Raw genomic sequence first — 144,179 nt, 5'->3', positions numbered from 1 at the left:
ATTTTGGCTATAAACAGAATAGGCCAACTCTTGAGGAGAAAGAATCTAGTAATGATACAATCACCATGTTTGCTATTTTGGAACTTGATTCCTTTGCAGAACATAAATTAATGCATGCTTATTACTATAAACTTGAAAAAAGTCAGAAAATAGAATAAATAAACTACTGCCCTTGTCATTTTGAGGGTTGTTTTTCAAATAGACTTTGTCTAGAATGTTTCATAAATTGGAGAATTAAAGTTTTTATGTAAGAAATACTTAAAATTTATAAAGTATTTTAAGAAAGCTTATTTACTATGATGCAAGTAAATATGTCGTCTACAGCCCATATAGCCACTTCTTATCCAATCCAGAAGTCAAGAGAAACAAAACAATGACGCTCATGAGGCACTTCTTATGACATCATGGTCCTTATATTTGCAACTGCTGGTCTTGCACTTAACATAAATAATAACAATGTTTTGCATTTCTTTCCAAAAGTTTTGTAACCTACTCCATTACCCACAAATTTTCTCCACAAACCTAAACCACTTGGCAGTGAATTTTTGCAATGAAAACATTTTTATCTTAATTATGACCCAAACCACAGTTTACATTTAATCTGGGAACCACATGTGTGCAAGATCAACATTTATTAACTGTGAATACCCTAAGTTACAGAGAGTTAGTTAATCTACTCTACACTGTTACTGGCATGAGAGTAGTGGAAGGAGAGAGAAGAAAACTGAATATGAACACATGATATGTGCTGTGTTCTAAGGCCTACCACATGATTTAATACCCAAAATAATCCTGCGAGGTTCTGCTTTCCCTGTTTTTGATAGATTAGCAAACTGAACCTGGAGAGTTTAACAACATTGTCCGAGGTCACACAGCTAATAAATAAAGGTAAGTCTTTCTTCGTCCCAGAGATTGTCTTTATCCACAGTAGTCTCTGATCAAAGGACAAAAGACATTTTCTGAGCCTCAGCCCTTGGAAGTGATGATCACTTTCCACCTTCCTAGAATATCCCAAACATGCGTTAGCTCCCGTATTTCAGCCCACCTACAAATGCTCCTGTTTCCTGACAGGCATAGCAAAACCTGGGCTGTTGTGCTTCCCTACACAACTTGAAGGTGTTTCGGCAATGGTCCAGGGGTCAGGCTGTCTAGATAGCGAATCTGGTTTCTTTCTCAAAATTCAGTCTTTGTAACATTCACTGTTTTTTTTTTAGCAGTAATATCTAAATTTGGTTCTATTTCCAGTCAAAGTTTTTTCATTAGCTGTAATAAGTTGTACATAGATTCTTATAATTCCAGACAAGTCCCCATATATCACAAGCTGGAATAAAACTTTGTAATGGACTTGATGAAGAATCCAATGAATAAAAGATGAGGCCTACATTTTTGTTTTGAGACTGAGTAAATGATGGTGTGATTTCCTGAATCAGTGACGACCGAGAAGCAGTTTAGTGAGGAGATTACAGAGAAATGTTTCATTTTGAACTTTGAACTGTTCCCTCATACCCCATATGCAATCCCTCCTCACCCTTGTCATTTCCACCTCAAAACATGCCCTGATTCCAACACTTTCACCAGCGCATCACCACCCTCTGTATTCGTTCAAGTTCACCCAGGAGAACAGAAATCATTTAAAACAGGGAGGATTTAATGTGGGGAATTGGTTACACAAGTGGTGTAAAAAGTGAGAAGCCAAATGGTCTGGTGAGGCAACTGAGAGATGAACCTTAGGAAGCTGCTGCCATGCCCAGGCTGGAAGCACAAAGGAAGAGGGGTCATGATAGAAGCTGGATCCATGGCGATACCATATTGCAGGAGCTGGAGCCATTCCATTCCTGACAGAGATGCTGCTGGAGGCAGAGATTGAGAAATTCAGAGATAAAGACAGAGATGGAGAATGACAGAAAGAGAAAGAGAGAAATGACCTGGCTTCCCTTATTCCCGCTCTCCCTTCTCCAAACAGTGCCGGTAGCCACCCAGAAGTCAGCTGACAAGGAACCTGGAAAAGGCAGAATGTATAGATCAGCCAGCAGAGGAATGGAAGGGAGAGGAGTGGGTCTGAGAGCAAATAGGCCCAGCTGGCACACTCCCTAATCCAAGGCACTATGATCTCTTGACTGGGCTGTTATGATAGCCTTCTCAATCTTCAACCTGCTTCCACTGTAGTGTCTCTTGCTGTTAGGATAAGAGTAGGTTACTGTATCAAAGAAGCCCAACAATACTGTGGCTTACTGTGTAAAAAAAAACCACAAAACTTTCTTTCCCTCTCACGGGTTTGATAGGGAACTCTGCTATTACAGTGATGCAGAGGCCAGGGTCACTTCTAAGTCATTGTTTCTTCATTTCCTTGAGTATTGCCATCATTTGTAGAGTCAGCTCTTAGGGGTCATTGCTATATCTGGGTGCTGGATTTCAGGAAGGAAAAGAGTGGACGTGCAGAGCAAGGATATCTTTTTTACCAAATGATTCAAAATTTCACATACCACTTTATGCACATTCCATTGGCATGTATTAGGCATCTACCGGCACACAGCTGCAAAGAAGGCTAAGACATGTAGTCTTTAGCTGAGCAGCTAATTGTATCCAAGAAGAAAGGGAGATTGAATTTGGAGGATCCAACCTTTCTATAATCTACACTCCAGTCAGCAGCCAGGATATTCTGTTTAAAACATGCCTCTCCTTTGCTCATGACACTTCAAGGTTTTCTATTGCTGTTATACTTACACCCAAATTCCTTGTCATGGAAAACTCTTCAAGTTCTGACACCTGGCTATCTCTCTGACCTCATTCCTACCACCAGTAGTGGGATTCTTGATTTGTTGCATTTGCCAATTTCTGGGGGGTAAATACTCCTACCATGACTGATATCAATCTAATAATGGAAAAGTCACTGAACACAAAGTTGGGAAGAGATGCACGATTTCATATAAGCTGACTTCAGGACATTATTGCCTACCGTACTCTCAATTACTTAAATTTCTCCAGCCATATTAGTTTCTTTGTTGTTCTTTTACCACAGTGGCTCTCAAAGTGGGCTTACCAGACCAACATCATCAGTATTACATGGGAACTTGCTAAAAATGCAATTCTTGGGCCCCATCCCAGGCTTCCTGAATTAGACACTCTATATAAGGACCCAGCAATTTGAACAAGCTCTCCAGTTGATACCAATGCATGCTCAGGTCAGAGACCCACTGCGCTAATATACTAAGCTTCCTCCTAACTCGGGGCCTTTATTTCTGCATCCTCTAGTGGACCTAACATTCTCTTGCTCCAGATTTGTATGTTATCTAGGTCTCTGGTCAAATATCATTTCCTTGAGGAGGTCTTCTCTCCTGCCAACCACACTCTATTCCCTTCATGAGAATATAAGCTGACAGCAGGGAAGTTGCCCCACTTACTTCTGCATCTCTAGCACCAAAAAGAGTGTCTGGCATATAAGTAAAAGGAGATATATGTCAGATGAATTAACATATCATATAATTAACATTAAAATTAACTTTATAGTCTAGCACACAGAAATACAGAAGGAAATACTAAAAAGAGAAAAGGTGATTAGAGTCAGAACTTTAGAGGTCATCTACCTTCTTTTTATCAACCCTGTAGCCTGAAATTCAACACACATACATATAATAGTTTCATAGTAAGTTATCTAAAAATATTTAAGAGTGAAAAGTCACCCAGTATTTCTATTTATTAGTTGCTTCTGGTCCTTTCTTTTGGGGGGGTGGGGGGAGGGGAACAGCCTTACTGAGCTATAACTCATATACCACACATTCACCCACTTAGAAAGTATACAATTCAGTTGTCTTTAGTATTTTCACAGAATTATGCATCTAGCAATGCAATCAATCTTTGAATATTCTCATCACCTTCAAAGGAAGCCCTATGTCCCTTAGCGGTAACCCACTCTCCCATTTTTTCTCAACCATCCAGCTCTCAACAACCACTCTATTTTCTGTCTCTCTGAGTTTGCCTACTTTAGACATTTCATATGAATGGAATCATAAAATATGTGGTCTTTTGTGACTGGCTTCTTCACATAGCATATTTCAAGGATTATCCAATGTCTTAGCATGGATCATTACTTCATTTCTTTCTATTGCCAAATAATATTCCATGTATGGATAAACCACAATTTATATGTCCATTCTATCAGTTGATGGGTATTAGGTTGTTCCTAATCAATAATGTTGCTGTGAACATTCATGTACAAGTGTTTGTGTGGTCATGTTTTCATTTTTTTCTTGGGTGTATATTCAGTAGTGGAATCAATGGGCCTTATAATTGTATGGTTAACTCTACACTTAAACTTTTGAAGAATGATCAGATTGTTTTCTTTTAAAAACACTACACCATTTTGCATTCCTACCAACATTGTGTAAGGGGTCCAATGTAACTGCACCCTTGCCAACAATTGCTACTATCTGCATTTGTATAGGTTTTTGAGTTTTTATTTGAATTTTTTATTGTGGTAAATTGGTATTTTATAGATCTATATATATTTATATATATTCATTACAAATAAATAAATGAATTTAATAATATATTCATTAATAATAAAGTTAGCCCCTTTGCAAATTAATAAATATATTATTTATATATTTATAGATATTTATATAAATATATTTTATATGTGAATATATATTATATATTTTAAGTATATGTATAAAATACATATATCAAGTATACAATGTTATTATTTGACATTTGTATAACTACATAGTAATCACCATTGTAAGTCTAGTGACCGTGCATCTCGTACAATTGATCCCTTTCATCCATTTGCCCTTTCCCCTCTAGTAACTGCCAATCTGTTGTCTGTATCTGTGAGTTTGTTTTTTGCTTCATTTGTACTTTTTTTTGTTTTTTAGATTCCACATTTATGTGATATCATATTTATTCTAACTTATTTCACTTAGCATAATACCCTCAAGGTCCATCCATGGTTTTGTAAATGAGAAGATTTCCTTCTTTTTAATGGCTGAGTAGTATTCCACTGTGTGTGTGTGTGTGTGTGTGTGTGTGTGTGTGTGCAGGGCGTGTGTGCAGGGTGTGTGCAGAGTGTGTTTGCCCCAGGGTGGGGCAAAAGTAGGTTACAGTTGTGATACACAAAACACAGAGTTTATTCTTGTGTTATTATTTTTTAATTATTGTATTATTTTCCATACAAACAATTGTAAACCTACTTTTGTCCTACCCTGTATATATCACATCTTCTTTATCCATTCATCCATTAATGGGCCCTTAGGTTGTTTCTATATTTTAGCTACGAATACAGGCATGCATATATCTTTACTTTTTATTGATTTGAGAGAGAGAGAAAGAACATGAAATATCAATTTGTTGTTCCACTTACTGATGCATTCATTGGTTGATTCTTGTGTATGCCCTGATCAGAGCTTGAACCTGCAAACTTGGTATATCAAAATGATGCTTTAACCAACTGAGCTACCCACCAGGACCATACAGCTTTTCAAACTAGTGTTTTTAAATTCTTCACAAAAATACTCAGAAGTGTGATAGCTGGGTCATACGATAGTTCTATTTGTAACTTTTTGAGGAATCTCAATAACATATTCCATAGTGGCTATACCACTTTATATTCACACCATCAGTGCACATGGGTTCCCCTTTCTCCACATCCTTATCAATATTTTTTATTTCTTGTCTTTTATAATAGCCATTCTAATAAATGGGAGGTGATACCTCATTGTGATTTTGATTTGCATTTCCCTGATAACTAGTGATATTTTACAACATATGCATGTTGGTCATCTGTATGTCTTCTTTGGAAAGACACCTATTCAGACCCTCTGCCTATTTTTAAATTGAACTGTTTGGTTTTTTGTTGTTGTTGACTTGTGTGAGTTCTTTATATATTTTGGATGTTAGCCCCTTTGCAAATATCTTCTCCCACTCAGTAAATTGCCTTTTCAGTTGGTTTATGGTTTCATTCACCATGCAGAAGGTTTTTAGTTTGATGTAGTTCCATTTGTTTATTTTTGCTTTTGTTTCCCTTGACTTTGGAGTCATATCCACAAAGGCATCGCTAAATCTAATGTCAAGGAGTTTACCGTCTATGTTTTCTTCTAGCAGTTTTATCGTGTCAGGTCTTACATTCAAGTATTCAATACATTTTGAGTTAATTTTTGTGTATAGTGTAATATAGTGATCTAGTTTCATTCTTTTACACATAACAGTCCAGTTTTCCCAACACCATTTATTGAAGAAACCACCCTTTCCCCATTAATGTTCTTGGTTCCTTGGTAATAAATTAATTGCCCATATATATGTGGGTTTATTTATGGGTTCTCTATTCTATTCCATTGGTCTGTGTGTCTGTTTTTGCCAATATCATACTGTTGTCAAAAACAGTATGTATAACTTTGTATGTATAACAAGTATGTATAACAGTATGTATAACTTTGGAATATAGTTTGAAGTCAGAGCATATGATACTTCCAGCATTGTTCTTCCTCAAGACTGTTTTGACTGCTCAGGGTCTTCAGTGGTTCCATAGACATTTCAGAATTCTTTGTTCAAGTTCTATGGAAATGCCATTGGAATTTTGATAAGCAATGCAATTGTTATCTATACTTTTATTACAGCCATTCTAGTAGTTATAACTTGTATATCATTGTGGTTTGGATTTGCATTTCCCTGACGACCGATGACTTTGAGCAGCTTTTTATGTGCTTATTGGCCATTTGCATATTGTCTTTGAAAAAAATGTCTATTTGTATCCTTTGCCAATTTTTAAGTTGGGTTGCTTATCCTTTAAATATTGAATGTAATAATTCTTTATATATTTTAAATAGTTCTTTATCAGACATGATTTGCAATTTTTCCTCCTATTTTGTGCTTTCTCTTTTTACTTTGTTGGTGGTGTTCTTTGAAGCACAAAAGTTTTTAATATTGATAAAGTCCACTTTATTTTTTTCTCTTTGCTTGTATTTTTCATGTCATATCTAAGAAACCATCACTAAATCCAAGGTCACACAGATTTATTCTTATGTTTTCTGCTAGTAGTTTTATAGTTTAGCTTTGATTCATTTGAGTTGGTCTTTGATCTATTTAGGTCCTTAATCTGTTTCAAGTTAAATTTTTTGTGGTATAAGGTAGGGGTCTAACTTCATTCTTTCACATGTAGATATTCCAGCATCAGCATCATTTTTTGAAAAGACAGTCCCTTCCCCATGGGATTGTTTTGACACACTTGTTGAAAAATGATTACATGTATAAGTTGAGGATTTATTTCTGGACTCTCAACTTCATTACATTGATCTACATGTCTGCCCTCTGTCAGTTCTTCTCTTCCTTTTAATCAGTGTCTGTTTGGTCATCTACTGGGATCCATGCAGTACACAAAAATATACTTTATTCCAAAGCAATTTTATCTGCATGCTTTTCATTCTACAGTTAACAAAACATAGTCAGTTTCACCATTGTAGGGGAGAGGAGGACTTTAGATTGTAAAAAGCAATGTTCAACTTCAAATGAGTGGAAATGTCTAAATCCAAAAGAAGGAATTAAGTGGTTTCATACAGAAGAACAATAATATTAAAATTATGATTTCTTCATCTGGATCTTAAATGTGTAGCTATATTTTTCTTAGAGGAAAGAGAGAGAAAGAGAGAGTGAGGAAGCTATATGCAGAATATAGCTAGAATATTTGGAGACACCTATATTCTTGGCATTGTTAGTAAAAGGTTTTAATATTTTGATGAGAATTTAGCTGATTAGTGTAGGGAGCCATTTCAGGTGGCGTGGGAATGTAGCCCAGCCCCCACTCAGAAAGGCCAGTGGGGAGTGAGGTCCCACACACAGGAGCCACGCCCATGGATAGGTTTCCCGTGGGGAATCAGGCCTGCATTGTGCCTAGGCTCCTATGAGACTTGCTTTTGCTAAAACTCCCTCACCGTGAATTGAGGCAGTAAGTACTTACTGTAACTTCCTAAGATCTGTGCTAAACCTCCCAAGTATGGAGTGTAACCAGTTCAACCACTTTTTCCCTTGGTCTGCAACATCCTTCTCTTTGAAGTAATTAGCAATATTATTTCCTTTGTTATCTGTAAAAGGTAATCACCTGCAGCAAACCTGTGCATAGTAAATGAGGACCATCCTCAAGATAATGTACCCAGAAAAGCAATAAAAGCCTGTCCAGGCAGCGGCCGCGGGAGGGGGGTCCTCTCTCTGACTTAGAGAGCGTCCATGCAGTCCCTTTTTCTCCACAGGACTTCTGTTGTCCATGTGTATTTGTTCATTGCAGCCACAACACACATGGATCCTGCCAGCCAGGGTCCACATTAGATTAGTTCTCCCAACTTTCTGACAAAATAAACTGTTCTTCTTCGGAAATTATGACGCCACATTCTTCCACTCACTCCCACCGACTGTTCTTATGTCTGAGGTCCTAGAGTTGCCCCCATATAAATAATTTAGGTTGATGAAAATAACTGCCTTTCTTTTTTCAAAAAAGAAAATGGTTTAATTCTACCCACTGTGAAAATGGAATTAGTCAAGAAGTCTCCGCAGATGTAGTAGGCTTGGGAACTATCCTAAAGCAATTTTATCTCAACAAAATCAATGTGTAATATATGCTATGGTCAATATTTTCTTTCTGAACAGAGAGAACTTTAAGTGGTAGTACTCTAGAATCTATCTGTGGGACATTATTTTTCAATCATTTAATTCAATATTACACAGAAGACTTTTTTCCAAGTACATTTTCAGTTTTCAAAAGCATGTGTTATTTATAGAAAATAGAATTCATGTTTTTTTATTCATTTACACTTAACTCATTAAAAAATTCCTGTTAAACCACTTGGTATTCAAGGACTTTTCAGCTTTCTGAATAAGTTTCCAGAAACTTTCTTAAATATATGAAATGGTGTTAAATAAATATGTACATGAGTTTCCAAACCATGTTTATAATCTTTCTTTAGAATGCTGTGACTTTAATTAGTAAAGTGTGCTTTTTTCCTATCCATAAAGAGATGAATATGAGAAAATTTATCATTTATCAATGCAAAAAACTCTAAATTTACAACTACAAAGTTTTAAATATCTCTAGACAATTCAAAATGATTTAAATATAAATAATATATCTTATAAAAATGTCAGAAAAACATCAGAAATTAAGGAGGAAGAAGTGAATGGATAAATACCGAGCACTTCTTGGGTGTTAAGTACTGGGCTTATCACTTTATATACAAAAAAATTTAGGAAATTAATATTTTCATCACATTTTCAAAGATGAGAAAATTGAGGCTCAAACAAGCTAAATAATCTTCCTAGAACCACATAGGGAGAAAGACAAAGCCAGGATTCAAACAAAGGTCTAGTGATTCCTAAGTCCATGTTACTTGTGCTATCCATGAATCCCAGTGGAACTGAGGTTAAGAGGTCTGGTTTCAAATTACTGTACTTTTACTATATAGTGGTACTGTGAATGTGAATAGTCCTTAACTTTGCTAACTATACAATAGGGTTAATAATACCCATCTCATAAAGCTGCTCTTGGAGGAAATAAGAAAACACACACATAAACGTACCTGAGCTAAGTTGAGCTGACTCTTATCTTTAGCCTTGCCCTCACTTCAATAAATTTCTCATACAACACAGCTTAAGGCTAAGTTTTAGATTTCATGTCTATTACATCTTCCAAAATTTTCAATGATTCCCCAATCCCTTATACTACAATTAAAAGTTCATACTGATTATGTTCTAAGTCAACATATCCAACTTTATCACCTTTTATTCCCTCAATAAACATTAACTTCAGTAATTTACTCCTATACTCATGAACCAACATGTACACTATACTTTTAAATTTTTTTCAGTAAAATATGCATAATATAAAATTTACTATTTTGACTATTTTTAAGTTTACAATTCATTGGCATTAAGCAATTCACATTGCTATGCAGCCATCTCCACTATCCCACACTATACTTTTGCAAGAAGTGTATCACTATACCCTAGATTGCAAGTTTCTTTCCACTTCTACTTATCCAACCTTTAGTCTTCTAAGATTAGATTCAAACCCCATCATCTGTGAAATCTTCCTTTACTGTGTTTACCTATCTTGTATTACATGTTGAAAGGTAGTTTAGCATAGTGGTTAAGGGTACAGATTCTGGATCAGATTGAGCTAAAATTCTAGTTATGTTACTCTCTACCTATATGACCCTGGATAAGTAAATCAAATTCTTAGCTCCATGTATTTATCCAAGTGATTTAGAAACTTGTCCACACAAATGCCTGAACATAAATACTTACAACAGCTTTAATCATAGTTGCCCGAAACTAGGGACAACCAAATGAATGGTGAATAAATAAATTGTTGTACATCCATAAAATAGAATATTTTTCAATGATAGGAAATGATCTATTAAGCCATGACATGGAGGAATCTTAACTGAATATTGCTGAGGAGAACAAACCATCCTGAAAAGATTACACACTCTAGGATTTCAACTATATGATATTTCAAAAAAGGGAAAATGATAGAGACAGTAAAAAGATCCATGGTTTCCAAGAATTTGCAATGAGAGGGGGAAGGACTCAATAGGTGCAGCACAGGGCATTTTTAGGGCAGTGAAACTGTTCTGTGTGATACCATAATAATGGATACAAAACATTATATATTTGTCAAAACTCCTAAAACTGTACAACGTAGAATGAACCCAAATATAAACTGAAGACAATGCCACAAATGTGTCATAATAAATGCAAGATGTTTAAAATTGGATAAACTGGGATTAAGTGAGGGAGAGAAGGGGTATATAGGAGGAACTCTGTACTTCCTGCCCAGTTTTTCTGAAAACCTAAAACTCTTTTAAAAAATAGTCTATTAAATTTAAAAAAAAACTAACAAAAAATAGTCTATTAAATTAAAAAAAACTAACAAAAAAATTAGAAACCAATGATATCTGGGTAACCATCAAATACTTGGAAATTAAATACAACACTTTTAAATAACCTACATGTCAAAGAAGAAATTAAAAGGGATTGATCTGAAGGAGAGTATTTTGAACTGAATGAAAATAAAAACACAATGAATCAAAGTTATTAGATGCAGCTAACTCTATATGTAGAAATTTACAGCACAAAATGCCTATGTTAGAAAATAAGGAAGGTCTCAATTCAGTGACCTCAGCTTTTACCATAAGAACTGGAAAAAGAGAAAGATGAACCCAAAATAAGCAGAAGAAAAGAAATAATGCAGGGAATAATAGCAGAAACCAGTGAAATAGAAAATGAGAAAACAATAGTAGAAATCCATGAAAAGTATTTGGGGGGGGCATTAGAAAAAAGAATTAATAAACCTCTAGCCAGACTAATTAGAAAAAGAAAAAATAGAAAAGACAGAAATTAACAATATCTGGAAGGAGAGAAGAGACATCAGTACAGAATCTTAAGATAGTAAAAGCATAAAAAGAATACTATGAACAACTTTATGCCAATAAAGTCTGACAACTTACATGGAATAGGACTGAGACTATTGAAGGACTGAGACTGCCAAGCTCATCCTAGAAGAAATAGATAACATAAATATAGGTACATCTATTACAGATATTGAATTTATAATTAAAAGCTACCCCACAAAGAAAAATCCAGGCCCAGAAGCCTTCCCTGGTGAGTTCTACAAAACATTTAAGAAAGAAAATCAATATCAATTTTACAAAAACTCTTCCAAAAAGTTGAAGAGAAGGAAATACTTCCCAACTCTACCATTAGTCTGTCACAAAACCCAGACACAGATATTAGAAGAAAACTTTTCATCCTTTTAAAGTTATGTTTTCTATTCCTATTCTCAGTCCTACAAAAAAACTCCTTAAAAATCTTGGAAAAATTATTTTTTCTTTAAAAGTATTGTAGAGCTGTAAGGTAGCAAGGAAATTATGAGCCAATATCTAAGAAAACACTAGAATTTGGAGAGATAAGCAGAACACTGACGCACTGACACTACTTTTATTCTGAGGGAGCCTGTTGATCTTGGCACATTTGGGCTTTGGTTTTTAGCAGTCTCCTCCATGGAGGAATCAAGTTGATACCCAGGGCATACCCAAGGTGAAAACTTAACAGATGACCCCTTCTCCACTGAACTAAAAAGAAACCTGAAATATGCTTACCCTCTCATAACCAGGGGAATGAAGGGAATGTTGCTTTGGTACTAAGAAAAGAAGGGAGAAATGCTCCTTCCTGAGAGGTTGTGACTGTGGGCTTGCCCTCTCCAAGAATTGTAGACCTGGACTGGGATGTTCCAGGGAACTCGAAGCCATGAACGTGGACAATTTGGTCCTAAACTGGTGGATGGAAATCCTCTCTGAAAGAAAGTACATTCATCCTAGACCTCAAAGAATCCTTTCACATAATATTTTAGTGACAGTAAATAGTGCATAGTAAAACATACACATGTGCACACACACAGAAAATATCCCATGAGAAAACTGCAGACACAAAAGACATAACAAGCATTCAAATGATCAGATAGAGATTATTTTTAAAACCTGGCTTACTATATTTAGATAAATTAAAAAAACAAATTTAAAACATCAGAATACTCCAAAAAGGGAGTGATCAGATTTGAAAAAGATCTGATGATATTGTAGAGAAATTAATACAATGTATAAATATTAAGGATATGTAAATATAACAGCAAACTAGAAGATATTTTAGAAGAAAGTATGCAGAATGCAGCACAGATAGACAAAAATATGAAAAATATAGAAGAAAAGTTAGGAAACTTGGAGGAGACCAGAAAACCTAATATTCATTTAGTTAGAGTTCCAAAAGGAGATGAAGAGCAATACTTGAAGAAATAATGACCAATGATGTTCCAGAACTGATGAAGAGCCTTACTTTAAATGACTTGGCTATCTCATAAAGCTCTCAAATATTTGCAAGATGAGCTATTCCATTTTTAAAATACTACTTCTTTTGCGCTATGACAATTAGAAGCTTCACTTATGTATTGTTGTTGTTGTTGTTTTTTACCAGATACGTCATTTAAAATACTACTTTCATACTTGATAAATTGCAATTCTTGTCATTTTGGACTAATATTTAAAAAGCATACAAGTTTCAGGTGGGCTACTCCATAACGAGTAATTAACAGTACTTACATCTTGATGATCTGTGGATACGTTAGTGTAAAAAATTTAATGGCAAAGTGTGGTGGTGGTATTCAACAATTTCCAGACCAAAATTATGGCAGCCATACTTTATCTTGTAGAACTCTACAATGTTGGTTACCCATTTGTTTGTGGTTTAGAGTGAACACAAATTTCTGAAGACAACCTCATGCTTATTCATAGTATTTTATTTCTTTGGCACAACTCCAAGTACCAGGTGGAGTGACTTTCTATACAGGCAGCTTTTGCATGTTTTAATATTCACTAGAAAATGTCGATGCTAATCCTGGCTCTGTTAATTATTAAAACATAAGGCTCTGTACTTTTATTAGTGGCAATGAATAGCTGTATTCCAGGTATTTCTCAGGGGGATTAATCTCAAATTCAGAGCTATTCACTATTTTTTTAAAGCTCAGAGGAAAGAAACACTAAGGAGAGCTACTTAACACATTTGTAGTTGATCCATTTCTCTGGATACACTGAAATTCACTGCCAAATTAAGGCATACCATACATAGAATCTTGCCTGTGATGACCCAATAGAGAACTTAAATTCTGGTTTTAATACTAACATAGATTTGCTTTCCTAAGAAACTGATTTGATTTTTGCATTAGGACATGAAATTTCTCTAACCTCCCTTCCCTTTTGACTTATGTTCTTATTTTTAACTTATTTGGTTTTGCCATATTGTTTGTATCTTTACATACTTTCTTTTTGGAAACAAACCATTACATAGATATGTTTGGAAACATTAATTACCTAAATACACACCCAACATCAGACCACCTAAATGTATAAAGCAAACACTACCAGAACCAAAAGGAGAAATAAACAAAAATACAATAGTAGTTAGGACTTTAATACTTCATTATCAACAATGGATAGATCAGACAGAGAATTAATATGAAAATGTTGTATTTGAATAACAGTATAGATAAAATGGATCTGACAGAAATATATAAAATATTTCATCCAATAGCATCAGAATACACATTCTTCTCAGGTGTACAGAGATCATTCTCCCGGGCATATCATGTGTTATGCCACAAAACAAGACAGCACATTTAGGAGGACTGAAATCATACCAAGTATCTTTTCTGATTACAATGGTATAACCAAGAAGTTAATAACAGGAGGAAAGCTAGAAAATTCATAAATACATGGAAATTAAACAATACACTCCTGAGCAAACAATGGATCAAAGAAAAAATCAAAGGAAAATAAAAATATCTTGAGCAAATGTAAAAGGAAACACATATAAAAACTTATGGGATCCAACAAAAGCAGTTCTAAGAGGGAAGAAGTTTATAGTGAAAAATGTTAAGTGAAATAAACCAGTTGGAGAAAGACAAATGCCATCTGTTCTCACTTACATGTGGAATCTAATGAACAAAATAATCTGACAAACAAAATAGAAACAGAGTCATGGATACATGGAAAGGGCTGAGCTATCAGAAGGGAGGGGAGTTGGAGGGACTGGATGAAAGAAAGTGAAGGGATAGACACACACAAACACACACACACACACACCATGGAGACCCAGACAACATTGTAGTGACTGCCAGATGGAAAGGGAGCTGGAGGGCAGGTGGAGGTGGGCAAAAGGGGGTAGGGAATAGGGATGGAAAGAGACTTTGCTTGAGGTGACGAGTACATGATGCAGTGTGCAGATGATGTTTTATTGAGTTGTACACTTGAAACCTGTACCCCAATAAATTCAATTTAAAAAAAGAAAAAAGAAAGCTCTCAAATAAACACTCTAACTTTACACCTCAGGAAGTAGAAAAAGAGCACACTAAGTTTAAAGTTAGCAGAAGACAGGAAATAAGATTAGAACAAAAATAAATTAAATACAAAACAGGAAAACAATAAAAAAGAACAACAAAATAAGAATTGGTTCTTTGAGCGTTGACTTGTATGGCTCAGTTAGTTGGGCATCATCCTGCAAAGCAAAAGGCCACTGGTTCGATTCCTGTTTAGGGCACATGCCTGGGTTGCAGGCCTGGTTCTAGCTGGGGCATGGATGAGAGGCAACTGATTGATGTTTCTCTCTCACATGGATGCCTTTCTTTCTTTCTTTCTCCCTCCCTTCCCCTCTGTCTAAAAATAAATAAATAAAATATTGTAAAAAGAATTGGTTCTTTGAAAATATGAACAAAACTGACAATCCTTTAGCTAGACTAACAAAGAAAAAGAAAAGAGTCAAATATAAAGTTATAAATAAAAAGGGACATTATAACTGATACAATATAAAGGATCATAAGAGACTACAATGAACAATTAATGATAATGCCGATAAATTAGCCAACCTGGAAGTAATAGATAAATTCCTAGAAACATCCAACCAGGGCTGAATCATGGAGAAATAGAAAATCTGAACTGACCAATAAACAACCTTCGAACAAAGAAATCCCCAGTACCAGATGGTTTTACTGATGAATTTTACTAAACATTTAAATAAAAATAAAACCAATCCTCAAACTCTTCCAAAAAGTAAAGTGGTGGGAACACTCTCAGATTCATTTCATGAGACTAGCATTACCCTGATACTGAAGCCAGATACAGAAACTACGAGAAGACTATGAGACAATATCCCTGATTAATACAAATGCAAAAGTTCTCAACAAAATACTAGAAGCCTGAATTCAATAACATATTAAAAAGATCATATACCATGACCAAATAGAATTCATCTCTGGGATTGTAAGATGATTCAACATACACAAGTCAATAAATCTGAGATACCACATTAAGAGAATGAAGATTAAAAATAATATAATCATCTCAATAAATGCCAAAGGAGCATTTGACAAAATTCAACATCCATTCATATTAAAAGCTATCAAAAAATTGGGTATAGTAGGAGCATAATTCAATATAATAAATGCCATATATGACAAACCCAAAGCTCATATAATACTCAATGGTGAAAAATTGAAGCCTTTTTTTCTAAGATCAGAAGCAAGATAAGGGTGCCTGTTGGGAACCGCCCTGCCTGGTTTCAGAAGCTGTCAACCACCCGCCCCCGCCCCCCCATGGCTAAGGCTGAGTGAGTGACCTTTGGACTATAAGCCACTAGGGAGACAAAGCTTATCTGCCTGGCAGGAGCGTCTGGCTTCTGCTCCTTTTATTCACCCCAATGCTTGATCAGTTAGCCAATGACAGGTAAGATTCCCCAACGGGGGAATGATCTAAGACAAGCACAATCACGTGGAGGCCCCAGGGAAGGACTTGGGGGAATATAGCAAAAGGGGGTGATGGACCCTGGTGCCTCTGCTTTGACATAGCCTGAGTCCTCATTCTGTCTGCAAGAAGTCTCCTAATCTCTTGGCTGCCTTACTTCCCCTGCCTGACTTAAGCCTAAAACAATGCCTTAAGCCAGAAACAATGCTGGTGGTGGGTGTTGCCCTGTGCTGGAAAGAGCGGGTTCCCTAGGGTGTTCAGACCTAAGAAAGAATATGTAAAATCCTGTGAAACCTGCTTTGTTTAGAATGCTATCAATTAAATGATAAAGGTCCAAGCAAGAAGTGAGTTTGTTCCTCAAAGTTTTATGGCTCTTTAGCTAGCTGACCCTGACTCAAAATAGGCCCTCAGAGTTCTTTGTCTGTTTGATTCTTACTGCCTGTTAATGATTAATGAGCTTTACCTGTATTCTTGTGCAAAACAAATCCAATAAAAGCTTGTCAAGGCAAGGATTGGGGCTCTTTCCTCTTGAGAGAGTGGCTAGGCCACTCTGAGGCACTTTCCCCTTGAGAGGGTAGCCATGCCATCCTTTTCCTCCACAGGACTCAGCAGTCAGTGTGAATGTATTTTGTCTTATCCATAAAAACACCGTGGACACTGCGGGCAGTGTCTGTGTCAGGTGCTCACCCTCACCACTCCTAATCAACATAGTGCTAGTAGTCCTAGCCAGAGCAGTAAGGTAAGAAAAATAAGTAAAAGGCATCCTAACTGGAAAGAAAGAAGTAAAATGATCAGTTTGCATATAACACGATTTAAATAGAGAAAATCTTAGACTCCATGAAAAAACTTTTAGATGAACTCAATGAATTCAGTAAAGTTGTAAGATAAAACTTTAGTATATCTAAACATTAACAATGAAGGACCTGAAAAAAATCATGTTTACACTGGTATCAAAACCAATAAAATACTTCAGAATAAATTTAACCAAGGAGGTGAAATGTTTGTATACTGAAAACTGTAACACATTGATGAAAGAAATTGCAGAAGAAACAAATAAATGGAATCATATCCTGTGTTCATGTATTTGAAGAATTGATATTGCTAATATGTCCATGCTACCCAAAGCCATCTATAGAGTCAACGCAATCTTGTCTAGATTCCAATGGCATTTTTCAAAGAAAAAAAATTTCCTAATATTCATTTGGAACCACAAAAGACCCTGAATAGTAAAAGCAATTTGAGGAAGAACAAAGGTGAAGGCATCATGTTTCCTAAATCAAACTATATTATCAAACTATACTAATCTAAATAGTATGATACTTTCATAAAAATAGAGACTTAGACCAATGGAACAGAATTGAGAGGCCAGAAATAAACCCATGCATGTACAGTCAACTAATAATAGGGAGCCAAGAATACTTAATGAAGCAAAGATAGTCACTTTAATAAATGGTGCTGGGAAAATTGGATATTAACATGCAAGAATGAAGCTAGAACCCTATATTACACCACTCACTAAAAACAAAACAAAAAAAACTCAAAATGGATTAAAGACTTGAATGTAAGACCTGAGAAAATAGGGAAAAGCTCTTGACATTGGTCTTGGCAATGTTTTTTGTTTTGTTTTTGTTGTTGCTTTTTTTTGTCTATGACACCTAAAGCATAAGCAATAAAGCAAATATAAACAAGTGGAACTAAATCACTCTAAAAAGCTTCTTCACAGTAAAATGATCAACAAAATGAGAAGGCAACTTACAGAATGAGAGAAAATATTTTCAAACCAGATATCTGATAAGGGGTTAATATCCAAAATATATAGAGAACTCTTACAACTCCATAATGAAAAAACAAACAAACAATTCAATTAGAAAATGGGGCAAAGGACCTGAAAAGACATTTTTTCAAAGAAGATATTCAAATAACTAGGACAGAAGATGGCAGCTTTACTCTAGGCAGCGTTTTTCTCGGCTTCTATGAAGAGGAGGGAAACTCGGATCGGTGGAGAAACAGAGCAAGTGGACTAGGTTACCGAATCACTTTTGAAAGCAGGACATCAAAAATTATTGCAATCACTGAAAAACCAGACAGACTCCGGAGTCCGGAAGAACGTGGAAGTGAGATCCAGAGAGCCAGTGTGCTCGGGAGCGCCCAGGGTACCTGACAGACTTGCTGAGATCTGGCTGGGAGAGAGAGAAGCATTTCAAAGGTCTCTCAGCCAGCTGAAGCCAGCAAGATCAGAAAAACTGGTATGGCCAGTTAGAAACCAACAAGAGGTTTTTTTTTTTTTTTAATTTTGTTTGGTTTGGTTTGGTTTTCTTTTGTTTTTGTGGCTGTTGTTGGTTGATTGATTTTATCTTGTGTTTTATGTGACACTTTATTTTCCAATTCTTACTATTTTTATCTCGCAATCCCTTATGTTTCTCTTCCATTCATTCTAATATTATTCTTTCCACTCTAAATTTATCTCTCCTGCATTATATCTTCTGCTTTTCTTTCCTTTTTTATAATCTTGCAAGTTACTGTAAATTTGTATTATCTTTTTCTCACTTTTCTGACATTTTTTATTTTAATAATATTTTGGTATTCTTTTTCTTTCTGTATAATCTTCTTTGCTTGGCTGGTTATACTGTCATTTGATAGGTTCCCCCTGGTATCTCAGGCACAAGGTGTGGATAAGTTACTATCCTTCATCTGTGTTCCATTAACACACCTCTCAAGGTTGTATACTCTTTATTCTTGTTATCTAGACCTCATCAATTCTGCCACAAGACTGTCACTTTACTATTACTGTTAGTAAGACCTAGTATATACAATTGTAAATACTACTCAATACCCCTACCTGATCTCAGCCCACTTTGCAGTTTTCTGAACTATACTATTGTGGGGGTTGTCTCTATTCTTTTACTCACTACTCCTATATACTAATCTTTAACCCAACCCTACCTTAGAATCTGACCTCCCATAGCCTCACAGCTTCCTAGATCCAACTAACAATCCTCTCGTCCCCAATAAGAGTCTTACCTTCTTTCCATCCTTTCTAAAACGTGGATCGTGGGGTGGAGGATCACGGTTAACACTATAAGGAGCCAAAGGATAACCCATCTCTTCTCTACTGGCTGCTAATGTAAATATCATAGTATACTGTCTTGCTGTCTTAAACCATTTTGCCTTACTCCTCCAACTGATCACAAAAAAGAGTAGGGGGAAGCTGTGAACACCAGAATACATGAAGGAGATTACACCACTGAATCTCACAAATATTCTACCACAGAAGTTCACACCATAATCACAGGGAATCAGAACAGATCAATTTAACAACCAAGAAGAAAAAAGAAGAAACCCAAGAACAATGAGAAAACAAAGAAACAACCCTCAATTGAAGGGAAATGAGGAAGCCTCAGGAAAAATGCTAAATGAAATAGAGGCAACTCAACTATCAGATAGTGAGTTCAAAACAATGATTACCAGGAAGTTCAATGAACTCACAATGAGCTATCAGAAATTAGAGGGAAACTACATCAATCTCACTGCAAACTATATAAACATGAAAAAGGAAATAGAAACTCTCAACAAAGTTCAAGAGGAAATGAAGAATACAATTTCTGAACTGAAGAACACAGTAGAAGGAATGAAAAGCAGGATCGATGAAGCAGAAGATCAGATTAGCGAGCTGGAGGACAAAGTAGAAAACAACATCCAGAAAGAGCAAGAAAAGGAAAAGAGGCTCAGAAAGAATGAAGAGGGATTAAGAGAAATGCAAGACAATATGAAGCATAAAAATATCCGTATAATAGGGATACCAGAAGGAGAAGAAGAAGAGCAAGAATTCAAAAACCTAGTTGAACAAGTAATGAAGGAGAACTTCCCTAATTTGATGAGAGAAAAAGTCACACAAATCCAGGAAACACAGAGTCCCAATCAAGAGGAACCCAAAGAGGCCCATCTCAAGACGCATCATAATTAAAATGGCAAAATTTCAAGACAAAGAGAGGATCTTAAAGGCAGCAAGGGAGAAAAAGGAAGTAACATACAAGGGAGCCCCAATAAGGCTAACAGCTGACTTCTCAATGGAAACACTTCAAGCCAGAAGAGAATGGTAAGAAATACTCCAGGTAATGAGAACCAGAGGTCTGCAACCAAGGCTACTATATCCAGCAAGGCTCTCGATCAAGATAGAAGGCCAAATAAGAAGCTTCCCAGACAAAAGAAGTCTAAAAGAATACACCTCGACCAAACCAGCTCTGCAAGAGATCCTAAAGGGACTGCTTTAAGGAAGGGAAGGAAAAGAGAGAGAGAGAAAGAGAGAGAGAGAGAGAGAGATGGAGAGAGAGAGACGGAGAGAGAGAGGAACACACGTACATAAAAGACAATGAATAAGTACCTATCAATAATAACCTTAAACGTAAATGGATTAAATGCTCCAATCAAAAGACACACAGAATAGCTGCATGGATAAGAAAAAATGACCCACATATCTGCTGTCTACAAGAGACCCACCTCAGGATAAAAGACCTACACAGGCTGAAAGTGAAGGGCTGGAAACAAATCTTCCAAGCAAATGGATAGGAAAAAAAAGCTGGGGTAGCAATACTCATATCAGACAAAATAGACTTCCAAAAAAGGTCCATAAAGAGAGACCCAGAAGGTCACTTCATAATACTCAAGGGAAGAATCCATCAAGAAGACATAAATATTGTAAATATATATGCACCCAACATAGGAGCACCCAAATACATAAAGAAAATCTTAGAGGATTTCAAGAAAGATATGGACAGCAACACAATTATAGTGGGAGATTTTAACACCTCACTATCAAAAATGGACAGATCTAGCCCTGGCTGGTGTAGCTCAGTGGATGGAGCACGGGCTGGGAACCAAAGTGTCCCAGGTTCGATTCCCAGCCAGGGTACATGCCTGGGTTGCAGGCCATAACCCCCAGCAACCGCACATTGATGTTTCTCTCTCTCTATCTCTCTCCCTTCCCTCTCTAAAAATAAATAAATAAAATCTTAAAAAAATGGACAGATCTTCTAAACAAAATATCAACAAAGATATTGTGGCATTGAACAATACCCTTGAGGAAATGGACTTTACTGATATATACAGAGCCCTCCATCCAAAAGAAGCTAAATATACATTCTTTTCAAATGTACATGGAACATTCTCAAAGATAGACCACATGATAGGACAAAAACAAGCCTCAACAATTTCAAGAAAACTGAAATCATACCAAGCATTTTCTCGGACCACAGGGGACTGAAGCTAGAAACCAACCCCAAGGAAAAAAATCAAAAACACTCAAAATCATGGAGATTAAATAGCATGCTATTAAATAATGAATGGGTCAAGAATGATATTAGGGAAGAAATCAAAAGGTTTCTGGAAACAAATGAAAACGAACTCACAACAACCCAAAACTTATGGGACACAGCCAAAGCAGTCCTGACAGGGAAGTTCATAGCGATACAGGCCCACCTAAAAAGGTTAGAAATATTCCAAACAAACAACCTAACCCTACGTCTACAAGAACTCGAGGAACAACAATAAAGGCAGCCCAGAGCAAGCAGAAGGAAGGAAATAACCAAGATCAGAGCAGAATTAAATGACATAGAGACTAAAAGCACAATTCTAAGGATCAATGAAACCAAGAGCTGGTTCTTTGAAAAGATAAACAAAATTGACAAGCCTTTAAGCAGACTCATCAAGAAAAAAAGAGAAGGCTCAAATAAACACAATCAGAAATGAAAGAGGAGAGATTACAACAGATACCACAGAAATACAAAGGATTGTAAGAAATTACTACGAAGAACTGTATGCCAAGAAATTTGAAAACCTAGATGAAATGGACAAATTTCTAGAAAAATATAATCTTCCAAAACTCAATGAAAACGAAGCAGAAAGCCTGAACAGACCAATAACAACAAAAGAAATTGAAGCAGTAATAAAAAAAACTCCCAACATACAAAGCCCTGGACCAGATGGTTTCACAGGAGAATTCTACAAAGCATTTAAGGAAGAGTTAACCCCTATCCTTCACAGACTATTCCAAAAAATCCAAAAAGATGGGAGTCTCCCAAACCCTTTTTATGAGGCCAACATCATCCTAATTCCAAAACCAAATAAAGACACAACAAAGAAAGAAAACTTCAGGCCAATATCACTGATGAACATTGACGCTAAAATCCTCAACAAAATACTGGCAAACCGCATCCAACAATACATTAAAAGATCATACAGCATGACCAAGTGAGATTCATTCCAGGGATGCAAGGATGGTTCAATATTCGCAAGTCAGTAAATGTAATACATCACATAAACAAAACCAAAGACAAAAACCACATGATCATATCAATTGATGCAGAAAAAACATTTGATGAGGTACAGCACCCATTTATGATAAAAACACTCAGCAAAGTGGGAATAGAGGGAGCATTCCTCAGCATAATAAAGGCCATATATGAGAGACCTACAGCCAACATCATTCTCAACGGGCAAAAACTAAAATCGTTTCCACTAAGATCAGGAACAAGACAAGGCTGTCCACTTTCACCACTTCTATTCAATATAGTACTGGAAGTTTTAGCCACAGCAATCAGACAAGAAAAAGAAATAAAAGGCATCCAAATCAGAAAGGAGGAAACAAAACTATCACTGTTTGCAGATGACATGATAGTATACATAGAAAATCCTATAGACTCTACCAAAAAATTGCTTGACCTAATAAATGAATTTGGCAAAACAGCGGGATACAAAGTCAATATCCAGAAATCAAAGGCATTTCTGTACACCAACAATGAAACAGCAGAAACAGAGATCAAGGAAAAAATCCCATTTGAAGTAGCAAAAAGAAAAATAAAATATCTAGGAATAAACCTAACCAAAGAGGTAAAAGACCTGTATTCAGAAAACTACACAACACTGAAGAAAGAAATCAAGGAAGACACAAACAAATGGAAACATATACCGTGTTCATGGATTGGAAGAATTAATATCATCAAAATGTCCATACTACCCAAAGCAATTTACACATTCAATGCAATTCAATGCAATTACTTAATTCCATTAAGTACCAATGGCATATTTCACAGACATAGAACAAACACTTCAAAAATTTATATGGAATTATAAACGACCCTGAATAGCTGCTGTAATTTTGAGAAAGAAGAGTAAAGTAGGAGGGATCACAATACCTGACACTAAACTATACTACAAGGCCACTGTAATCAAAAGAGCCTGGTACTGGCATAAAAACAGGCACATAGACCAATGGAACAGAACAGAGAGCCCAGAAATAAACCCAAGTCTCTATGGTCAATTAATATTTGACAAAGGAGGCAGCAACATAAAATGAAATAAAAATAGCCTCTTCAACAAATGGTGTTGGGAGAACTGGACAGCCACGTACAAAAAAATGAAACTTGAGCACCAACTTACACCATATACAAAAATAAATTCAAGGTGGATAAAAGACTTAAATATAAAACGTGACACCATTAAAGTCCTAGAGGAGAACGTAGGTAGGAAAATCTCAGATATTTCACAAAGAAACTTTTTTACTGATGTGTCCCCTAGAGCAAGGGACATAAAGGAAAGAATAAACAAATGGGACCTCATCAAAATTAAAAGCTTCTGCACAGCTAAAGGAAACAGTATCAAAATTAAAAGAGAACCAACTGTATGGGAAAACATATTTGCCAATGATACCTCAGACAAGGGTTTAATCTCCAAAATATTTAAAGAACTTACACGACTGCACTCTAAGAAGACAAGGAATCCAATTAAAAAGTGGGCAAAGGACTTGAACAGACACTTCTCCAAGGAGGACATACAGAAAATCCAAAGACACATGAAACGATGTTCAATATCGCTAGCTATCAGAGAGATGCAAATTAAAACCACAATGAGATACCACTTCACACCAGACAGAATGGCCATCATAAACAAAGCAACAAACAACAAGTGTTGGAGAGGTTGTGGAGAAAAGGGATCCCTCGTGCACTGCTGGTGGGACTGCAGGCTGGTACAAGCACTATGGAAAGCAGTATGGAACTTCCTCAGAAAACTAAAAATGGATCTGCCTTTTGACCCAGCAATTCCACTGCTGGGACTCTATCCTAAGAACCCTAAAACACCAATCCAAAAGAACCTATGCATCCCAATGTTCATAGCAGTACAATTTACAATAGCTAGATGCTGGAAGCAACCAAGATGCCCATCAGTAAATGAATGGATCAAAAACTATGGTACATTTACACAATGGAATTCTATGCAGCAGAAAGAAAGAAGGAGCTCCTACCCTTTGCAACAGTGTGGATGGAGCTGGAAAACATTATGCTAAGCGAAACAAGCCAGGCAGTGAAAGACAAATACCATATGATCTCACCTTTAACAGGAACCTAAATAACAAAACAAAGAAGCAAGCAAAATATAACCAAAGACACTGAAATAGAGGCCAGGCTGACAGTGCCCACAGAAGAGAGTAGAGGGAATTTAAGGGGACGGTGGGAAGGGTTCATGGGAACAAACTTAAAGGACACAAGGTCATAAACTAAGGGGAGGGTGGTAATGGGAGGAAGAGGGGAGGGGTTGGAGGGGGGGGCTGGATTGGGAGTAAAAAGGAGAAAACTGTATTTGAACAATGATTAAAATAAAATTTAAAAAATATTGAAAAAAAAAAAAGGAGTTCACCATAGGGGCACTGAGTGAGGTGTTAATAAAAGTCAGATGCGATGACAGTTAAAAAAAAAAAACAACAAAAAACTAACAGGTATATGAAAAGGTATTTGACATCACTAAACATCAGGGAAATGTAAATCAAAGTCACAGTGAGAGCCCTGGCTGGTTTGGCTCAGTGGGTTGGAGTGTCATCCCATAGACCAAAAGGTTGCAGGTTTGATCCCCTGTCAAGGTGCATATGAAAAGGCAACCAGTCATTGTTTCTCTCTCACATCGATATTTCCATCTCTCTCTTTCTCTCTCCCTCTCTCTCCTTGCCTCTCTCTCTCTCTCTCTCTCTCTCTCTCTAAAAACAATGACAAACATGTCTTCAGATGAGAAAAAAAATTTAAAAAAAAAACCCGCAGTAAGATATTACCTCATACCTGTTGAGATGGGTTTTATCAAAAGAGGAAAAAAAAATGATGGCTTCCAGTCAAGATGGAGGTGAAGGTAGACACGCTTCACCTCCTCACACAATCATAGAAAGAATTACAACCAGATTTAAAAAACAAATAACACCCAGAACCATCAGAAAATGGTAGGAAATTTGTATGGAAGACCAACAACAAAGGATTTAAAGAAGCTACATTCATCCAGACTGGTAGGAAGGGTGGAGTCACGGAGCCAGGGTGGAGAGAATGTGGGGCATCACAGAGGTGGTGGTGGTGGGAGCAATGGAATGGATGGTCCCACATTCAGATGTGGTGGATAAAAATCAGGGAGGATAATTTGGGAGCAAGTGATCCTGGCCCCAGGCCAGACCACACAACCTGGGGTTCCAGCACTGGGAAAATAAACCCCCATTACCTCTGGCTAAAAACCAGTAGGGCTTGGGGTGAAGAAACTACTCGATTTTCACCATTTAAAGGACCTGCAAAGGCTTATAACATATGCAAACCCATGGCAGCAGCTGGAAGGATGCCAATCGTGTACCCATGGCAGCAGCTGGAAGGATGCCAATCGGGAGGTAGTTGAGGTGACCAGAAGCAGGGCAAGTGCCTGGCAGGCCTCCAGAAGTGAGGCAGTGGCATTAGTTCTTCTCCAAGCTCCCCCTCATACACACACAGAGACACAAAGCAGTGAAGTGGGTTGCCGTTCCCTGGCAATTACCTATGGCTCCACCCTACATAAGCCTTCTCTACATTGGCCATGCTACTAAGATAGGGAGTAAAAGCAGCTGTACCTAATACACAGAAACAAACACAGGGTGTCCACTAAATTGAGGAGGCAAAGAAAAGAAATATGGCCCAAATGAAAGAACAGAACCATACGACAGAAAAAGAACTAAACAAAATGGAGATAGCCAACCTATTAGATGCAGAGTTCAAAACACTGGTGATCAGGATGCTCAGGGAACTCACTGAGTAAGGTCACAAAATAAAGGAAGGAATAAAGGATATGCTAAGTAAAATAAAGAAAAATATACAGGGAAGCAATTGTGAAGGTAAGGAAACCAGGTTTCAAATCAACAATTTGAACATAAAGAAGAAATAAACATTCAACCAGAACAGAAAGAAGAAATAATAATTAAAAAAAAAAAAGAAAACGAGGAGACACTTAAGAACCTATGTAACAATTTTAAACATACCAATATACAAATCACAGGGGCTCCAGAAAGAGAAGAGGTAGAACAAGAAATTGAAAACTTACTCGAAAAAATAATAAAAGAAAACTTCCCTAATTTGGCAAAGAAAATAGACATACAAATCCAGGAAGCACAGAGAGTCCCAAACAAGTGGGACCCAAAGAGGACCACACCAAGACACATCATAATTAAAATGACAAAGTTTAAAATACAGAAAGAATCTTAAAAGCAGCAAGAGAAAAGTAGAGAGTTACTTACAAAGTAGTTCCCATAAGACTATCAGCTGATTTCTCAAAAGAAATTTTGCAGGTAAGAAGGGACTGGCAAGAAGTATTTAAAGTGATGAAAAGCAAGGACCTGTAGCCAAGATTATTCTACCCAGCAAAGCTATCATTTAGAATTGAAGGGCAGATAAAGTGCTTCCCAGACAAGGTCAAATTAAAGGAGTTCATCATCACCAAGCCCTTATTATATGAAATGTTAAAGGGATTTATCTAAGAAAAAGAAGATCAAAATTATGAACATTAAAATGACAACAAACTCACAACTATCAACTGAATCTAAAAAACAAAACCAAAAAAAAAAATCAAGCAAACAATCAGAACAAGAAGAAAACCATAGATATGGAGATCATTTGGAGGGTTATCAGCTGGCAGGGGGCATGAGGAAAATGGGGGAAAAGGTGTAGGGGTTAAGAAGCATAACTGGTAGGTACAAATAAATGGGGGGGTGGGGCATTAAAAATAGCATGGGAAATGGAGAAGCCAAAGAACTTATATGCATGACCCATGGACATGAACTAAGGGGGAGGTGATTGCTAGAGGAAAGTGGGGGTACTGTGTAGAGCAGGTCAAAGAAGGAAATATTGGGACAACTGTAATGGCATAATCAATAAAATATAATAATAAAAAGACAAGTGATAACATGCAGAGAAAAGGGAATCCTAGTGCACTGTTGATGGGAATGCAGACTGGTGTAGCCACTATGGAAAGCAGTATGGATGTTCTTAAAAAAATTAAAGATACAACTACTAGATGATCCAGAGATTTTACTTCTAGGTACATATCTGAAGGACATTATATCATTGTCTCAAAGAGATATCTGCACCCCCTGTGGTCACTGCAGCATTATTTACAATAGCCAAGACATGGAAACAACCTCAGTGTTCATCATCATTGGATGGATGAATACAGGAAATGTCACACACACACATGGCATATTATTCAGCCATAAAATTAAGGAAATCCCACCATTTGTGCAATGTTGATGAAACTCGAGGGTGTTATGCCAAGCAAAGTAAGTCAGACAAAGAAAGATAAAACTATATGATCTCATTTCTATATGGAATCTACAAAAAATCAAAACTCAGAAACAGAATAGATTGCCAGATATGGGAAGGGGGAGTGAAGGAAATGTGTGAGAGTACAAACTCCCAGTTATAAGTTCTGGGGATGTAATGTACAACGATGTACATGGTGACTATAACAAGACCATTTTATATACTTGAAAATTGCTAAGAGAGTCTATCTTAAAAGTTATCATCACAAGAAAAAAAGTAACTATTGAGGTAATGAATGTTAAGTAGAATAATTGTGGTAATCAGTTTACAATTTATACATATATGAAATCTTTATGTGTAAGTCTTAAACTTATACAATGTTATGTGTCAATTATATCTCAGTGAACTGGGAATAACACTGATTATCATTTTTGTGAACTCTGTCATTTATGTTTTATTATGATGCATAAATGTGATTATGTATATTTTTTAACAGTAACATATGTTCTTTATTATGTTGAGGCAAATTCCTTTTATAACTCTCATAGGTTGAGAGTTTTTATTATGAAAGGGTGTTGAAATTTGTCAAATGCTTTTTCTGCACCTATTGAGATGATCATGTGATTTTTACCCATCATTCTATTAGTGTGTGGTGTATCATGTTAATTAATTTGTTATGTGTTGAGTCATCTTTTCATTCTGGGGATAAATCCTACTTGGTAAGAGTGCATGGTACTTTTGCAGTGCTATTGAATAGTTTGCTAGTATTTTGTTGAGGATTTTGCATTTGTGTTCATCAGGGATATTGACCTGTAGTTTTCTTTTCTTGTATTGTCTTTGTCTAGAGTTGGTCTCAGGATAAGACTGGGCTCATAACATGAGTTGGAAATGTTCCTTCTTCTTCAGTGTTTTTGAAGAGTTGAAGGATTGCTGTTAATTCTTTAAATGTTCAGAAGAAGTCGTGAGTGAACCCATCTCGTCCTGGGCTTTTTTTTTTTTTTTGATTACTGAGTCAATATCCTTACTCATCACTGGTTTGTTCAGATATTCTACTTCTCCACAATTCAGTTTGGTAGGTTGCATGTTTCTAGAAATTTACTGATTTCTTCTAGGTATCCAGTTTTTTGGCGTGTAACTATTCATAACAGTCACTCATAATCCTTTATATTTCTGTGGCATCAGTTGTAATGGCCTCTTCTTGCAGTTCTTATTTTGTTTACATGTCTTTCTCTTTTTCTTATTTAGACTAGCAAAGAGATTGTTAATGTGTTTATCATTTCAAAAGCGCTGAGATTTTTCTATTGTATTTCTATTCTGTATTTATTTATACCTGTTCTAATCATTATTTCCTTGCTTTTGCTAACTTTGGGATTAGTTTATTCTTTTTCTGGTTCCTTGCTTTATTTAAGATCTTTCTTTTTTTAAAGATTTTATTTATTTTTAGAGAGGGAGAAGGGAGGAAGCAACAAAAGGAAAGAAACAATAATGTGAGACAGAAACATAAATCAGTTGATCACTTGCCTCTTATATGCTCCCCAGCCAGGGACCAAGTTGGCAGCCTGGGCATGTGCCCTGACTAGGAATTGGATCAGCAACCTTTCGCTTTGCAAGACAATGCCCAACCAACTGAGCCACACCAATCAGGACTTTAAGATCTTTCTTTATATAGGAATTAATTGGGAAAAACTTCCATATTATTACTAGTTTTGCTCTATCTTGTAAGTTTTGGTATATTGTGTTTTCCTTTCCATTTGTCTCAATAAATTATAATAAAGGCCATATATTGCAAACCCACAGCTAACATGATTTTCAATGGTGAAAAACTTAAAGATTTTCCTTTAAGATCAGGAACAAAACAGAGATGCCCACTTTCATCACTTCTATTAATACTGTACTTGAAGTTCTAGCCAAAGTCATTAGGCATAAAAATAAATAAAAATAAAAAGTATCCAAATTGGAAAGGAAGAAGTAAAATTATCTGATTTTAGGTGACATCATCATGTATGTAGAAAACTCTAAAGAATCCACAAAAAACTAGATTACCATTTTTTAAAAAAGATTTTATTTATCCATTTCTAGACAGAAGAGAAGGGAGAGAGAAAGAGAGGGAAAGAAATGTTAAGGTGTGGTTACTTCTTGCACGCCCCTATTGGGAACCTGTCCTGCAACCCAGGCATGTGCCCTGATGAGGAATCAAACCAGTGCCCCTTCAGTTCACAGTCCAGCGCTCAATCCACTGAGCAACACCAACCAGGGTACAATTTTATTTTTTATTTTGAGAGTACATTTATCAAAGCTGGGGCAGTGAAATAAGGAAAGGCTTAGGTAGAAGAAGAAATAGGAAAGAGACTAGGTGGGGCTGTTTTGGCTCTCTAGAAATGTTATAGGAAAGAAGTGAGCCAAGTGGGACTGCTGTCAGTTGACTGCATAGTCAATGAAAAGGGGGCTTTAGGGACAGGTTTGGGGGATTTGCCTGCGTTGAGCTGCTGCTGTCTATTGCTTCCCTGGTTTCAAGTATCATGGGTTCCCTTAGAGTTTAGAAGATGCACACCTCTGTGGGGAAAAAGCGGGGGAAGGGAAAGGCATGGGAGTGCACCTTGGGGGGAGAGTGCACCAGGCTACCATTTTTAAAATAAAAGATGTAACAGCCAGATGGAAGAGATGCAAAGGGCACAGAGCTTCCATGCCCTCTCTGAACCACTCTCCCGAAATCTCCATGTGTTCACTACCTGGAAGCTCTTGACTATGTATATTATTAAATGTCTTAAATAAAATGTGTTATTTGATGAGTAAATGCTGCTCATGTGTACCAATTAGCATATTTATGTATTGTTATATAGTTCCACATACTTATTACTTACAAGTATTATCACATAATAATTACAGAACTACATCGGTCTATATGATCTAGTATCCTACCACTGGTTTAGAGCTTTAACTGAGACATAAAGACAGGAAATACATACAAATTTTTTAATTCTCTTTTTTTTGCGATAGCTATTTTGTTGCAGTTGTTACAAAATCATTAAAATGGTCATGGTCATGGGAAAATATAAATTCTTTTGTTGTTTATACTCATTTCTTATGCTCAAATCATCTTTGAGCCTCATCACAAATTCCTGATCATTACATCAACTGAAGACATCAGCAATGTCTGACACTTAGGAGCACGTTGAGAGCAGTTATATTGCATATTTTCTCAAAATGAAAAGACGTATGAGTTTCTACTAAGTCTCTACTGAAATGCCTCTAGTTAAAATGATTGTATCGAAATTTCACATACTCGGGAAACAATGTAACAAGTGCCAAATTCATTTAATAAATTTTATTGTCTTAGCTATGGGTTAGGTATTTAGTGAAAGTGAGATACCACCAAATAAGCCCTAATTTGAAAACAAAAATATTAGCTTAATATTTGAAAATGAAACTAGTAAAATTCACACATAATGGAAGTAACAACTTCCTATAGAAATAGAGGAAGAGTCTGTGTAAATCAGTAACTAAGGAGTTTTCTAAAGGAAGTTGAAATGAAATTCATTGAATATATTTATTATGAGTTGCTCCTGATATTAACCTCATTGAGGAGCACACAAAACCCCAGGTATGAAAAAAAAGGGACTGGTATTGGGAAAAGAAGGTCATATTGTCATGCAATTATTCAATCCAGCTTAATCTAATCAATTTTACTACTGTTCAACTGAAGAAGGATGTCCTTTAATAAAGAAATGTTCTGCAAGGCTTCTATAGTGGTACAGTAGGCCAAAACATGCAGTTTTCTTAGAATGCTTTCCATCATTCATTAAACATTCATTGAGATTTAGTATAGGTTTTGTGATAAGCACTGAAAATGTAAAGACCAATAAGACAGTCTCCAACTTCAACAAGCTTACAGTCTAAGAGAGGGCAACAGACAAAACGATAATTGTAATGTAGGTTGACTTTTGCTATAACAGTGATTACATACTGGATTAGTCACCAATATATGGAATGCTGCATAAGACTGCAGTGACTTACAATGGGAGAAAATGTGTGTAAATCATATATCTGATAAAGGTAATATCCAAAATATATAAAGAATTCATACAACTTAATAGCAAAAACCCCCAACAATCCAGTTAAAAAATGGGCAAAAAATCTGAATAGACGTTTTTTTTTCCAAAGAGGACATACAGAAAGTCACTAGCTACATGAAAAGATTTTACACATCACTACTCATTAGGGAAATGTAAATCAAAAACAAAATGAGGTATCACCTCACACCTGTCAGAATGGCTAGTGTCAAAAAGACAAGAAATAAGTGTTGTTGAGGATGTGGGGAAAAGGGAACCCTTGTGCATTAGGTGGGAATGTAAATTGGTGCAGCCACTATGGAAAACAGTATGGAAGGAAGCTCCTCAAAAAATTAGAAATAGAACTGCTGTATGATCCAGAAATTCCACCTCTGGGTATCTATTCAAAGATAACAAAAACACTAACTCAAAGAAGATATATGCATCCCCATGTTTATTACAGCATTACTGACACGAGCCAAGAAATGAAAACAACCTAAGTGTGCATTGTCAGATGAATGAATAAAAAAGATATTTTATTTATATTTTAAACTATACATATATTATACATATATAGAATAGAATATTATTTAGACATAAAAAGGAATAAGATTGTGATAACAGGGATGACACTTGAGGGCATAATGATAAGTGAAATAAATCAGAAGGAGAGAAACGAATACTGTATTATCTCACTGATACATGAAATCTAAAATAAACAAAACTCATACAGAACAGATTGGTGGTTGGCAGAGGCAGGAGGTGGGGCATGATGAGTATGGGGGGGTCAAAAAGTACAAACTTCCAGTTATAAAATAAATAAGTTATGAAGGTTAAATGTACAGATAGTAACTATAGTGAATAATACTGTATTACATATATGAAAGTTGCTAAGAGTATAAATCTTAAAAGTTCTCATCACAAGAAAACAATTTTTGTAAATATTTATAATGGCAGATGTTAACTAGACCTATTGTGGTGGTCATTTTGCAATATATACAAGTGTTGAATCATTATATTATACATCTGTAACTAAGATAATGTTTTGTGTCAATTCCACCTCAATTTAACAAAATGAAAAGGAATGCAATGACTTAAAATAGCAAGCTTACTTATTCCCTTGTTCATAGCTCTGTGGGAGACTCTAGGCTCCACCTTCTAAGCTTGACAATGAAGATCGGGTTCAGGGTGGCTCCAGGTGTCCCTTGTCTTTGAATCAGTGGCTGCTTGAAGTATGTGGTTTGCTTCTTAAGTCTCACTCTGGGGCCCGGGCTGAATAATCACCAGCCACCTGGGGTATGCTCTACTCATCACTGGAGTACAGGAGAGAAAGCTCAAACTGCCAAGCATATTTTAAGCCTCTATTTGAATTACAAATGCTCACATCTCATTGGCTAAAGCAAAACTTATCAAGCCCAACATGAATAGGACAGGAAAGTATACTTGGAATATATAGGAGGAAATATTTGCTGAACAATAACCCAAAAGCACACATGTGAGGCTCAATGGGAGAGAAAGGAGAGTATTATACTTGTGTAAATCAAAATTCTTGGTTGTGAGCAATAGAAACAGACTCTGGCTTATTCAAGCAGAAAGTAAATTTATTTAGGAGCTCCTGGTTAGCTCATGAAGTCTCTTGGAAGTCTTAAAAACCAATCTTAGAGACCAAGCAGCCAGGAATAAATTCCACAATCATGCAGAGCTAGGCTAGAGAGGATACTGTTGTTACTGCCAGTAGCGTCACCCCAAGCTCAAACTGCTCTCACCACTGTTGCTGATGTAAGAGAGATCTGATTAAGGTCTCTCAGATAACTCAGATCACTAGGGGGCGAAGTAGGGAGGGTCCACAAGAGGGGTATGCCAAGGCAATTGTGGGCAGTTTAGGACAGGATTGGCTGAGAAGCTGAATGCCTCCAGAGCCAATAGAAGTAAAAAGAGGACGGGTTCTCTTGCTCTCTGGCTCTGGCTCTGGCTCTGGCTCTGGCTCTCAGGCTCTTCTTCCTCGAGGACGCCTGGATGATCACACCGCAGCTGCCTGCGTTTCCCAAAGGACGATATTTTGGATAGAAAGGAACTCTGGGCACAACCTAGGATTGGTCTGGCCTGGCAGAGGGTGGCAGGTTTACTCTTTGGGTGTTCTTGAGGGAACAGGCTCTGAGACAGAAACCTGCCACCCTTCCAAAATTTGTGTAGTTTTTGTATATTATATTGTTTTTAGTGTGTAAACTAACCCTATAGAAACAAGATAACTGAAAACTAACGGAAAAGATAGGAGAATTCAGGAATTAGAGTGTAGCCTTAGTTGATGGTCTTAATTAAAACTGTGACTTGATAGACTTAAGTAACTGCTTTTGAATAAAGACCCCTTTCCTTTATCACCAAACCTTTGTCTCTGGAATTTTTGCCTATAGGTCAGTGGTGGGCAGCAGTATCCCAGGTGCTGTTCGTGAACATTGTTACAACTGCTGGCACTGCTGACTCTAGAAACTGGTTAAGGTGCCTTCTCTATTGCCATGTGTTGTCAAAGTTATGCAACAAACAAACCAATCAACCTGAGCTTTTTCATGCCATTAGCTTCTAATTCATAATATGGCATAGATGTGTCTTATTGGTAGATCCTAGATCACATGCATGTTCCTAACTACAGCGGAGGTGGGAAAGCAAGTAGCTTTAGATTTTGCAAACTGTAAACATAACGAGGCAATACCCAGAGTGTTCCAAAGAAGAAAGAAAAGCTGAGTTCTTTTAGTAAAAAGTATATTCTTTAGATAAATCAGTTCTGCCTATTGATCCTCTAGGTTGGACCAAGATGGCAATCCTCTATATGACCAGCAGTCTGGATACATGCCCCTTCTTTCCTTGGTCCTTTAGGGGAGGTTGATGTATACCCAGGCATTGACGCAGGACTGGAAAGTTCAAAAGTTTAAGTTTCCAGGCTAGTTAAAGCAAGAATTGAATTGTTTCCTCATGCCTCAACTTACTTGATTTTAGTAATTCAGCAGATTTATTATAGTGACGTCATTTTATGTCTTCACTATTCCTCATTAAAAACATAAACCAATTAGAAGTAAACAGGAAGAAGCAACCCTTTTTCCCCTCTTTCAGCTTTGCAGTCTCCCTTTAGTATTCTCTATTAGTGGAACATAACAGGGAGCAGCTGGCAAAACAAAAAATTGGTTTGAAGATTCCCAGACACAAGCATCACAAAGCTAAGTTATGAAGGGTGGCTTTGGAGCTGGGGCAATAGCTTAATATTCACACAAGCACACATACAACTTTATACAGAACCCAGAGGGTAGCTTCAACTTGACCCTGTAGAGGAATTCTGCAGTGTAAATTATGCCTCATAGTTGTTCTCACCTAAGTCAGGGGGATTAGGACTGTCACACTCCTGCATTTATCAGTCCTTGGTTAAAAGCTGGCCCTAAGGGCACATATAATAAATTCCCAGATACTTCCAGTATCTGTGAAGGCTGGCAAAGTGACTCCACTAGTGTAGAGTCCTCTGAAAAGAGCTGCACATCCTGGTTCTTGGATGTAAAAGCAGAGTGAAATTTGGTGCAACGGAAGCACCAAAAAGAAGTTGTAAAAATAGCCAAGAGTAATGGATGAAGCGCCAACAACATTCCCTCTGCAGATATAGTGCTAAAAGCTGCCTTATTTCTCTACTTTCTCTACTAAATCTGTCTCTCAGTTTAACAGCTGCTACTTTGGGGAAATGCTGGTCAAAAGGTACAAGCTTTCAATTGTAAGATGGCTAAGTTCTGAGGATCTGAGGCATAATACTGTACTGTATACTTGAAATTTGCTAAGAGAGTGGATTTTAAGCTTTCTCATGACACAGAGACAGACAAGGACTCACACAGTAACTACTGTATGTGAAATGATTAACCTGATTGTGGTAGTCATTTCACAGTGGATATGTATATCAAATCATCAAGGTGCACACTTTAAGTGTGTACAAATTTATTGGTCAGTTATAGCTCAATAAAGCTGGGGGGAAAATAATAGCTGCTACTCTGAGGCTACCTGATACATTTGTAATCTGATCTTTTCCTAAGGGTGGAGTCATTTTGTTCAAGTCTTACTAGGGCTTTAAAAAAAAATTTCTCACCTGAGGATATGGTTTTTAAATTGATTTTTAGAGAAAAAGGAAGGAAGAGAGAGAGAGAAACATTGATCTGAGAGAGGAACATTGATCAGTTGCCTCCTGTACACACTCTGACTAGGGATCGAACCTGCAACCTTTTGCTGTACAGGATGACACTTCAACCAACTGAGCCACCTGGCCAGGGTCCTCCTTGGGCCTTTTTTTTTAACCCCTCAAAGCCTTTTCTCTTTCTCTTTAGAAGTAATATATTTTCCAACACTACAAAGCTACCAAATGTGGGACTTTCTCTATTTCCTTTTCATTCTTTTTGTAAACCAGTTAATTTTATTCTATGCTAATCTCTTTCTGGTAATACCTTGCTAATCACATAAAAAAATCACCAATACCCACTATTAATATTGCTTTCTGAATTCTTCCCTTCCCTTAAAAGTACAAATTATGTACTTGTACTGATCTGCCTTTTAATGTATTATAGGCAACAGTATAGTCACATCTTCAATTTGATTTGAATATGAATCTTCAATTATCCCGCCTACTATGTTTCCTTAATTTCTACACATGACTGTGTTAAACCAATGCCACATATTTTAGATTTTTTTGTTCTAATAGGCCACTACTTCTATTATTAATCAGGGTTAGTGATTGTAGCTATTGTAACTGTGGATGAAAAAAAGGAAAATAACTTCACAGCACACTCTGGTCATAAATTCCTAACTGAGCAGGTGATGGTGGGTAGTCACGCTCCAGGCACAAAACTTCTTTAGTAAAAGGTTTATCTTTGCCTTAAGCAAGCCCTCTGCATTGTTTCTGTGCCTATAGGTTAACACACCTTTGAAATAACCACCCTAAAGAAAGCACATAATCATGTTAACTATCTTATAATCTGAGCCTTGCCTTGCGTTTTCCCACCTCCATGTAATCCTCCATAGTTCCCTTATAAAATTCAAATGCATAAAAAAAGCTGCAAAACTGTTTTTCTCTGGAGCCTTTCAGATCTTGTTCCCCAGCATTGGTCAGGTTGGCTCAAATAAGCTTATAAAAATTCTCGACTTCCAGCCAAGATGGAGGCATAGGTGGACACACTGTGCCTCTTCGCACAACCAAGATAAGGACAACAATTTAGAAACAGAATAACAACCAGAACTGACAGGAAATTGATCTGAATGAAGTCGGACAACCAAGAAGTTGAAATAGACCCATGCATCCAGACTGTTAGAGAGGTGGAGTCAGGCAGCTAGGCGTGGGGCGCGGCACGGAGAGCTGAGAGCTTTGGGACCGGGTGCGTAAGGCATCCGAGGCACGCAAGACTGCAGTGGGTGGACCCTGAGTGCACAAGCGGCAGCTGCCAGACCCCAGGCATGGGGTGGCAACCGGCAGACCCAGTGAGGAGGCAATTGCAAAGCAAGGCACTGTGTGCAACCCAGGATCCCAGCACTGGGAAATAGAGCCTTGGGGCACTGATTGAGGACACCTGTGGGAGTTGAGGTGCATGGAGAGACACCCAGCCTCACAGGAGAGGTCGTCGGAGGGTCCCACAGTGTGCACAAGCCCACCCACATAGGAATTGGCACCAGGGGGGCCCAGTTTGCTCAAGGGAAGTGGCAGAAGGGACTGAGGTCCCACAGAGAACAGAGCAAGCGCCATCGTTTCCTCTGAACCCCGCCCGACATACAACGTCACAACCCAGACACTAGGGTGCCCTGCCCTGGTGAACACCAAAGACTCCTCCCCTTACTGCCAAAAGCGCTACCAGACAAAAAAAAAAAAAAGAGAGAGAGAGAGAGCATGTGAGCGCGTGCTGGCTCAAACAGAAGACCAAATAAAAGCCCCAGAACCCATGGTTTTTAGCCACCAAGAGATAGCCAACTTATCAGATGCACAGTTCAAAACACTGGTGATCAGGATGCTCACAGAATTGGTTGATTTTGGTCGCAAATTAGATGAAAAAATGAAGGCTACAATAAGTGAAATGAAGAAAAAGTGATGGAAAGAAAGCTGGGTCTCACATCAATGGAGTGGACCAGAAGGAAGAAAAAAACAACCACACAGAAAAGAATGAACAAATAAGAATTCAAAAAAATGAGGAGAGGCTTACGAACCTCCAGGACATCTTTAAACATTCCAACATCCGAATTATAGGAGTACCAGAAGGAGAAGAGGAAGAGCAACAAGTGGAAAACTTATTTGAACAAATAATAAAGAACTTCCCCATTCTAGCAAAGGAAATGGACTTCCAGGAAGTCCAGGAAGCTCAGAGAGTCCCAAAGAAGTTGGACTCAAGACGGAACACACCAAGCACATCATAATTACATTAGCCAAGGTAAAAATGAAGGAGAGAATCCTAGAAGTAGCAAGAGATAAGGAGACAGTAACCTACAAAGGAGTTCCCATCAGACTGTCAGCTGATCTCTCAAAAGAGACCTTACAGGCAAGAAGGGGCTGGAAAGAAGTATTCCAAGTCATGAAAGGCAAGGACCTACATTCCAGATTGCTCTATCCAGCAAAGCTCTCATTTAGAATGGAAGGGCAGATAAAGTGCTTCTCAGATAAGGTCAAGTTAAAGGAGTTCATCATCACCAAACCCTTATTTTATGAAATGTTAAAGGGACTTCTCTAAGAAAAGATTAAAAAAAAACATGTATAGTAAAAGGACAGCAAACTCACAATTATGAACCACACCTAAAGCAAAAACGAAAAGAAACTAAACAACTAGAACAGGAGCAGAACCACAGAAATGGAGATCACATGGAGGGTCAGCAACAGGGGAGTGGGAGGAGGAGAGAGGGGAAAAAGGTACAGAGAATAAGTAGCATAGATGGTAGGTCGGAAATAGAGGGGGGGCAAGAATAGTATGGGAAATGTAGAAGCTAAAGAACTTATGACACATGGACATGAACTAAAGCAGGGGGGGATGTGGGTGGGAGAGGGTGTGCAGGGTGGAGGGGAGTGAAGGGGGGAAATGGGACAACTGTAATAGTATAATCAATAAAATATACTAAAATAAATAAAACAAAAAATTCTCTACAGGTGTTGACGTTTCTTACATTGACATAACCCTCAAATCTCAGTGTCCTAACCCAATAAAGGTTTATGTTTTGCTCTCACCAGTCTACTGAGTGTGGAGGATGTGTTTGTATCATAATTAAGAACTCCGGGGTCCTTTTGTTACAGAACACAATAAGGGGGGCCTGAAATAATATACTATTATTGAAAGAAGGCCCCGGGTCCATTATGTCCGCCGCCAGAGGAAAGACGTCTCTCAATGCCAGGGATTCGTGAAAAGGAAAGGAAACGTTTATTTAATGCTATACCAACTTAAAGTAGTGACCTAATGTCTTTACCAAAATCCCAAAGTCCCTAAAAATACCCACACACAGACACAGTCCTTCCTTCCTTCCCCCTTTGCCCAGTCCAGAGTACCGTATCTCAGGAAAGGAAATAGAAGTCCATGGCTCTGGCAGTCCTCTGGTTCTTCCCAGTTAATACTCAATCTTGACTGGGAGACAGACCTCCCTAGGTCCCGGCACCCTCAGCTGAGTCACCGGGATCTCTGCTAAAACCAGGTGGTGGTTCCCCCTTCTAAAGCTGTGGGGGCCCCACTCTGCCAGGCCGCGTGGTTCTCTTCTCAGGGCTGCAGGAGTCTACACTCCGTCAAGTCCGAGTGGTTCTCCCTAAAGCAGCATGGTTCTCCTCCTCTCAGGGCTGCACATGGTTCTCCTTCTCAGGGCTGTGCATGGCTCTCTTACTCAGGGCTGTGCATGGCTCTCCTCCTCAGGGCTGCGCATGGCTCACCTCCTAAAGCAGCATGGTTCTCCTCTTCAATGGCCGCCAAATCTGGGTTTTAAATCCCCACGGCCAGTCTTCCCCTGCAGCCCCATTTCTGACTCCTCCCACACTCAGCTTCACATGCCAGAACCCACATCCTTCCAGCCCCACTGGGCTGCCATCATGAGTCTGGGCAGGCGTGGCCCCATGTCCTGGAGCCAATCTTCTCCGAGCTCCCACGCAGGCGCTATAGCGCAGGGGACCCGCCCCCCTAGTTACATCTAGGTGGGGAAGTTACTTTTGGGTGGGGAAGTTACTTCCATAACCCTGGCTTAGAGCTGATCACAGCTACTTAACCTATCTATGCAACCAGCCAAAGGCTATAGATATGTTAAATGACCAACCCAGAGGTTAGCTGCAAGGCTGTTGCTATGCAAAACAGCTCTCAATGGCCTTGCTCCATTTGTCCCTTCCCCCAACCCACACCCTGGGGTGGGGGATGGAGACATCTTAAAATCTCCTGGACACCTTAAGTTCTGGACCCCATTTCAAATGCTTATTTGGGGTCCCCCCTCTTGGCTGCACCCTGTAACACTTTTATTAAAAATTGTTTTATTGTTGTTCAAGTACAGTTGTCTGCATTTACCCCTCTCCACTTTCCCTCAGAGCCCCCCAGTCTCATGTCTCATGGTGCTGCCATCCTTTAGCTCCTGAGAGTTTTCTGTGTTTGGCAGACTAATATGTAAACACCAAAAAGAAACTATAAATCACTGGAAATTTTAAGGGTCAGGCTTAGATTGGGCAATCACTGCTTCTCTCTGCATTCCACTGGCCCGAAATGGCCACATGGCCTGATGCGAAAGTAAGGAAGCGAGGAGATGTGGGTTTCCTGGGTACATAAAAAGAAACTAAGGTGGTGAATATTTATCCTTGTCTCCACCACAGTTGCTTTCAATTTCAGGTGACAGAAAACCCAACTCAAACTGCCTTTGTCGGGAAGGAAAATCTTTTCCTCTACCTTCTTAGATTTAGTTTTTGGGGGGCCTGTGAATTAAACTGACAAAAGACAGGCTAGCAAAAGAAAAGACATTTGAATCACATACTATATAGGGGAGTTCATAAAGAAATGTGACTCACAGGGGTGATTAGAATTTGTGTATATATCCTTTCCATAGGTGAAAGGGGAAGGGAAATAAAAGGACACTGTGAAAAAAAGCATTAGGGGGGAAAAGAGGCATTTATGGGAAAACAAGTAACTTTTAGGAATGATAAATATGCCCTTAGAGTAAATTGGAGATATGATAAGTTTTGTGACTCTGTCTGCTTAAGTGTGGTGACAATTCTCCTTATCTCTAGTGGTAAGAATCAGTCTTTCCTGGTTGTTCCCTGGAAGGAGATTTATGATAATTGAGGTTTTTTTTGTTGTTTTTTGTTTGTTTGTTTTGGTGGGGAGGCTTTGCCTTTAAGGCAGATGAGAGATTTCAGGAATTCAAATGCTTTCAGCTAAAAATAATTTTTATGCTGGAGTGGCTTATTCTGGACTCCTTCAGCTTAAACAGAAAGGGAATTTATTGGCTCATACAATGGAGGTCTAAAGGTAGCATGGGTTCAGGTTTGGTTTGATTGGAATGTTTATGGTGCTCTCAGGGATTGACTTCCTTTCCCCATGATTGATTTGCTCAGCTCTTCCTCTGCCACATGTTAGTCTTATTCTCAGTTGGCTCTCCTTAGTAGAAAAGAAAAAAAGATGTAGCTCTTCCAGTATTTACATTTGAACACCATATTATCCAGAGAAAGAAAGAACTTCACTTTTGCCCACAAATAAAAATCCTGTGCTTCACTCTGATTTCTGAAACAAAAACTGGTTCAAAGAGAAGAAAGAATGATTTTCAACTGTTTTAGTGGGATCATTCTTGGGCATTCAGGGTGGTTATTCCACCCAAATTGCATGAGTGAACAAAACAGAAGTTGTGGTATGAAAGCTGGGAAATAACATATCAATTACAGTCAGGGAACAGTGGAACATGATGTCAAGAAGAATGAATATTATGAGACTCAGTGAGGAAAGGATGGAAAGGGCCAGGCAATACAAGTCAGAGGCAAGAAGCTCTGAAAAATGATGGGAAGGTGTGGATGGTAAGTCAAGAGAACCAAGACAGTTGCATTCTAGAAGGCAAAGGAGGAAGCTTAAGGGTAGGGTAGTCAAATAAATCATCCAAATTATTTCCTGTGTGTTGATTTCATTCTCAGCAGACATCCTCTATAATTTGGCTCCTCATGTAAATGGTCCTTTTGAGTGTAAATGTGTTGACCAGAGTTTCTGGTCTTCATGGCAGTTATGTTTTTCATGGGAAAAAAAAAGGAATAAATTGGAATTTGTGTATATTTATTGATCTGTAGTAAGTTTGGCGGCATGAATGAATCATGCCCTGGATTTAAACTAGCTCTGGGGGCCAACTACTTCAAGTTTCTCTTTCTGCAAACTGAGGAGCAGGCTCTAAAACACAGAGTGAAATCTTAAGTTCACTTTCATACTCATATGCTTTGCTAACCATTAGGAGCTACATCTAAAATATAATGACTTAAGAATGCACCAAGATTTTTGAATGTTTAGCTTTCCATGTTTGTTATTTTGATTTTTCTGTGTCTTTTGCTATAAAGCTTATTTTCAAGGCAAGCCAGAAAGGGAAAGCTAGGTAGACTATCCTTGGCCCAGCTGGGAAAGAGATCATGGTTATCTGTAGCCATGCCAGGCCTATAGGGGTGATGAAAGTGGCCTTTGGGGAAGATTGATCTGGGAGTGGTAATCAGTAAGGAAGCAACTATAATGAAGAGCAACAGAAAAGAGCTTGGAGCAATCAGAATGAGGAATAAGAAACTAATTCAAACAGGCAGGAATAATGGCATAATTCAGTGACTGAATGTTCTGTGCAGTGATGGTACGTGTGCTAAGAATCTAATAAGAGGCAAGATTTCAAATCCAGATCACTCTTGAGAGCTGGACCATTATTGCTATTGACATTGTGAGGACAACTGGGAGAGGAACCTTTCCTTACAAGTCGGAATACAGTATTTATATAAGCATTTATGCAAGCAGTATCTGGGCAAGTGTCCTTATACACGCATTTATCTTAACTTTATTTATTGTTGTCGTTATTACAGACACCCTATGGCAGAGTCAAGAATTAAAGGAAACACGGGCAAAATCGTCCATTTGAAACAAATTTGGAAAAACTAGCAAATTATTAAAAGAACCTGACTACTTCTTATTCTTACCTAGTTTATGTCTTCGTGCCTAAGGCACAGTGTTCCATTTTAGGGTGCCTCTCTTCCTAGACCTTCTCACCTTCCAAATCTGCAGAGAACTAGCTGTTACACATAGGGAGACCCTGCAACTCAGGTTCAAGCCTTTAGATTCCGTGCAGTCCTGATTTAGGGATTGCTACCCTGGACTGCCTGCCGAGCAGCCAGCAGGCACGCACAGTCGCGCAGGACCTGACCTAGGCCCTCGCTCACAGGGGGCGCGTGGCTGGGCTCCGAAGGCTTCGAGGGCCTGCGACTTCGCGCACATGCCCAACCCGACTCCCAGGGTCGGCGGGAAGAAAGGGAGCCCGGGAACCCGGAGACTGACCTGGATTCTACCCATGAAGCAGTGCGCGGGTTCCACGCGAATTCCCCCACCCCCACCCCCCTTCCCTCAGCTCAGCTGCCAGCTCTGCAATGGGAGCCTCCGCCGTTGCCGCGGTGTAGGTTTTCGTGCTCCTCCTTTTCCTCCTCCTCTTTCTCCTCCTCCTCAGGGCCCCAGTCAGGCCGATCCGCTCCGTTCACGGTAAGCGCCCCCCGCCCCCGCCCGCCCCGCGCTGCAGCAGGCAGAGGCCCTCCCGCGCGGCCTGCGCCGCCTCATTCCGGGGGCGCTGGGCTGGGGCTGTCGAGGCCGGCGCGGGTCGCCGAGAGCGCCCAGGGAGCGGGGGAGGGGACCGGCTGCGCGGCGGCGGCGGTCGGCCCGCCATCTTGCGCCGGCCTTGGCGTGGGAGGGATCGCGCCGCGGTAGCGGGCTCCGGCCGGGAGGCCGGGGCAGCGCTGGCCACTGCCGCCTGCTCCTGCGTCTCTTCCTCCGCCTCCTTCTCCTCCTCACGGCCCGAGGCCTTTGCGCCTGTTACCCTCAGCCTGGTTCGGCTTTTGTCTTTGGAGCCATCTCCCTTTGGTCTTCCCGTACATTTTGTGCCGATGTTTGGCGGAGACCCGTGCTCCTCTCACAGCAGATCTCCCCGGAGTCTCTTTCGTAGTAGGCAAAGACCACCGGCGGTTCCGAACTTTCAGGCGTCGGAGACCGCCAGAGCCCAGGTTCCCCGGCCCAGGTGACCAGTCACGGCACGCTCACACCCTCGTTCTTGTCAAAGGGACTTCCCCGCTCGGCTGTAGGCGTTCCGTTTTATTGTCTCCAGAGGAACGGCCCTGAGGGGAAACGTGGACGGGGAGACACGGGTTTCGAACGGAGCTTTCAGGCTTCATTTAGTGAGGCGGAAAGAATGATCTCACTTTGAGGTTTTATCCAGTTCGACTTGCCTCAAGTTTTAACGCTTTAAAGAAAAATCTGCTAGAGAGGAGAAACGTCAAAGCGAGCCCGCTTCTGCAAGCCAGGGGGAACCCTCGTTCACGGGGTTCTCCTGGCGAGGAGCTCTTAAAAAATTCTGCGCAGTTAACGATTTATTTATTTATTTATTTATTTATTTGTTCATTTATTTATTTATGGTTTTCAGGCTTGAACTGTGCCTTAAGAATGTGATGTCTTTTAGGGCCATTAAACAGAACACCGAGGTGGAGGAGGAGAGTTTTGAAGTACCTAAGCCGCCTCTGGGCATTTGTAAGGTGTCCTACATCGGGGCATCGCTGTGCTAACTCCAGCTGTCTCTTAGAAACTGTGCCTGTGGAAGGCCCTGGTTTGCAGAACTAAGGGCTATGTGCTTTGGATGCTTTAAAACATCAGTGCAAATCCTCTTATAATTGTATTTTGCTTTCGTATCTGTCATTGATACCCGTGAATTTGAACCTCAAAACCGCTTTTGCAGTGCACATAGCACATAGCCCTGCAGTGGTCTCTAATAGAACTGTTGCGAAAGTGAGGAAAGACCCTGGGGAAAGTTCTTTACTGAGGCCCGCCGTGATAGAGCCATTTCTGGAGCCTTAGGTCTTCAGAGTCCTCATTCAGTGTTCAATTCGCTATATTATGTTGTATTTTTTTAAGAGAGTGTGGTGAGTGTGGGAAAGAAGCAAGGAAGCTTCCCTACAAAATTTAAGATACACCACCCAATTGCCCCTTCTTTTACATCATTATTTTTAAGAATTCATTTCTGAACCTTTCAACCTCTTTTTATTTTTCATGTTAATTTTTTCCCAAACGTCGAGAAGTTGAATAGCGCATAGTTTTAATGGTTGTTACTGTTTTGCCACATTTGTTTTATCTACCTGTTTCACATTCTCTTAAGTGAACATTCTCAGAGTGTACTGAAGATATCATGGCAGTTCATACCAAAGTATACTGTGTGTGTCAGTATGTATATCATAATATTAAGACCAATTTTCTATATAACTACAATACCACAATCATGCTTAAAGTAAGAAGAATTCCTACAATCTGTATTCACATTTTTCACGTGGTCCCCCAGATGTCCTTTTTAATCGTTTGTTTTGGAACCAGTGTCCAATCATGCATTACATTAGTTTGTGTTAGTTTCTTTTTTTTTAAAGATTTTTAATTTATTTATTTTTAGAGAGGGAAGGGAGGGAGAGAGAGAGAGAGAGACATCAATATGCGGTTGCTGGGGGCCATGGCCTGCAACCCAGGCATGTGCCCTGGCTGGGAATCGAACCTGCAACACTTTGGTTTGCAGCCCATGCTCAATCCACTGAGCTACGCCAGCCAGGGCTAGTTTCTTTTAATTTTTTAATATAGTGTTGTTCCCACCTTTTTTTTGTGTGTGAGACAACATTGACCTTTTGAAGAGACTAGGCCAGTGATCTTGTAGAATAACCCACATTCTGTCCCTGGTCTGATGGGTCAGTTGGTTGGAGCATCAAAAAGTTTGAGGGTTTGATTCCCCATCAGGGCACGTGTCCAGGTTGCCAATTCCATTCCCTGCTGGGGCTCGTACAGGAGACAGCTGAATGATGACTCTCTCTAACATCCATGTTTCCCTTTCCCTCACCCCTCCTCTCCCCAGGATCAATAAAAAAAGTCTCGGGTGAGGATTAAAAAAAAATAATCTACATTCTGTATTTTTTTACCATTTCCTACTCTTTGGTTTTGTCTATATCATACAGTGTATTTTACATTATACATCAGAAGGTGCATAAAGTGGGGTTATCCTATTAGTAATCTTAAATTTGATCTGTTGGATAAGGTGGTGATGATAGCCTCTTCATTGTAAGGATTTTCCTTTGGCAGTTAGGAAGTACAGATGGTCCCCTGACCTAAGTTGGTTCAATTGAACGATTTTTCAACTTTACTATGGTTCAAAAGCAATATATGTTCAGTAGAAACTGTACTTCAAATTTTAAATTTTGATCTTTTCTTGGGTTAGTGATAGGTGGTTTGATATTTTCTCATGATGCTGGATTGCAGCAGCCAAATGATACTGCTCAGCTGTAGGTGATTGTGTTGCAAACCCTTCCGAGTGAGGTACACAAACCAAGGTTTAGTTCATACCAGTAGGAGATGGAGTTTCGAAAAGCAGAGCAGAAACTTGATGTGATCATGGAATTGAGAAGGGTGAGCTTATGCTCTAATGGGATCTCCCTCCCCCCTCCCCTGTAGAGAGCCTTCTATATTTAGAGGCTGTGGTGTGTAGTGATTAAATTCTTTTAGACACACATAATTATTGTGTTGCACTTCGGTCCTTTTGCATACAATGTCCTGTCACCATTTTGGTCTTTGTTCTCAGCCCTCTTAATTTTGTGGTTATCATTCCTTTTTAGTTTGTGGAATAAGTATAACTTGTGACGTAGTTACATCTCGTAACTTGTGATGTATTGAGTGATGTTAGGGCCTTTTGGAAGATAGCCTAGTGGCATAAGTGTTCTGAGCCACATTTAAGGTAGGCTAGGCTAAACTAGTATGTTTGGTAGATTAGATGTACTAAATTCATTTTTGACTTAGGCACGGGGATGTCCAACCTTTGGCTGGCAGGCCACGTGCAGCCCAGATGCCTGTGAATTTGGCCCAACGCAAAATTGTAAATTTACTTAAAACATTATGAGATTTTTTTGTGATTACGTGATGCAGTGTATTTAATGTGTGGCCCAAGACAACTCTTCTTTCAGTGTGGCGCAGAGACGCCAAAGGGTTGGACACCTCTGATTAGGTTATTTTCAATTTGGGATGTAATCTCATTGTAAGTCGAGGAACATTGTAATCTATGGGGTGATATTTTGTCCTTTCTATTTGGTATGAATTTATCTGCAGTAATCTGATGTGACGTATTTGGAGCAGTTCTTTTGAAGTGGGTGTTTCGGCATAAAGGAGGGTAGCAAATTTGGAGGATAGGAGTAACATGAAGTTTAGGGATCTTGGAGTGTTACATCAGAGCCTGGGAGGGTTAGGGGAGAAGAAGCAGAAAGTAGATGCCAGAAAGATGGTCTTCTTTGAAAATATGCTTAGGGTCCTTATACAAGTAGTGAGCTGGGATAAATAGAAAGGTTCTGAGGTAGTTTGATGTTGGAGGGCTACAAATCTCAACATCCCCACTTCAATCCATTCTTTTCCAGTTAGACTATCTAATCCAGTCCTGCTTCTTTGGTCCAGTGTTTTACTGCTCAGCATTGGCAGTGCTAGTAGGGGAGAGGAGGGTAAAGGAAAGGAATAAATAATTTTGTGCCTTCCTCTCCCATATTTACTTGTTTTCTTTATTCAAGAGAACATTTAGAATCGTACCAAGATTTTTGTTACTGTTGTTTTTTCTATATGAATTGGGCAAGGGGATGTACCTAAATGGAAAAGCACTTTTTGTAAGTAGAAGGTAAACCAGAGTTTTAGGTGGCAGGAAATTAGAGATTATTGATGACATAACTTGTTATTTCAAAAATAACTTTGAAAAGATGAAAAATATTTAACATATTTTAAAATAAATATTAAATTAAATAAATTAATATTTATTAAATTAAATACATATTTAATTGAATATGCAATCCCAAACAATTTATCTTTTCCTGCTTCAGAGGACTCAAAAATACTTGATTTTTCAGTCAAGTTTTTTTAAAGATATAAATGACAGTTTACTCCATAGCTACCAAAAATGTTTGTCTAGAATTTTTATTTATTTCTACAAAGCAATTTTCTTTTAAGGATTCTTTTAAACATTCAGAATGCCATGAAAAATAGTTACTGCTTTTTATCATCTAGATTGAAAGGAACTGTTTTATTTTTTTAACATTTTAAATTATTTTGTATATTTTTATATGATATACAGAAGTATAAAGGGATAATGTCAGACAACTTATTAGAAATTTTAATAAGAATATGCTTAGAAAATAAAAAAAATAAAGCATCATCTAATTACGTACCACCCTTACAATGAATATGTGTCACATTTGAATGCTTGCATCTTGGCAAGCATTCTTATTACAGTGTAGTACTTTATTTTTTTTTAAATACTAGATTTTTAAAAAAGATTTTATTTATTTTAGAGAGATGGGGAAGGGAGGGAGAAAGAGAGGGATTGAAACATCAATGTGTGGTTGCCTTGAGCACACCCCATACTGGGGATATGGCCTGTGACCCAGGCATGTGCCCTGACTGGGAATCAAACCGGCGATGCTTTGGTTCACAGGCCTGCACTCAATCCGCTGAGCTACACCAGCCAGGGGACAATGTAGTACTTAAAAAAAAAATCAACAAAAAAAACTTTTTGTATCCACACAAAGAACATCTTCCTTTATCCTTCCTACCTTTAGACCTGTGCAAAAGAACATTATATTTAGAAGGTAAGACAGACTTCTCTAATTAGTTCCTGTAAGTTCTTTAATTAATAGTAAGAGGAATAGTCTACTTGGTAACTTACAGTTTTGTAATTGAAGCTTTCCCCATACAATGAAAAGGATCCCCTGCACTAATATCATTCATAGGCCATCATCTTCAAGTCATTTTTTTGCAAGTATAGGTTATGACCCTTTTACTGAGTGTGTCTACCTCCTTTAGTCTTTTTATATTACAACTCTCTTACAGTTAATTTATTCAGGGTTTTTAAAATTCACTGATGCTTGAGAATTCATTGAGAAGAATAACTAGTTTTTCTTAGAACAGTAAGAATCATCAAATATGTTTGAAATGATATTATGTGCAATTGACTTATTTTGCTTTCCACTTGTGAAATTGAACAGTTCTATCCTGTTCTACCTGTTATTGCCAACAAAGGAATATTTCTTCCTGGATAACATTAAGCCAATTCTAAACTTAAAAAAATTTGTCACAAGTTGTATTTCTGACAGTATTTTAATATTATTGTCACTTTTACTTTATTTTGTTTTTAAAGATCTTATTTATTCATTTTCAGAGAGAGAGGAAGAAAGAGAGGGAAACATCAATATGTGGTTGACTCTCTCGGGCCCCCTACTGGGGAACCTGGCCTGCAATCCAGGCATGTGCTCTGACTGGGAATCTAACCAGCTGGCACTCAGTCCACTGAGCCACACCAGCCAGGGCAGGAAGAGAGAGTCTTTATCACTTGAGATGGAGAGGTGGTAATGAGATAAGTTTGCATAAACAGACCTAACTAAAATAACCCTTATCTTTCATTAGTTCCCTCATATATTTCCTAGTTACTTCCCTATGATTTGTCTATCAAAGCCCAAATCCCCTTTCCTTTGTTAAAATTATATATAAGCCACTGAGTCTAACTACTACTTTGAGTTTTACTTCTTTTCAGTGAACTTTCATGTATGTAAACACCAATAGAAATTGTTGGGATATTCATGTATACCTTCAGCAGAATACTGTGCAGAAGGAAGTAATAGTGGCTGCCTTGCACTCAGCTCAGTTTTGACTGACAGTGGTAACCAGAGTTAAAGGTCTGCAGCCTGAATCAGGATCAGCAGGGAGTTTTACCTGGATGTAGTGCAAAGAGAGATACCCCATACCCTGTTGTGAAGAAGGGTTCTTTTTAATTAGATGTTTTTAATGATTCTGTGCTGATTTAGATTGATTTGTAGATTTAAGCAGTTTGCTGAATGAAGCACAGGCTTCTTTTTTTTAGGGAGATTATTTTGGTAGCTTTATTTCATATGATGTTACAAGAAAACAACAGTAACTATTCTTTCACAATACAGACTTAATTGGTAACAAATATACAACATGTATTATTTTCTTCTTTGGTCTATGTCATTTTGAAGTATAATTGTTAAAGGTTTAATAGTTACTGGTAGCATGCTAATCTTAGACTAAGTTTGAGTTAGTTGTACTTTATTTTTATATGCTATATTTATTTTGAATAGAAAATTTCACTATTTGAAGTGATTATATTAATTTCTTATCTTGTATTTTCTCTTTTACATTAAGTTAATCATATCTGGTTTTGGTGTTGCCAGCTTCTTGGTTAGGAGTGCAACCCCCAATTAAATGTTATATTTATGATGAGAAAAAAAAACCCAACAAAGATTGACTTTTTAATGTGGTTTCTTTTTTTCTCATTTTTTAAATTGTTGTTCAGTTACAGTTGTTCCCATTTTTCACCCATTACTCTCCCCTGCCCTACTCCCCACATCTCCCACATTCAGTCCTCCCCCATTATCTTTGTCCATGGGTCCTTTAATAAATATTCCTTGACTTGACCCTTCCCCTTCTCCCCTCTCTGTTCTCATCACTGTCAGTTTGTTCTTTATTTCCATATCTCTGGTTCTACTTTGCTCACTTGTTTGTTTTGTTGATTAGGTTCCACTTATAGGTGAGATTAAATGGTATTTCTCTTTCGCCACCTGGCTTATTTCACTTAGCATGATACTCTCCAGTTCCATTCATGCTGTCCTTCTTTCTGCTACATAGCATTCCATTGTGTAAATGTGGTTTCCTAGATTGTTTCATTGGATAACTCTAACTTTTAGAGTTTGAGGAGATAGAGAACTTAGGCATTCACCATATTCCTCACATTCACTTCTGTATTCTACTTACCACCTACTCATTTTAAAAAAGGATTTTTTTTTTAGAAATTAAAATACAGGAATGTATAGAGCAAAGGCGGGTTTTTTATGAAAAGTTATAAATACTTTATCCAGTGCTAATTTGTATGCATTTTTTTATTTATTGATTTTAGAGTGAGGGAAGAGAGAGACATCGATTTGTTGTTCCACTTATGTATGAATTCATTGATTGAGTCTTGTATGTTCCCTGACTGAGGATCGAACCTGCAACCTTGGCATATTGGGATGATGCTCTAATCAACTGAGCCACCCAGCCAGTGCTATTTTTATGCATTTATGTGTTGGTATTTTTGAATTAGATGTTTTATTTTATGAGACTAGTAGTATATAATTTAACCATGTTGATAAATTTTGTATGTGTTTATATGATGCTTTATAAATTTGTCATATGTGTTTTAACTAGTTTATAAGTGTTTTTTTAAAAAGATGAAAATATGGCAAGATAGATTTGACAGCTACATTCCAGAAGGCACATAAAGCTAAAATTTCATCATGAGAAATATGGCTGTAATGAAGATCATATATATAACAAAATGATTTTTAAATACTCAGCTGATAGCTTGTAAATTCCATTATAACACAGTTGTGATCTGCCCTTAAAGTTCTTTAAAATAGCGTTTAGTCCGGAGTTAAAAAGGGTGAAGATTTATTGAGTGATTTCTGTGTGCCATGCACTGAGCTTGTGTTATGCATATTATCTCTTAGTTTTCATTGTAAATCTGTTATAAGATATATTTAGTACAGCAAGGCACAGAGATTAGCTAACTTTCCCAAGATCATACAGCTAATAAGTGGTTGAGTAAGAACTTGAATCTGGCATTTATTCTTCAGCAAGTTTTACTATTTATGGTTAATAAACATTTAAAGTATACAGTTTCTAGGAAACAAGTAGAGGCCACTGTGTTCTGGAAATGTGGAAAATTGGTTGAATTGTTTTTCTCTTGTGATTACCATGTTAAGCTGTGCACAGTTAGATCTGTTTGGTGTTTTGTAAAAAAAATTAATACAGTTGTGTACTATTTTAAAAAATAAAGTGTACAATTTACAGTGAAGTGTACAATTTACAGAGCTGAATTGAACCTTAGAGATCATTCATTTGAACTAAGAACTTAGACCTGGAATTGTAAGGTGACTTAACTGAAAGTTGTGGCAGTGCTGAGGCTATCGCTTGGTTCTTCTGGCTACTACCCCTCTGCTCTGCTCTTTTTTATGTTCAGATGCTATAGTTGTGGTTTGTGGAACTGCTTAATCTTTTCTTTAATCAGAAAATTAAATAGGACTGCATCTAGTCCATAGCACACCTATGCTATAGTGTTTGCCATGTACTAGATCAAATGCATTACCTTTATTATTCTACACAGTGACATTGCATCTGGTTATATCTGTCAATGGATAAAAGTAAATTTGACAAGCAATTAAAATTTAAAGCCAAATTTCCATTGACTTAAAAACTTTTTAATAGAAAAATTATTTAAGATATAATTTATTATTAGATATGTAAAAGCTGAAACAAAAAATAAAATAGTAATATGTTTTCACAGTCTCAAAGTGAATGAATTAAAAAACCTTTGATAAGTCAGTTACTTGGAATTAATTTTTCTTCTCCATAGAAACACGTGTTTTAAACATAGGCATGATATTTCTACCTGAGTCAGTAGATTGGTAGAGTGTTCTCTTTTTCTGTCTGTTTTGGAGGCAGCTCTGAGCTACAGGAGCTGCAAAGATCTTTTGGAACTTTGAGATTCCCACTCCCTATCTTTGCTGGATAGTCCACTTCAAATGGCAGCTGATTTAATCCTTTATAGAATTCCATGCCTTACCACCAAAATTCTGAAGTAGTGACTTCAGAGAAGTTTTTATGGTGATGGTTTTGGCATGCCCCAGTGGCTAAGATGCCAAAGGAATTTATGAAACTGTTTGTTTCTTTATTAACTAGGATGAAATATGGCAGTGATTCTTTAGACCATCATTGTCTAGTAGAAATATTCTGTATTTGCACTGTCCAGTACAGTAGTCACCAGCCATGGGTATGGCTTTGAGCATTTGAAATGTGGCTAGTGAAACTGCATTTAAAATTTTATTTAATTTTAATAAATTTAAATTTAAATAGCCACATATATCTAGTGACTACTGTATTACATAGTGCAGCTTTAGGCCAAAATTATGGTTCTAATTGCATATGAGGATTTCTAACTTTTTAGGGTATTTGTGAGTGTATCAGTTTTGGTCTCTAAGTAGCTGCTGTGGTCCTAAAGATGTTGAAGTTATCTCAACAACCAATAACCTTAAAAGTTATCTCAAAAGTTATCTCTATAGTCATAGATGGCAATATCTTGTTCATATGGATAGGTCTTTATTAGTTGAATATTTGTAAATTGAGTATTAATTTTAGAGTTTTGCTAAATGGTACTTATATGATAATTTAACAAAAAGATTATGATGAATCTCTTAGGCTGTGTAATTGCAGCTCTTAAAAAATATTCTGTATGCTTGGTATTAGTAGGTCCTTTTAAAATTCTTATTTTAAATAACGCAATTCAGATGTGTTTTTAAATGATGATTGTAACAGCATTTGTTTTTCAAGCCCAAAGACTTACAGACATACTAGACTGTAAATTTCTAAAGCCCAAGTCTATGACATTAATCTGTTTTTTTCTAGAACTTAGCACATTACTTGCTTACAGATGGCAATGAGTAGTTATTTTTGAATGAATCTATGATGAAATAGATCCAGTTAGTTTTCTTTTTCAATTTACTTATTAAAAACCAGAGAAATGTGAACTAAAATTTATTTAAAATTGTGTTCTTATGGAAATAATTTAATTTATATCTTAAACAAGAATAGGCAATAGTAAAAGATTAGTATTAGCATTTGAAAATTCAGACTTACTTAAACAATACGTGATGGAGGTGATTCCTCATTTTTACAAAAGAATGTATTTAAAATTTTATAATTTAATAATTTAGACCTTATTTAAGTAGTAATTGCTTAATAGAATCACCATTTTACTTACAAAGTTTGGGTTCATTCAGGAATGAACCAGTTATGTAAATGAGTTATATGTGTATGTCAAACATAATCAAACTTAAAAAATGAGCTTTTTATAGGAAAAAAGATGAAATATGTGTGCATTAAATTTAATAAAAACATTCTTATATTAGGTATTTATATTTTATAGGAAAGAAAACTAAGATATAACTTGTTGCATTATCTGAAGACATTTGGTGAGTTTGGAGATCAAAATTAAATCCAAGAATTTCTGAATCCTAAGTTTCATGTTCCAATATTTGACATTACATAAAATGACTCATAAAATTGGCTGATATCATGTCATTACTTAGACGACAATTTACAGAAAGTCAGCTCTGCATCTTAATGGGCAACAACCCTTTTCAACCAAAAAGTAATTGTTGCTGCCATGACTGATACTATTATATGTGGCTTATATATTGATAACTTTGCTTCAGGAGAAAGGATAAGAGGTAGGCACATTTCCTTAAAAACTCTTAGATTGTTAAAGTAACAAACACATAAAAACAAATAATGGAAATTAAAAAGTGAGTAAAGTAGACATGAAGTGTTTTCTCCCTATACTCAGTGATAACTATTATCAGTTTGGTATACATAATCATATGCATAGACAAAAAAATAATTTTTTTTAAGATTTTATTTATTTTTAGAGAGGGAAGGGAGGGAGAGAGAGAGAGGGAGAGAAACATCAATGTGTGGTTGCTGGGGTTCATGGCCTGCAACCCAGGCATGTACGCTGACTGGGAATCGAACCTGCGACACTTTGGTTCGCAGCCTGTGCTCGATCCACAAAAAAATAATTCTTAAAAAAATCATAAAGCTATTATATGTCTTTAATTTTTTTTCCAAAAATATATCTCAATGTGCAGTACTTACCCCATATTTGAAGTTTCATTTTCTGTTTCAGTTACCTGTAGTTAAACACAGCCAACATATTAAATAGGAAATTCCAGAAATAAACAATTCTTAAATCTTAAATTAAGCGCCTTTTAGAATAGCATGATAGAATCATACCTTTCAGCTCCATCTCACCCTTGGAGAATCATCCCTTTGTCCATCGTATCTGTGTTGCATAGCCCTACCTGTCTTGTTAGTTGCATAAGTAGCTGTCTCAGTTATCAGATCAGCTGTTGAGGTATTAGTGCTTATGTTCAAGTAGCCCTTACAGTACCCTAATGCTGTAACAATGCCCACATCATTCACTTCACTCATCTCATCACATAGGCATTTTTTTAATCTCATTTCACAATGAGATAAATATATTACATGATATTTTGAGAGAGAACGTCCATATTCACATAACTATTACAGTATATATCATTGTTCTATTTTGTCAGTTTTTATGGCTAATCACTTACTGTGCCTAATCTATAAATTAAACTTTATCTCATATATATATATAGGAAAAAACATAGTATATATAGGGTTTGGTGCTGTCCTTGGTTTTAGGCATACACTGGGAATTATACAAAGGTAAGGGCATTGTATTGACAGCAGCATTGCCCTGTTAAAAAGAATGAAAGAATTAATCCATTGTCTTCTGTATTAATTTGCTAGGGCTGCCATAACAAAGCACCATAGACTGGACAGTTTAAACAATAGAAATTTATTTTTTCACAATTCTGAAGGCTGGAAGATGAAGGTGCTACTAAGGTTGGTTCTTTTGAGGGCCATGAGGAAAGGATCTGTTTCAGGCCTCTCTCCTTGGCTTATAGATGGCCATCTGCTTCCTGTGTTTTCAGATGGTCTTATCTTTGTATATGTATCTGTGTCTTGATCTGTTCTTTTTTTTTTTTAATCCTCACCCTAGGATATATTTGTTTATTTTAGAGAGAGAGGAAAGGGGGTTGGTGGGGAAAGAAAGAAAGAAACATTGATGTGAGAGCAACATCGACTGGTTGCCTTCTGTATGTATCCTGACTAGGGATTGAACCCACAACTTTTTGGTACACAGGACAGTGCTCCAACCAAACTGAAATACGTAGTTAGGGCCTGATCTCTTTTTTGAAGGACACCAGTCATACTGGATTAGCTCTCACCCTAGTAACCTAATTTTAACTTAATTGCCTCTTTGAAGACTGACTCCAAATATAGTCACATTGTGAGGTACTGGTGTTGAGGACTTTGATACATAAATTTTGGAGAAATACAATTCAGCTCATAACATATATTAACTGGAAATAAATGATACTTTTATTATCAGTATACTAGTATTTCCCCTATTTTTTTTTAAATTAGGCATTGCCTCACTTTGCCTCGTTCCCTAGTCCATAGATTACTATATACTGTGTACCTACTGCCTGTCTAAAGTGTAGAGGGAAATATACTCTCAAGGAGCTCAGTTTGGACTTTGACATATGATATTTTTAATCATTTGATTTGAAAAACTTTATATAGCTAGTAGTATATTATAATTTAGAAAAGCAAGATTATGTTAGTGACATTTGGGAAAATGAGAATGCCTTGCTTTTTGGCAGGTGGCCTACTAAACATTTAAATAATGTTAGGTCAGGAAATGATTTGTGACATAGCTTTGTAGAAGGGAAATTACCCTGAATGGAATAAGCCTCATTTCGTTCCCTTTTTTTTGTATAGGGGATCTCTGGGCCACATTGGAAGAAGAGTTGTCTTGGGCCATACATTAAATACTTTGTGACACATAATCACAAAAAGATCTCATAATGTTTTAAGTAAATTTTGTATTGGGCCAAATTCACAGCCATTCTGGGCTGCATGTGGCACACCAGCTACAGGTTGGACACCCCTGGTAGCACCTCATTCCTGCTTTGCTCTGTGCCTGGCATTCCTGAATTTAGTTCATTTTTTCTAGTATATCTACATCTGTTGCCTCTTATTCTTAGTTTATTTCCTTTTATTAATACTTTTTTTTCAGATAATTGTTCAGTGAAATCACTTTTGTAGATATAATCATATTCCAGGAATATAACTGAAATTCACTTTGCAAATTTCCTGTCCACTGTAACTACTGTCAACCATTACCTGTCTATCTCTATCTTTATCTACCTATTTATCTACGTGTTGATAGTTATCTGTCATCTAAGAGAGTAAGTTCGGAGTTTCTTGTTGTTGTTACCATGTACTAACTACAAATATAAATTCAGAAATTGCTATTAGGATTATTAAAGTAGATCTTAAATATCATACTATATATTAATTTTTTTTTGTAAAATAAGGTTTGCTTTCCTTTTGAGAATTAGAAAATCGAAAATGGCAGAACTCTTTATGGAATGTGAAGAAGAAGAGTTGGAACCGTGGCAGAAGAAAGTAAAAGAGGTTGAGGATGATGATGATGATGAGCCAATCTTTGTTGGAGAGATATCAAGTTCAAAACCAGCAATTTCAAGTAAGCATTTACTTTTTAGTGAAGCCAAGTTTTATAAGGTATTGCTTCTAAAGGAAAAAATTATGGACTGAGTTATAGGTACATATGATCTTGTTCTTTTATAAAGAGTTGGGAATGAACAGCTGGTTGGGAGGTAAATAAGATTTTTAGAAATAGGATAGGGATGTGATGGGGCACTTGAGGAAGGCAGTAAGAGGTTAAAATATCAGATCTAAGAAAAAGAAACAGACTAACATTAGCTGGTGACATTGGAGGTCTTTCGTTACTAGAAATCATAATTTTTAGTGGAGCCAAGTATCCTATTTGTTTATTTATCTCCCCCCCCCCCCCCCTCAAACTCAGAAGTGGGAAAAATGGGTTTAGAATACTTCGTTTAAAATGTCAGAATGTACTAAATGAGTTTGTGTGTCTCAGATAGGGATTCTCAAATCCAGGCAACTGCTTCATTACATTGTCATCCATTTATAGATAAAAAATGTGTAGGCAACATAGGATTGATTTCATAATTTCTGGCCTGTATACCAACAGGTACTTCTGACCATACCCATTATCCCAGCAGCTTGCATTTGTTGGGTTTGGTTTTTTCCCCCAAGATGGCTTCTAGTAGCACTTAGTTGTCTTTAATTTCATTTGAAACAATTTTGTTAGATTGTATTGTGACAGCTGTCATATCAATGTGCATTGGGAAAAAACCTTACCAAAACTGGTGAATTTTCATGTAGCCATTTTAATATTGAAAATGGAAAAAATATGCAACATTTTGGCATGTTATGCTTTCTTATTTCAAGAAAGGTTGCGTTATTTCAAAAATACAACTGAAATGCAAAAAAAAGATTTGTGCAGTTGTATGGAGAAGGTGCTATGACAGACTAAATGTGTCAGAAGTGGTTTGCAAACTTTCGTGGTGGTGATTTCTTGCTGGACAATGCTCCATGATTGGGTATACCAGTTAAAGTTGATAACAATCAAATTGAGACACTGATTGAAACAATCAGCGCTATATACCATGTGGGAGATAGCTGAATACTCAAAATATCCAAATCAATAAAGTTACTGGTGAAAATGAAAAATGTGTCTTTCACTTCAATACTTTTGTAGATACTAGATTTCAGTTAGAGTAATTGGATTTGACATTGTTATAATGTTAAAACAAAGGGCAGTGCCACCAGTTAAAATGTCCACTCAAAAATGTATAGAAGTACAGAGAAATAATTTACAGATTTTAGGTTTTCTTACCAAGGCACTACTTAGAAATGTGGTAAAGAGAGTATTTTAAATTTTTTGGAAAGCCTGCTTTTTGTTCCTGTTTCTCCTAAACTTATGACACTTATTCAGTTTTATTAGAGGGAGAATAACTTAACCAGTTGAATTCTCAATATCATTTCCTCTGGCAAATTGATAATCTCTCATGGAAGTTCTAAGTGCAATGCCACTTTGTTATAAATTGAATGATACTTGTTGATAACGGAACATAATTATATATTCTCTTTAATTATTGTTTCTAGTCATGATTATTTTATACTGGAATATTATTATATTGCAAAATTGTTACTATAACATGATAGTAACAATTCAAGTTGAATTTATTCCGATTGTACATGATTTAACAGTGTTTGACTAGAACAGTGTTTATTAGCTTTAAAATAATTATGTTAAAAAGTACATTGACTCCAGTAGAATTTTTTTTCTGAACTGTTAAGATGTTGAATTAAAAAGATTGTATTGTTATGTGTAAATCATAAAATACATTAACATGGAACATGGATTGAATGTTTATAAACTGCCAGAAAGGAGGGTAAAATCTTGTGTTTTGTAGAAAACAACCTCCAATAAGTACTCTAGTGATAGTTCCTTGATGGTTTGGTAAGTAATTGTGAGTTTCTGAATGAATATGGTGTTAAGTTGTTGGAGCAGATTCTTTTTTTAAAATAAGACATCTGTGGTGCTTAGATATAGAACACTGCATTGCTGTTATCAGAAAATAACCCTACTTTTGTGAGATCTGGTTCCCTTTTGCCAAGGGAAAAAAAGTAAGTTTTAATGATGTTTGGTGTGTTTGTGCTTTTGTCTTTTTCTAACCAACAATTCTAGGCAAATCCCCACACTTCCAAATCTTAGTTAGGCTCCCATTGACTTCTGGTATAGTGGTAGATTGGAAACTCTTTAAGTTATAAGATACTCTGGTAAACTGTAGGTTCATTTTAGTTTGCAATCTCTGATAGGTTCCCTTTCAGAACTCAAAAGTAATGGTGCAGATAATCCAAAAAGACCCTTATAAGGAGATACTTAAAGCTTTTAGGGATGTGCATGGGGTATGGAATTTGGACAAAGGTTTGATTTTGAGTAATAGGAACCTGAGTGTAGGTACAGCCCTGTCACCACTCAAAGAAAGACATATACTTTAATTATAGGTCATATATGAACGTATTTTTGGAAAAGTTTTACTCATAATGAACTGTTTCTTTGCCATACAGAAGGTTTGACTTAAGTAGTCAGGTTTATCAGACTTTTACTTCTGGCATTTGGATTTTACATTATAGTTAGAAAGGTTGCTCTAAGTCTGTGAAACAGTTAAAGCTTGGAATCTTGTTTCTTTAGTAGATAAATATATACATATATTTAAAATGAACTGTATTCTTAAGTCACAAACTTACACGTGTATATTCCTTTCAGGAACCTGTTTTCAATTAATAATGTCTATTACCTTAATATAGATTTCATTCAAACAAATGAATTTTAAAATAAATATAATTTTTTATAGATATTTTGAATAGAGTAAACCCCAGCTCATATTCGAGGGGAATAAAGAATGGCGCACTCAGTAGAGGTATAGTATTATTTTATTATTTTAATTTTAAAATGAAGTATTTTGATATCAATGATTATATAGAAATATATTCAATATATTGTGTAATTTTGAAATACAGGTATTACTGCTGCATTCAAGCCTACAAGTCAGCACTACACGAACCCAACATCAAATCCAGTGGCTGCCTCGCCAGTAAATTTTCATCCTGAATCTAGATCTTCAGATAGTTCTGTTACTGTTCAGCCTTTGTCTAAACCTGTAAGTGTTTCTGAAACTACACAGTCAGCTCAGGAATACATTGGATATTAATTGTCAGTGTCAACCATACCCAGTTAAAGTTCTGGACTATCATGGGTAGTCAGTCATTCAATAGAAGCATAATCAGCATCAGGAAATGTCATATAGTAGCTCAACCAATACCCAAAGTAGTAACTGTAGGAACTAACTCCCCAACCTGTTCCTAAATCAAGTAATATGCTTAAGTTAAATAGGTATAGTATTAAAAAATATGCTATCAAAATATGAATAAAAGTATAATCAGTAATGAATATTGCATAATGGCAGGCTGTTTAAGATGATAAAGTGGGCGAAGTGTTCTTAGTTCTTAATTGGGAAAATTCTTGAGAGGCTATCATAGCTTTTTATTCTGAAATCATACTTTCATAGTATAAAAAATTCAGAGCCCTGACTGGTGTGGTTTATCACATTGGGCATTGTCCCACAAAGCCAAAGGTCACCAGTTTGATTCCCTGTCAGGGTACATGGCTGGGTTGTGGTTCAGTCCTTGGTCAGAGAGCATACGAGAGGCAACCAGTTGATGTTTCTCTTGCATGTCGATGTTTCTCTCCCTCTCTTTCTCCCTCCCTCCCCCTCTCTCTAGAAATAAATAAATAAGATATTTTAAAAAACCTCAACAAAAAATAATTGTTAGCATTTATCAAACTGTTAATATGTATAAGGCTTTGTGCTAAATGCTATCAATATAAAAATTAATCTAATTTAATTCTTAAATGTCCCTGTGAAGTAAGCAGTGTTATTATCCCTCTTTTTTATTTGAGGAAACTGAAGCTCACAGATGTTAAATAATTTACTCAGCATCACACAACTGGCAGATGACAGTTTTGCGATTTTAATCCAGACTTACCCATAGTTCATATATATTTGCATACATACATACATATATACATACTCATACATATGCTATATATAAATGTATACTTTAAAAAATGGGAGCATTGCCTTAGTATGACAGTTTCCAAAGTTCTATTTTCAGGCCCTGGAGTTTCCCCTGAGACTCTGTCATGGATTTTGGAGTCAACAATATTGTGATCATAATACAAAGACACTATTTGCCTTTTATTTTATGTTGACATTTGCACTTATGATGCAAAAACAATGGTGGGTAAACTGCTGGTGCCTCAAGACATTGATATCAGGCTGTACTAGTAGTTTCTGTTTTAGTCACCACCATGTACTCACAGTAAAAAATATTGCAATCATACTGTTTGCTTGAGGATATATTGAGATGTTATTAATTTTGTTAATTCTCCACTTTTGAATATGTGTCTTTTAAAAATATTTTGTGTGATGAAATGGATAGTTTGTGTAAAGCACTTCTTTGAACTATGATGTATCTTGAAGAAAACTGCTTGTGTTGAATTGGGAGCTAAACTACCCACTTTTTAAAAATAGAAGAACATTTTTACTTGAAAGAATGACTATTTGTTTCTCCATGTCAATGTTATCACAAACTTGTGCTTCAAAACCACACAAATTTCTTATCTCACAGTTTCTGTGAGTTAGGAGTCAGGTCATAGCTTATCTGGATCCTCTGCTTCAAGATCTCACAAGGCTACATTCAAGGTGTGGGCTCTGAGGTAGCAGTGTCATCTGAAGCTTGACTGGGGAAGTATCTGCTTCCAGGTTCTCATGGTATTGGCAGCATTTGATTACTTGAGTCATCATAGCTTTTTGCTTCCTCAAAGCCCACACGAGAAAGAGAATCTTGGCAGGGTAACATTAAAATCTTATGTAATGTGAGCACATACAAAAAGTCATGTATAACCTGTTACCTTTGCTGTATTATTTTAGTTAGAAGCAAGTTACACTCAAAGGGAATCACAGAAGACATGAATACCAGAGGATGGGATCGTGGTGGCCACTTTTGAGTCTGGTCACCACATACAGTGAGTTATTTAATCTTGGTATTTTGGCAGACATTTCCACAGAATTGAAAAGGGCACCCGCCACTTAGAGAAAAAAAATTAATAGTATTTTTTGTGAATGGTAAAATATGAGCTTTCAAGCAAATAATAGAAATTTGGAAAACTTGTGTCTGCCACCATGATCTTGACAGCTTCCTTAAAGACTTTTCTAATGGGTGGTGGTATTAATGTTTGTGATTTTTGACATTATGTAATGAACTCTGTCAAGATTTGGGAGATCTGCATAATTCAAAGAAACAGTGTTTTCCACGTGCCAGTGCATGATGTTAAAAAAGTCATGCATGAAAGAAAGATTCATTTGTTCTGGTTGGGTGCCTCAGTTGTTTGGAGCATCATCCCCTACATCAGAAGGTTGCAGGTTCAATTCCTGGTCAGGGCACATACCTAGGTTGTGGGTTTAGTCACAGCTCTGGGCATGTATGGAAGGCAGCTGATCAATGTTTCTCACATTGATGATTTTTTCTCTCCCTTTCTCTAAAATTAATAAACATATTCCCAGGTAACAATTAAAAATTTTTTGAAAAGAAAGATTCATTCAGAGTGTAAGATACATTAATAGATTTTAATGAAACAAAGTACAAAAAAGTTTAGTGATAGGGAATAAGATTCCACATTCCAAAAAACCTGTAATACCAACTGTTGAGTTTTGTCGTAGTATTGTATACGCAGTTATCCTGAATTACATAAAAATACTCCCTTTTTGAACTATATGTATATTTATGAAGCCATATTTGTCTTTATATTTTCAACCAAAACATTTCCTAACAGATTAAAGGAAGAAGCAGATAGGAGACTATAGCAATTTTTTAAGCTAGTCATTAAAGAGATTTGCAGATGTGTAAAACAATGTCACTATTTTCTCTAATTTTTTTGTATTTTCAAAATAGCCATTTTCTTATCAAAATTACTTATGCTAATCTATAATGGGTTTATTATTAAAATTAATATTTTAAAAAATTCTGTTGTACTATTTAATATGATAAATTGATAAATATCAATAGATATATCCCACCTAAATAAAAACTCTTTTGGGTCTTAAGTAGTTTTTAAATGTGTAAAAGGGCCCTGAAATCAAGAAGTTAGAATACTAAAACAAAAAGTTACCCAAACATAGATTTTTTGCTGTAAGTCAAATTAACTTGTTGGGGCTTAGTGGTTTTTTGTGGGGTTTTTTTTTTCATGTTTATAAGCTATTTGACATTGGCCTTAGAGAAATAGTAAATTTTTTTTATGTTCTTTTGACATTAAGGGAAACAACTACCAAAGCCACCTATACATTTTCTTGTAAATTGGTTTAATGCAAGAATTGAATCCAAATATTTTTAGTATGAATAATTTATTTTTTGTGTATTTCATATCATTACTATAAGGTAATCTACCTATGTGTTAGCACTAAAAGTTGGTATTTCGAGGTGGTATCTTTTATAGAAGAGTTATTAAATTAATTTCAGTTTACATAAAAATGAAAAAAAGGCTACAACCTTTTAAATGCATAGCTAAATAAACTCAACTTCTACTTATATTTTGAAGATGTTATATATCATAAAAAATAAGAATATCTTTGGGCAAACACCTACCCTCTACCACCTCCCCTCCCCTTCTGAATCCTTTTCTGTGGCATCAGCATTCTGAAATAATGATTAATAATGGTATGAGCCCTGGACTAGTATTTTAAAGACTTAGATTGAAGCCAGAGACTTAAATGCTGATTCTGCCCTGCTCTTAACTATTGTCAAAATCTGAGACTCATTTTCTTCATTTATAAAATGAGAGATTTTACCCAGACCACTGATTCTCAATCTTGGATTCAAAGATTCCATAGACTATATCTGACGCTATAGAAGATGGAAGTCTACCAAAAATATGAAGATTCTTTGCTATTATTAGTTGGAATCAGATTAAGTCTGGTTTTCGAATGCTTATTGTAAGCTGTTGGCATATGGTGGATAGAAAAACCAGAAAAAGAAGCTTTATTATTCAGTTTGATAGAGATCATCTTTCTAGCATTGGACTCAAAGAGAAAAAAAATAAAGTGAGGGGTAGTATGTTTGGTGCTATAAAAGTTAGAAACTGGAGTTTTCAAAATTACATTGTTTTATTTCTGTGGGCAAAGTTTTAAATCAAAGCACCTCAATTGGTGTTACCCAATCCTGGGGAACTTAAAAGGAGACATTTTGCTAGTTGGTCTGAGTGGGTCTTGAAATGATACATTTAAAAAAATAATCTCCAAATGATTCTAATGTGCAGTCAAGGTTAAGAATGACAGATAAATATTGTGGAATGAATTGAGAATCCATTTTAAGGGAATTTACTCTGAATTTTGGAAGCCAGTCTTCTTTTTCTTTTTTTTAAGTTTTTATTTATATAATTCAAGAGAAGGGAAGGGAGGGAGAAAGAGAGGGAGATGAACATTCATGTGTGGTTGTCTCTTGAGCAACCCCTACAGGGGACCTGTCCCGCAACCCAAGCATATGCTCTGAACAGGAATCAAACCAGCCACCTTTTGGTTTACAGGCTGACACTCAGTCCACTGAGCCATACCAGCCACGGCTGGAAGCCACTGTTGTTAATAAATTATATTGTAGTTTTTCATTTTATATCATGTTGTGTGTGTGTGTGTGTATTTTTTCATGGAATATCTCTATACTTCATCATCTCTTTAAAGTCTCAGGTAGCAGGGGTCTGTTATCACTTATAAAGTCAGTGTGATATAGCCTGAAGACGTAGGGCTTGGTAACCAGACCTGAATTCTAATTAGATCTCCATCAATAAGAAGTTAGGGCTGTTTTGAGAATCTTACATATCAAAATCAGTCTCTAAATTTATAGAATGGGGGTATAATAGTTGGTTTTTATTAGTGCTGTTGTGACAATTACTTGATTTAATTCATACATGTACAGTGAAGTGTAAGTACATTTGAAACACATGTACTGTGTAGTACAAGTATATTTAAAGTGAAAGTACATTTAAGTTTGAAAAGTAAGTAACTGAAACTCAGAAGTGACTTGCTCAAGGTTACATAGTTATATAAATGTGCAGATATTCTAAATCTCAGTCTGTTGCCTTATATTGTATTTGATATCTTTCTGTATTGTTTTATAAGACATTGAAATTCCCTGTTAAGGATTATTTTAACCAGTTATTGTTGAATAACATACCTGTTCTCTGAAATTGTGGTACTTAATTAACCAGAATTGTTTCCTAGAAAATGTTATCACTGTTAACTTTATATTTCTGTTAAAGTACTATTTTGGAAAACGTAATTGAATATTTTCTATTCTTTGAAAGGCAGGTATTTAGAAAAAAATATTTATCTTGAAGTAAGACTGCTTGGTTACAATTATGCCATTTGGCAGTATTGATGATATTTATTTATTTATTTATTTTGTACAACTTGTTAAGGCTCAAATACAAGTATTTTCCCTTCAGGCCTCTGATACTAGGAGTGATTTGGGTTACTTTAATGCTTGTTTCTATACCTTTTTAAAAAAATAACAACAGCCATCATTTATTTAGTCACAGATCTGCAATTTGTACAGTGTGTGGTAAAGAAGGTTCATCTGTTTCTCTTTTAATTAGTTAATTAATTTCATTGCGATGTAATTGACATATTATATCAAGGTGTCAAACTCATTTTCACTGGGGGCCACATCAGCCTTGTGGTTGCCTTCAAAGGGCCAAATGTAATTTTAGGACTGTATAATGTAACTACTTCTTAACAGTTAAGTGAGAGCTCAGCACTGCTCCTGGGTAGAAACAAGGTGTGGGGTCAGATTAAACAAGGTAGAGGGCTGGATTCTGCCCATGGGCCTTGTGTTTGCCACCTGTGTATTATATGAATTTCAGATGTACAACATAAAGATTTGATATTTGTGTAATTTTTTGTGTATTTTATTGATTATACCATTACATTTGTCCCTTTTTTACTCCCCTTTCTCACCCTCCGCCCTACACCCCCATTTCAACATACCTCCCCCTTAGTTCATGTCCATGGGTCATACATGTAAGTTCTTCGCCTTCTCCATTTCCCATAGTATTCTTAACACCCCCCTCCCATTTTGTAGCTACCATTTATGCTTCTTATTCCCCGTACCTTTTCCCCTATTCTCCCCCCTACTCCCTCCCCACTGATAAACCTCCATGTGATCTCCATTTCTGTGATTCTATTCCTGTTCTAGTTGTTTGCTTTGCTTTTTAGGTTCAGTTGTTAATAGTTATGAGTTTGTTGTCATTTTATTGTTCATACTTTTGATCTTCTTTTTCTTAGATAAGTCCCTTTAACATTTCGTATACTAAGGACTTGGTAATGATGAACTCCTTTAACTTGACCTTTATCTGGAAAGCACTTTATCTGCCCTTCCACTCTAAATGATAGCTTTGCTGGATTGAGTAATCTTGGATGTAGGTCCTTGCCTTTCATGACTTCGAATACTTCTTTCCAGCCCCTTCTTGCCTGTAAGGTTTCTTTTGAGAAATCAGCTGATAGTCTTATGGGAATTCCTTTGAAGGTAACTCTCTTCTCTTGCTACTTTTAAGCTTCTCCCCTTATCTTTAATCTTGGATAATTTAATCATGACATGTCTTGGTGTGTTCCTCCTTTGGTCCAGCTTCTTTGGGACTCTGAGCTTCCTGGATTTGTGTGTTTCTTTCCTTTGCCGGATTGGGGAATTTTTCTTTCATTATTTGTTCAAATAAGTTTTCAATATCTTGCTCTTCCTCTTCTCATGCTGGCACCTCTATGATTCAGATGTTGGTTTAAAGTTGTCCCAGAAGTTCCTAAGCCTCTCCGCAATTTTTTTTTAAAGATTTTATTTATTTATTTTTAGAGAGGGAAGGGAGGGAGGAAGAGAGAGACAGACAGACAGACAGACAGGCATCAATGTGCGGTTGCTGGGGGTTATGGCCTGCAACCCAGGCGTGTACCCTGGCTGGAATCGAACCTGGGACACTTTGGTTCCCAGCCTGTGCTCAATCAACAGAGCTACGCCAGCCAGGGCTAATTTTTTTTTTTTTTTTGAATTCTTGTTTCTTCATTCTTTTCTGGTTGAATGTTTATTTCTTTGTTCTGTTCCAAATCATTGATTTGAGTCCTGGTTTCCCTCCTGTCACTATTGGTTCCCTGTACATTTTCCTTCATTTCACTTTGCATAGCTTTCACTTCTTCCTCTATTTTGTGACCATACTCAACCATTTCTGTGAGTATCCTGATTACCAGTGTTTTGAACTCTGCATCGGATAGGTTGCAATCTTCATCATTGCTTAGTTCTGTTTCTGGATTTTTTTATCTAGTCTTTCATTTGGACCATGTTTCTTTGTCCTGGTGCAGCTGTTATGTTGTAAGGGGCAGAGCCCTAGGTATTCACCAGGGCAGGGCAAGCCACTTTGTTACATTGTGGTGCTGCATGTGGGGGAGGGATCAGAGAGGGAACATTTTCACTTGCTTGGCTCTCACCCTGCTTCCAGTCACTTCCCCTGCTGCCCAGAAATGAATTGGGCCCTTCTGGTGCTGATTCCCAGGTAGATGGGTTTGTGTACATTTTAGTACCCTGTGGGTCCCTCCAATGGACTCTTCTGTGAGACTAGGAGTTTCTCCTGCTGCTACAACTCCCACAGGTTTTTACCACCAGAGGTTTTGAGGCTTTATTTCCCTGTGCTGGAACCTGGGGTGCGTGGTCTGTCTTGTTCCCCTGTTGTTCCTCTCTGTTTATCTGCATGTGAATGTGGGACCATCAGGTCCACCAACCACCACCTTGCTGTGCATCCTCTCTGCCCCAGCTGCCCGACTCTGCCCCTCCTACCAGTCTGGATGAATGTTTTTTGTTTAATTCCTTGGTTGTTGGACTTTCCTGCAGTTCGATTTTTCTGGCAGTTCTGGTCTTTTTTTGTTTTTAGATTATGATACATGGAATGATCCAGAAGTCACTCTGAGAGCTTACTCTCCTTGATGATGGTCTTTAATAAATAACATTAGAATGTATTTTGTGTGTGTCAGTATCTTTAATACATAACAGTATTGGAATATGCGAGGTCTGTCCAGAAGATATCCAGCCATGTAATATAAAAAAATAGAGGCATTTGTTGAAGAAGATACAAGGTATAAGAAACATTGTATATAGGACAGTGATGCCTCAGTCTCCTTCAAAGTTAGGCACCTTGGGACCCCACACAGTTCTCCCAATTGCCATCAGCTGACCCATTATATTTTCCTGAGTCTCATCAATGGTCTGAAAATCTCCTCCCTTTGAAAGGTAATTTTAGTTTTATGAAAAGCCAGAAGTCACAGGGCACCAAATCTGGGCTGTAGAGGGGCTGAGTCACCTGGGTGATGGATGTTTTGCCAAAATACTCTGTACCAGATGTAATGCATGAGCAGGTGTGTTGTCATGATGAAGCTGCCAATCACTCCTTGCATCCCTGAAAGCCTTGTGAATCATCTGAATAGTTTTCACAGAGGAATGTTCAAGCTTTAACACAAATTTGATGCAGATTCATTGCTCTACTTGCTCAGTCATTTTAAATGCAGTGGTCACACAGTTTACATATCCTCACTAAGAGGTGTCTACTACCCCCACTGACTATTACAGTGAAGTCATTGTTCATGCATACACATTCTAGTCCACTCTCCTTGGCTGCCAGGTTACATCGATGCCACACAAACTGTTCTTGTTATATTAATAATGGCTGGACTTTTTCTGGACAGACCTTGTATTATATTGACCACACTTTTCATAATTATTTATACTAAACATATATGTGTGTTAATATACATTTATATTTGACCACATAATGGTTCATCTCATACTTTTTACTCTTCTTGAGATCATTCTGCTAGCTGGAAGGTGTGAAACTTCCTTTGAGCCCTAATGTCTCCTGCTGGTCTAGATCAGTCCTATATACAGCTTCCATTTTAAACCCTATCTGGCTAGTTTTCTTGTTTGTTCACCTTGCCAATCAGACAGTTTTTGTATTTGCTCTATAAGATGGGAAATTCCCTGACCCATCATGGCTTTTTGAGCAATGGTGGGAAGAGTGGGGAACCCATTCTTTTTCTTCCTGACCCTTGGCCTAACAGATTTTCTAATAAAGATGATTCTGAAACTCATACTGTGTGATATATTCATCCCTAACCCTGATCCACAATACTGCAGATTGATTCGCAGTTTGTTTGCCCTGATATTTGGCTCTGTGGTTGATAGAGTTGGAGAAGCTTTTAAATTTGTGTTTATATTAGTATGTTTTTCTCTGTTTTTCCTTGCATTCATCCAGAGTTTTGCTAAAATATATTATTTGTTCTTTGAAGGGAATACTGTTTTTAGTAACTCTCTGATGTATAATTAACCTTGTTGATTTAAAATGGGCTTATATGGTTTTTTTTACCTTGAAAAACATACTAGAACTTGTCCCCCATTTTAATTAGCTAGTCAGGAATAAGCCACCTCTGAGTTTGCTTTTAGGTTTAATAGATGATAACTTTGGCAGAGAGTAGTAATTACATTTATATTTTGTAAGTTATTAGTAATTGAGTTATCAATGATTTCTTATAATGCATACAGTTAAATATATTTTTATAAAAGTTTATGAAACAAAATAATTATTACTTGAATAAATGTAATATTCTTCCTTTGGAATATTTTAACAGGGTTACATAACAAACTCATCACGAGTTGCATCTAGTAATTCTACAGAGTTACTGTTTGACTTGACCCAGGATACAGGATTATCACATTTCCAAGGTGGACCAACACTTTCTTTAGCAGGTTGGTTTCAGTACTTTTTCAAAAAAATTAGGAAATGAAACTTGATGAATATATATATGGAATCGACTTTCTGTTTTGAAGTCCTTGTTTTCATCTTTAGTTTTTTATATAGTAAAGAGGAATGCTGCTAATCTTGAATGCCTTTCTTGGTTAATTTTAAATCTCATTTAATAATAGAATATTTCTTTCTTTTAATTAAGTAGGCTAATTGACTTTGAAATTGTTATCATTCACACTAAACATGGACAGAAAAATCTGAAAATAATTTTAGTGTGTTAGAGAAGTCCTTTGATAACCTAAATACTTGATTAAACAAACTATTCGTTAGCTTCTATGATGACTAGTGTGAAAAAGTATGATTATAGTTGATTTCTTAATTAGATTAGTGTCTATTCATTTAATGACTTAAATGTGGTAGTTAAATATGGTTATACAGTGCTATTATAAGTGGCTGTAATAAATTTGTATGTAGTCAAATAATAAGTAAGTGACTTTTAAAGGAGTAATGAAATTTCCCTATTGAAGAAGAGCTTAAAGTTCTTTGATTATATACTATAAAAAGTTCTCCATTAATCTAAACTAAATATGTTATGAACAAATTTAATCTAGTTGAAAATTCCCTGTAATCAAGGCAGATATGCTTTATACACTAGCAATGTTTATATATTTCAAATATTTAACTAAATAGAGATACACAAGATTTTTAGGACTTTTTGATTATTTTTCAATAAATCAGTATAGAGAATTTATCAAGCCTACCCCAATTTTTTAATAGTAATATTAGTTCCTAAAATGGTTTTCTCTTTAGATAATATTTAGTTGATATTCACTTCTTTGGGTGTCACTTCCTTGTGACACTTGTAAGAATCTAGTTTTTAAAATAGGTAGGAACCAAAAGAAAGAAGGAGAAAAAATAGTTGTTTTAAGTCTGGTTTTACAAAACACATGGACTTTATTCATAGGAAAGGTCTGAATTCTTGAAACTTCTTGGAGTAAGGACAGTGGCTCCTACTCTCTGTTTTCTACTGCAGAGAGAGAGACTTCATTCACCTGGAGTGGTAAGTAGGATGGTTTAGAAGATGTAAATTTGAAATGTTATTCTTAAGATTTTTGTAGTCTTTATTAAAAATCTTTACAGTTCAGTTTTCTCATGATGCTGAAATGGAGTTTTTATTTTTCTTTCTTAATGCATCCATTCTCTAGACCTGGAATCAGGCATTTGGAGATAAATTTTTAATTCTTGCTATATTTTAGTTGGGGCCTTTTGGAGGGCAAACAAGATAAAATGTGAAAATGCTCTATGAGCTTTAAAGGATTTTAAAACAAATAGTTGTTATGAATGATAATATATGCTATATGTTCAGTAACGTGATTAACCGATGACTGTCAAGTGATCGCAGATGCTGGAGATAACATTTGATCTTAAACTGGAATGAGAAAGGATTTTTACTAGCAGAGAAAAGAGCTGTTGAATATAGGAAACAACATAAGCCAAAGACTGTGGAGATAAATAAGTAAAAAGGTCAGAATTAAAACTCTTAAATGCAGAGGGATTTTATTTCTTATGTTAAAAAATTCTTATAGTAAAATAGTTTATTTCTGTTGTCTAGCCTGTTGTATAATCAGATGCTTAATACAAAGTACCAGCTCTCATTGGCTTTTCAAGTAACCAGATCATCTTACAAGAATGCTACTCTGGCCCTGGCAGGTGTGGCTCAGTTTGAGCATCATCCTGTGGACTGAAAGGTTGTGGTTTCGATTCCTGGTCAGGGCATATACCCAGATTATGGGTTTGATTTCTGGTTGGGGCACATAGGAGAACGCAGCCAGTTTGATGTTTCTCTCTCTCATCGATGTTTCTCCCTCTACCTCCTCTCCTTTCCTTTTTTCTCTAAAGCAATGAAAAAGTGTCTGCTGGTGAGGAAGAATAAATAAATTGGTAGATAAATAAATAAAAAAGAATGCTACTGTAATTACACAAAATCTTTCCCAAGTAACCATAGAATAGCCATATTAGTAATCATGTGCTTTGAGGATGGGAAAAAAATCATTTTTATGTCATCTCAAAGAATGAAACAGGAGCCTACTAGTGTAGTAGTCGCTTAATTTTCTGACGTTTCCCTTTATTAAAAAGCTGACAGGTGAATCTATTAGGTTAATTTTTCCTCCTCTAAAATAAGACAAGACATAAAATACTTTTTTAGTAATGATAATAGCTGTCATTTATTATTCTTGCTTTTTATGTGACAGATATTGTATTAGATGCTTTAAATGCACTATCTTTTTTGATCTGTTTTACTTTGTAAAACAAGGTATAATAACAACAGAGGAAACTGAAGCTTAGAAAAGTTAATTAAATAAGCCAAGAATACATAGTCAGTGGCAGAGCCTGGATTTGAACTTACTTTTTTTGACTTAAAAGTCTATAATATTTTTTCTCATTTTTAAATCATTTTTTTAAATTACAGTTGACATAGCTTATTATATTAGTTTCAGGTATACACCCCATTGACTAGACATTACTTAACCTATTAAGTGATCATCCCGATACATCTTGCACTGTACACACTTAGTAGAATATTAGCTACATTCCTTGTGTTGTACTTTACGTTCCATGACTATTCTGTAATAACCAATTTGTACTTTTTCTTTTTAAGATTTTACTTACTTGTTTTTAGAGAGAAGGGAAGGGAGGAGAAAGAGAGAAACATCAGTGTGTGGTTGCCTCTTGAGTGCCTCCTACTGGGGGCCTGGCCTGCATTCAGGCATGTGCTCCCACTGGGAATCCATCCAGTGATCCTTTGGTTCCCAGACTGGCACTCAATCCACTGAGCCACATCAGCCAGGGCCCAATTTGTACTTCCTAATCCCTTTACCTTTTTCACCCATCCCCCTAAACCTCCTCTCATTTGGCAACCATCAAAATGTGCTCTGTATCTATGAGTCTGTTTCCATTCTGCTTGTTCATTTATTTTGTATTTTTAATTCAGTCGTTGATAGATATGTATGTATTGCCATTTTATTGTTTATTTTTGATGTTGTTTTCCTTCTTTTTAAGAAGACCCTTTAACATTTCATATAATACCAGTTTGGTGATTTGGTGATACTGGTGTTTTAGGATTGTGGTTGTTGTTGTTGTTGTCTAGGAAGCTCTGTATCTGCCCTTTGATTTTAATGATAGCTTTGCTGGGTAGAGTAATCTTGATTATAGGTCCTTGCTTTTCATCACTTCAGGTATTTCTTGCTACTTCCTTCTGGCTGGTGAAGTTTCTATTAAGAAATCAGCTGACATTCTTATGGGAGCAAATCTGGAATATTTCTAATATATTTACTTTATTGATTTCACTTTTAATGTACAGTTGGGAGCATTAAACTATCATGTGCAGGTTTAGAATTCTTATTGCAAAGTACAGTTGTGTTATTTTCAGAAAGGACTGTTGCCTGGCCTAAATAGCCTCACTTTCCTTGCTAATGCTCTAAATAAAATCTTTTAGCTTTAAGGTGATGATTTTTAAACTAAAAACTCTTTTTAGGAATGAAATCCTTATACAAACAAAATTATATGCAATAGTTTAATAAAATATATAGGACAGTTTCTCTGTTGGACGTGCCCAGTAGTCCCTTTGAGGAGACCATGAGGCCCTGGGAACATAATTTAAAAACCTAACTCCTTTTGTCAAGATAAGTTGTTTTTGCCCTGAGCGGTGTGGCTCAGTTGGCTGGACATCATCCCACAAAGTGAAACATCTCTGCTTTGATTCCATCTCTGGTCAGGGCACATGCCTTGGTTGTGGGTTCAGTCCCTGTTCGGGGCACATATGAAGGGCAACTGATAGATGTTTCCCTATCACATTGATGTTTTTCTCACTCTCTTCTTCCTTTATCCTCTCTCTTAAAGAAAACAAGGATTAGTTGTCTTTACTTTGTACATAGGAATAAGTGGGGGTAATATAATCTAAAGTCATGAATAGACCACTTCTTTGTTAGGTGGGAAACTAACTTTTCATTGAACATTTAAAGTTGTTAAATAAAAAGCTTCTAAAGGGTCTCTAAATTTTTACAAAAATATTTTTAACAAACTTTAAATAATTTAATCATCAAAAGATAATTCATTTGTAAGAACTCAGTTCAGAGTATTCTCTGTGCATTAATTTTTTTTTCCTTGGGATACTTTGGTCTGGCTTCTTTCATCATAGCTGTTTGTATATTTATTTGAAACCATATTGAGTATTTTCTTGTATAGAAAGATTATTTTATGAATTATTTGACTTATATATAGTCCATAATAGATGTTCATACAATCTTTTCTATATCCCCTTACTTGATCACATTAGTATTGTAATTTATTGTTATTTTTGTTACGATATTTCAATTGTAATACCTCCAAACTATTTTACTTAGTATTTTACTTAATTTACCTCCAAAGTATTTTTACTTAGTTGTAAGCAATATTCTAAAGTGTTTAAAAATATTTTTCCTACTGTTTTAATTATCATAGGTGTGAATGAAAGTTCATTTTTATCAAAACGTCCTTCTACTTCCGAGGTGAACAGTGTTAATCCAAAAAAGCCTAAACCCAGTGAAAGTGTTTCTGGAGCAAATTCCTCAGCTGCATTTCCTTCAGCTAAATCTCTTTCAGTGACATCTCCCCAGGCTATGTCATCAAAAGGTAAATATGAAATGTGGCATATAAAAAAGAAATGTATAGATACAGTTTAGAAATTATAGTAAATTTACAAACTGGTTAGTGGTTATTTACAGTTAAAAAGTGATGAATTTTGAATCATGTTTTGAATTTATTTTAGGTACAAATACCTCATCAAGTCAATCTAAAAATGGCACACCTTTTCCAAGAGCTTGTCCAAAGTGCAATATTCATTTTAATCTTTTGGATCCTTTGAAAAATCACATGAAGGTAAAACTTTTTCAAAGTTTGTTTTTAAAAAAGTTTGCAAATCCTTAGAACTATTGATTGGCTTTTAGTAAATAATTGTTCAGATATTTAGTTAAGAAAGCTCATGTTGGAATTTCCATATAACAGGTAAAAATTTATATTCATAATGATTATCTTCATATAAGATTTTAAAATTTCTTCTGAATCATTAAATTTAAAAAATTAAGTTCATATACATAATAATGTATGCTTGTTCTAATTTTAAATGAAAATAAATCATTAATCAGATTAGTTTATTTACTAGATTATGCCATGCTTCAAGCTTTTTAAAAAAACAGGCATTTTATTCTGTGTTTAAGGTTTTATATAACAACAGTTTCTTCAGTTACATTATTTTTGTGTTTATGCTAATATGTACATGTCACAATACACAACAAAAATCAGAGTTTTATGTTTAATTTTCAGCACTCAAACATAAACTCCAAATGGTGGAGCATTTCATATGAGATAATTATTTTAACTCAGTTCAGAATATAGTTTGTGTAATTGTTACAAAATAATTCAAATTTATTAGTGGTACAGGAAGCTTTTAATTAGATTTTAAGAAATTTTCAAGGTACAAATGAAATACATGGTTTAGATAACACTTCATTTAAAATATTTTAGTAGATATTATAGTATTTTGTTTTTTCTTTATAGAGAGATACTGTATCCTAGGCCCATGTGGCTCAGCTGGTTGGAGCGCTGTCTGATAAAAAAATGTTGTGGGTTTGATCCCCAGTCCTGGCGTGTGTGGGAGGTGACCGATTGGTGTTTCTCTCTCACATTGATGTTTCTGTCCCTTCCTCTCTCTCTAGAAAAGCAATGAAAAAAAGTACTTAGGTATGGATTTAAAAAAAAATAGCCTGTATTCTCCTTGTATGGCCAGTATAAATGTCAGGAAGGGGTAAAAAAGAAAGGGGGGGACAGTCTCCAGTTGAGGAGAGACCCCAAAACACCCCACAATTTATTTATAAAAAATTGTATATTTATTCTTACATGTTTAAACTTCAGTCACCTTCAAAGTACTCTCCATGTGATGCAATAAACCTATTGAGATGTTTTTCCATTGCTCAAAACAGTTTTTAAAGTGGTTGATTTTGATACCTTTTAATGTTTTTGTTGTATTTTTGTTTCATCTTTTCCACATCTGCAGAAGTTTCCCTTTGAGGATATTTTTCATCCAGGGAAACAAAAAAGGTGGGTGGGGCAAGATTGGGTGAAAGGCGAGAGTGGGACACAGGAATCATGTGATTTTGGGTCAAATCCTGCTGAACGCTTAGCACAGTGTGGGCAGGTATGTTGTCACCTGCCCACAGGAAGAACAAGTCATCTATTTGCCACAACTCAGGATGTTTCTTCTGCAAATTATGATGCAACCTTCTCAGAACTTTCAGATAAAAACTTTGGTTGATCGTTTCATCTCAAGGAACAAATTCCAAGTGCACAGTCCTTCTCACATCAAAGAAACAAATGACCATTGTTTTTATGTTTGACCTCACTTGTCATGCTTTTTTGCATTATGGGGAAACGGCTGGTTTTTTTTTGTTGTTTTATTTTTTATTTTATTTTTTTAATTTTATTGATTATGCTATTACAGTTGTCCCATTTCCCCCCTTCTCTCCCCTCCACCCTGTACCCCCCTCCCACCCACATTTCCCCCTTTAGTTCATGTCCATGTGTCATACTTATGAGTTCTTTAGTTTCTACATTTCCCGTACTATTCTTGCCCTCCCCCTATCTATTTTCAACCTACAGTCTATGCTACTTATTCTCTATACCTTTTCCCCCTCTCTCCTCCTGCCACCCCCCTGCTGCTAAACCTCCATGTGCCCTCCATTTCTGTGGTTCTGTTCCTGTTCTAATTGTTTACTTAGTTTCTTTTGGTTTTGCTTTAGGTGTGGTTGTTGATATTTGTGAGTTCGCTGTCCTTTTACTATACATGTCTTTTCTTTATCTTCTTTTCTTAGATAAGTCCCTTTAGCATTTCATAAAATAAGGGCTTGGTGATGATGAACTCCTTTAACTTGACCTTATCTGAGAAGCACTTTATCTGCCCTTCCATTCTAAATGAGAGCTTTGCTGGATAGAGCAATCTGGGATGTAGGTCCTTGTCTTTCATGAGGGAAATGGCTGTTTTCCATTGGCTACAATGCTGTTATGTTTTGGGGTTGTAATCCAGTTATGACTTTGGGGAAAAAAAAACAGGGTCAGCCTCCACCTGCTCCTTCAAAGCGTGACACATAGTCAAGCAATTGTCTCTGTGTTCAGGCGTGAGCAGGTGAGGCACAGATTTTGTTGAGACTCATTTCATGCTCAAGTCTTCAGATAAAATTCACTAATGGGACTCCACAATGCCTCAGTCAACTCTGTAAGTTCATCAGTAGTCCAGCCGTGGTCTTCCAAGATGGCTCGACAAATCCTTACCACATTTTCTTATTTTGGCTGGTCAAAGGATGCCTGGAACGAGTCCACATTTCATCTTGTTTAAAATGGGAAAACCATTCATAAACTCGTGTTTTACTCAGAGTAGCTTCTTTGTAAGCTATCTGTAGCATAACAACCATTTCCATCACATTTTTCCCTAACAAGAAACAAAATTTTACTGCTGCATGTTGTCTGTGTAAATCATCCCTCATGAAATGGGCAAACATATTGAAAGAGTCTTCAAAAAAAATTCTTGAAGCCAAACGCAGCCTCTCACAATGCAACCTGTACACTGATACAGATAGGTTCCTAGAACGCTCACCTAGCAGGGGGAAGCCTGTAGTACAAGGGGCCTGCCCTTCAGAAGATAATTCCAGTTTTGGGGTCCCTCCTTTTATAGCTTTGTAGTTCAGTATGTGTCTTTCACCTTTAGAATGTACATGTTTTGCTGACATTTTCTAAGATCTATTACCATTGGATCCTTTTGATTGATCTACTTCCAAATGTGTATATATGTATCTTCTGTCTGAACTTGGCTACTTTGAAGAGTGCTTTCATATGTTGTGGAGTCTGGATTTTATCTGGCACTTAGTTTCAATGAAAATATTTTTAGAATTTGGTTGTTGTGGCTTTGGGTGAATCCCAGGAGAAGGGGAAATGATGACTTATATACGATGATCATATGGGAAATTTTATTTTACTATTTAAGCATGGTACCCACCTTTTTTGCTCTGAAAATCCTACCTAAATTTTTAGGTACTAACAAAGCAGCAGAACATGGTCTTTCTGCTGGGAGAAATGGAAATGTGAATGGTGTTTAGACAATGTCTGCTATTTGTCAAATTACAGTATATGAAAGTAAACTATTTAGTATTGCAGTATTTAATAACCCAGGAAAAGAAATAATAAAATAGGGGTAATGGTGAAGGGCTAAGGCTGAATAAAAGAGATGACCAGTTGATCTTGGACTATAGCTTAGCCATGCCATCCAAAATTTACCCTATCCTACAAAATCTTAAATCTAAGCTCAGTTCTTATTTCTTAAGTTGCTTTCTTGCCTTTTGAATATTTTCTTTAGGATATTTTTCTGTCCTCTCAGTTATTACATCCTTCAACCTACTTTAGTTCACCTTGTTCATTCTTAGTTGTCAGTGGTTTATCGTTTAGCTATTTTAAAGGTATATGAAACCTTATTTAAAAGATACTGTTAATGGTATTATTTTAAAAAGCTGATTCTAGCTTACTTTTCTGTTAAAAAAATAGAGGAACAGCAAGCAATTGATCATCTATTTTACATATCATAATTAGTGAGCTTTTAGGGTAACTTTAACTTTCATAGACGTACCAAATTAAACATTTTTAAAGAATATAAACCATGCAGCACACTCTACTATCCATTATTTTGTAGATTTCAGAAAAGAATCACGTTTCAGATACGAAACACAGTAATTTCTACAGTCCGAAAGCCAGATTCTTTGTTTGAGTATGTAAGATTATCCACATTTCTAATTAGGGAGACTATCCTGTATTTCATAATTTTTGTGCATTATAGTTTTTTTCCATTGTTGGCTGAGTAAACTGTAAACTCTAGTAGAACTGTAGATAAGGTGGGGGGTTTGTCTATCAAACTGATGCTACTGATAACATCATTTGTAGTAAGACATATATTTTGAGTCCTCTTTCTAATTGTTCTAGTAAACTTACTCTGAACCATCTTTTTCTTCCATTTATCCTTAAAGTCAAAAACAGTGTCAGCTGCACTTGAAAAACAATTTAAAAAATGGGGGAAAGACAAGAGGGATCACTAAGGACGTGATGTAATAATGAAAGGGTCAGTTCATAGCTATGTACCTAATAAAATAACTCAAAATTTTAAAAAATACCAAAAAGAAAAAAACAGCGTTTTTAAGAAGAAGCTTGGCCTGGCAAAAGTCCTTAGAAATAGTCTGACTTTCTTAAGTTTGAGCTCTAAAATATTATGTGTCTGAAGAAGAATCTGGAAACATAGAACAACCTTTCTCATTTTCTTCTTTTTGTTGTGGCTTCATTTGAACTGTATTTATTCTGAGTAGACTATAGAGGATCAGATTGTATTAGAGAACTAATATATTTATTCTGATTTAGTTTATGGGTGCAACCTTAAACAGAAATTTTGTCTGTTTTTGTGGGTTCATTCTATTCAGTACTTTCCCCTCTTTTTGATCTATTTTAGATTTTGTGGGGGTTTTGGGGTGTTTTTTTCTTCATAGGTTTCAAAATTGACAAGTGAACAAAATAAGTGCAATAAGGAAATGTTACCAGTCTGTTTTGGATCAAAGGCCTAGATTCATTCCCACATAAAATAGAAAGTTTCACCAATGACCTAACATTTCAGTGTGGCAGGAGAAGTAGTAGATATTGTTATCTTAGAAATGGAGTACAGTTGCTTTTAGGTTTTCATACATTCTGATGTTGCTGCTAATTTACTAAATAACACATTTGGGAAGAGTTTGAATCAGTTGGTTTATGTTGCAAAAGAATTACCTGGGTGGCTGTTAAAATATATATATATTACTGGGGTCTACATCTCAACGTTGTGGTTTATTGGTAGGAGTGGGCCTAGGAATTCATTAGTATTTTGACAACTCTTTTGGTTTTTGTAATACAGGTCTTCTTTGGATTGCTCTCTGAGAAAAAGTGCTGTAGAGAAATTTTACAACTAAAAACTATGTACATAAATGAATTAGTTATATCTTGTTGGGGATAAAAAGCTCATCTATGAAAGTGTTCTGCGTTAAAACCTGTTTATGTAATATCTTGATTTTACTTAAGAGCAACTAAATTTTCTCTTCAGATATTTAACCATTCTAGATATCAAGATGTAACTGTGGAAGTTTTCAAGACATAATTGAAGCTTTTTTCTTTTTTCCCTATACATTTTATACCACCTTGAGCCTGGGGAATGAATGGCAGGTTAGCTGTGCCCAATGTCCAGTTTCAACCAGACTTATAAAATTTACTGTGTCACTTAATAATTAACACATACATTATAGCACATAAAATTACATTTTCTTTCTATACTCTATTGACATGAATATGAAGTGAATGATTTTTAGTTTAGTTTAGTTAATTTAAGTATTTAAACTATTATTAAATACATCTGACAAGGTAAATTGCAAGGAAAAAACTTTCAGATCACTAGCCAAATCCTGATTTGAAGATTTTTCTTTTTTTGTTTATTAAGATAATAGATGTTTATTGTTTGAGTTTTTTGGACTATGTATAAGCACCACAAACTTTTAGTGAATATTTTTCCAGATATATTACCAAGCATAGTTTTACATGGTCTGGCCTTACGTGTAAACACAGAATCATTTTTAAGGATAAATAAGGTTTTTATTTTTCCTCTTTCAGTATTGTTGTCCAGACATGATAAATAACTTTTTGGGACTGGCTACAACAGAATTTTCAAGTACAGCAAATAAAAACAAGACTGTTGATTCAGAGAAAGGAAAGTTGATCATGTTGGTTAATGACTTTTATTATGGAAAACATGAAGGAGATATCCAGGAAGAACAGAAGACTCACACAACCTTTAAATGCTTCAGTTGCTTGAAAATTCTTAAAAATAATATTAGGTATGTAAATACTTATTTTTATTTGAAAATTGAAATGCTGCAAATACAGATGCTGTGTCTTTATCTTGCATTTTTCTATGCCATTCTAGATTTTAACACTTTGTACTAATAAGAAAGCCAGGTTCTTCTTTTGTTGAAAAGCTTTTGTCCTTGTATTTTAGAGTTGACTCCTGGATCTAGTTGTAAGCAAAATTAACTTCTTTTCCCTATGTAATCTGTGACCTAGCAATTTTTATGAGATAATTTTTATTTTTAGGTGCTTTTGAATTGTATTTATTTTTATAAGAACCACTCTATGCTTTGTCCAGTTTGACCACCTCCATACTATCTTATTTAACACTCAAAATTTTCAATTGATATGTATAGTTTTTAGAACATTTACTTTGCAGAAAAAGTGACCTTCTATAGAAAAATTCCAGTTCTAGGAAGAATGTCTGCTTTATTGTAAAATTTAACTGCTTTAAAAATTAGTGATTTAATTTTCAGTCAAATTTTAAAGATTTTATACATGTATGCTTTAAGTTTTAGAAATGCTTACTTCGTAATCTTTGAGTTACATGCCAAACTACAATAGTAGCTATTATAAATGAGTTAGTAACAAGACATACTGATTGATATTTTTCATTGGTTATATAGCTTTATATGTATATTAGGTAAGGTATTTCCTACAATTTTTATTATAAAATATTTTTAAAGATTCAGCAATGTTTTAAAAACTTTATAATGGCCAGCTGTATACTTACCACCTTAATTCTGCCAGTAGCATTTTACTGTACTTCTCTTTATCACATATCTATTCATCATTCCTTCAAACTATTCTTTTGTGTGTGCTTTTCAAAGTAAGTTGTAAACATTGTGTACTTGCCTTTGGTGAGGGGGGTGTGTGTGTACACAAACATATGTATGTATGTCTTTTTATGTTTATCCTTGATAACTATTTGCATTCTTAGGGATCAATAGATTACTTCTGGACCCAGTATTTATTTTATTTTTCTGTGAGTTCCTCTTGGGTTCAAAAAGAAAGATATAGAATAATCCTGAAATACACTTATCACACTTTAATAGCCATCAGTAGGTAATGGTTAAACAGAAGAGTATTGTACTTTGTGTTATAACGCTGAAACAATATCACAATAGAACTAGGTCACAATGTCCATATTCTATTTTAGGTAGTAGTACCATACTATTTTACTAGTAAAATAAAACAAAAATTATGTTCATTGAACATATTTTTATGTTCAACAAAAAAAATATGGTTCACTGACTTAGTCCCTTCTCATACCTAAATATTATGTTGGGAAGTTATTTCAGCAATAGTTTTTTTTTTTACTTGAAGATTGGCCCATTTAGTGTTAAACATATGAAAGTAAAACATTTCTTTTTTGTTATTGTTTCAGAAAACTAGTTACATATTTCTAGAATATCAGAATATATAGACATTTTAAGCAGTGAAATTTCATAACATTCAGGAATTGAGCATTTTTTGAAATACTGATTGTTTAGTAACTGTAAGCTAATGAAACACTTCATAATCAGAAGTTTATATGTTAAATAATATTTTGCCTTAATAGTAAAAAGTGGAAAAGCAAATTGATACTTGTCGAGAATGGTACAAAGCTGATTGGTCTAGGTTTCCACTCTGTCCAAGAATGTATTGTGGTATGGTATTTATTTCTCCTTTGTCGAGTGTCACCAAAAACACTTAGGTTTATTTTATTCTGTGAACATCCTTGGAAGAAGTTTGGCTTTTTTTGTTTCTCTTATTTCCATCTGTTTTTTTAAGTAGTAGAGCACCTGATAGGAGCTCACATAATAATTGAGAGAAAGCTTGCTAGTTAAGAGATTGTTTTATATAGCAACACTTTAATTGCTTAAAGTTGTTAGCTGCAATTTTAATGACCTTTTCTCTGTATGTAAATACTTAGCCAAAATTAGGGTTTTCTATACTTTTTTTAGAGCTGTTACTAAAATCAAAACAGGACAAAAAGGTATTTCAAGCCATGTCATAACCTATCCTAAGAGAAGTAGTGTTGTGGAGGTGTGAAAAAGAGATAAATGTGATGACCTTCATGATGATTGCTATCCAGATTGATGACGTTATCATTTTGTTTTAAGATTACTTCCTTTAAGGACTCTGTGAATAATTGTTAATAGTTACCCTAGTCTAGAAACTATTATTTTGGTCGAATACTTTCGAACAGCAAAAAGCTTCAGTAAGCCCTTTTAAATAGGTATTCCCATTTATATCGCACTCTTTGCTGTTGAAGGTCATAGTTCCCACTCACAAGAAGCCTTTTAGGGAAGCTGAAATAGCAGAATGTAAAACTGAAAAATGGACGTTCCCTATAAAGGGCACAGTCTGCAAGTAAAAATGAACAGTCTGTGCTAACAGTAAACCAGTATCATTATAAAACAAAAGGTTCTTGTAATTCTAGGCATTAAAATTGCTATTACATGCATTTAGAAACCGAGACACAAGTAAAAATACCAGTAATTTCTTTTTTAAGCAGCTGGAATCTATTGTGTGCCTTCACAACCTTAGAAGATTACTCTTATGACTCTGTAGCTGTTTTTGGTGGTAGGGTATGCTTCCTTTCAATATTTTATTTAAAAATGTAAATAGTATTTCATGTATGGAAAAGAAGTCCGCTGTTTTACCTTCAGAAAACATTTTAATCTGAAATTATTAGATTAGAACAAATTAGTGATATTTCAGATTAATTACATTAATGGGAAAATAAGGTTGTTTACTTGGCCACATAATGAAAGTGACTAAAGTGCACACTTTCCTAGAGGAATTTAAGGCTTTTGAGATTTTATTTTGAATAATATCTCTGTATTCTAAGATCCAGGTATTTATTTGTGAGATTTTTGTTTTTAAATCTGAATTTTGCACCTGTTGACAATAGGTTTATGAACCACATGAAACACCATTTGGAACTTGAGAAGCAGAGTAGTGAGAGCTGGGAAAACCACACCACCTGCCAGCACTGCTATCGCCAGTTTCCCACACCATTTCAACTGCAGTGTCACATTGAAAGTACACACACCCCCCATGAATTTTCTAGTAAGTTGCAGTTTCACTTAAGTATTCGGTATTATTGATTTTGACAATAATAATTCTGAGAAAACCTTAAGCCTGTTAGAAAAATGAGAAAAACACTGCAATTTGAGGGCAAAATCAAAAGTTACATTTTAACTAATATAAACTTTTAAATAAAATTAGTTACACAATTAAATTCACTCTTGTAAATAACTAAGGTAAATAACCTATGCATTACATGTGTGGGGGCGGGGGCTAAATAAGGAGCCTCAGACCATAGTTTTCAAATGTGAAATCAGTGCACATTGTTTAAACTTGTAAGAAAAGTAACTGTGATAGTAGTTAAAAAGCATAGATTTTGGAGCTAGACGACTTGGATTACAGCTCTGCCTCTTAGTACAGCTGTGTGACCTCAAGCAAGTTACTCTTAATATTTGAATAATGGGGATCTATGCTTCTTAATGTTGTTGTAGGAACTGAGTTAATGTAAGTAAAGTGGTTAGAACATAGTTAACTGTAAAACTAACTGTTCACCATCACCACCAATTCCAGTGTTGTTACTGGTTTTGTTTATAGATGCATAAAATGAATTTTGTTTGCCTCAAGAGGATACTTTATTTTACAATTTTTAAAAAATTTCTAAAAAATTTGAAGTATAACTGACATAACATTTTTGATTAGTTTCAGGTGTACAACATGATGATTCAATGTCTGTGTGTTTATATATCTAGAAATGATGTAATGTCTTTCTCCCTCACACTTTTAGCCATTTGCAAAATCTGTGAATTATCATTTGAAACAGAGCATATTCTCTTACAACATATGAAGGACAATCATAAACCCGGTGAGATGCCATATATTTGCCAGGTATATACATATTTTATTGTGTACTTGGTGTTTTTTTGGTTTGTTTCTTTTCCATCATTTTGGTTACAAGATTTAAACCTATTAGGTCAAGAATCAGCAAGTTTTTTTTTCTGTAAAGACAGTAAATGTTCAGGCTTTAAGGGTCATTACTGTCTCTGTTGCAATAAATCAACTCTGTCATTATAACACAAACTCAGCCATAGACAATAAATAAATTAATGAATTCGACTGTGTTTCAATAAAGATTTATTTATGGACACTGAAATTTGAATTTCATATAATTTTCATGTGTCATGAAATATATTTTTTATTTTTCTAACCATTTAGATAAAATTGGTTACTAAAATTAAAATTCCTCTTGTAAATAATTTATTAGTAAAAAGTCCTGTGATGTAATTCATGCAGTGTATGTGGAATCAATGGAGAGCTGGAATTGGCTCACAAGCCATTGTTTACCCACTCCTATACTGGACAAAGAAAAGCCCTATGGGAAAAGACAAACATATGTATGGATTTATCTCACCATATAGGGAAGAATATAGGTATACAAGAAAATATGAAATGATTTTAGATACAGAGGGCCCCACTAAATGCTTTGAGATTAGTATTTTTCCAGAATTTGAAGGAACAGAAAAACAAGGTAAAAATAAATTGTCATTGCTGTAGCCTGGAGACCATTTATAATCTAAAGGAGGATGCTATTGTATACAGCAGGAAAAACTTTATAGGACAAGAGGTGTCAGAGCTTAACGATTCAAGTCAGGATAGGAGGTGATAGATCTAATAAAAAGAAGGGAATCTAGTTATATTTTGGGAAGTATTTCTAAACTTTGAAAGATAACTTTTCTGTCTCAGATTATCTTCCAGTGCTTGCATTATGAGATTCTTGGTTGTAGAGGCATCAGAGCTGAATTAGTAGTACATAATATTCTAAACAAATAACTTATTGTTACTTTGTAATTGTATATCATAAATTTTTTAGTTAAACTAAACATTCTTTTTATCTGTAGGTTTGCAATTATAGATCATCATCATTTTCTGATGTAGAAACTCATTTTAGAACATCCCATGAAAACACTAAGAACTTGCTATGTCCATTTTGCCTCAAAGTTATTAAAATTGCGACACCCTATATGCATCATTATATGAAGCATCAGGTGAGATTACCAGTTCTTATTTGTTCATGTTATTTCAGCAAAAAGATAGATTCTGACTTAGAGAAACATTGGTTAGATTTGTTCTATAATGGAAGCAACATTGTTCCAAATGACACTATCAATATGCAGTTTGTGCTGAGTTACAATACTTTATGAAACTTCCACTTTGCCTTGCTTTTTTTCTGGTGGTGGTGTGGCTCATCAATGAAAATTCTGAAAGATAGCTAGAAATAGGAAACCTAGGGGTTGAAGGAAAAAAAGGGAAGGTGAGTGGAATATACAGAAGATCAGTTATTTCAGGGTGTAAGAATAGGTGTAGGGTTTTGAAGATAGGTAAATAGGAGTAAGGGAAAAGATGAATTGGAACTGAGAAGATTGGGGACTTAAAATCTGTTTTCTCTTTCTTTTAGTACTTAATTCTACTTTCTAGCCCTTTTATTATGAGAAGACATGTTTTTTATTGTCATCATTGCTGTGGTAAAGGAAACTGTAATAATGCTTATCATTAAATATATGAACACTGCCCAAGAACTATATTTAGATCATAACTTGTTTTGTGGATGACTTCTGTCAGTTAGTTCTGTTATGTAATTTTTGGGACCTAGCATTAGTGCTTATACCCTGCTCTTGAATTCTTATTTTTTGCTTATTGGTTCTTTCCTGAAGCAATTAAAGCATCACTTGTTTGGCTTGAAATCTTTGAGGTAACACTGAATTTGTTCTTTAGTGCTTGAAAGAGCACCACTGCCTTTGCCAATCCCAGAAGTCAATGTATTTACTGAATCTGATCATGTAACCAAGTTTTGACACCTCACTAACCAGCTCATTACATTTTTTATTATTGACTAAATTGGCATGCCAATTTATTCAGCATCAGTTGCTCAATTTGCTTTCAGTTTCAGTCATTAAATAATAATAAAATTGGCTTGTGTTTTTCAATTGGGAAAGATCATAAAAGTAGAATTTCCAAATGAATTTAGAATCACCTAAGTTGTGACTGGGATGCTACCCATCCTTGAGATGTTTTGTCAGGGTCTTTCTGTTCTAGAGTTCCTCAACAGTGTTCCATTAGGTGTTAACAGATGTTTCCCCCCAGATTGTTACTGGTAAATAAATTTGGTAAATCCCTAGATTTATGAAATTAAACAGTTTTGTCTCTTTTTTTAATCACAGGACTCCTCAGAGCTTTTAACATGCTAATACATTATAATTCTTTAAGTAAGGAATGTAATTATGTATTATTCTCCAAACTTATTTGGCCACTGAATCTTTTATTTACAGAATACTTATTGATCTTTCTTGAAAAACAGAGTTTGGGAAACACTATTCTTGGTACCTATATTTTGACTTTGGCCTTTAATTTTGAAAGGGAAATGAGATATAAGACAGTTAATTCTATTTCATTATAGGGCTTTTCACATAACTTTTTCAATAGCTTTACTAACCTCCAGAGTAAGATGCAGATGTGGGAAGAATGATAGTTAAGAAAGAAATGTGTGAGCCTATTATGTAGGCTATGTGATTTATAATAAGCTTTTATACGCTAAGAAAATTGGATGCCCGATTGTCTTTTTGTTTGTTTGGAGTACTTATCTGGTAGATAGCCAGTAGTAGAGAAAGGGCAATCTGTTAATATGAAAGATCATAAGGCATCCTTAAGGTAACTACAATTTATATAACTATTTACAAAGGATTGGACAAACCTTAGCTGAGCAGGGCTATAAGCTTGTAATTGAGATAACACATTATTAGTGTGATATTAGACAGTAAGAATTATTGACTCTATGGCTTATTTTATTGTCATAGAAGATTTGGGTTGTAACTTTTCGTTAAGATGTCCTATTAAGACCTGGGTGATTTTAGAGCTAACAACCTAGTTTGTATGACTTTTAAGGATAGTGAAAGTGATTTAGGATGTGTTCAATATGCTTATTAAATCTTTAATAAAAAGAAGCAGTAAAGATATATAATCACTTTTGGCAGCAATAGGTACTTTTCATGCATTATCTTGTTTAATCCTTAGAATCACCCTGTGTATCTTATTAATTCCTTATAGATAAGGAAACAAAGTTTTAGAGAAAATGTCTTGCCCAGGGTCACATTACCTAATAAAAAGCAGAGTTAAATTTTGACTTCAGAACCTAGCCTCTTGCTCTACCACAGAGTCAGATTTCACATTTGGTATTAAGTCTATAAGGGCAGAAATTACATATAATCAGAATTATTCTTAAGTCCCACAAGTCTCCCAGACAATGTAATATGCTTGTCAAAAAGTTGAACATAGACCTTTATTTATCTACCCTTGGAATAATCACTGTTTCTTTTTTTTTTTAACATCACATTAAAATATGTACTGTATCTTTATCAGCTGTAGCACATTGAATTGCATACATACATGAGAGATATTTAAGACTTGTCTCCAACTAAGGGAATAATAGATTAATGTATTCTATCTCAGGATTCTGGACAAATGTTCACTGAATGGAATGTCAGACATTTTTGAATTTGTTAAATTGTATCTGCTGCTCATATGCATTTTCTCTGTCAGTCTCTTGCTTTCTGCCTCACTATCCATTTATTTAACAGATGTTTATCAGTTGCTTTACTGTGTGCCAGGAGCCATTTTAAGTATTTTATAGCAATGAACAAGACAAAGTTTGCACCCTCTGGAATTTGGATTATAGTGGAGAAAGATAATACTTGTGTGTTTATATTTGAATGTATATGCATGCTAGCTATTGATAGGTACTTGGGAAGGCAACATGGTGGATAGGGAGTGTGAAGGTGCTGGGAGTGGAGGAGAAGTTGCTGTTTTGTATAGAGAGTGGTCAAATAGAGGCCTCTTTGAAGGAAATAAAAGAAGTAAGCCATGTGGAAATCTAGGAGAGGTAACATTATCTAAACAGTGACGTGAGTGTATACCTAGGACACTCAGAACAACAAAAGAGGCCAGCTGTGGCTAGAGCAGACTAATAATAAAAGGACCAGTAGGAGATAAAATTGTAGCAGTAAAATGCAGGCCAGTTCATGTAGAACCTTGTAAACCAGAATCAGGACTTTAGAAAGCCCTCAGAGGATTATAAGCACATGAAAGATCTGCCATGTTTTAATATCATTGGCAACTATAGGAAGAGTAGACTATAGGGAGGAAAGAACATGAGAAGATAGGAAGTTATTGTAGGAGCCTAAGTGAGTGGCTTGGACCAATATGGTAGCAGTGGTTGTGGTAATGAAAAATGGAGAGATTATGAAAGTTTTGAAGGTGAAGCTAACAGGAGTTGTTAATCACTTTGGTTTGGGATGTGAGTGAAAGTGACCAAGTTTTTGTCCTAAGAATGGAGTTTTGATAACACTGTCGAGAATAGAGTTTTCATATACTGCCTGTCATATGGGGAAGACTGAGGAAAGAACAAATTTGGGGGACAGGGATATAGGAAGGAAATCTAGAATTCAGTTTTGTCCATGTCGATTTGAGGTGTTTATTAGACATCAAGTAGCGATGTCCAGTAAGCAGTTGGATGGATGGTATTAAAGCCGTGAAACTGGATGAGGTAACCTATAGAGAGAGAAAAGATTTCTGAGAACTGGGTTCTGGAAAACTTTCTGATATGTTGTCTTGGTATCTGTTTCATGGCCAAGTTTTCTTTTTTACCTCCTCTTCCTTGAGCCAAATATAAGTGAATTTCATCAAGTTGCCTATACCTATTGTATATATAATCCAATGCACCACACTTTTAAAATAGTCTTAATATGCAGCTTGAATAATAATACAAACACATTCTGTTTATACTCGTATGTTGCTTTGAACTTTTTAAAGAACTTATGAAATGCTTACTGTGTACCAGTAATTGTGCTAGGTGCTTCTTGGTATATTACTTAATTTGAATTTTATAAATGAGTAGTTATATTTAAATAGTAACAGTGATTTATCTGGCAGATTGCAACTTCAGAGAAAACATTCTTTTCTATTTTGTTTGTTTATATGTATGTATCCATGTACATATATAATTTTATGTACATATACACAATTTTTAAATTAATGAGAACATATAGGTAAAGATTATAGCTGATATTATAGTAGAAAGAACATTGGATTGGGAATCTGACACTGTTACTAACTAGCTATGGGGAAATGATTTAGATTTTTCTTGGGTGCTGTTTCCTATCTATGGAATAACAGCAGGATTGGGTTTGAGGAGGGACTCAATCAAAGTTCTCAATCAGTAAGTATATTGAGAATAATTGTTTTGATTTATCCCTCTATATTCACACTGTTCAGCATAGTAGCCATTAACCATGTGTGACTTTAAAATTAAATAAATTAGCCCTGGCTGGCGTAGCTCAGTGGATTGAGCGCGGGCTGGGAACCAAAGTGTCCCGGGTTCGATTCCCAGCCAGGGTACATTCCTGGGTTGCAGCCCATAACCCCCAGCAACTGCACATTGATGTTTCTCTCTCTCTCTCTCTGTCTCTCTGTCTCTCTCTCTCTCTCCCCCCTCTCTCTCCCTCCCTCCTTCCCTCCCTTCCCTCTCTAAAAATAAATAAATAAAATCTTTAAAAATAAATTAAATAAATTAAAAATTCAGTTCTTGCACTGGTTAGTGTGGCTCAGTGGATTGAGCACCAGCCTGCAAACGAAAGGGTTGCTGGTTCAGTTCCCAGTCAGGGAACATGCCTGGGTTGCAGGCCAGGTCCCCTGTTGGGGGTGTGCGAGAGGCAGCCACACATTGATATTTCTCTTCTGCTCCTCCTTCCTTCTGCTCTCTCTAAAAAATAAATAAATAAAATCTTTTTTTAAAACTTCGGTTCTTCAGATATACTTGGCACATTTCAGGTACTCAGTAACCACCTGTGGCTAGTGACTACTATATTGGACAGTATGGTTCTAGAATATTTTCATCAGTGCAAAAATTTTATTAGGCAGCACTGCTTTATATAACCCTTTTTTCTTTCTTTTTTAATTTAACCATTTTTATAACAACTTTCTTTGAAATGTCTCATTAAATATTTGAATTTCCTTTACCAACTTTAAACCAATTGGTGAGAGCAAAATTAAAAAGAATTTACTTTTTTTCTATGATAAAAACATGTAGCATAGCTTATTTTCAAAGTATCTTGTGTCTAAACATTTTAAAATTATAATTAAAGGAGCCTTCATACCACTATTAAGAGAATTTTGATTAGAACCTGTTGCTACAACTTTTAATGTTCAAGAAATACTGATTTCTGTATAGTAGCAGACATTTTTTGAAACCCAAATACTAGTGCAAAGAGTGCTTTAAAAATGAAATAATAGTTTGCTAATATTTAGGATGTGAGATATAAAGTACTATTTTAAGAATTGTTTAGGTAGCATTCAAATTAAGCCAGAACAGTTTTAGGACACAGGATTTGTGGTTGTAGAAATTATTTTTCCTTTTTTCTGTTTCCTAAACAGAAAAAAGGAATACATCGTTGTACAAAATGCAGACTGCAATTTTTGACATGCAAAGAGAAAATGGATCACAAGACTCAGCATCATCGAACATTTATAAAACCTAAACAGCTAGAAGGATTACCTCCTGGAACAAAAGTGAGTTCAAATATGTTACATTTTAACATTTGGTATGATAATAGAAATTATCTTCTGCCTGATTTTATCTCCTGAATATAATACTTTAAAACATGATTTCTGATTTTTATTAAGACTCTAATTGCAAGTTTTATCAGTTTTATGTTTAGAAAAAATCTAACTATCCTTTTTTTGGTTGGCAGTTTGTGCTATGCTAGAATGATGCTCCTTTGTAGAGTGCAACTAGATGTTGTGTTCCCTGGACAAATGGGTTGTGTCGATATTATGTAATCCATTTTGAGGTGTTCTTGGCAGTGTCTATATCAAGGTTATCTGCTAAGGTATTTGAAATCAGGAATCATGACTTATTTATCTTTGTGCCCTCAGCATCTGGTGTAATGTTTTGAATGCCATAGCTTCTTAGGTGTTTATTGAAGTTGTTATTGCTGAGTCTACTCTCAGAGAAACGAGTTCTGCTGCTGGATAGCATTTGTGTATTAAGTGAGCAAACACATGTCTGACTACATAGTGATGATTGTAATTTACCCTCTGTTTTTTCTGACTTCTTTATATACAGTCAGCTCTTGAATATTTGTTCCAGTGGAGGGAAACAGAGGCATGGATAATCCAAAGTGAAATAATCCCCAAAACATTTATATTTGGCTTTGGGTACTTACCTTTGAATGTGGGTATGTCTGTTATTTGAATTAACTAAACAATATAAAGCAATGCTCTGAAGACCTTAGAGCAAGAGAAGCTATCCAGCATCCTTCCCTGCAACCCATTCATTCCATGCTGGGACTAGACATGCATAACACGAATGTAAGCAGTGCAGCCCTCTCTCATATTTTCCTTTATTAATTATAATAGCAATAATATTAATAATGATGATACTAAATGTTTTTTATAGCACCTTAGAATTAGGCCTTCAGTGTACTTTTTCTTAGGTACTATTATTTCATTCATACAGCAATCTGGTGAGTCAGACAACACAGATAGTGTCTCACACTATAGATAAAGAAGCTTAGAGAGGATAACTTACTTATTCTAGGCCACATGGCTAGGAACAAGTATTATGAGATTTAACCTCAAGTCTTACTCCAGTGCTTTTGTATGATACCAAAACATGTTTTATAGGACTTCCTATAAGTTGTTTCTAATATACATGGGGGGAGGATAGTCATATGATTAACAGGAAATGGTGGTAGCCATTTGTGTTTTCCATTGTTAACCAATTAATATAATTTTTGAATACTGAATTGTAAACTTTATGTTAATTCTCTTTAAGGAAATTCTAAATATTATTAAATTCTCCATGAAGTATATTGAATTTATGTAACCTCTCCCATAACCTTTGTAAATATAAATTCTGCCAAATGAGTTACCTGGAAAGAGGAGGTCACATTTACTGTGGGTAATGCCAGGCAAAGGGTAATGTAGGTTTCTAGCATTATTTTTTGGGATTTGAGATCTAACTTTTGACCTCTCTGTGATATTTTTAGTTAAATCAGGACATAGCAATAGCTATGGAATATGCTCTTTAATATTCATATAATTCCTAATTACCCATTAATAACAACATATAACTGATTTTAATACAAATATATATTACAAGTAAGTAAATATCACATTTAATTTTATTTAAACATTTAAAAGAAATGGAATATTTATCCAATTATATTTATACTTACTCTTTTCAGAATACTTGATATTTAACTTTTTGTTATGTGGTGATATTTTAATACTAATGCAAGGATTAATTTTCTAAAGTAAATATTATCTTTACTTGTAGGTTACTATTCGAGCTTCAGTTGGACCTCTTCAGTCAGGATCTTCAGCTACACCTTCTATTAGTGCAAACACTTCTACCCTTCAGGTCTCACCTCCAAGGACAAAAAGTGTAACTGCTAAAAATCCCACAAAATCTAACACAAGTAAACTTAATACAACTAAATCTAATGCAAGTAAATCTAACTCAAATAAGCCTAATGGAAGTAAATCTAAATTGAAATCAAAAATCTCTAATGTGCAAAAAAAACAAAGCACTTTGGCTAGTAGCAATAGAAAAAGTAAAGTCAATACAGCTTTGAGGAACTTAAGGTAATCTCTTATTCCTGATATATAATACTAATATCTTAAATATAAGAATTAAACTTTTATTTAATATAAGTGTATTCCATTATACTACTCTTTCATATATTTATATGCTATCATGATAAGTGCTAAGCAATAAAAGTTTTTTTTTTTTACTACTGCTGTTGAACACTACTTACCTACCATGTTTTTCCTTTAATATTCATGTATTACACTGGTTTTATTATATGTTGTGCTTATTATATCTTATGGCATTTAATTTGCTTAATTTTATTCCAGTGATAAGCATTAATTATTGTGGGATTGTTTATACTTAGTCTAGCTGTTGTTTCATAGCAAATTTTTTTAAGATTTTTAAATTTATTTTTAGAGAGAGAGGGAGGAAAAGAAACATCAATGTGTGGTTGCCTCTCACACACCTCCTACGGGGCATCTGGCCTGCAACCCAGGCATGTGCCCTGCCTGGGAATCGAACCAGGGATTCTTTGGTTCACAGGCCTGCGCTCAGCCCATTGATCCACACCAGCCAGGGTTGTTCATAGCAAATTTTAAATTTATAAGTCTTTGTTTACATATGTTAATTTTAATAACTTAACTTTAATTAACAGAACTTTAATAAGGCTTTCCTTTATTATTTTTGTTTTAAAATATATTTTTATCATTTTCTTTTTTTTTATCTCCATAAGGTATCGTCGGGGAGTTCACAAGTGCATTGAGTGTTGTTCTGAAATAAAAGATTTTGCAAACCACTTTCCTACATATGTCCATTGTAGTTTCTGCAGATATAACACTAGCTGTAGCAAAGCCTATGTAAATCATATGATGAGGTAAGATGAGTTAAACATTTGTGATTATCAATTGAATTATAATCCAGCAAGTTTGGTTTTTGAAAACAGTTTTTCTATTAGAAACCAATTTTTTTCTCAAGGAACTAAAAACATCTAGCAATAGAGAATTTCTAGGATAATGCTGGTTACTATTTTCCGGCAAAGTAACTCATACAATTACTGTAACTAGAATTATAAGAGCATTTAGACTAAAGAAATTAGAATAGGTCTAATAGGGAAATAGATTTCCTATGGGAATTATTTTTCCTATGGAATTTTCAAAATTGGTTATTTTTAAAGATAAGAATTTAAATGGTTTACATATATTCACCAAACAAATACATGCAATCTCATGAGTGTTATTCTCTTCAGAGCAGTCACTTTGAGAGACTCTGGGATTTTCAGTGGTGCTAGGAACTTATTTTGAGTCTTTTTCTCCCTCTCTCTTTCCATCTGTCTATCAAGCTATTTATCCTTGCATTTAGTCAATAAAATGACAGACTATTCTTTTTAAAATGCCATTGTTGAAATATGTTTCATTAATTCACTCAGCTTAGATTATTTGAGTGCCTAGTATTGACTCTATGCAGAGAAAGCTTTCACAGCCCACTTTACTTTCATTTGTACCTGATTAGTAGAAGCATCTTTCAGGGTGGATTTCTAATTTTAAAAAATAAATAGTAAAAATGTCATTTAGATATAAACTGGGTTGATTATTCAGAGTGAGGTGGTTTCATTAGTTTTAAAAGTAGAATTAAAGTTTAATAAAAGTGATTTTCTTGTGGATCATAACATGACCTTTTTGTTACTTTCTGGTTATCAGCTACTCCTTTGAAGGATTCTCCCACTTTTCTTTTTTTATGTATTATTATTATTTTTAATTTAAATTATTTTATTGTTGTTCAATTACAATTGTCTGTATTTTCTCCCCTCCCCCTTGGTTTTGTCCATGTGTCCTTTATAGTAGTTCCTGAAAACCCTTCTCCCACTTTTCTTGATGGCTTCAGTACCTCTTCCACAATTTTCCCACCTTGATTTAGTGTAACTTATGGTACCCTGACTTCTTTGATGCCCACATTTCACATTAACTTTTAAGCTATTGTACCCTCTTTCTTACTGTGTACCATTTTCATCTTATCATATACACTGTTTCTTTCTTTTGAATTCCTACTTCCTATCACTTTCAGGGCTTTGACTTTTTTCTAAAGTCTAGCAGTACTTGTCTAGCTTTATAGTCAACCTTACCCTCAGGGTCATCTGTTTGGATTGCTGCGTTGTTGTTGTTATAGTTATAGAATCTGTCACCTTTAGTCATGCTCACCAGGCACAAAGGCTTCCTCTTCCAAACTTTATGCTCAGCTCTAGGCTACCAAAATGGTACTTGATTCAGTCAACTCTCACTTTAACTTTGTGATTTTTAACTTCAGTTGGGTTATACCTCTTTATGTACAGAACCTATTTAAACCTTCTTCAGTATGCTAAAGGTTTTATTGTATTTTAATATTAGTTGTTAATGTGGTCTACAAACTATTCAGTAGGAGGTCATCCTTTTAATCAGTCTTTTCAACATCAATATTTTTCCTATTACCTTCATCCACACATTGATCTCAGAAGTCAGTGATGCTCCACTCAAAGTTAACTCTGTCTCTTTTCTCTCTGGTTCTTCCACAAACTTATTCAGTTAACTTGCTACTTCATCTCTCCTCTCAACCAGGTTTCTTTTGCTTACAAACATTTTCAGGCATTTTTTTTTAAGATGGAGATTTGTCCCTACTACCTACATTTTTTATTTCTTGTCTTTTTCTTACCATTTTACATTTGTAAGAAGTTTGTTACTAACTTATTTGTGATTTATTTCTTTACTCATAAATTTGAGTGTCATCCCCACCTGCCAACAAACCCCTACCACTTGAAAGATTATCTGTCAAGTACTTATGTACCACACTTAACTCATTTTTTTAAATTCTTACTGCTCCATGACTTCAGAGTTTTGATATTGTTGTCACTCACTTTGGAAACTGTTCTCCTCAGCTTCTGTTGAACTGTTACCACAATTTTTCTTCCCCTTTTGAGTGCTCCTCGATTTCATTGCCTTTTCTTCCTTCAACATTTCTTGCCTCTTTACATTTTCTTTGCTGGTAACTTAACCTCAAAAGGTACACTTTTACCTTTCAGAGAGAGAGAGAGATTTGTTGTTCCACTTATCTAGGCATTCATTGGTTGATTCTTGTATGTGCCCTGACTGGGGATCAAACCTGCCAACCTGGCATATGGGGACAACATTCTAACCAACTGAGCTACCCAGCCAGGGCACCATTTATTTATTAATTACCTTTATGATTTGGGCAAGTTGCTTGACTCCCAGTTTCCTTTTTTTTAAAAAGAAAGTTACTGTGATTATTCCAGAAAATTTTAAATTAAAGTGATTAATAATATGATTTGCACTTAGGAGGCATTCAAGTAATTATATCTATTATTTTTTTCTAAGCTGTCAATATTAGGTATTGTGGATAATGTCCTTGCCTTTGATTTTCACAATTTAGTAGGAAAGATATATTTACCTAGCTTAATGTTATAAACCATAAGAATGACCATGAGAATATAGAGGAGGTTAAAATGAATTCTTTAAAGAAGAAGTAAGAGGAGGTGTCCTATAAATAATATTTCATTTAGGTTTACAAGGGTGACTTTTAACATTTCCAAGGAAAAAAATGTTTGTATAATTATTCCTATAAAATAAATAAGACAGAGCACTGAATTTTTAAAGATATGCTTGAGTTTATTATATATTTTATGTAGATTGGTTGGCTCTAAATAATAATCACTAGGACAGTTGGCTAATTGTGATAGCATCCTAGCTGGTCTCCTGTACTCCCCACCTACCCGCCTTTTTCCAGTCTTTCTTATGTTGCTTGAGTAGGCATATTCCGTAAGGTCACTTTTTTTTGCCTAACACCCTTTGCCTTCCTGATTTTAATAGGATGAGGTTCAAATTTTCTAAGAATGTAAGACCTTTTAATATCTAGTTTCTAACTACTTTTTTCAGCCACTTTAACTCCTATTTTCTTGAAAATTCCTCTCTCAGCCTCTTTGCAGCAAGGCAGTAGGGACCTTCTTAACTGAAATGAACTAAATGGTAGCTTGCTTCTTCTGTACTTGAAAGTACAGAACTTTTTATGTGTCACTATTGGTGTTTAGCTTGTGATAATTATTTATGAATATGTATTCACTCATTTAACAAATATTTATTAGGCATTTATTTTGTGCCAGCTTCTGTTTGACTCCTCCCAGACCCAAGTCTGAACTCTAAAGCAGACAGTTTGCCTTCTTTCCTATTGTATTGGGTTGGCTAAAAAGTTATTTTTTTTTCCATAAACTAAAAGACGTAGTTTTCATTTTCACCAGTAAGTGTACTGATTTGGATATTTTAAGTATGTTCGCTATCTCCCATGTGGTATAATGTTGATTATTCTCAATTAATGTCTAGATTTTATTGCTATGAACTTCCACTGGTCTACCTGACTGTGGAGCATCGTCCAGTGAGAGATCTCCATCATGAAACTTCGCAAACCACTTTTGACACATTTGATCGGTCACAGCACCTTCTCTGTACGCTGCACAATTTTTTTTGCATTTCAATTGCGTGTTTACCTTTCTTGAAATAATAAAGCATAATATGCAAAACGTGTATTTTCTTCCATCTTCAATATTAAAATGGCTACACAAAAATTCACCAATTTTGATAAGATTTTTGTCCATCAGGTATCATGATAAAATCTTACAGAATTGTTTCAAATGAAGTTAAAGACAAAGTGCTAATAGAGCTATCTTGCAGAAAAAACCAAATGAACTTTTTGGAAACCCAGTATCATTAGCCTCTAGACTAGTGTCTTTAAATATAGTAGGTATACCATCTATGTTGTTGGATATTTGGGAAGTTTTTCCCTTTGTATTTCTTTGGGAGTAAAATTCTTACACCGAGTAAAAACATTATTTAAGAACATACAAAAGGAGTTTTTTCCCTGTAGTCTTATTAAGGTATAATTTATACACAATAAAATTTACCTGTTCTTAGGGTAGAGCTTAATGAATTTGGGTAATGACACAGCCGTATAACCAGGTGGAAAATTTTTAAAACCTAGATTTTAACATTATGTTTTCACTATGTTGTAATAAAAATCCTAACCTTTTCCTTCTTTTCTTTAAATTTATTCCTATATTGTTAACTTCATGTAGAGCTATTTGGAAGAAGGGTAGTTTTTATTTGTTAGCAAGAGATTCATTCTTAAAATACAGAAAACCGTAAGTGTGCAATTTCTGTATAAATACAAATAAAGAAGCAGTATAAGTTTGATTTTTAACCTCACCTGAGGATATGTTTATTGATTTTAGATAGGGAGTTGGGGAGAGAGAAGCATGAGTCGGCTGCCTCCTGTATTTGCCCCAACCAGGTCTGGAACCACAACCTAGGCACATTCCCTGTCAGAGAATCGAACCTGCAACCTTTTGGTGTATGGGACGACGTTCCAACCAACTCAGCCACCTGGCCAGGGCTAAGTCTTTTTTAATAGATAGGGAACTTGATTAAAACTGGATTCAGATGATTGAAATTTTAAAAGTACCAATGTTTTAATAAGGTACAAGTTATAGACAGAAATGGAAGATATCATAAAGGCCCTGAAGTATAAGTTTTTCCCTTCTATTCTCTTACTAAATAGGTATATGAACCAAAACAGTCTGAGTTTAAGAAAAGAAATAGGGTTGTTTTTTTAATAACTTAGTTTGGTTCACATTCTTCAGCAGTCATAAAATTTGGGACTCATTCCTCTGAGGAAACACAGTTGTGTGCTTAAATTTTTGCATATAATTTTAATGTTTACCAGCCCTGTGATGTTTTCTTCTAAAAATACTATTTAATTATTTTTGTGGCAATGTCTTGAATTTATAAGTTCTTGAATAGAAGTTATCCCCTGATTGAAGAAACGACTATTAGAAATTTTCTGAGGATATTTTCTGGGGATTATACTCAGTTATTTCTTTTCTCATACATACATGCTGTGCTGTTGATAGTTACCTTATATCTGAGAGTGACCTGGTTAGTTGGCTACTCTGGTACTGAGGGTGTTATCTATGCAATCTAGGGCTACTGCTTCTCAAATTTTTGCTTGCATAAGAATTACTGAAAAGGCTTGTTAAAAGACATTTCTGGGCCCCACTGCCAGAGATTGGTTCAGTAGGATTGAGGGAGGGAGGACACAAGATTTTGCTTTTCTAATTGAGCTCCCGGGTGATGCTGATTTTAAATCCATGGCTCCACTTTTATATTGTGTTAGACTAATGCTGTCTTTGTAGTGTAGGGAAATATTCCTTACCAGATTTAAAAGGCTTTATAAAAGCTATAACTGGTTACAAAGCTCAATTAGTGGTTCTGCTTTATTTTTTTAAATTACCTCTACTAGTAATTGCAGAGAACTCTCTAAATGTTTGATTTTATAGATGGTAAGCAGTGGCATTTTGCTGAGTACTATTTACTTCTAAAATCATTTAGATTCTATCCCTCTTCCCCCACATGAGCACATTAAGATTGGAAAATTATTTTAAAAACATTGATTGTCCTTTTTTTTATCCTCACCTGAGGATATGTTTTTATTGATTTTAGAGAGAGAGGAAAGGTCAGAGAAAAACAGCAGTCAGTTGCCTCCTGTATGCACTCCAACCAGGGATGCAACCTGCAACCTAGGTATGTGCCCTGACCTGGAATCAAACCCGAAACCTTTTTGGTATATGGGATGATGCTCCAACCAACTGAGCCATCCTGCCAGGGCATAATGATTATTCTTGACAGTTGTTCATATTATAACAAAAATATTAGCAAAAAAATTAAAATTGTTTTCAACTCTTAACAAATACTAAATTAATTTGTGCTTTATTTTCTAATAAAACTTGATTTCCTTTTATGCAACAATGAGATTACTGTTAATTAAGCATATGCTTAGGCAAATTGTGTCTTTAGAAAATAAATAGGTAAAATAGAATGTAAAATAAAATATTGAGTTACACAGGGATGACACATTTAATTTGCATCATGATCTTTTAATCAAAACTAGAAACTTCAGTATGGACTTGAAATACAGCTATAAATTAGTATGACTATTGTAGAATACAATTAATAGAATCTGTTTTGTCTCTCCAGCTTTCACAGTAACCGTCCAAGTAAAAGGTTTTGTATTTTTAAGAAGCATTCAGAAAATCTCAGGTAATTAATTGATTTTTTTAAGTCTTTCTGTTGAAAAATGGTATGACTTAAATTTTTAAATATATTATCCTTAATGAGATGTAGTCCATATACCATGTAGTTCACACACTTAAATTGTACAGTTGATAGTTTTTAGTATTTCACTGAGTTGTGCAGGCACCACCACAGTTAAAATCATTACATTTTCATCAGTCCAAAAAGAAACTTGTACCCATTTGGTCATTCCCATTTCCTTCCAACTCCTCCATCCCTAAGTAACCACTAATCTTCTGTTTGTATAGATTTGCCTATTCTGGACATTTCATGTAAATAGAATTATGTAATATGTGATTCTTTGTAATTGGCTTCATCTGTTTAGTATGTTTTCCACTTTATCTGTGTTGTAGCATATATCACTACTTCATTTTTTGTTGCTAAATAATAATCCATTGTATGGCTATACCATAGTCTTTTTTATCCATTAGGTTATTTTAATTTTGAGGCCATTATAAATAATGCAGCTGTGAACATTTCTGTACAAGTTTTTGTCCAAGCATGTCTTACATGTTAACTGTGCTGAGTGTTTGAGAATCTTCCAGGCTGTTTTACAAAGTACCTCAACTATTTTATATTTTTACTGGCAGTTCCAGTTTCTCCACATCTTTGCCTACGTTTGTTATCTCTTTTTGATTATAGCTACCCTCGTAGGTGTGAAGTGGTAACTCACTCTGGTCTGTTATAACTTTTTTTTTAACCTGATGTTGGGGTGTCCCACTTGGAAATCTAAGTGATTGCTACTGGATGTTATATATTGATAGTTTCATTCATTGTATCCTTAGATTACTGGTATGACTAGCCTGTATTCTCTTGCTAAATTTGTTTCAGTGGTGCAAAGTGATGTCAATATGAAATCATCATGCATTTAGGCTGTAAAATGAGAACAAAAATTTAAAATTGTGTCCTTTCCCCTGTACTTCACTCCAGCACTCCCTTTCTCCTTTCATTTGCTTAATTTTTCTCTAGATCATCTTTCCTCATCTGATATACTGTATACTTTACTTTTTTTGTTTATTTTCTGTGTCCTCTTACTAGAATGTGTGCGGTGTGGATTTTTGTCTACATCAAACATTGATTAGTGCACTCAGTAAATATTTGTTGAATAAATTAAAGTATGTGTTGAAAATCATTTATGTGGACAGTAGGTCCCATCTATGATGTTGGACCAGTAGGTCACAGGGAAATAAAATTTGATTGAATTTAGAAAGTATTTTAGGGCTAGTTTTAAAATATTTACTGAATTCAGTGAAATGGAGTAAACTATTAGATGTTGCCTTTATTAAAAAGTTTTATAAAAATTAAAATAGTCTTACATTCAAAAGATAAGATTTTAGTTTGACTTTTTTGGAGGGGTGATTTTTATCTCTCTGTTGTCAAGCCTAACTGTTCTGTTTTAAAGTGAGTTACATTATTTTAAAGATCTGAGGTTTTTCTCAACTTGAATACATATTAAGTTAAAAATTGGTCAATTCTGTGAATGGAATATAGCATACTTACAATTGTATAGAACAGTGGTTCTTGTAATTCTTTATTGAAAAGGAATATTCATTATTTAGCTCAGTGTTATGCATCTGTCATGTACATAGTGTACAACTCCTGTAGAGATGAAAGTGGTGAAGTCTTAGAACCAATCTTCAGGTAATGTACACTTCATTGTGTGGGAGATATAGGTGAACTTAAATAAATAATGCAAGGAAGGTTTTAATAAGTGCAACAGGGGTTATTTATTTCAAAGGGAGAGATTACTTGTAATAATCCGGATAGGTATTGTACTTGGCTTTAAAGCATGAATATTGTTTATACCGATTGATAGAAGAGGCACAGCAACTTTTATCAGCAACTTTCAAGTTGGAAGAAATAGCATGAATAAAGGCACAGAAATGAAAAAGTGAAAGGCACACAGATTTGAATAGCTAGTAGTAAATGAGTGGAGCGTGGAGTTTATATAGTAAGTTTGAAGTCTGGGGCAATAGTTTTGAGCTTAGAGATGAAAATAATAAGGCTAAGGAGTTTAGGCTTAATTTGGAGGGCACTGGAGAACCTTGGATGTTTTATATAAAATCAGGTGATACAGAAGGAAGGTTGAATTGAAGATATCCTTCCTCTCACCTTTGACAGTAGGGTGAGTTACAGATGCATGAATTTCAAAAGTATATTTATCCTTTGTTAAATTGACAGTAACAGTGATGGCATTACATGATTTTTTTTAACCTAAGGAAAAACAATATTTTAGCAGGATTTTAAAGAATCTTATGGACCTGTAAAAGCAGGAGGTACAGCCAGAACAAACAAGGGAAACAGAAAACCATCAGTTACTGACATGGCTTCTCTCTAGTCTAACCTGCTAAAAGCAGGATGATCTTGTCTTTATTATATTCTCTAGACTTGGGTTCCATTTTCCTTTCTCTGTGCCCACCAGCATTCTCTATTGATGACCCAAATATAGTATTCCAGCCTTCTACATTTTTCTAGCCTTCTACATTTTTCCAGGTTAAGAAATTTTATTATAAATCCCAGTTACAAATCCCTGTTTAGAAAAGGCTTGATTTGGGTATTCTACCCCTGTCCAATTAACTATATCCAGTAGAACAGGCATTTAGCCCCTACTTACCATTGAGACCACTTTGAGTGTCTGCGACGGCAGTTTGTTAATGGACAAGACTATGTAGTTAATCATTAAAGTTAAGTATTTATGTCTTAACTTAAGTTTTTTAGTTTAACTTAAAAGTATTTCATTTAGAAATCAAATACATTTTAATCACTTTTGATGAGGGTCTTTAATTAATGTTTGATAAAGTTTAAGTTGAATAGACTAAGGTTTTTAAATAGTCTTATTTGCAATTCAGTTTCCTTTAAACAACTTAACATCATTTTTACATTTAACATATATATTTTTACTTTTAAACAGCACTTCACATGCTTTACCCAACAAGTTCCCAAGTTTTTCACTCTTATAAATATAATAAATTAAACAGATAGTGGCTTTCTAAGTTTTCTGAAACATTTACATACTATTGCAGGCTTAATATTTTAAAATATCTTTCAGTTAAAAATCAAAGTTTTAAACACATTTAATAAGAATCTTAAGGCCAGTGTTACATACTAGAATATGCCATTTATGTTTAAATATTTCAAATAGCAAATGCTACATACTTTCATCTAATGAGTATAAAAACTATTCCTAAATGCAAAAAAAAATGTTTCCTAAGCTTTTTGAAAATTTATAATCATTACATATTTCATTTAAGAACTACAGCACTCAGTGTTTGGTGAGGAAACAAGTAGTTCAGACCCCAGCAAGTGGGCCAGTGTACAATACAGGGATGCTGAGGAACTCAAGTGTTGGACTTTAACTACTTTAATTAATTCACTGTTAAATGAGAATAATAACACCTTGGGTAGTTATGAGAATCAAACAAAATAATGGATAGAAAACTTTTAACACATAGTACATAATGACAGCTACATCATGATCTGTATATTTTAAGCCTTAATATTTCTGTTGTAATTTTTTTCTCACCTAAATAAAACACTAGATGTAAGCTTTGTTAGAGCACAGACTTTTTTATTTTTCATTTATATTCACAGTATAGTACAATACTAGCATAGTGTGTATAAGGATAGTCTTAGTAAATATATATTGAGTGAGTGAATACTATTGCTTTACATTGCAGATGGGCAGATACACAGGTGGATTGTGACTGGTTGAAGTGACACAAGTTGTTGGTGGAAACAACACTGGGCTGTAGGTCTCTTGACTCCCAGCTTTTAGCAAATGGTCTGAGAAGTAAAAGTTGATAAAATAAAGAATAGTTTCTGTAAATAAATGTTAGCATAATTTGAATATGGCTATGTTGTTTTCTAGAGAATCAATTTTATTATACCAAGTTTATATAACAAAAATAGGATTGACAGTTTGACACAAAAAGCAAATTATAGAAAAATAACTATTGAACTTATATAGATTTTCATAAAAGATAAAAAAACCTTTTTCTTTTATACTGTTTGCTTTTTTTTTTTTAATAGGGGCATTACTCTAGTGTGCCTTAATTGTGATTTCCTAGCTGATGTTTCTGGCTTAGATAATATGGCTACGCACTTGAGTCAGCATGAAACTCATACTTGCCAAGTTGTAGTAGAGAAAGGTACGTGTATATATAATTGTGTTACTTTGGTTTTTGATATTTATTTCAGTATTTTTGGTCAGTCACAATATGGGTTCTTTATGAAATCATTATTCTCATCATATTTCATATACTGTTTTAAATATAAAACTTTTTTTCTAATTTCAGTTTCTGTTTGTATCCCAACTTCTGCTCATCTTTCTGAGTAAGTTTAATTTTTATTCAGTGCATTTTACATTGATGGACTTTAGGACTATTGCATTTTGAAATGTATTATTAATAGAAATGAAAAATATTAAAGTATTTTGTTTTGTTTTTTTTTAAAGCTGCTTGTTGAAATAGGTTCCTGCTCTATGGAGCTCGTGACCTGGTGCAAGACAAGTTGGAATTTCCTAAGTTCAAAGTTCTGAGATGTTTTCTTACACAAAGGCAGTTAAGCAGCCAAGTTCATGACACTAGCTCTCATTATTCAGCTTTTTTCAGCTTCAAATGGGACTAGATTCTTATTCCACCTTATCTTTGTGTCAGGTTGACATATCTTAACATATGTTGTTTTCTCCAGTTGGCTTTTTCCAAAATAACTTTTGTTGCTGTAGTCATTTCTTACTTTGCTTAAAATAATTTGTTTTTCACTGCTGTACTTGCCTTTAGAATAATACATTCCAAATGATATGGCTGTTTGTCTTTTTTCTGTTTTGTCTGCTTTCTTAATTTCTTATAAGTGTTTAGGCCCAATGATTGTCTTTTTCTTCATTTGCTGTCTGTCATTGTGCTATTTTTCTTATTTTTCAGATGCAGAAGCAGCCCAGAGATTTCAAAAAATGTCCAGGGTACACCTGGACAGTGTCCCCCTTCGATGGACACAACTGATGCCTGTTCTCTCTTTCCAAGGAATGTGAATAATTTCACAGTGGGACCTGCTCTAGGTTGTGGTCTCAAGAAATCAGATCTTGGGGAGACTGCCATATGTCATGGCTGGCCTCCCATAAGGTTGATGCTAATTTAGCCAGAGATGGTCTGTCTCAAAGCCCACCAAATTGAGCACAAATTTCCACTGGGGACTTTGGCTCTTGATCCTAAGCTTGTGGGTCATTTCTGGCCAAGAAAAGCCCTTCAAATCAGTGCTTCAACATTCAAGTTGAAATTTAGTCATTTTGGCTGCTGCCCTTTAATCTTCCCCTAGCATGAATGTAGTCCAAGGAATATAAAAGCTCTGGTTGTTATAAAACCATGGTTATTTTCATGTCCTTGGAACAACAGGTCTCCACAATTATGTTCCAAAATTCCAGTTATTTTTACTGTCATTTAAAAAATATTACACAATTCTAACTCTACAGTTTTTCAACAATACTGGTTTTCAGATTTTTTATTTTTAATAAATTAATTTTGATTGCTTTATGTTCTCCAAATTTACTGATTTTATGATGTCTGTTTTTATATTCTTTTCTATCCTTTAACACTGTTTAGTGTTTGCTTTGTTTTAAGACTTCCAAGAGATTTCCTGTAGTTCTCTACAGATTCTCTATAGCAACCTACTTAGAACTTTTTAATTTGGCTGTTGTTTAGACCATTAGGCATTATTGTATCCTCTGACTACTTTGGGATTATTATTACATTATCTTAATAATCATGAGTTCTAAGATGTAAAGGATTAACAAAACCTCTTCCAGATCATAAAACAAGTTTTAAAGTTACATATCTGTCTGGTTAACACATAATATCTACTTAGTCATTAATGTAGTTCCTTTGGGTAAAGGGTAACATTAAAAAAAAATACGGGAGCCAGTAACGTATTTGTTTCTTTTATATATATATATATTTTTTTTCACATATACATGAATATTTTTTTAAATTGACATTTAAAAATTTTAATTATATTGTAGTTAAATCCACTAAACAGTTTTGAAGTTATTTTTTCTTTTAAAATTTTATTTAAATGTCTCAGGAATTATTTATTAATAAATAATTTCATATGAATTCTATAGATTTTACTATATAAATAGGTTATTGCTTTGTTTTGGGAAGCCTTATTATTTGACCTGCTGATTAACAACTGTATCTACTTAGAGCATCTTCCATTTTTCCCTTCAGCACAATTGGAAGGTCACTATTTATACTATCCTAATTTCTTGAATTTTTCAAGACAGGCAAAACACCTTTTGTGATCTTAGTTGCTATAAGGATAGACAGATTCTGAAAGTAATTGCTCAGCAGTGCTTTTTACTCTAAAATTAGAACTATTTTTCTTTGAAACAGACTCAAAGTCAGTTTAGATGAGTTTATGAAAGGTGTTCCTTGCAATTAATTATCAAGAAATTTTAATCCATTAGTGGGTTTTTGTTTTGTTTTGTTTTGTTTTTACCAGATAACCACTCTTGGTATATTTCCATTCAGTATTTTCTATGAATAGTTTTCACATACAATTTTTTTTCTCTCTTTTTAACTTAACATTATAACTTGAACATTTATTCTTAATAATCGACAATTTGGTAATATCTTTTTTAAAATCATGTGTTATTACATATACCAGTTGTAGACCATTTAGCTTATTTTCTGTTTTTCAGAATTATAAGTTATGCTGAGATAAACATTCTTTTATGTGTGTCTTTGCTGGCTTAGCTGATTGTTTTTATAGGAAAGAATCTTAGAAATAGAATAACTAATTCTAAAGGATCCAAACTCTTAATACATTATTTAAGTTTTCATTTTGATTTCTACAACTATTTGAATGTAACTTCATAAAAGAGCTCTAGAAAAGCAAATTGCCTGGAAGAATTTACTTCCAGTTTTGAAACGTTTGAGACCTAGACTGTTTAATATTTTCTTTAAGCAAGCACAGAAATCTTTTTTATTTTTTGCTGAAATATTTTTGTTTTAATACTTTATTGTTTATGCTACTATAGCTGTCCAATATTCCCCCCTTCATCCCTCCCTCCACCCAGCCTGCCTTCCACTTCCATAGTCAGTTCCCACACTGTTGTTCATGTCCATGGGTCCTTCATATTATGTTCTTTTAAGAAACATTCACAGGTATTTAGGGAATAAAGGGCTATTTTGTCTGTAACTTACTTTCAAATGGCTCAAAAAATAATAGTAAATAGACACATACTGATATGAAGAGAGAAAGAATGATTAAGTAAATGTGGGGAAATGTTAACAATTAGGAAACATGGGTGAAGGGAATACAGGAGTTCTTAGTACTATTCTTGCAACTTTCCTATAAATCTGAAATTACTTCAAAAAAAATTATAAAAAGGAGCTCAACCCATACATTTGAAACTTCCAAATTAATTGCTACTGTAGATTAATGATTTTCAAAAGCTCTGAAAGTGGCTTATAGGTGGATGGTGATATACTGTTCTTTATTTCCTTATCTGTTTCTAGGAAAAATTTGTCATTCACCTTTCCATACAATTTTTTAAAATATTTTAAAATTTTGCCCAGAAGCATCTTTCCATTGTTAAAATAAGTTCCTTTTTTACTTACAGGTATTTGTTTTACCTTGGTTATAGTTCAGAAATAGGATAAATAATATTCTTTATATAACAGTATAGGAGTACTGCTTTGTATTTTTCCATAGAACATTATTTTATAGTATGATCAAGCTCATTGTCTTGTTCAGACTTAAAGTTCTGTCACCTATAACTTTTTTAAAAATTGGTTTAAATTAAACACTTAAGATGCTTAGTATAAAACTTGCTTATTGTAGACAGTTGGTAGAATTTTAATTTGGTGCTAATAAGTTTTAGCTTGAGTCTGATCTGACCAAGTTATTCTAAATAGTTTATTTACCTGATCAGAAATTAATATTTCATGCATGTGTGCTTTTGGTTATGCCTGAATAAAAAGTGAGATTGGGTCAGTTTGAGTCCATCACCATTCTTAGAAACAGTGACTCCTAAACCACAGAGACATGGATGCTTACCGTATTTTGTCACATTTTGATAAAACACTTCACCTCTTTGGGCCTCGTTTATTTATTTGTGACTCTTTCTTGAGTATCTACTTTGTTCCTGGCTTTGTTGTAGGTGCTAGAGAAATGGACTAAATTCTCTGTCCTCATGGGACTTATGTTTTAGTGGAAAGGTAGATAATAAAAAATAATTAAAAGTATAATATATTCAGTGGTGGGCAATATATGGAGAAAAATGAAGTTAAGGAGGGGGGATAAAAATACAGATTGAGAGTTTTTATGCTGCCATTTAAAATTTGGTGGTCAAGGAAGGCCTCACTGAGATGAACTTTGGGTAATGACCTGGAGGAAGAACTGCAAAGAGACTTGGTTGGGTGCCATTGATTGAACAAGAGGGAAACTAGTAGGAGACGGGGCCTGCAAAGTAATGTGGGCGATATAGGATCTTATAAATCATTTTAAGGCATTTGGCTTTTCATATGAGATAAGAAACCATTAGAGCATTTTGAGTAGAGGAGTGTTTTGTACCTCAGTAAAATTCACAATCAACAATAAAACCTTAAATACAGAAAAGTGTTTATATTACTACTCTAGCTGCTGTCTTGACGATTTAACTGTAGAAGAACAAGGGCAGGAGATAACCGCATTTTTCGGACTGTAAGACACACTCCCCTGCCCAATTTGGGAGGAAAATGGGGGTGCCTCTTATAGTCCAAATGTAGTTTACCTGGCTCGCTGTTGCGGGGGGTGGGGGGAGGATGGCCTATGTTATTTATGTTATTAAATGTTTTACCACATTTTTTGCTTCAGAAATTTTTTTCCAATTTTCCTCTAAAACCTAGGTGCATCTTATGGTCCGGTGTATCTTACAGTTAGAAAAATTTGGTAATTAGGGACAGACACTGTTATAATAATCCAGGAAGGAGATGATGGGTCCTCAAGCTAAGGTGCTAGCACTATAGATTATATGAGGTTTGACTTTGGATATATTTTGAATTCATTGATATTTGGATGTGAAGTGTGAGAGAAAGTATTAAGAATGATTCCACAGTTACTGGTATGAACAACTGGAAAGATGGCATTGATATTAACCAAAATAGGAAAGACTTGGGAGGAGTAGATTAGGGAGGGAAGATGAGGACTTTGATTTTGCAACAAGTTTTAGTTTGAGGTACTTATTAAAAATTCAAGTGGAGATGTCATTGTCATTAACCTCTATGAGTTTAGGGGAGTATTCTAGGCTGTAAATAAAATTTTAAATTTTAAATTGTCATTGGAATGAATGCGGATAAGGCTGAAATTCGAATAAGGTCTGAGTTCTGAATCACTGTCAATATCCTGGTTATGATACTGTACTATAATTTTGTAAGATGTTATTGGGGGAACTGAATAAAGGTACACGAAATCTCTGTATTTCTTACAGCTGCATATGCATATACAATTGTCCCAAAATTAAAAAAGATTCAGTTAAAAAAAAACTCATGGGACTGTATGAGATCACCAAGGTGTATAGTAGAGAGAGAGTACAAGATCTACAGACTGAGTGAGCTCTGGCACACCTGACAATAAAGGGTTGGGGAGATGAAGAATTAACAAAGGAAACTGAAAAAGAGTGGCTAATGCTATCGGAGGAAAACCAAGGGAGTGGTAGTGTCCTTGGAACCTTAGTTTCCTATTTGTAAATGTGAATGCTGACTTCTTCTAGAGTTCTGAGATTCTGTTATTCGTTATGGTTATACCTACATGTTCTTTTGAGAAGATAAATTCAGAGTGCCACATATTTTATCTCTAGTAACAGAAACAAGGATGCTTTCTGACCTTGAGAAAATTAAATTGTTCACATTGTTCCTCAGCACATTTAACTGTCTACAGATACTCTTACAATTTATTACATTTTTATAAAAGGAGGTAACTGAGTGAGTGTTTTCAAGCTGTTTTATAGACCAAATGTCAGTTTATAAGTTGTCGTTGGGGGGAACATTTCCGTAGTTAAATAAGCTTAGGAAGTACAAGTTAAGGTTAAGTAGATTCTTTAATATGAGATTTTTAGGACCTTTGAATCTAAGAAAATATTTATTTGTCCTTGGAGGGGTCATGCTCTGGATGATCATTTTGGGGTTATTTGTATAGAAGTGATGGTTGGAATTGTACCTAAGGATGAGATACACAAAACTGAGCAGATCTGAATGGTAAATATTTTTAAATTATTTATTTATCTGTTTTTTAAAAATTTTGTATCCACTTGAACTTTCTGTCTTGGTTAATAGCATTACCCTGACTCAAGGCAGGCACTCGGAGGCTCATATTTGCCTTTCTCATTTACATTTATCCAGTTGGTACTTACATTCTGTTAGTTGTACCTTATTTATCATCTGCCTAAACTTTCTCTTCTCCATGACATTGCTGCTGCTTTACCTCAGACAGGCATTAACTGTCTCTAATCCGCACTCTGACTAGAGCCTTTTCTAATACCATCCTTTTCCTGTTGCACAAATCTGATCATACTTTCCTATGTTAATAGTTCTTAGAACAAAGTTCTTAGCATAAACATTTTAGCATGGCCGTCAAGACTTTTCCTGAAGTGGCTCCTGCTGTCTCTTCAATTGTGTCTTCAAGTTATTCTTCCTTGTTTCCCTACATACCAATCGTATGAGATCACTCAGGGTTTCATATCATTACCATCGTATTTTGTATTCCTTTGCCTTTGCTCTGTCTTGAAGCCCCTTCCCCTGTTTGGTTACTCTTGGTGCAAGCCAAGTTCACTGTAGTGTCTTCACTGCCTTCTTGCATCTCACTTTCACAGTGATTTGGTCCTTTCTTTATACAGCCACTGAGTCATGTAGATGTCTTTTTTCTAGTACTTTTCACAGTTCTGTAAACATTTCCTTCAGTATGTTTCTTTGACAGTGAACTTCTTGAAAGGAGGGATTATGTCTTAACTTTGGACTGGAACTCGTAGCATACTACCTAAAATATGTGCAACCCAGTATATGATCAGTAATGGTACACTAGATGTTTTATTGTTATTTATTAGTATGATGATTAGTGTCTTAAATTTTATTCTGAATGTCTAAGTGGAAGGTATTGAGAACTGATGACTTTACTACTACTGGCTTGTTGTACAGCCTCTTTCCAGCTTTTTTATAGTATGTGTACAAGTATTCTTAGGTTGAAAATTAAATTTTGAAAATCAGCATTGAAATTTTTGGCTTTTCAGTGTTATTGGAAAGAAAGAATGTGTCCTGGCTGAAATGAATCTGAACATTTTTCTCCTTATAGCTCCTCTCCCCATCCTATGGTATGTTTATAGTGTGAACGAATCTTCAAAAGAACACACTAAAGTAATTGACCCTAAATATTCATTTTACATGTATCCATAAATTGGTCATCTGACCTGAAGAAAAATGCAAGTAGCGACACTTACTTCATTTTAAATTTCAGAGGGAAAGGATTGTTCTTAAGAAATATAGCAGAAAAATCTATTTCAGCAGGTTTTTATACAGAAGAAAAATGACTTACTTGCAATCTAATGGTTTGTTTTTGAAATTGATTACCAGTCAGTCCTTCTGCTCTCTTTACACTGACATCTTAAATAGTGTTTGTTTTAAATGCTGTACTATGTTTTTCTATAAAAACTATTGTAACATTCAAAGGTAAAAAGTAAAATTGTGTAATGGCAGGTCATTAGCTCAGAACTTTGAGCTTAGCAAATTTCACTGTCTTCTGCCAAGCAAATTGAGTATCTCAGATGATGACTATTTCAGCAGGTATCTTTAATGAATAAGAATTACAGGTAAAAATATTTTTTCTTTTTCAAAAGTTAATGTATTCATAGTATATTATAATTTGTTAATCTTAAAGTATGCTTTTGTAGCTATAAAAACATAGTGTACATTTTAGTGATAAATGTGATAACTCAATTCAATTTTATATAGTGTTTAATTTTTTTACATTTTTTAAATGTTTTCACTGGTTATTACAATTCTGTTCCTTACAGACAATACCAGTATGATTAAAGTCCAAACAAAATTGACATCCCTATCTTGATAGGCCTCTTAATGCTAGTTATTTCAATTATTTAATTATCATTTATCAGTTTCTTAGCCAGTAAATAAAGAGTAATAAAAACCTTTGTTACCAACTTCTATTGCAGAGATATTATGAAGACTCAATTTCCCCAGTTGAAATGCAATAATAGTAACACAAGCTTAATAGCTTTCATTTTAATTGCTGCATAAAATCAATTTATTAGAATAGCTATATCTGAAAATGGTTAACATGATAATATTTTATAAGAATACAAGGTCTTTGGTAACATCTGTTTTGTGACCAATTTGTTTCAGTTTTTCAGACTGAGTATAAGGTGATTAAATGAATGCTTAGAAATAAAAGCCAAATACAATTTACAAGCTTATTTTAAAACTTCATTAATCCAGTATCTACATGTTGTTTCATCAGACTCATTTTCATGTTTTTTACTACTTTACACATGTTACTCTTAAAACTATTATTTTCCCATGTAAAGTTTTTAAAACAGTGACATTGTACTGTATACTTGACATTATTTCATCTTTATGAATATTATTCACAATTAAATACTTGAGAGAATTACAAATCTTTAACTAACAATGATCAACTTTGTGCATTTTTTTAACTTTTATGCAAGTTTTATTCATTTTAATTTGTTTAGGAAATTAGTTCTGATTATTTTAATATACTACCAATATAGTACTTACGCAAACCATGACATACTCTTTTAAATTTTTTGCAATTTTAAGTAATAACAATAAGTAATTTTATACAGTTAAATTATTAATATTTAATAAGGCATTAGTATTTTATAGTCACAATTTTTTAAATTTACCCTCAGAATAGATAAAGAAGAGGGAGGGGCATTTGCCAATTCCATATTTCAAATACTATGAGAATAGCTTTTAGCATGGTTGACATTGTATCCTACTAGATGTTTTCATTTGTTTATGAAATTTAAGTTAGTATAGTTGTTACTAATGTTAAATGTGATAATACTTAAGTATAGCTATTAAACCTTCACAATGTTATGAAACACTCAACTCTGTATTAATGGCATTTCAGATCAGGTAAGCATCCTAATTATGTAGATTAAAATTAAGGTTAATATATAAGTGCCCTCACCAGTGTGGGGCAGTTGGTTGTAGCATTGCTCTGTAAGTGAAAGACTGTTGGATCAGTTCTGTTCAGGGCATATACCTAGCCTGTGGGTTCAGTCCCTGGTCCAGGCACATATGGGAAAGAATCATTTAATGTTTTGCTGTCTCCCTCTCTCTCTAAAAAGAATGAGAAAATGTCCTCAGGTGAGGCCAAAAAATAGATAGATAGATAGATATAGATATAATATTAGCAAGTAATATTTAGTCATCAACATCTGAAACAGAAATATTTTGGAAAAGCTAGGTGTTATATTGAATTGATTTTTTAAAAAGATTTTATAAATGACATGCCTTTGTTAATGTAATAAGTTATAATTAGTATAGTTTTAGAATTCAAGAAGTTTAAAAATTGTAGAGTTAATATTTGAACTATTTGAATAGTAGAGTTAATATTTGAATATTTGAACTATGTTTATGAAGATTTTTAAAAGAATATATCCTCCAAAATTCTAAATTTCTGATTTTGTCATCTCTAGGTTAATTGTAATAGATACTGAAATGGCATTATCATATTGAATTTCACCACAGACAAAATATATTCTGTCAGTTTTTAAGTCCTGTTATAGTCACTACTGCTGCATCTTACATATATTAATCATATAGCCTACTTTTATTTTTTAAAGAGTAAGTCTTTTTTTGAAACTTTTACCAATGTGTTATATTGTTTACTTTATTTTATATATTTTTAATTGAATTTATTGAGGTGACATCGGTTAACAAAATTATCCAGGTTTCAAGAGCACAATTCTACAACACTTATACATTGTATTGTGTGTTTATATCACCCCAAGTCAAGCCTTTGTCCATCGCTGTCTAAATTGTACTTAGCATTGAAACATTTCTTAAGTGCTCACATATTTAGAAAAGGAAATACATATCTATTTATTTGTTAAGCACATTTATTGAATCTGCTGTTTATTATTTTTATTAAATGCATTTTGTTTTTTTAGATATTTACAGATGTCATTTACTATTATAGTATAAAATGTACATTAGTTTAAATTTATATTTTAATTATTTTAAGCATGCAAGAACTGTATAATATTTTTCCATTGTAATTATAAAATATTCAATACCTATTTTGTTTTCAAGATTAAAAAGTGAAGCTCCTCCCACTAAGGAACAAAAACCGGTGTCTGAGGTAAATTTTGTCTTATTTTATACCTTAAAGGTTTATATAGTAGAAAATATTGTTGGTGTGGTTTTTTGAAAATATTTTAATTCAATGTATACATCAGTAATTATTGGCATGTTATCAAGAAATAAATTGAGATTTTGGATTTTATTTTTATTGGCTATAAAAATACCTAATCCTAAGTGAAATTGTAGGGGGGTTTTATTTTGACAGAGACATTATGTATTTCACTAGCCTGGATTTAGTTCGTCTAGTGAGTAATGAAAATAAATTTAATTGACTTAAAAATTCTGAAATCAGTAAAACCTCAAACATTTGGTACCTTGGAAAAGTAACCTTTCCAGATGATATAATTTGCAGAGGCATTTAGACTGTCAAAGATTCAACTAATTTTTTAAGTGGAAATATTTTGGATATATAGTTACTACACTTTAGCTATCTTAAACAGACATTGTGACCCTAAACTGGTGTGGCTCAGTTGGTTGGGTGTCATCAGGCAAAACAAAATGTTTCCAGTTCATTCCAGTTGGTGGCACATGCCTGGGGTGGCGGGTTCAGTCCCTGGTAGGAGGTGCAGCCAATCCATGTTTCTCTCTCACATTAATGTTTCTCTCCCTCTTTTTCTCCCTCCCTTTCCCTTTCTCTAAAAACAGGTAAATAAAATCTTAAAAATAAAATAGGCACTGTAAATATTACACTCAAGGTTATTATTGAGTTGGTCAAAAGTTGTTTTTTTTCCCATAACATGGCTGTAGTAGTGCTTAGTTGTCTTTAACTTCATTCAAAACAATTTTGTTAGATTGTATTGTGACAGCTGTCATATCAGTGTGCATATTTTTAAAAGTGTATCAAAATTAGTGAATTTTTGTGTAGCCATTATAATATTGAAGGTGGAAGAAAATACACAACATTTTTGGCATATTATGCTGTGTTATTCGAGGAAGGTAAAGACGCAGCTGAAATGCAAAAAAGATTTATGCAGTGTGTGGAGAAGGTGCTGTGACTGATTATTGAATGTGTCAAAAGTGGTTTACGAAGTTCCATGCTAGATTTCTGACTGGACGATGCTCCATGGTCAGGTAGACAAGTTGAAGTTGATAGCAATCAAATCTAGACACTGAAAACAATCGACATTGTGCCACGTGGGAGAGAGTCAAATACTCAAAATATCCAAAACAATAAAGTTATTGGTGAAAATGAAAAATGTGTCTTTTATTTTATAGAAAAAACAAAATGGACTTTTTGGTCACCTCAGTATATAAATGTTATTTATTGGGCAGTCTAATGGGTGAGAAATTTCTAATTTCTAAATTTAGAATTAATTTCGCTCAAGTACTTTCTTGATGTTAATTTTTTAAATATAGCTTAATATTTGTTTTTTTCTAAGTATAATAAAGTCAGGCGGGTTCAGCATTTATCTTTTGAATAGCATTTCTGTCTTATACAGTAAGTGAAACCTAGGCAGAAGTAGCAGCTTTCTTCCAAGTGGCCTTTTATTATACCACAGAAAGTTTTCTTTTGTTTGAAAGCTTTTTAACTATAAATAAACTTCTTTGATAGATACAGGATATATTGGTCCTCCGTTTATTCTTGAGTAGTTTCAGTAGTTTGTGGTTTTTAAGGAATTGGTACTTAATCTGAGATGTGTATAGAGTTGTTTGTGGTATTCCATTATTCCTTTAAATGTTTGTGGGTTCTGCAGTGATTAAACCTCTCTTTCATTCTTGATACTGATAGTTTTTGTGTTCTTTTTTTTCTTTCCATAATTTACAAAGACAGAATACAGTGTTACTGTTTTTGCTTTAGTCAATTTTTTTAAAGATTTTATTTATACACTTTTAGAGAGAGGGAAGGGGAAGGAGAGAGGAAGAGAAACATCAGTGTGTGGTTGCCTCTTGCCCACCCCCCACTGGGGATCTGGCCCTCAACCCAGGAATGTGCCCTGACTGGGAATTGAACCGGCGACCCTTTGCTTCACAGTCTGGTGCTGAATCCACTGAGCCACACCAGCCAGGGCAGTCAGTTATTTTTAGAGCAATTAAAAACTTAAAAATAATATTACCTATACCTTCATTTCTTCCATTTCCATTGTTTTCCATTTCTTTATGTGGCACTTCTTTTCCGCGTAGTATCATATTCTTTTGGCCTTAAGGAACTTCCTTTGCTCTATTTTGTATACATTTACTGATAATTCTTCCATGCTTATATCATTAAAAATATATTTTTCATTTTTTAAAGATATTTTTTGTGAGTATAGAAGGGTTGACAGTTTTGTTTCTTTCAGCAGTTTAAAAAAATTATTGTCTCTTGGCTTGCATATTTTCTGACAAGATGTCTTAATTTTAATCTTTGTTTCTATGTATGTATACAATATGTCGCATTTTTGGTTGTCCTCAAGATTTTATCTTTATTTTCTCTTTAGTCTTTATTAGTTTGAACATGATATGGTTAAGTTTGGTTTGTTCACTTGTTTATTTATGTTTATCTATTTTTGTATGTATTTATTTTTTGCATTTATCCTGATTGGTGCTTTAAACTTTTTCTGGGGTTTCAGTTTCACATGTGTTATGTCATTTGATGTTAGCACTTGTTCTTAGGTGCCTGTTCTGTGGTTTTCACTCCCCCAACCCCCAGCACACACGATTTTTTTTCTTGGTGTTTCAGTTTGGGTAATTCATATATTGTCTATTAATTTAATTTTCAGTTGTGTCAGGTCTCCTGATAGGCCCATCAAAGGCATTTTTATCTATGTCGTGGTTTGTTTTTTTGTTTCATTTTCTAGCATTTGCATTGAATGTTGTCCTCCTTTTCCTACCAAAGCATTTAACATATTAATTTTAGTAATTTCAAATTTCCACCCAGTACTTCCAGCAGGTGGGTTGTATCTCAATCTGGTTCTGCCAACATTTTTTCTCTCCTGATAGTACATTCCACACACCCCCAACATCAGCCCTTTTCTGTGTGTCATAATATTTGTTTAAAAGTGATATATGTAGGACTCAGATAAAAGTATTTATATCTCAAAATGGGCTTACCTTTTCTTATGTTAGGTCATTAGTGTGGGGCTTGGGTCCATATAGTGGTGAGTTGATCTGGATTTTGATTTTCATGTTGCAGTGGTTACCCTCAATGTACCACAAGGTTCAGTTCCTCTGGTATTTATTTGAGACTGAAGCTTCAGGGGATGCCTCTCTCTCTACACTCTTGTTACCTTTCTTCCAGCAGTAGTGTTCTTGCCTGTTATTTGATGTTTGCTAGCCTGGTGGTGGGTAGTGGTAATGGGGTGATGTTCTCTTATTGCTCTGGTTTAGCCTTATCCTAAGATGGCTCATTGTCTCTGGGTCTTGAAAATAGGATTTTTTTCTTCCATCCCGCAGCCACAATCAGTTCCTGTGCCCAGGGGTTGACATAGTTTGCCTCTCTTTTTACAAATGTGTAAAGTCATGAACATGAGGAAAACTTATGAATCTATTATTTCATAATAGATTGGTTTTTCCCCGAGGCATTCACACTTGACTAGAAATAATCATCAAACTTTTACTTTCCTTTTATTTGCTATTTCATCTGTGTCAAGTGAAACCAACCATTTCATATATAAACCAATTTTGTTAAATTTATTTTTGTTAAAAGAATACCAGCTTATGTTAAAAATGTAGGCCAGCCCTGGCTGGTATGGCTCATAGATTGAGCACTGGCTTACAAACCAAAGGGTCACTGGTTTGATTCCCAGTCAGGACACATGTCTGGGTTGCCGGCCAGGTCCCCAGTTGGGGGCATGTGAGAAGCAACCACACATTGATGTTTCCCTCCCTCGTTTTCTCCCTCCCTTCTCCTCTCTCTAAAAATAAATAAATAAAATCTTTTTAAAAAATGTAGTAGGCCATTAAGTAGGGTTAAAGGAAGCTGTATTCACTGGAAGGAGATAGTGGGTATGTTGGTCCAGGTATTTCTTTTAAGTATATATATGATGTTGATGGTCCCTTGTTTAAGTTCACAAGTGATATGGTGGGTACCTTGAGTTAATCTTCAAGATTTTTATCAGAGTCATTATAGTAGAGTGAGTGTTGTCATGCCCTGGTAATATTTTATGGTTACCACTATTTAATATGTATAGTTTTTCATTTCCTCTTTAAAAATTCTTCTCATATGCTAGATGGTATTTGGAATTCATATTATACAGTGACTTCTACAATCGCCCCTTTTCTACTACTCTGTATATTCTGTATACTGAAATTCTGTACTGCTTTTATTTCTTATTAACTCGATATATCATGAGACTCTTCCACTCCAGTGTGATGATTGGTTAGTTTCATCCTAACTAAGTAGGAGGTAAGAGAAAGGGTAGATATAGATGCCCGTCTCTTTTCTTGCTTCCTTCCTTAGCTATTAAGGAACACTGGATAGGATATTCCGGGAATCGTAGTATTGGGAAACAAAGATTAATACAATCATTTCCCTATCCTCATGGTGGTCAGAATCTAGTAGGACAGTTATATATGAGAGAATTATAATCAGTAAGAATAACCACCATATGTTAAGTATTTCAGGTATAGGCGGTATATATCAGGTATTAGGATGCTGTTACTATGTTTTTATCTCTTTTTCTTAATATTCATCCCTCAATACAAGCATACACATAAAAATGCAGAATAGAGGTTTCCTGTTGTTTCACTAATGAAATGGCAAATTAGCTCTAGTCTTTACTTCTATAAGAAATTCTCCATAAAGAATTTCTAAGTTTTTTGTTTTTGTTCTTTTTTATTTGTTCGCTTTTAATTTGTAACTTTTCAAGATGATTAAGAGATTCATAAGTTGTAAAATTTTTATTTTTAATCAAATTAAAAGCTAAAAAGTTGTGCTACAATGTTTATCATAAAAGCACTTGTTCATCTGGCACACTCTTTTCATCAAACTCTTTAGAGGTGGTCGTTTTCTGTTTAATATGTTTAATAAATATGTATTAATAAATATATTTAAAATTTATACTAAGAATTTTTAAGAACAAATATTGCATCTAAGAAACCAAGTGGTACATTGTTCAGAAGAAAAACACAGGCAATATTTGGTCAAAATTATATGGGATAGTAATGAATTTGTCTTGAAAAACACCATATTCCAGCTGTTTAGAATGATGAAAAAGTCTCTAGTTGATATGTTAGAATAAAATTAACATAAAATTTAGTTAGATGAAGAATTTTCTTTTAATCTTGAGGAGAAAAAGATAAACTGAAATTAGAAATTTTCAAAGCTAGTGAATATAAGCTTGAACATGAAAATAAGGTGCTATTTAAAATAATTTTAAGAGTTTTTTTATCATGGCCACCTGTTTTTAATCAAATTAAAATGGAACATAGGCCCATCCAATGACAAGATACAGATTTTCAAGTATTTGTTTCACATGATGGGCAAAGATTTTCAAAGAATGGACTTTTTAAAAAATAGTCTAAGGGTCAGTTGATTTATTGTGACTGGCTCATTTATTCTAAAGAATCCTTGTTTTTATTTTGTTTCCCATGCATACTTTTAAGGAATGCTAACAATAGAGTCCAATATTTGCAACTCAAAAAATGGTTTCCAAGACTGGAAAAATTTGAACAGAATTTGTGATCACATAATTTTATATTTCTCATGATGCTCTTTTAAATTGAAGTATTTTAAAAGTCAGAATCAGTATGCAAAAACCTGTTGCATTTCTGTATACGTACAACGAACTGTCAGAAAGAGAAATGAAGAAAAGAGTAAGATACCTAGGAATAAATTTAACCAAGGAGGTAAAAGGTCTGTACACCAAAAATGGAAAGACATTAAAGAAATGGAATAAGACACACATAAATGGAAAGATATTCCATGCTTATGGATTGGAAGAATTGAAATTGTTAAAAATTTAATTATGTATACACATAATATCAATAAATTGTAATATAAAATCATTATATTTGGGTCTTCTAAAACTGATAAACAAAATGGTATTCAGAATTTTAAAATACTAGCTACAATAGCATCCTGCAAAAAAACTGTTAGTAATCTTAATTTAAAAGTATTGAAAGTTGAAAAGATAAAGAGAAAATTCAATGTTGAAAATATTATTGTGTTTGGTTCCATTAAAACCAGGAAAGTAAGGTGATAATAAATTCTGAAATAAAATGTTTAAATTTAGACCACTCTGGTGAGTTCAGTATACTTGCTTTACAATTTTCAACTACTTCCTGCATAGTAGCCTTTCCCTGGGGTTCTGGAAAAATGGTATAGTAGAAAACACTAGAAATCACTCTCCTCACCTAGACAGTAATTGTACCAGTGGAGTCTGTCTGATACAAGTGTTTTTGGAACTCGAGTCTTTTGAAGGCATGCGTCTTCCAGGGGAAGACTTGGACAGTAAGTTGTCACCAGTTTTCGGCAACTTAAGCATTTAGCACAGTAGTAGCTATCCATTGCCCACCTAGCCACATGGCAGTCATCTATGCACATGTTCCTGGAACATCTTGTCCACTGCTTATGGGAACTTAGGTGGGCAAAAGGACCCAGTACCCCAAATAATGGGAGCCTGTTCTCTTATCACAGATTGTTGCTCGTTACAGAATTGTAGACCAAGACATAGGCAGTCATCATTGCACCTACCCATTGTTACATGCCCCTCCCAGCTAAAGTGACTTTCAGGGGATCTAAAGGAACAGTGCACCTCCCCCCTTTATTTTTGCTTTTCCCCTTTCAGGAGTCAGGCATTAAAGATTAGGACATTCAAACCTGTTGCTTCTATAGTGAAAATTAGAAAGTGATTACATATACCCAAGTAAAGGCTCAGAAAAGACTGAGAAGACCTTAGTGTTATAACTCAGGCAGATCCTCTGGATAGAGACAGCCTAAGCAACAACAACAAAACAATAAATAAGAAGAACAGCAAATGCTGAAGAATAAGAAGAATCTGATTGCCAGAGTTACCACATTATTAGATTTAAATGTCCAATGTTCAACAAAATAATCTCAAGACACAAATATGCAAGTATGGCCCATCCAAAGGGAAAAAATTTCAACAGAAACTGTTCCTGTAAAAGACCTAATGGCAGATACATTGGACAAAGAAATTAAAACAACTGTCTTAAACATGCCCAAAGAACAAAAGGAATATGTGGGAAAAGTCAAGAAAACTGTGTGTGAACAAAATGGAAATCTCAATATAAGAGAAAGCCTAAAAAGAAACCAGAAAAAAAATTTGGAGTAGGAAAGTATAATAATTGAACATGAAAATTTCACTAGAGGGATTCAAAGGCAAATTTGAGCAGACAGAAGAATCAGCAAACTTGAAGATAGGACAATGGAAATTAATGAGTTTGAGAAACAGAAAGAAAACATATTCAAGAAACATGAACAGAGCCTAAGGGAGCTGTGAGACACCATCAAGCAGACCAATACACACATTGTGGGATGCCTAGAAGGAGAAGAGAGAATTGTCCAAGAGCATATTTGAAGAAATGAGTGAAAACTTCCCAAAGTTGATGAAAGAAATGAATATAAACATCCAGGAAGCACAATCAGCCTCAAGTAAGATGAACTCAAAGAGATCCTCACAGAAACAAATTATAATCAAACTTTCCAAAGGTAGTAAATCTTGAAAGCAGCAAGAGAGAAATCAATCATTGCATGCAAGGGATCCTAAAGATTTTTAGATTCCACATCAGAAAGATTGAAGGTCAGAAGGAAGTGGGCCAATATATTCACAGTCGTTAAAAAATAAAACAAAACTTAAGAATGCTATATTTGTCAAGATTGTACTTCAGAAGTGAGGGGGAAATTGGGACAGTCTCACATAAAACCTGAGGGAATTTGGGATCACTAGACCTGCCCTGCAAGATACACTCAAGGAAGAAATTGCAAGTTGAAATGAAAGGATGCTACATGTTAACTCAAAGCTGTGTGGAGAAATAAAGATCTCGATAAAGGTAAGTCCATGGGCAATTATAAAAGCTAATATTATGTAACAATGGTTCTTAACTGTATTTTTTGTGTTCTACATGGTTAAAATATGAATACATTTAAAGAAAAAAATTACTAGTGTCAAAGTTAGTTTTACCCTAACTTTGATTTTATTTCCAGATCTTGTTTTCTACATAATTTAAGAGACTATTGCATTTAAAGAATTATTAGTCTGTGTTTTGAGGCACACAATATATAAAACTGTAATTTTGTGACATCAACAATTGAAAGGGGTGTGGATGAAGCTGCAAAGGAGCAGTTTTTGTATGTTATTGAAGGTAAGCTGGTATCAGTTTAAATTGAAGTGTACTAACATTATGGTGTTAAATATAACCCCCATGGTAACCACAAAGAGAATTGCTATGCAATATACACAAAGGGTAATGAGAAAGAAATTTAAACATTTCACTACCACAAAAAATTGAAACCACAAAAGAAGTCAATAATACAGGAATTAAAGCCAAAGAAGCTCTAACTGAAAACAAACAGCACAATGACAGAAGTCCCTTCTTACTAGTAATTAATGTAAATGTTACTAATGTAAATGTTAATGTATTAAAGTCTCCAATTAAAAGACAGAGATTGGGAAAAAAAAACATAATCCAACTATATACTGTCTACAGGAGACTTATTTGAGATCCAAAGACAAAAATTCAAATTGAGGGAATGAAAAAGATACTCTATGCAAATAGTAACCAAAAAAGAATAGGGATAGCTTTACTAATATCGGACCAAACTGAGATTTAAATCAGAGAATGTTGATAAGCGAATAAAAAGGATGTTATATACAGGGGTGGGCAAAAGTGGGTTTATAGTTGTAATACAAATAATGCATTAACAAATAATAATACCAGAATAAACTTTCATGTACTAACAACTGTAATCCTACTTTTGCCTACCCCTGTATAGTTAAAGGTTCAGTACAGCAAGAAGACATAGTATATGACAGTTATAAACACACACCTTAATGGCAGACCACCAATATATATGAAGTAAAAACTGACAGAATTGAAGGGGAAAATATGTTGTTGTATAGTAATAGTTGGAGACTTCAATACCCAACTAATCATAAAGGACAGACCACTCAGACCTGAGTAAAGAAATAGAAGACATAACATAATAAACCATCTAGGTCTAACAGAAATGAAACACTCCATCCAGTAACACATTCCTCTCAACTGCACATGGGACAGTTACCAGGGTAGAACATATGTTAAGCCACAAATTGTCTTGATAGATTTCAGAAGACAGATATCATGCAAACTATCTTTGACCACCTCAGGATGAAATTAGCAGTTAACAAAAGGAAAACTGGAAAATTCACAGGATTATGGAAATTAAGCAACACACTTTTAAAACAACAAATGGATCAAAGAAGTATTCACAACAAATGGAAATTAGAAAATACTTAGGTAAGAATGAAAACAAAACATAATACAGTAAAACTTATGGAATATGTTTTACAGAAATAGGAAAGCTTATCCTAAAATTCATATGGAAACTCAAGGGACCTCAAATAGCCATAAACAGTTTTAAAAAGCAAAAAAGAAAACTAGAGTATGCACACTTTCTGATTTGAAAACTTATTACAAAGTAATGGTAGTCAAAATAGTGTGATATTGGCATAGAAAGACACATAGACCAATGACTAGATACTGACGAGAGAGCCCAGAAATAAACTCACAAATATGGTCAAATAGTTTTTGACAGGGTACCCAAGACCACCTTTTAAACAAATGGTGCTGGGAAAACTGGCTATTCACATGCAAAAGAATTTATTTGGACCCTTACTTGACACCATATGTAAACATGAACTCAAAATGTATCAAGGACCTAAATGTAAGACCTAAATCAATAAAACTCTTAGAAGAAAACATAGAACAAAAGCTTAATATCATTGGGTATGGCACTGAATTTTTGCATGTCATGCCAAAGGCACAGGTAACAAAAAGAAAATGGGCAAATTGGACTTCATGAAAATTTTAACATTTTATATTTCTAAAGGTGCTATCCACAGAATAAAAAGGCAACTCCCAGAATGGGAGAAAATATTTCCAAACCATGTATCTGTTAAGGGATTAAGATCTAAAATTATAGAGAAGTGCTAAAACTCAATAACAACAACAACAAAAGCCCTGATTTACTGGAAATATCACAAAGAACAGTTTGTAAAGTACATGATTGTCTAACCATTATGCTGTCCATCAGAAATTAATACAAAATAGTATTGAATGTAAATATAATTGGAATTTTTTAATTTTAAAAAATGGTTAAAGGACTGCATAGACATTTCTCCGAAGAAGATATAAAACTGGCCAATAGCAGATAAAAAGATGCACAAGATTATTAATTATTAGGGAAGTGCAAATCATAACTACAGTGACATACCACTTCACACCGTTCAGCTGGCTACTATCACAAAAAAAGAAAACAACAGATGTTGATGAGGATGTAGAAAAACTGGAACCCTTGTGTGTTATTGGTAAAAACGTAAAATGGTATAGCTACTGTGGAAAACAGCATAGTAGTTCCTCAAAAAATTATATGATCCAACATATAATTTTGATCCAACATATTATTTGTATGCATATTTTCATAGCAATATTCACAGTAGCTAAAACATGGAAGTAACTAAAAGTCCATTGATGGATGAATAGATACATTAAGCGTGGTAAATGCATTCAGTGGAATATTATTCACCCTTAAAAAGGAAGGAAATTGTGCAATATGCTGCAACATGATAAATGTTGAGAACATTGTGCTAAGTGAAATAAACCAGTCACAAAAAGAAAAATACTGTATAATTCCACTTGTATGAGGTGCTTAGGGTTGTCAAAATAATAAAGACAGAGTACAGTGGTGATTGCCAGGAGCTGGGTGGAGGGGAATTATCGTTTAGTGGGTATAGAAGCTTCAGTTTTATAAGATGCATAAATTTACAGGGATGGTTGGTGGTGTGGTGGTTGTACAACAATATGAATATGCTTAATATCACTGATCTGTACTCTAAAAAGTGATTAAGATGGTAAATTATATGTTGTATATATTTACCACAATAGAAAAAACCCAAAAACTTATATATAGGGGTACACATTTTTCTTTTACTTCAGAATACAATATGGCTTGGCATAGCACTAATCCCAACATAGTTATATCTCAATTTTTGAGACTACTATATGTTTTGACCTAGGAAGTGTATTACAATATGATTTTTTTTTTTTTTTGTACACTTCATTTTATTTCTGGAATTGAAAAATACATCTTTGTATTCATTTGTTTAGTTTTATATGCACCTAATGCTGTTTTTTAAAAATGTGATTTATTTGCTGTTTTGGAAGTATTCGTTCCAAATGTTCACACACTCAAAAAAATTATTGGAAATATCTGGTGATCTTTTCTCACACCTGCTTCAATTTAAACTAGTTGCTCTCTAAGTCTGGTGCATTGTTTGTTGTGTTAGAATTTTCCTTACATTCTTGTATTGGATGTCCTGTTTTCTGAACCGTGGGTTCTTTTTCCCATGATTTACTCCTTATTTTGATGAAATGTGTACTTCAAAAGGGATATATCTTTTTTTCACTCCTTGCATCTAAAACTGTGTTTACTAAAATGATATTTTGGCTGAAGTATATAGAAAACAATTTTACATTGCAGTTTTTTTAGTTTTGTGGTTTTTTTTTTTAAGATTTTATTCATCCATTTTTAGGGAGGGAAGGTGGGGGGAGAGAGAGAGAGAGAGAGAGAGAGAGAGGGAGGGAGGGAGGGAGAGAGGGAGAGAGGGAGAGAGAAAGAGAAAGAGAAAGAGAAAGAGAAACATCAATGTGCGGTTGCTGGGGGCCATGGCCTGCAACCCAGGAATGTACCCTGGCTGGGAATCGAACTTGGGACACTTTAGTTCCCAGCCCGCGCTCAATCCACTGAGCTACGCCAGCCAGGGCCGCAGTTTTGAAATTATTATTTTTGGTCAGTTTGTTGCCATTCTTTCTTCAATTCTTTTCTTGTGTTTAGGTTATTTTTTCCCTAACAACTTTAATGATTCTCTCTCTCTCTCTCTCTCTCTCTCTCTCTCTCTCTGCTGTTTCGAAGTTTCTTACCGACATGTTCAGCCATCATCTTTTTTCATTCATTATGGTAGGCATTAGATAAGTCTTTGTAATTGGGATATTTCTGTGTGGGGGGTAAGTTTTTTGTATTATTTCTTTGGTAAATTTTCACTGTCATTTTCTCTGTTTTTTTTGTTTGTTTGTTTGTTTGTTTGAAACTTCTATTGATCTGATATTGTACTTCCCCTATCAACTCCTCTAATTGTATGGGGGTTTTTTTTGCCTTCTGTCTTTCATCTTTTTAGTTCAGTCTTCTAAAAAATATTTCCTAAAATTAGTTATTTTAGTTCTGATATATTTAATTTTGAAAAGTTCTGTAAGTTTTTTATTTGCTCTCCATTCTGTTTTCAGGGTTTTTTTGTTTAATGGATTAATAACATCTCATACTTCCCTGTAAATATTAAATATATATTAAGTATGTATTAATAATGTATATTTTTTTAAGATTTTGGTTACTTATTTTTAGAGAGAGGGAAGGGAGGGAGAAAAAGAGGGAGAGAAACATCAATTTGTGGTTGGTTGCCTCTCATATAACATCTACTGGGGACCTGGCCTGCAACCCAGGCATGAACTCTGAATAGGAATTGAACAGGTGACCCTTTAGTTCACAGGCCAGTGCTCAGTCCACTGAGCCACACCAGTCAGGGCTATTTTCTTCTGTTCCCAATCATGTTTCTTGTCTTCAAGACCCCTATTTTATTTTTTGTTGTTGATTTTGATCCTTCTGATGTTAAAGGATGTCTTCAATTGTGTGGTGATCCTTAGCTCTTAATACATATTAAAGAATGAAACACTAAAAAGTTAATTGGATACCCTGTGGTTTGGGATGGGGGTACAGCTGTTTTGCAGCTCCAGAGGGCACAATTTTATTTTTTTATTTTTTTAAAGATTTTATTGTTTTTAGACAAGAGGGAAAGGGAGGGAGAAAGAGAGGAAGAGAAACATTAATATGTGGTTGCCTCTCACACATTAGGGGACCAACTGGGGGCCTAGCTCACAACCCAGGTATGTGCCCTGACTAGGAATCAAGCCAGTGACCCTTTGGTTCACAGCCCGGTGCTCAATCCACTGAGCCACACCAGCAAGAGCCAGAGGGCACTATTTTAGTACTATAAAAATTATTGATATTTACCATATTAGAAATTAAAATTGTGAAATTTAAAAAATATTGTCACTTAAAAAATAATAAGCCCCCCATAAGTTACATAAATAACAATTTCTGAAAAATAACTATTTTCCAAAACAAACTTAAAAGAATAACATTGTATGTCTACTTAAACAGAATGTTTCTGTATTTAGTCCCTTATGATACATTGTTTTGGTTGAAATACATGAAGAATATCCAGCTTTATCCAGTGATTTGAAAAACTTTTCGTGCTCTGGCTGGTGTGGCTCAGTGGATTGAGCAAAAGGTCGCTAGTTCAATTCCTGGGTTGTGGGCCAGGTCCCTAGTGTGGGGGTGTGTGTGAGGAAGTCACACATTGATGTTTCTCTTCCTCTCTTCCTCCCTCTCTCTCTCTAAAAATAAATAAATAAATATCTTTAAAAAATAAAAAAAAATCAAATCTCACAAGGGTACTGGTACTTGATGTGAGGTTCCAGCAAACCTGCAGTTCACTCTTCAACTTCATGATGTTAGCCAAAAACACACTAAGTCATCTCCTGGTTCTAAACATTCAATAACAGGTCAACCAGAAACAGACACCCAATTTCCATGACAAATAATGGTAATGCTGTGTTAGCTAGTGGAGCCACTTTCTGTGTTTCTGCGTGGGTATATACAGCAACACAAATTGGAATAGAATGGAACCTGTCCCCTGTTGTCAGAGTCACCCCAAAGGAATGGAGAGATTAGTAATCATCACAGCTGGTATAACACAAATTGCAATAGAATGGAACCTGTCCCCTGTTGGCAGAGTCACCCCAAAGGAATGGAGAGATTAGTAATCATCACAGCTGGTATAACAATTGCCTCAAAATCAACTCACGGTTGATGCCAAGTGAAAGGACTGTGTACCCATTAAAATATGGCATGATTGATAAAATACATTTGAAATCTAAAAATAAAAAACAATAAAAAAATCTCAGATAATTCTGATTCCTTTCCTTTGGTATTACATCAAAAGTAGACAAGTGGAAGTTTTTTTAAAGATTGATTGCAATGTGATATCTGTCTCCATATATCTAAATTTTTTGTACTTTGTTACATTAAAATCTATTACTCTGTTTTGCACCTGGATGGAATCTTTTGTACATGGATGATTTTGGCAGGTATTGGTCATGTGGAAAATACTGGTTCCTTGACTGAGTTACTTAAATCTTCCAAGTGTTAACATGTTCCATTATATTATATCAAGTAATCATGTTCATTAAGATTATCATTAATCTTATCAGTGATAGATACAAGTTTTCCTAAAATTTAATTTTTGCTTAAATTTTATTTTTGGCAATAAGTACTGTCAGCTTTCTTTGGTGGCACAGACTCACTTTGTCAGTCTTCAAGAAAATGTCTACTAAATTGCCAAGTCTAAATACCCATAGTTTGACAGTTATTTTTTAAAATTAAAATAATGTTAAATGGAAAAATGATCTGGCTAGGTTTAGCTCACAGCTCAATCACAGACCTAAGTATTTTCAGTATGCAATAGCAGTGCTTTATGTATTCATCCTATTTTGTCACATAGGCTCTTAAAAAGACAAACTCAAGGATTGACACATAATAAAAATTGTATAACAATCATAAAATTACTGTTGATGTATGCTGATAAAGAATACAACGGTTAGTTATATAATTTCGATTTGGTGCCACTCCCTTGATTGGTGTTGAGATGCCAGCATTTTTCCCCACCACTGTTTTTGTTTTAATTTCTTGTGCCTCCTGAAGGTGTTTTAGAGGTCCCAGTTGTCTGTGAAGCAGTCTTGGAGAACTGCTGACGTGAATTCATATATGTAAAGGTCATCTCCTGGATTAGTGTGCTGTACAAACTGCACAGTCTGCAAGGGAATTGTTTGGACTTGATCATAAGAAATCAGGTGCTCAGCTGACTGATTCTTTGTTGGGGAATATTCACTCAAAATCATTATGGGAAATGTTTTATTTGGGGCTAGTAATTTTCTCCAAAAAGGAAATCTAGATTCCAACTGGAGGTGGTAGGATGGAGAATGATTCCTCTGGCTGCTGAAGTTCTGGGATCCAGGCAGGAGAGAGACTGTGGGTCCCTTTACTCAGTTTATGGTTTTGACTAATTTATTATTTGTTTTGTTTTATTTTTTTCTCAGTACCTCATGCCTGTCCTTTGCTGTTCTTAGTGTTCACAAGTTTAGACTCTCTCCAGTTCAGAGTTAACTAACCTCTAGCCTTTGTGGTAGCGTTAGGATAGGTACCTGTAGAAAAAGCATTTAGATTTCTCATTAGTCTTTGTGTTTAATTTTTACCTTTTATGTACTGAATGTTGTACTGAATTCCATCAAATATCAGATTCCTTGGGTTGCTTTGGCAAAAATGATTCTCTTATACTTCCAACTTAGATGTTTTCTTGCAAATTCCTCCACAGTATGCAGTCAGTTTCCACTCCTCTGGCCACTTACCATTTAAAAATTTGTTGAAACCTCTTTGACAGTAAGTCTGCTTTGGTGTTTACTTGGTGTCTATGAGAGAAAATGTTTTATTTCTTTGCTCTCATTTTAGCAAGGTTTTGGGAGAGTGAAGAAATAAATGTATGGGATTAATACATTTATCAATTTCACAGGCTTGGGTCATCACTTATAATGGTTAAGAAATTCACCGCTTGTGGCATTGTTTTAGGTTTTCTACTTAACCTGTGCAGTTTTATTTTTTATTTGTAAAAATGGAGTTTATGATGTCTAGTATGAGAATGAAATGAGATAGCGAATATAAAGTTCTTAACATATTCTATGCATCATGTGTACTCTGATTGATAATTGTTATAAACTGTTATGCTAGCCTCTGGCTTACTGAGGTTTTATTGTATTCCTTCCTCATGAAAGATTTGAAGTAAGTAAAATATATAATTTGTTATTTAATATTACTTCCACTTACTATGACTCCAAATATGAAATGATAATTTCAGAAATGTTTTTAAGTGTCTGTACTTAATGTTTGTTTTTTTAAAAAAGTGTGAATGCCACTTGTTCAGATTTAAATTGTGTTTAACTAATTTTCTATTCAAGTAAAGTTGACTTTTGAACAACCTGGGGGTTAGGGACACTGACCCCCACGCAGTTGAAAGTTTGTGTAGAACTTGACTTAATCAAAAAAAACCCTGCAGTACAGTTGTCCTAGATATCTGCAGGGGGTTGGTTTTAGGACCTCACTGCCAACCCAGTGGATACCAAAGTCCACGAATGCTCAGGTCCCTTATATGAAATGGCATAGAACATTACATACAGCTGGCCTTCCATGTCTGTGGATTCCCAACCGCAGATTGAAAATACTGTTTTTAACCCGAGGTCAGATGAATCCACAGAAGCGAAACCCAGGGATACAGAGTGCCAGCTGTATATTTATTGAAGAAAATCTGCATATAAGCGGACCCGCACAGTTCAAACCCGTGTTGTTGAAGGAACTGTGATTGTAATTATGGCCCATATTTGAAACAGAGTCTAAGGAAAGCAGGTATTCTTATAACTGGATAACTGTTTTATGACCTTGATTCAGAAACTTGTGGTACAAAGAATTTCTTAAAGAATTTTTTAAATTGTACTTTTGATAATGAGAATTATTCTAGTACATACTTTTGATTAAGAAACTATTTTTTTTAGTTCCTTGATGTATAAGATTGCACACTTAAATTCCTTCAGAAAGTTTAATATCATAAAAGTAGTTTAAGCTTATCCATGAATATAAAAGAAAATTATCATTAATCATTTCAGGAACTTGCAAGACCTAATATGGCGGAAGAAGAAACAGAAACATCAAATTCTGAAAGGTAAATATAAGGAAAAACTGAATCTCTTGAAACCAAATATATAAATGACATTTGTTTTACATCATTTTAGTTAATCAGTAAAGGACTGTTTAAATGTTTGTAAATGGTATTGTTTTTAGTAGTGGCTTTTAATTTTAAAAATTTTGAAACTTTAATACAGGATTATAGGGATTACTTTAGGGATTACTATAGGGAAACTTTAATACAGGATTAACAGGATTATATTACAGATCCTTAGTTTTTAAATACTTTTATACATGTAGAGTATAAAGTTAAAATTTTTAAAGTACATACTAGTAAGTAAAATGTTAACAGATTTTAATTGCCCCTATTGAATGAAAACAGTTAAAAGATGCTACAAGTTACAACATAAGGAAAATTATTGCAAATAGGTAATTGTAAAATCTTTATTTATATATAAATCATTTTCAGAAAGATTAATGGTACTTAATGGTACCCTCCCAATTTAAAAGTTTCAAAATTTAGGAATTGGTTTTTAAACACTTAATGCTCAGGTAGGGCACTAAAGAATACAAGACATTTCCCAAACTTTTAGTAAAATAATTCCAACATTCTAATTAGAAATTGTTTTCAGATAAAGATAGTTTTATTACACCTTTTTTATGCTGTTCAATTACTTTTAAAATCGATTTCTCCATTTCTCTTTTATTCTGTATATTTTACAGTAGGTTGCTTGTTAAAGCTGTTAATAAGCAATTTATGGATAAAGCCTTATGAAAGTGTTCCTTAGAATTAGCTAGAAAAAATGATCTAGCCCTTTCTTCACATAGCATTTTTCTTAGAACCCTAAAAGGAAGGGGGGAAGAATTTATTAATATTTAACTAAAGAGAAAAAGCAGACTTGTCACTTCTCTGTTATTTAACATTTTCTGTAAATTGTAGTTAGTCCAATAAGAGCTGGACAAAGTAACAATTATACCAATTTAAATGAGGAAAATATAATTTTTTGAGATGATGTAATTGACCTATAAGATCCAAGAAAATGAGCTAAGAATCTTTCCTATATATAACATGTGATTACAAAATAAATGGGAAAAAATGTTAATTTACAATATTAACAAAAATGAGAAATGTGCAAGATTTAAATAACAAACATTTACTGGGATAAAAAATAATATCAATAGCTTGCATGATAAGCCATTTTCCAAAATAATTTATAGGATATGGTTTGGAAACTAACAAAATTTAAGATTCATATTTTTCTTTTTATTAATACCATAATTTATTTAATTATTGCCCTGTTGTTAGACCTTAGGTTGCTTCTGTACTCATTATTGAAACACTGTTTTAACGCATGTCCTTGTACAAATATCCTTTGCATTATTAAATTATTAAATTTAGGGAGAAGAGTTGTAGAATATAGGCAATTTGCTCTATTAGATAATAAAGTACATTGTTAATCTATAATTGTTAAGACAGTCTGGAATTGGCTCAAGAATTGTCAGTCTAAAGATAGATCATAACAAAACTATAGTGAAATGGCCTTATAAATATAATTTAGGAAATAGTAAATAGTCGGCACTATTGCTCTTTGAGTTGTCAATTCATTACAAAAAAAGCCTAAATTCTGGGTAAATTAATGTAAGAAATAAGACATATGTTATCATTAAATTTATTTTTGCTAAAATAAGCATTGTTACATCTAGATAAGGGGCTGGAAATCCTTTTAGAAATCTTCTATTTCTTATGTTTTATTATTCACTAAATAGTTTCTCTTAACACATCAGAATAAAAGTAAACACACAGACACACTCATAAACATATGTGTACAAATGTACACAAATCTGTGTATTTTACATATTATTTTTAGGGATAGTTTTGTATTTCCTTAAATTAGGCTATTAAAAATTGGGGAAATGTTTATGAATGCTTATCTGATTTTGTATATAGAAAGATTGTAGCCATAAAAAGATATATAAATCATAAAAGAAAAATAGGTGTTTTCCATATACATTTATTCCTTATGTAAAGTACTCTCAGAAATTAATAAGAATGCTTAAATTTTAACTAAAATCAAGCAAGGATGTTAACACATAAAAATAATAACCAGGACTAAAATTAGTTGATAAACTCTACAGGTCTACTTTTAATATGAGATTCTGGAGTTTTTCGCTCTCTTGACTAAGAAAATATCAACCTCCTAAATTGTAACCTCATGACGAGGACTGGGAACCTGGACTTTGTTTTCCTTTTTGATGGGCAAGTAAGTCCATCAAAAAATATTTAGAGCATGTCTTAATTTTGATAATGTTCAAAAACATTGTATTAGATGAAGGAATAGATAATGAAAGGTTTTATTTTTTTCAGTCAACATGATAAAGCTTCTTCAGAAGAAGAAAAAAAAAGTGAATGTGATGCAAATTCATTTGAAGCCCCATCAGCAACAAAAAGTGAAGAAAGCATAATAGTTTCAGATAAAGAAAAGGATATCTGTCTTGAAGACAAGGAAACTGGCTCAAAGAATATCTTCAGTTATGATTCAAATATTGGTGAGAATAAAGTGGAAAAGGAAAAACAAATTGAGCACATTTGTCAAGAAACAGAGCTGAAAATGTGCGAAAGTTCAGAAAACATAATTTCATGTGATCAGATTAAAGATCAAAACTCCAATGAAGCCAGGTTTTCTTCAAAGAATATTAAGGATTTGCGGTTGACATCTGGTGATGTTAGCATTGATCAGTTTTTGAGGAAAAGAGATGAACCTGAATCTGTTAGTTCTGATGTTAGTGAACAAGGCAGTGTTCATCTGGAACCTTTGACTCCATCAGAGGTGCTTGAGTATGAAGCCACAGAGATTCTTCAGAAAGGTAGTGGTGATCCTTCAGCCAACCTTGATGAAGTAGTATCTGATCAAACAGATGATGTGCCTGGGGAAAATGGCCCTAGCACATCCGAGACAACAGTAGACCTGGCAGATGAAAAAGAAAGAAGTTGAAATTAGTTGTCATTCTCAGTTTTAGTGTACAAATGGTAAGAGCATTTGGAACAGTGCTATCAGGTGAGCTCAGTGGTGATTTAGTAGAGTTCAGAAATAGAAAAATATGAGGGAGGTCATTCATACACTTTCTCTGAACAACCTACATTATTACAGAAATTAGTTCAATAATAGCATGATAGTATGGATTTTCAAGAGGTTTTAAAACATGAACAGGATTTTAATGAAAGTTTACAATAGAAAAGCTTCATTTAACAGTTCTCAAGGAAATGGAACTTGATTGCCAATATGAATTATTAGAATATTAGTTACATTTATAAAGCATTGAAAATTCCATCAGTCCTAAACTAAAAATCTATTACTTATATGTCCTTCTCAACTTGAGGGAAGAAAGTTGGAAACCACATACCTTTTGGGAATAATTGATTTAAAATAATGGCTAATTGGCATTGTTAATGAAAGCTTTATTTTGGGTATGATGCTGGTAAATGCTTAAAGTGTGAAATTAGCGAAGCTATTGAGAATTTGAATGAACGTAAACTTATTTTGGATTTAATATAACATTCCAGACTATCAGAAGCATGTAAACAGAATATTTGAGTCCATGTACCTCCATACAAGTGTTAGCCTGCCAGGCTGTAAGCTTACCTTAATTAAACTTTCAGTGAAAGTGAAATTATTAAAATATAAATTTATATTTGTGTTTTTTTGTCAGTGTGAGCTGTGCAGAAATCCCTTCATGAATTAGTTGTATAAAGTAGAAATCCATTGTTGAAACTTCTGTAGCTATTATGCTTTTAATATTGTTTTAATGATCTTTAGAAATAGACTCATGAAAATGGTCTGGATACCAAACCAAAGTATGATATAATATAGATACTGTAAAGCAGCAAACTGAAAACATGTCCTGGCATGAACTCAGCCATGTTTCAGTGACTTTTCCTTTAATTGTAAAATAGAGACTTCAAATGGGACCTAAAGCAGTGATGTAAAAAATTGGTTTGGGATAGTTAGTCTAATTTATCCATAAGATGGCCACTAAGTTGATTTTTAGTTGTTTTTTATCCTCTAGGAAATAAAGATCTAGAAATCAATAAGAATAACAGTAGTCTGCTTTGAAGTACTAATAAACTTTTATTTAAAATGCTACATTTTTACTTCTTAAAACGTGCTTTGAATTCTTAAATTTTGTTTCACTGAATATTAAATGTTTTAAATGTCTATTAAAATTCTGCTGTATATAGTTTTTGAGTAAATATTTGTAATAAAATTCTGTCCCTGAATAATTTTATTTTTCAGAAAACTGCTTGAATCAGATTACCTGTGGCGCCTTTAGAAACTGTATGCTTGTTAAGGAAACTTCATGTTAAAGTTAGTGGTAGGGTTTCATTCTGTATTCTTTAATTTGATGTATGATATATTTTAAGTCAGTGAAGTATAGGGAGAAACACTGCTAATATTTACAGAGAATAGATATGTTTTCTAAACCCTTTCACTTCAAGAGAAATATAATTTAATATTATAGTTTTCTATCTGCTCAATAAATTAAAGAGGCTAAATAGGCAAAATATATTAAGTTATTTTCTTGAATATGGGGGAGGGGTGGGAAAACAAATATTTTTATCTTTCCTGCTCCCAAGAAAAGACAGGGAGAAAGGAACCTATTTGCTCTTACCCTTCACCTTGTTGAATCATAAATCTATAGAGCAGAAAGATTTTGGGAGTAATTTAAAACTTAAAAGAACAGGAAGTAAAAGAAAGTGTCTTTGTGATTCACTTTCAGAATCTCATTCAATTAGTTGCCAAGCCTATGCTACAAAATCCTAGAGCACTGTGGCAAAATAAGTCTCTCAATGACACTAATGCCTTTTGAGCTTTGGGGTTGTCCCTTCTCCTGCCTCTATATACCTTTATAGCAGTGCTATTCAAAGTAGCTGTTCAATGAACTGTTTATACCTATCCACTGCGAGAAAAGGAACCTGTACCAGACTATAAATTCTTCATTGAGAAAGTCTGGTACCGAAAACAAAAAAGCAGTTGAAATAAACATTGTACTTAGTAACCTCATTGGTATTTGTTCTCACACAATACCCTTATCTCATTTCTTATTAGGAACAAACAGTTTGGGCAAGCAAACCAAACCTGTATGTAGCATTGCTTTAGAAGGATGGTCTGCAGACTTTTTCTGTTGAGTCCAGGTGCTAAATTGTGGGCCCTGGTCACAATTACTGAAGTCTTCCTTGTAGCATGGAAGCAGCTATAGGTAGTATGTAAATAATAGCCTGTTTGTGTTTCATTAAAACTTTATTTTAAAAAAAACAGAATGTTGGCTGGATTTGACTTTGCTTTAGAGTGTTTATACTCCCTTGATAAGACTGTGAAAACCAGTGATGCACATTAGTTAGTGACTCTTTTGCTTAAGAACTAACTAATGACTACTGCCTTAGTATGTTATGGTTCCCTGTTATCTAGCAATAGGATTATGATAGGTTAAAAGTGCAGTTCAGTGACATTAATTTGATTATATTGATTTGGTGGCATGTACTTTTAATTTACATTGAAAATCTAAATGCTATATTTATGTGTGTTATTTCTTCCCCTTTGCATCTCTCCAATATTGTAGGGGGGATTTTGGAATTGTTTTACCTTCTACAAATTTTAAGAACTATTCTAAACATTTTTTAAAGGAACTGGCAAGATACGAGTTACCTTGTTTTCACTATAAGTAAAAAGATAAGGAAATCACACATCTGGGCAATATTTACCTAAGGTTACAAAGCCAAGATTTGGTCTGATTCTAAAGTTACTGTTTTCTGTCATACCTATAGTTCTCAGCATTTACATTGAAAGTTGCTTTTTAAAATAAATCTTTTATTTTTTACAAATAGCCCTCCCACTGATCACACAATTATACTTTGTTTTATTATTTATGCAGTGATTATACATATATGGAATGGAGCACTTCTTAACCTAAAGAAAAGGAACTAGTAATATTTTTTATTACCAGGAATTAAGGGATTTTACCTCAAGAAGAGGAGTAATCATTGTGTTAATAGGAAAGACATGTAATATGAAGATCACATAATTTAGTAATTTTAACATCATTACATTTTTGTAGCCTTCTATAATGTCATTTTTTGACTCCATGGTTGACACGATCATTTTTGTTCCATCAAAACTGTTACTCCAATACCAATATTTCCTACTGACTTCAAAGAAATAAGACTTTTGTATTACGTATGTAGGCATTCAAAAAGGATTACAAGTGTTTCATTTTTACCAGATAACTATAACACTAAGACTTGTTCTTTTCAGCAAAGAAATGAAACGTTTTTTTTCTTTTAAATAGGGCACATATGCAGATCCATGTAGACAAAAGGAATAGTCAGATGGGATTTTTAAAAATTGATTTTAGAGAGAGAAGAAGGGAAGAGAGAGAATCATCAATTTATTCTACTTATTTATGCGTTCATTAGTTGTTTCTTGTATGTGCCCTGACTGGGTGTCAGCTTGCAACTTTGGTGTATTGGAGCAATGTTCTAACCAACTGAGTTACACAGCCAGGGTTAAATTTTTTTAAATCATGACATTTTTTTTTATTAGACTGTTTTCTCTGTTGTTTTTCCCTCCTCCTTCTTAAAATAAACCCTTTAACATTTGTCGCAGTACTGTTTTGGTGTTAACAAACTTCTTTAGCTTTTCCTTGTCTGGAAAGCTCCCTATTTCTCCTTCAGTGTTAAACGATAGCCTTGCTGGGTAAAGTAGCCTTGGTTGTAGGTCCTTTTTATCACCTTGAATATTTCATGCCACTCCCTTCGGCCCTGGTTGGACAGATATGTGGGAAAAATGTAACTTGGATCACCTTTTTCCACCATACATGAATAAATTCAAAATGGATGAGAGATTTAAATGTTAGACCCCAAACCATAAAGATCCTAGAAGAAAACATAGGCAGAAAATCTCAGAAACTGCTCATAGCAATTTTTTATCAGACATATCTTGCCAGGCAAGGAAAACAAAAGAAAAAATAAACAAATGGGACTACATCAAACTAAAAAGGTTTTGTACAGCAAAGGAAATCATCAACAAAATGAAAAGACAATCCACAGAATGGGAGAAGATATTCGACTAACATCTGATAAGGGATTAAGAGCCAGAATTTATGAAGTACTTACAAACTCACAAAAAAACAAACAACCCATTTAAGAAAATGAGTAAAGGGCCTAAATATACACTTCTCCAAAGAGGACATACAGATGGCCAATAGACATGTGAAAAGATGCTCAACATCACTAATCTCCAGAGAAATACAAATTAAAACCACAATGAGATACCATCTCACACCTGTCAGAATGTCTGTCATCAATAAATCAACAAACAACAAGTAAGTGCAGGCGAGGTTGTAGAGAAAGGGGAATGCTTTTGCACAGTTGGTGGGAATGAAGATTGGGCAGCCACTGTAGAAAGCAGTATGGAGATACTGCAAGAATTTAAAAATGGATATGCCTTTTGACCCAGTGATCCTACCTCTGAGAATATATTCAAAGGAACCCAAAACACTAATTTAGAAGAACATAAGCACCCCTACGTTCAGTGCAGCATTATTTACAATTGCCAAGACATGGAAGTGTAGCCCAAGTGTCCATCAATAGATGAGTGGGTAAAACAACTATGGGTCATTTACACAATGGGACACTACTCAGCCACAAAAAAGAAAATTTTACCCTTTGCAACAATATGGATGGACCTGGAAAACATGGTAAGTGAAATAAGCCAGTTAGAGAAAGGCAAATACCATATGACTCACTTATATATGGAATCTAAAGAACAAACAAGCTAATAAGGAAAATGGGATGGGGACAGACTCCTACCTAGATGGGGAGCAGGATGACAGCTAATGGGGTGGGGGGAGTTAGAGAGTGGAGGGATTGAGGAAAAAGGGCTCAGGTACATGGACAATGTGGTGATTGCTGGGGGAAAGAGGGTATAACCAGGGGACTGAATAGTAATGGAAAAAGATACAGTAAAGATTAAAAAAGTCATGGCAATGTTTAATTTTCAACTTAAAAGCTATAAATGGAAAGACACTTCACTCAGATCACCTTGTAAGAAATTAAACACATCTGCAGCAACAATGGGAACATCCTGGGTGAAGTTACTTTTACGGTTAGGTAAAGGTAACTTTTAATTGCTTGTTAAATGTATTATAAAATCACCTTCATTTAATACACTAGGCATAATTTAGTCTTCTTTGATTGCATAATGTGTCATCATTATGAAGATTATTGGATTAAGCTATAAATGAAGCTGTAGCTGCAGACGTTAATAGCCTGAATAACTGCTAATCAGAGAAGTTGGATTTTGGTTTCCAGAAAATGACCTTGGTGCATCTGGGGTCATATGACTTTTCCAAAAACAACAGAAAACTTGCACTACTCACCCAATTCAACCTTTTATTTTAAATTGGGGTAAAAAAAATTCATTAGTTTTAGTTCTACAATGTAATGATTTAATGCTTGTATTTGTTGCAAATGACCATCACAATAAGTCTGCTTAGTATCCAACATCACACATAGACAAAAATTTTTTGTGATGACAGCTTGCAAGATCCCCTCTCCTAGCTACTTTGAAATATGCAATATAGTATTATCAATGATAATTACCATATTTTACATTATATCCCTGTGACTTACTCATTTTATAAGAGAAAATATGTACCTTTTGACCCTATTACACATTTTATTTACACCCCCACCCTCAGCCCTCACATCAGGCAACCACCAATCTCTATATCCATGAGCTCAGGAATTTTTTTTCTTTTAGATTACATATAAGTGAGATACACATATAAGTGAGGTCATATGGTATTTATCTTTCTCTCTGACTTAACTCACCATAATGCCCACAAGGTCTTTTCATGTTGTGATTTCACTCTTTAATGGGTGAATAATATTTCAGTGTGTATTATATTTCCTTTAGCTGTACGTCCATCGGTGGGCACTTAGGTTATTCTGTACCTTGGTTATTGCAAGTATGCCTCAATGGATATGGGGGTGTGTGCATCTTTTCAAGTTTTAGTGTCTTCATATTTTTTGGATAAATACCCAGAATTAGAATTGTTGGATCATATGGTAGTTCCATTTTTAGTTTTTTGAGGAACTTCCATACTGTTTTCCATAGTGGCTGCATTAATTTATATTTCTACCAATAGAGCACAAGGATTCTCTTTTCTCTACATCCTCACCAACACCTGTTATTTCTTGTCTTTTTATAATAGTCTTTCTAACAGGTGTGAGTTGATACTGTGGTTTTCATTTGCTTTTCCAGTATGATTAGTGATATTGAGCATCTTTTCGTGTATCTTGGCCATTTGTGTATCTTCTGAAAAATCTTTTCAGGTCCTCCCCATTTTTTTCATTGGAATGTTTGGTGCTTATTTTGATTGTCTTTTGCTATTGAGTTGTGTGAGTTATTTATATATTTGGATGTTGATGCCTTATCAGATGTATGGTTTGTAAATATCTTCTACCATTCAGTAGGTTGTCTTTATTTCTTGATGGTTTTCTTTGCTGTGCAAAAGCTCTTTAATTAGATGTAGTCCCACTTACTGATTTTTGCTTTTCTTCTCCTTGATTTGGTTTCAAAAAAAAAAAAATCAACACCAGGATCAATTTCAAAGAGCTTACATCTGTGTTTTCTTCCAGGAGTTTTATGGCTTCAGGTCTTACATTCAAGTTTTTAAGTCCTTTTTGAGTTAATTTTTGTGTAGGGTGTAAGATAATGGACCAGTTTCATTTTTTACATGTGGCTATCTAATTTTCCCAACACCATTTATTGAAGAGACTATCATTTCCCTATTGTATATTCTTGGCTCCTTCATTGTAAATTAGTTGACTATATACACATGGGTTTAGTTTTTGGCTCTATTCTGTTCTGTTGACCTATATGTCTATATTTATGCCAATGCCATACTGTTTTGATTACCATTGCTTCGTGATACAGTTTTAAATTAGGAAGTGTGATACCTCCAGCTTTTTTCTTCTTTTTCAGGGTCCTATTTTTTGGTTATTGGGATTCACCAACCTGTACTTAAAAATGCCCCCCCTTCTAAATATTACAGTAAAATGCTGTTTGTGGGAAATTTGGGAACCATAAACTATAGTTTTAAACTTTTAAAATATTTTACTTTACCCACTGCCTTAAAGACATACTTTTAATTGCTGTATATCGTGGGCTAGCAAACTACTGTATTCAAATACTGTCAAATAAATTTGTTGGCAATTCTCATTGTATGATTATTTACCAGAGGCTACTGTACTTTACAAATACTTTAACAAGAAATGCAAAGAAAGAAGTAAATGTTGTGGAACATCCTGAAATGAAATCAGAAAACTGATCTAAACTTTAAATAAACAAAAGCAATAGCAGTTGCAACTACAAAACCAAAATCAGGGCAAACAAAAAATATTTGTATCATCAAAAATGGGAGTTTCAGGTGCTATGTGTTATCTAATGCAAACTTAAAGATATTTTTAAAAGATTTTATTTATTTTTAGAGAGGGAAGGGAGGGAGATAGAGAGAAACATCAATGTGCAGTTGCTGGGGGTCATGGCCTGCAACCCAGGCATGTACCCTGACTGGGAATCGAACCTGGGACACTTTGGTTTGCAACCCGCGCTCAATCCACTGAGCTATGCCAGAGAGGGCTTAAAGATTTTTTTGACAGTCCTGAGTATTTGTCTAATGCAAAAATGAAAGAATTTTCTATGTCCGAAATATTTATTACAAAACAAAGACTACTGGGGCAATTAATGCATTGTGTGATTTTAAGTTTCATTTTAAGAATAACTTTCAAATATTTTTGGTACTTCCAATTCTTAAGGTGATTTTTATTTGGCATTTATGTTATGTTCCATCATATAATTTTTTTTTGTTATCTGACATCTTTATCAGGTAGAGATGGTGGTATTGCAATATATAATCTTAAACTTAGGGACCTTGGTCTTAGAGAGGATTTTATGAATTTGTCCCTAATGGCAAGGGAAGTAAAGGCAAAAGTAAATGAATGGGACTACATCAAACTAAAAAGCGCCTGCACAGCAAAAGAAACCACCAACAAAACAGAAAAGCAACTAACTGACTGGGAGAAGATATTTGCACACAACAGCTCCAATAAGAGGTTAATATCCAAAATCTATAAAGAATTCATACAACTCAACTGCAAACAAAACAACAATCCAATTAAAAAAATGGGCATAGGACCTAAACAGACATTTCTCCCAAGAAGACATATAAATGGCCAACATATACATGAAAAGATGTTTAACTTAACTAGCTATTAGGGAAATGCAAATCAAAACTACAATGAGATACCACTTCACACCTGTTTGAATGGCTATTATCAGCAAGACTAGTAATAACAAGTGTTAGAGAGATGTGGAGAAAAAGGAACCCTTGTTTACTGCTGGTGGGAATGTAAACTGGTACAGCCACTATGGAAAACAATATGGAGGTTCCTAAAAAAATTAAGAATAGAATTAACCATATAACCCAGTAATTCCTCTTCTGGGTGTCTAACGAAAGTATTGAAAAACATTTATTTGCAAGATATATGCACCTCTATGTTTATTGTAGCATTTATTCGTGGTGGCCAAGATACAGAAAAAAAACAGTGTTCTTTGATAGATGATTGGATAAAAAAGATGTGCTATATATATACAATGGAATACTACTCAGCCATCAGAAAAGATGAAATGCTGCCATTTGCAACAATAGATTGATCTTGAGAATATCATGGCTAAGTGAAATAAGTCAGAAAAAGCTAA

At 34.9% G+C, this 144,179-nt stretch overlaps 1 protein-coding gene and 1 pseudogene across 10 annotated transcripts; both read left to right on the top strand.

Moving 5' to 3' along the window:
• The first annotated feature begins 43,489 nt into the window (after positions 1–43,489).
• Positions 43,490–137,978, top strand: ZNF280D (zinc finger protein 280D). 10 transcript variants are annotated; one of them, XR_004904925.1, is made up of 21 exons: positions 43,490–43,661; positions 57,245–57,414; positions 60,176–60,241; positions 60,342–60,481; positions 70,088–70,205; positions 74,704–74,874; positions 75,011–75,120; positions 80,959–81,182; positions 84,092–84,249; positions 84,992–85,092; positions 86,103–86,249; positions 91,687–91,821; positions 93,593–93,900; positions 94,581–94,721; positions 100,915–100,977; positions 105,040–105,158; positions 105,306–105,342; positions 115,332–115,380; positions 131,924–132,084; positions 132,342–132,397; positions 134,726–134,918. XR_004904925.1 is itself a non-coding variant. In XM_028508131.2 (20 exons), exons 2-20 carry the CDS (start codon positions 57,279–57,281, stop codon positions 135,351–135,353), a joined length of 2,907 nt encoding a protein of 968 aa, XP_028363932.1. In that variant the 5' UTR covers positions 43,492–43,661; positions 57,263–57,278. The 10 variants fall into 10 exon arrangements, 9 of the variants coding, with proteins under 9 accessions (XP_035889843.1, XP_028363932.1, XP_035889849.1 ...); XM_028508131.2 differs by lacking the exon at positions 131,924–132,084 and having other exon boundaries at positions 43,492–43,661; positions 57,263–57,414; positions 134,726–135,353; XM_036033923.1 differs by lacking the exon at positions 131,924–132,084 and having other exon boundaries at positions 43,493–43,661; positions 134,726–137,978.
• On the top strand, positions 129,063–129,333 carry LOC114493334 (annotated as a pseudogene).
• Positions 137,979–144,179: the final 6,201 nt, after the last annotated feature.

This window comes from Phyllostomus discolor, chromosome 1 (genome assembly GCF_004126475.2).
Source record: "Phyllostomus discolor isolate MPI-MPIP mPhyDis1 chromosome 1, mPhyDis1.pri.v3, whole genome shotgun sequence".
NCBI classification, from domain to species: Eukaryota; Metazoa; Chordata; class Mammalia; order Chiroptera; family Phyllostomidae; genus Phyllostomus; species Phyllostomus discolor.
The sequence above is the reverse complement of the archived record's forward strand: the minus strand, read 5'-3'. Positions and strand labels throughout refer to the sequence as shown.

Bases quoted from the DNA above. Each gene is read 5' to 3' on its own strand.
- ZNF280D (XM_036033923.1), top strand. From the start codon at position 57,279: ATGGCAGAACTCTTTATGGAATGTGAAGAAGAAGAGTTGGAACCGTGG. The intron at 94,722-100,914 runs GTAAGATGAGTT...TTGTCTCTCCAG, and splicing joins TATGTAAATCATATGATGAG to CTTTCACAGTAACCGTCCAA. The intron at 115,381-132,341 runs GTAAATTTTGTC...TAATCATTTCAG, and splicing joins AACAAAAACCGGTGTCTGAG to GAACTTGCAAGACCTAATAT.